Raw genomic sequence first — 144,179 nt, 5'->3', positions numbered from 1 at the left:
TCGCCATTTTGTCTCACTGCGCTCTCAAGCGCTCTGGCGGCAGAAACCTGAAGTGCGGCTTCAGCCGAACAAAACTTTATGAGTTTTTCTACGTATCTGTAGTGTGTGGTGACCATATGTCAATGAATGGAGCTGCAGTGAATTTATGAAATCGCTTCAATCATTTGTAGCCCTGTACTCTGAATTGGAACATGACTGTACCCAGTTCTGCTACGTCCTGTTAACTAGTTCGCCTTGCCGAGCAGTAATCATCGGAATGAAGACCATAACAATAACAACAACAACAAGAAAGGAAATTTCAAGAAGCTGCAGTACAAATTTAAGTTTCTTTTATTTCGCTACAGAATCACCACAATTGTTAAATCACGTCTCACGACTGTCCACGTGTTGTAGAATTTCCGAATCGTAGCAGGCTGCCGCCTGTCCATTAAACCAGATAATCGCTGCTTCCCTCACCTCGCCATCATTTAAAAGCGTTTCCTGACCAGGAACTCTTTGCGCTTCGTGAAAATGTATCTTGCACGATTTCATTCTTCACTTGAAACCTCAAATCAGCTGTGATGAGTAACAGAGACTCCGGTCGATTTTCTTCCTTGCGCATTCGTTCCCCCATTGTTAAAAATCTCGGGCTGCTTTCGCAGATTTCCTTTGATTATTGCTGTATCACCATACGAAATGTTCTCCATCGTCATAGTCAGCAAAGTAAGTAGCGGGCAAAGATATGATGGAAATCGACAAGACTCTAAAATTACTATTTACGGTATGAATGATTTAGCCAGTTTTGAGATGTGTCATGCCAGAAGCACTAAATTTTTTAGGTGACGCAAAATACTTATTATATTCCAGAGAACCGCTGTTAATCTAATCATTTCTAGAAGCGTATGAGAATTCGGTAATGAATAAAAACTCTGTACTCCGTATTTCAAGGCGGCGAGTGTCAAGTGCCCCGCTTTGGCTCCTTGAGAACGCCTAAAGAAACATTTATCCGTAATGTTAGGGAACAATGACATTTCCATCATTTACCGGGAACATTTTATACGAATACTAAGTATTTGGGTAAGCTCAACGTTTTAATTTTCTCGGTTGTTACGTTACATACAAGAGATGTACCGGGTGGTTATAATTAAAGTGCAGCTACTCGCGGAGGTATTGTGCTGGCTGTAATTAGCGTATCGCAGCGAATTTAGTTAGACATGTTAAAATGTTAACGCACAAACAATTAACGCTGAAAACAATTAATTCCAATTGCGGCCACTATGTGCAAATTTGGCGCTGTAAACTGTTTGTATGACGGTAGGACATCCACGCTGTCAAATAACATCGCATATGTGAATGAACAGTATTGCTGTCGAGAAGAGAGAACGTGCGCAGTTAGTGAAACTGTTTTATGTGAATGGCAGCAATACAGTGCTGCATTGAGAGAGTATCGCCGACTGAAAAGTCTGAGGAGTGATCTGACGCCATTAAATGGTTAAAGAAGGTGATAATGAAATTCGAAAACAAGGATGAGCTTGGTGTAGCACTTGGAAGAGAAAGGCGTCCTGTCCCGATGGAAGTTACTGACGTGGTTGCTGTTGCTGTAACTGACCGTACAGCACGCGCCCCAGGTAGTCTTAGCGCTCGTGCAGTGTCGCGAGTATTATCCATCCCATGTTCAACAGTAGAGAAAGTTTTGCGGTCTATTTTATACTGGTACCCGTACAAGATACGGATGGTGCAGCAAGGATAAGCTAAACGCGGTTGGCGGTGGCGTGTTTGTTGCTGTCAGAAGTAGTTTAACTTGTCGCGAAATTGAAGCAGATACTTGCTGTGAGTTAATATGGGCAGAGGTCATTCTTGGCAACCGGAATAAAATAATAATTGGATCCTTTTACCGACCTCCCAATTCAGTGGATACAGTTGCTGAAAGGTTCAAAGAAAACTTGAGTCTGATTTCAAACACGTTGGTGGTGACTTTAATTTACCCTCGATATGTTGGCGAAAAAACATGTTTAATTCCGGAGGTACGCATAAAATATCATCCGAAAGTGTCCTAAACGCATTCTCTGAAAATTATTTCGAGCAGTTAGTTCATGAGCCCATACGAATAGTAAAGGGTTGTGAAAACACACTTGACCTCTTAGCAACAAACAATCCTGATTTAATAACGAGCATCAAAACCGATTCAGGGATTAGTGAACAAAGGGTTGTCGTATCGAGATTGAATATTGTAATCCCCAAATCCTTGAAAAATAAGCGAAAAATATACCTATTCAAAAAAGCAGATAAAAATTCACTTGACGCCTTCCTGAGAGGCAATATCCACTCATTCCAAATTAATAACATAAGTGTAGACCAGATGTGGCTTGAATTCAAAGAAATAGTATCAGCAGCAACTGAGAGATTTATTCCAAATAAATTAACAAACGACGGAGCTGATCCTCCTTGGTACACAAAACGGGTTAGAGCACTGTTGCAGAAACAACGAAACAAACATGCCAAATTTAAACAGACGCAAAATCCCCAAGAGTGGCGATCTTTTACAGAAGCTCGAAATTTAGCGCGGACTTCAATGCGAGATGCTTATAAAAGTTTCCACAACGAAATTTTGTCTCGAAACCTGGCAGAAAATCCAAAGAGATTCTGGTCGTATGTGAAGTATGTTAGGACAAGAAACAATCAACGCCTTCTCTGCGCGATAGCAATGGAGATACTATCGAAGACAGTGCTGCCAAAGCAGAGTTACTAAACACAGCCTTCCGAAATGCCTTCACAAAAGAAGACGAAGTAAATATTCTAGAATTCGAATCGTGATCAGCTGCCAATATGAGTAATGTAGAAGAAAATATCCTCGGAGTAGTGAAGCAACTTAAATCACTTAATAAAAGCAAGTCTTCTGGTCCAGACTGTACACCAATCAGGTTCCTTTCGGAGTATGCTGATGCATTAGCTCCACACTTAACAATCATATACAACCGTTCGCTATACGAAAGATCCGTACCCAAAGACTGGAAAGTTGCACATGTCACACCAATATTCAAGGAAGGTAGAAGGAGTAATCCACTAAATTACAGGCCCATATCGTTAACGTCGATAGGCAGCAGTATTTTGGAACACTGTGTTCGAACATTATGAATTACCTCGAAGAAAACGGTCTATTGACACACAGTCAACATGGGTTTAGAAAACATCGTTCCTGTGAAACACAACTAGCTCTTTATTCACATGAAGTGTTGAGTGCTATTGACAAGGGATTTCAGATCGATTCGGTATTTCTGAATTCCCGGAAGGCATTTGACACTGTACCACACAAGCGGCTCGTAGTGAAATTCCGAGCTTATGGAATATCATCTCATTTATGTGCCTGGTTTGTGATTTCCTGTCAGAGAGGTCACAGTTCGTAGCAATTGACGGAAAGTAATCTAGTAAAACGGAAGTGATTTCTGGCGTTCCCCAAGGTAGTTTTATAGGCCCTTTGCTGTTCCTTATCTATATTAAAGATTTTGGAGACAATCTGAGCAGCCGTCTTCGGTTGTTTGCAGATGACTCTTTCGTTTATCGATTAATAAAGTCATCAGAAGACCAAAACAAACTGCAAAACGATTTAGAAAAGATATCTGAATGGTGCGAAAATTGGCAGTTGACGCTAAACAACGAAAAGTGTGAACTCATTCACATGAGTGCTAAAAGGAACTCGTTAAACTTTTGTTACACGATAAATCAGTCGAATCTAAAAGCCGTTAATTCAACTAAATACCTAGGTTACAAATACGAACAACTTAAATTGGAAAGAACATATAGAAAAATGTTGCTAACCAAAGGCTGCGTTTTATTGGCAGGACACTTAGAAAATGCAACAGACCTACTAAGGAGACTGCCTGCACTACGCTAGTCCGTCCTCTTTTAGAATACTGCTGCGCGATGTGGATCCTTACCAGATAGCACTGGCGGGGTACATGGAAAAACTTCAAAGAAAGGCAGCACGTTTTGTATTATCGCGAAATATGGGACAGAGTGTCACAGAAATGACACAGGATTTGGGCTGGAAATCATTAAAAGAAAGGCAGTTTACGTTGCGACTTAATCTTCTCACGAAATTCCAATCACCAACTTTCTCCTCCTACATAGGGAGGAACAATCACCGCGCACACGATAAAATAAGGGAAATCAGAGTTCGTACGGAAAGATACAGGTGTTCATTCTTTCCGCGCGCTGTACGAGATTGGAATAATAGAGAATTATGAAGGTGGTTCCATGAACCCTCTGCCAGGCACTTAAACGTGATTTGCAGAGTATCCATGTAGATGTAGATGTAGGAGGGAAACCTCTTGACCCGCTGCAACGTTCTAAATTTACTGTTCGGTCTCTGGTGCGGATTGAAGTTGATGTCAGGTGGCCCGACAATATTCTTTGGAATGACGAGCCAAGGGTGCAGTGAATACACAGACCTTTAGAATTTGGGTTACTGTTATGGGGTAGTGGGTTACTAATAAGAGACTATGTGATTTCGACTCACAAGCACCTTCATGCTCTATCCGTTCTTCTTTGAAGAAAATGCACTCAGAGAGCTAGTCAGGAGAAATGTGATGTGTGGACATTATACAGACCTCCTTGTACAACATGTGTTTTCATGGGGCAACACCTCACGTCGCTCGCCCGGTAAAAGATCTGATTAATGCAATTTCCCACGAACTTGTTATCTCCAGACGTTTTCCAGATGCATAGCCTGCAAGATCACCTGATCTGAATCCAAGTAACTTTTGTATCTGCGAATATCTAAAAGAACGTGTGCACCAAGGACACGTTTGGTCCCTACCTGATCTGAAGGCCAGTATACAGGAACACATTGCTCAGATTCCACTGGAACTGTTGCGATGAATTGTTGATCACCTCGTTTTGCGGATGCAGCAACTCAATCGGCGTCTCCGGTATTCATACTGAATAAATTGTGTAAGCGGCGAATAATAATAAAATCAGCATCATGTCTTTCTGACTTTTTCTGCCCACATCCCGTTTCTAATCCATTACATATGGAAACATTTCTATAAGACTTTCTTGCACTAACAGCGCCAGACTTGCACCTGATGGCCATAATTGGAACTAAATTTTTGTCCCTCGTAAATGGATTTCACAGTAGAATTTCTATCAAGTTACGCTGTCGTAAGATAACTACAGCCCACACTGGACCACTATTAGTAGCTGCACTCTAATTACAACTACCCACTATGTAACAAAAGAAATAAATTCTGTCTAACATGGAGTGTAATAAATGCGAACCTGAAACATAGTGCACCGAAGTAAACAAGGTAAAATTGCATAAAGCCGTGGCAGTTGCAAACCAGTCAAATGGGTTGAAGAATGGGCAAATGTAAGGCAATATGAGAGAAAATTATAGACAGCTGAAACTCAGACCTTCAGTCAGTTGAGGGTTGCACAAGACACGATCACATCAGAAGTCTGCATGTGCGAAATGAAGTCTACATAAATCAAATATACTCTCACATTGTTAGGAATTAAAATTTCGACACCACAAAGGAAGTGTGCAAGATACGTTAAACTGGCATCAAGTATACTATATCCTTCAACATGCAAATGACCAGAATGATAATCGCTCGTATCATAGCACAAAAAAGGCGAAGATGACCTGGACAGAGATACAGACGTAAAAGAGAAGAACTAATTTTCGAATTATCCAGCAGCTCCAAAGACGATTAAATCAAAACATTTTGATATATTTGCGCATTTTTACTTGTTAGTATTAGTACCCATGTCATGTAATATTGTGCATTGTGTCAAGTAAAGTAACATGATACATGATGCCATGTCATTTAACACGATACATACTATCATGTCGCCAAACATACCATTTGTCATGTTATGCAACATGACATGACCCATCATAAAGTTCCGCATGATATTATGTATTGTTTACTATGGCTGGCAAATCTTCTTGATTTTGAGCACAGACTCTGGGACTTTTGCCTATAAACTGCAAGATGCAGGTGTGTCAACACGTTGCAGTTGAGAGAGCTTAAGAGGGGACAAGTTACTTTCTCACCTATTTTTCGCATACAGAAGCTTATTAAAGATTTCATTACTACCTGACGCACCTTGAGTGAGACGCTAGAAAGTTAACGGCCTGAGTAGATGTTGATGGAGCCTGGTAGGGCGCTAAAAGCATGAGGTATTTTTATGATTCTTAGCTCGTAGAAATGGCTTGTTGGGAGTTGAAAGCAACTGGCAGCGAGCCCATCCCTTAGCAAATCTTACTGGACAGGCCTAAAGCCATACAGGGCAGACAGGGCAGCCCCTCATCGAGACAGGTCTCCAGCGGAACAATGCCACACTACCTGCCCCAGCGCCAGCAGAAGCCTGGGCTGGGGCGACAGTCTAAAGGAACGTGTCTACACAGTGGAGTTGTAAACCAGGCATTGTGTGCAGAGCCACGTGTAATAAAAATTCACCTGTTTTTGTGTTCTCCGATAACGCAAATAAGCCAGTGAACCACTTCCCCCAGCCGCTTCGGATGTGTAAGAAATATTTGGCGTATGGGAAACGTTTGGAGATAGAATCTTTATTACACCTCATAGCTAGGACTAGCAAGCTCCAAGGCACATGTGATTTAGATAAAGATCTTTGAGATTGTATCTGTTCACTTTTTGCTGTGGGAAGAGATATGACTTCGGAAAAAAACAATCCCTTCCCCCTCTGTGAAAACTTAAAAAAGCCAGTATTGGCGGTTTCTTTTTTTTCCAGAGACGCAGGTTTCTTAACTCATGCCCTGCATCGACATGAGTTTGTGCTGCCATGTGGAAGGGGAGATTTAGCGCCTCTACAGCCCTGTGATTGGCTCAAGACAGGGTGAAGGCGGTGTCGTTCGTGCACTTTGCGGGAAAATGGAATTTTTTTTTTTTTCTGGAGAGGTGCGAAAGACTCGGGTGTAGGACTGGTAAGCACTTCTGGTCGAAGCTCTGGCATGTGTGGTTGGTACTTGGGACCTGTCCTGAGATTGACTTCACTTGCGAGTAGTTTAGACTGGGGAGCCTGTGGTGAAGTGTATAAGTGAGCCAAATTGGTCCTTGGTACGACCAGCGGTCGGGTGTGTCACACACTGACATCTACCGTGGTTTCAGGGCTCTGGTAGAGAGTGAATTGCGAACCATCTGCCTGAGCGCTAGACCCTTGAGATTTTTGCATTTCTTTCGTGACCGCGATTGATTCACAGGTGCCGCCTCCACGTCTCACCTCAATCGCACACATCTCGCCAGCGGCAAGTTACATCGCCGCACGAAGCAAACAGGGTAATGATCTGTCACTCCGGAATTGTGAGGGCGCAGAGATCTCAATCGCCACTTGCTCTCAATCGCCACTTTTGTAGAGAAACTTCAGTAGATTTGCTCAATCAAAGTCTGCTCAGCGTCAGGTCAATTCATATTGCGTTATCCACATTTTTAGGCCCAGAGTACTTGACTCACTCCAATAGTTAAACTGTCTTGCCACCCATGATCCTTGTCCAGTGTAGTCTTAAATCGCCTGTTAGTTGTTTACAGTATTCAATCAGTAAATTGTTTAGAATAATTTATGTCTGTTTTGGGAAAATAAATGTTGCTAGTACACTAACTTCTGCCTACATTCTCAATCATTTAAATAGTCCCACCAGGGTTACCTTTCAAGATCACTGCGCTGGGGAAGTAGGGTTAACTCGTAAGGAAGAGCGAATATGTCAAGATGTTCTGATTTAAATGTCTTTGGAGCCGCCAGATAAATCGAAAAGTTAGTTCCCTTCGTTTACATCCCTAACTCTGCCCAGGATATATTCATCTTTTTTGAGCTGTGACAGGAGCATTTTCCAATCCGGTACCCAACTTTTACTCCACCATAATTGTGACATTAGACTGTCATAGCTTGGCAATAGAGTGTAGATTTTTGTGGACTTGGGCGGCAACTGTTACAGGTTTTTTACTGTCGTTTGGACCATGTTGCTTATATCGTGGCAACGGCAAAGCTTTCACAAGACAAAAAGACGACCATTAATTACATGTATTTGTCTACCTTCTTACAAAATTTGAACCATTTCACACAAGTTTGAAACACAGAAGTAGCGCGCGTAAAAACACTGACAAAAAACATGTTTTTGCAAGTAAAATCCGAAGAAACCTTTATTTTTAAAAGCGAGTTATCAATTTATTCGTAAGAACGCACTTTTTATTCATTTGATTCATTTTAAACCATTTCCACGCATTCAGTTCGCATAAGAACGATTTTTACGTGCTACATTTAGATCGACTTTGAACCATCGTATCTTGACGACGGATGAAGATTACTGGATAAAAAAGTTTTCGTTTTGACCGTATCCATTTATCTACCCCATCGTGTAAGATAGAACCTATTAGCAAAATTGTGAAGTTTGGTTAAAAAATTTCCTTTTTGACTTCATCCATTTACTCGTGCAAAGTTTGAGTCGATCGTACAACTGTAACGTAAAGTGGCGCTTTTCAAGAAACTCCCAGAAGAACGTATTTCAACACGTAAAATTCAAACGAAGCAAGATTTTTTTCACACGGTTGAAATTTATCTTGCACCAAGGTCCAATACATCAGTGGACCAAATTTGAACTATCACTCTCGCTACAGTCCGGTGGCATTTAAGGACGGCTATTTTCGTAAGTAAAATCCGAACGTGGATGATTGTTTTTGCACGTAAAACGCGTTTTGTTTTTGTACATAAAACGCGAACGGTGCACATACAAATGGTGTCATTAGCTGAGCGTGAATTTCAGTCCAATTGAAATCTTTTACAGAAAGAATTAATCGATTTAAAGAAAATGCCTGTGTGCCAGCTCCGGCTCGTCGTTCAAACCTTACTTAACACACTGTAACATAGTTACAGTGAGACAGATGGTTGAATGGCTATACTAATGGCCGCTGGTCCTGGCTATACCAAACACATTTTAGCCCATGTTCATAACTCAAATGGGGACCAGGTACGAAGCCCCTCCTCCACCCCCCCCCCACCCCAAACTGTGATTCTGCGCACGGTCTTTCCAGACATACTTGCTCCGCACTGTAATGATTTGCATGGCGATGTACTACAAACTTCAATATCCAAGTGATTAACATTTCAGTGCTACCAGACAGATTAAGAGGAGAGATGCCGTAGTCATTTTGTGTATAAAGGAAGATTATGCAGCGGGTTTCTTATTCATAAATCACATTTGAATGTTGTTTGTCCGTGAGAGTATAGTGTTATCGCTCGTGTAAGTAGGAGAAGCGTCTCGCAGCATGTATCATAATTCGAAAGTGGCTGGATCGTTGTAGCGGTTCCACCTGCTTTATCTCTTCGTTTGTTGTCCTCGGTGTCGACGTACTGCGTTGCTGCGCTGGCTAAAAATTGGGTTGTGGATTCCCACACAGACTACTGTAAATATTCTCGCTTCCCGAGCACGGGGTCCCGGGTTCGATTCCCGGCGGGGTCAGGGATTTTCACCTGCCTCGAGATGACTGGGTGTTTGTGTTGTCCTCATCATTTCATCATCATCCAGGAAAGTGGCGAAATTGGACTGAGCAAAGATTGGGTAATTGTACGGGCGCTGATAACCACGCAGTTGAGCGCCCCACAAACCAAACATCATCATCACTACTGTAAATAATGTAGCCGACAGGTGCACAGTTGTGTGTCACAGTACTTTAATTTCACTGTTCACAACCCCCCCCCCCCCAAATAACACAGTTATATGGCCATTGAACTATTGTTTAAACTATCCATAAGCCTCATTAATAGTTTGCAGACGGAACTCCACATACTGCTACGATAGTTTACTGCTGAACACCTACGAGCAGTAAAAACTAACCACAAAATTCAAGTTTCTTGAAGAATAACCAGGTACACATGGAGCAGTCACTGTCATTGGTTTTAACACACGGCCTAATTGTTTAACATTTATTTCAGAGTTAAATTGAAGCATTGTTGTTGTTCTAACCAGCACAGGTTACTCCTCTGAAACTCGGCCGTGGACTGACGGTGTCGTGACCAAAAACCGGGCCCTTATATATCATTACAATAATCGGTACTGAAACTACACATTGTTTAAATTTACAGAAATTACAAATAAAACTTAACTCATTAAATTAACCGAATATATAAAAAAATGGTTCTTTTTAGCAGTTTCTTCTACTACGAGGTTTATGCCAAATTGCTCGTTTAAATCGTAAAATTAACAAATATAGTTACGTAAACAATACTTTCGACAAGACTGTTAATTACTTTGGAATTAATGAAAGGCTGGTTTTGCTAACATGTTTCCGACGAGAGTCAAATAAATAGTTTAAGAATACTAGCATTTCGTCTTCTAAATGTTTCCAATTAATAGAGAATTTATATTTGTTTATACGTCAGCAATAGAATTTAAGTTACGAAACAATCACTAATTTTGTCCTATAACAAAAGATACTAACTAGGAATTACCAAAATAAATTAGAAAATCAAATACATACATAAAACTAACCACAAAATTAGATCTGGTGTTAAATTCCTTAGAACTGAGAGCTAGCCTTACTCTTTTACGAAAATACAGACTATATTCACGTATGTTAATGGTAAATTGTAAAAAGTAAAAAAAAAACGAATTTAAGGAGGCAGATGGCAAAACAAGAGGGGAATTAAAATTATCCCTGCTTGCTTCGTCACATCGTGGCATATCGAGTGGGTATTTGGTCGTTCTGCAATACTGCTGCCTGCATTGTTGTGCAGTACTTGGTACACAACGGTTAAGTAGAGGTGGGATGGAGAGTGATGCAGCAGTTGTCATCGAGGAAAGCTGGAAAGGAACACAAATGATTAGCGAAATGTAAACACAGCAAACAAAAGTTTTACTTAACTTGCAGCTTTCACCAAGCACTGCGAAGAAGCTTTACAAAAGAACAAATGTGCGAGCGAACTAACAAAGGCTGAAAAGTCTAAAGACTGTCAAAGACTGTAACTGAGACTGAGCAGTAGCTATCACCTGCCATCCTGTATCGCAGTGTCAGAGTGGTGTCGGAGTGGCTGAAGGCGCGGTTTGGTGGGCGCGTCATTGGATACGACGGGTCCCCGCGCGACTGCTGTGGGTGTCTGTCAGAAACGTGTATTTCCGTTGCAGTCAGTGAGACACCGTGGGGGTGGTATCGACATATGATACCACACACACTGGTCGCGATCCCACCACTGTTATGCAAATAAGTAATACCGGGTGATCAAAAAGTCAGTATCAATTGGAAAACTTAATAAACCACGGAATAATGTAGATAGAGAAGTAAAAATTGACATACATGCTTGGAATGACATAGGGTTTTATTAGAACAAAAAAAAAACAAAGTTCACAAAATGTCCGACCGATGGCGCTGGACAGCAAAACGTCAGTGACTGCTCATGACAATCGTGTATAAAAGGAGCTGTAATGAGAGAGAGAATCAGATGCGCCAGCAGTCACAGCATGTTGACGTTACCTGAAAAGGCGCTTTTAGTCAAGCTGTATCATCAGAATGAGGAACGTGCTAGTTCAGCTTTACGATCCTATCGCCATAGGAAGGGGATTCGAGCGGGTAACGGTCCGTTAACAAATGCAGCTGTGGCGAGAATGATTTCGAAGTGCGAGGCCACGGGTTGTTTAGACGATAGGCCCCGCAGTGGTCGACCGAGCACAAGGCGTAGTGCTGCTGAGACAGTTCAGGAAGAAATGGAGACTGTAGCGGGTTCGTCTATGCACGGGGAAGTCAGCGCTCGTGCAGTCGCACGTCGCACCGGCATTCCATACAATACTGTTTGGTTGGCACTGAGGCGTACCCTCCGATGCTATCCGTACAAAATCCATCGCCATCATGAACTGTTACCTGGCAATTCAGTGGAGCGGCGGGTGTTTGCGGTGTGGGCGTTTCAAAAGATGGCGGTGGTGGTGGTGGTGATGGTGGTTAGTGTTTAACGTCCCGTCGACAACGAGGTCATTAGAGACGGAGCGCAAGCTCGGGTTAGGGAAGGAATGGGAAGGAAATCGGCCGTGCCCTTTCAAAGGAACCATCCCGGCATTTGCCTGAAACGATTTAGGGAAATCACGGAAAACCTAAAGCAGGATGGCCGGAGACGGGATTGAACCGTCGTCCTCCCGAATGCGAGTCCAGTGTGCTAACCACTGCGCCACCTCGCTCGGTTCCAAAAGATGGCGGAAGATGACGACTGGTTGAGTGACGTGTTGTGGACCGACGAAGCTCATTTCACGCTCCGAGGGTCTATCAACGCCCACAAGTGCAGAATTCGGGCTACCGAAAATTCTAGAACTGTCGTGGAAACTCCATTGCACGACGATAAAGTCACGGTATGGGTTGGATTTACCACATCTACCGTCATCGGGCCTTTTTTCTTCGAGGAAATGCGTGATTCTGGTTTTGTAACTGCTACCGTGACGGGTGAAAGGTACGCCGATATGTTACAGAATCGCATCATCCCCAGCCTGGCTGATAAACACCTGCTGGAACGTACGATGTTTATGCAGGAGGGCGCTGCACCCCATATTGCAAGAAGCGTGCAAGATCTCTAGCGCGCATCGTTTGGTGATGATCGTGTGCTCAGCCGCCACTTTCGTCATGCTTGGCCTCCCAGGTCCCCAGACCTCAGTCCGTGCGATTATTGGCTTTGGGGTTACCTGAAGCCGCAAGTGTATCGTGATCGACCGATGTCTCTAGGGTTGCTGAAAGACAACAACCGACGCCAATGTCTCACCATAAATCCGGACATGCTTTTCAGTGCTGTTCACAACATTATTCCTCGACTACAGCTATTGTTGAGGGATGATGGTGGACATATTGAGCATTTCCTGTAAAGAACATCATCTTTGCTTTGTCTTACTTTGTTATGCTAATTATTGCTATTCTGATCAGATGAAGCGCCATCTGTCGGACGTGTTTTGAACTTTTGTATTTTTTTGGTTCTAATAAAACCCCATGTCATTCAAAGTATGTGTGTCAATTTGTACCTCTTTATTTACATTATTCCGTGATTTATTCAGTTATCAAATTTATACTGACTTTTTGATCACCTGGTAGATGAGTTCAGAAGAGACACTCAGGACCATAAAGTATCTAAATGACCCCGCGGGAGTAGCGCTGGAGAGGACAGAAATATTGTTCACTTGCCAGTGCAACGAGGTACAGACTCGCCATGTACTTTCAGTCAAGAAATGGGATCGTTTGTAGCAAGACAAGTAAGTTCATATATTGTACAATGGCGTCTGGAGCGCCATGGACTCCCAGCCCAGCGACTGCTGTTGGCAGCCCCCCTTGACATGGCAGCAGAGAGAGAGAGTCCTGGTTGTGTGTACACCATCATGATGGGTGCATGAATGCATGTCCGAAGGAACGTTACATCAAACTATACAGATACTGTAAAATAAAGACGCTGCATTACCTGCTTCATGCCAAAGCAAGGCAACCTGACGCGGGAAACAATGTCTCTCCCTACACGGGAACCACATAATGTGCGAGAAATGTGGGAAGCAGACTCTGAGACATGGAAGTTTGGGTCAGCCCTGGAAGCGTGCTCAGATGGCTGAATTGATTAAGATGACCGCAAATAACGAGTGGTAAATCAGGGTTCGATTGCATAAGATGGAGGTATTCATGTCATGGAAATGCATAATGGCACACTGATGTCTCTCTGTTTTTGCTTAGCCATCTTGCATTATCAGAACATTCTTGTCCGATGAAACTAATGTATGTAATGGGAAAAGTAGTAAAAATAATTTCCATAGATACAGCAAAATGACATATCGATGAATCTGTTGCTGATGAGAATGAGTTTGGTGATATAGTCATAGATAATACAAATGCTCCAAGCATGTGAAAGTAAATCACAAGCTAAAGATAATACTGATAATGCTGTGGTTGATACTCCAGCATAAATTTTCATATGATTCTAGCAAATCATGTAGCTGTTGTGTAACCAAATTCGCAGTTTGGAAGTGCACTTCATAAAGTAAGTTGTGTACGCTTGACAGAAATATATTCCGATGATTAGTGATGAAAATGGACAATTTACCAACAAAGCATAGTATTGTGCCACTTCTTAGCGAGTTTGGTGGCTTGAGGTGAAAAATTGCATTTGTTTAGATTTAAGTGGTGCTGAAGCACTACGTCGGACAAAGTAACGCGAAGGTATTTCCGAAATAGTTTGTAATGTTGTTTGCCACATTTCTGTTGCAGGTTAAGAGTTTCACCAAATAAAACTATGTGCCTTGTAGGTCCGTTGCTTTACTGGCAATACTATAATGTATGAGTTGTCCTAATAGTCAGTTTTGTGTTTGGTCGGTGGAGACAGAGAACGCACAGGATAAATCGAGTCCTCATGTCGTATTTGCATTTTCTGTCCGCTGATCGAGCCACTCATACGCTGCGTAAAGTAAGAGCGTATATTTTCATCAATAATTCTCTGGCTGTTGATAAGGCGAACTTCACTGCACATCCATTCTCTGACAGGCGCTAGTCTCACAGCATGGTAGGAGAATTTCTGAGAGTTAGGAACATGACACAAAGTATTCCTTGCACGGAAATTGACTGCAAGGATAATACCTGGTGTCCGTCGTCGAAGTTCATGTAGACAACGGTTTAATGAATTAGGCACACTAAGAACAGCCTCACAATAGACTTACAGGAAAATTGGACAATTTTGTGACTGAGGTACTAGTTTGTGACAACAGAGAACTTGACTTGGGTCAATATTCTACATACAACGGGTATTCAACAGATAATGAAACACATTTTTTTCTGAAAGCAGGTTGTTTTTAATCAGGATTCCAATACACCATATTATTCCCAACTCTTTTGGCTTCAAAACCGAGTTCTTCATCATAGTCTCCCTCCAATGGACGGTCCCACGCCACTTCACTGGGAGGGCCTCTATGCCCACATGGTACCACTCCTCTGGTCGACGTTGGAGCCAACGTCTTGCTACATCAGTAACTTCCCTATCAGCCACGTCCTGCTTCCCTCGAAGTGCATCCGTCATGGGGCCAAACAGATGGAAGCTATTCATGGCCTTCCGTTAGGTGGCGAGGAACCGAGCCGGCACATGCCTTTAAATACCCCAACTGGTGGATGAATCTGTCACCACTACCAAAAGAGACGTCCAGTAGTGCAGCAAAGTGTTTGATTGTGATCTGTCGATCACTTCGAATAAGAGTGTCCGCACGCTCCAACATTGCAGGAGTCAGCTGTGTACGGCCGGCCGACACGTGGGATATCGGACGCGTTAGCGCGACGTTGTTGCAATGAAGACACACGCCTCGCCCAGCAACACACCGTGCTTTTGTTCACTGCTGTGTCTTCTTAGACAATCTGCAAGCGCCTATGAACATCTGCGGTGCCCTGATCTTCTGCCAAAAGGAACTCAATGGCAGTTCTCTGCTTGGAACGTACCTTCGCTACAGACGCCACTTTGAAGGCTATGTATAGCACTGCCACAATCGGAACTATAGGGGCTGAAGTGGGATTTCCACAACGTCCCACAACAAATTCCACATTTCTTAAATCGGCCGAGAAAATAATATGTTGCATTATATATTAAACGACCTTCATATATTCGTAGTTCTGCTGCAGTGTTCTTGCATAGTCTTGCCATTTGTTTTGGAGGCTACAAGCTTGAAACGTTCACAAAGGATTTCGTTGGCAGACGGAAAAATGTGTTTGTTAATATCATGGAAACTATGAAAACCTCACTAACTGAAGGTAAGTATCGGGACACCTGGCTGAAAATGACTTGCAAGTTAGTGGCGCCCTCCATCGGTAATGCTGGAGTTCAGAATGGTGTTGGCCCACCATTAGAGTTGATGACAGCTTCCACTGTCGTAGGCATACGTTCAATCAGGTGCTGGAAGGTTTGTTGGGGAATGGCTGCCCATTCTTCACGGAGTGCTGCACTGAGGAGAGGTATCGATATCGATCGGTGAGGCCTGGCGCGAAGTCGGCGTTCCAAAATGTCCCAGAGGTGCTCTATAGGATTCAGGTCAGGACCCTGTGTAGGCCAGTCCATTACAGGGATGTTATTGTCATGTAATCACTCCGCCACAGACCGTGCATTATGAATAGGTGCTCGATCGTGTTAAAAGATGCAATCGCCATCCCCGAATTGCTCTTCATCAGTGGGAAGCAAAAAGCTGCTCAAAACATCAATGTAGGCCTGTGCTGTGACAGTGCCACGCAAAACATGTTGGCACTACACACGCTGGCAGATGACGTTCACCGGGCATTCGCCATACCCATACCTTGCCATCGGAACGCCACATCGTGTTCCGTGATTCGTCACTCCACACAACATTTTCCCACTGTTCAGTCTTCCAATGTTTACGCTCCTTACACCAAGCGAGGTGTCTTTTGTCATTTAGCGGCGTGATGTGTGGCTTATGAGCAGCCGCTCGACCCTGAAATCCAAGTCTTCTCACCTCCCGCCTAACTGTCATAGTACTTCCAGTGGATCCTGATGCAGTTTGGAATTCCTGTGTGATGGTCTGGATAGATGTCTGCCTAATACGCATTACGACCCTCTTCAACAGCCGGCGGTCTCTGTCAGTCAACAGACTGTACGCTTTTGTGCTGTACGTGTACCTTCACGTTTCCACTTCACAATCACATCGGAAACAGCGGACCTAGGTACGTTCAGGAGTGTGGAAATCTCGCGTACAGACGTATGACAAGTGACACCCAATCACCTGACCACGTTCGAAGGCCGTGAGTTCCGCGGAGCGCCACATTCTGCTCTCTCACTATGTGTAATGAGTACTGAAGTCGCTGATATTGAGTACGTGGCAGCACAATGCACCTAATATGAAAAATGTATGTTTTTGGGCGTGTAAGGATACTTTTGATCACATAGTGTACCTTGTACGTAAGACCATTCTGCATAAGAGATAATTTTTCAAAAATTCTCTTCAACCATTGGAAAGCGAAATAGTTATTTACGTAGATTACAGGGATTACTTTGTGGTAACGCACATTACTGTAGAAATAAGTGTGACAACCGTAATTGAGAAAACAAGCCACGTTAATGAAATTAGAGACACTTGTTAACGGTTTAGTAGAAAAGACAAAGTTTCATTTGGCATTATAACTTTGTTTCTAAATATAACACATAGTTGCTCAGAATATCGTATTAAATATTTCATGACTATGTGTTTCTCATATCACTGATCCTGTAAGTAAGTGTCTAACTGTTGGACTTATTATCTCGCCAAGAGGATATTGTGTTAAATGTGTTGTAACCTGTCTTTTTTCTCATACGGTTCCACTGAACACATGCTTAAATCACTCTGTAAAAATATTGTGTAGTTAAGTTGCTCAATGGAATTTAGTTTTTTCTCGCTCTTACTTCGTTCCAGCGACGAAACGCCTATAATTGTATGGATTATAAGTAAACTAGAAAACTAAATCTCATCACATTGGCAAATTGTGTGACAAATTTTGTTCTTCGTATGGATAAAACAAATTCCATAAACCGGGGAAGTTTCTGATTAAGTTATAACTATGTGTCATAAAGAAACACTAGATCAACCCACATTTCATACAGATGAGTTTAACTCTACTTTCCCTGCTTGGAGAATTCATGCCATAATCACATTCTGAGCTTAAGGGAGAGTCGGCGAGGGGATAACTTTGTGACAATTAATAATCAAAAATGGTTCAATTGGCCCTGAGCACTATGGGACTTAACATATATGGTCATCAGTCCCCTAGAACTTAGAACTACTTAAACCTAACTAACCTAAGGACATCACACAACACTCAGTCATCATGAGGCAGAGAAAATCCCTGACCCCGCCGGGAATCGAACGCGGGAACCCGGGCACGGGAAACGAGTACGCTACCGCGCGACCACGAGCTGCAGACCTATTAATAATCCATATTCCCAATACCTCACTGCACATAAAACTTTATTGAGAATAAAACTAAAGCAAGCAGGTTATAAAACTCCATATACGAGTATGTGGAAATTAAATGTCGCAGTAGATGTTTGCATAAGGTTATGTTACGAAAAATGCTAAAAGAGTTACAAAGTTGCCCAGTTTTGCGGTACTCTGAGAGTACCGTAAAACTTTGCAGCTGACTTTGCAGCTGATGAGGAATAAGCTAATATTTCAAAATAAAAGTAGCGTTCATAAATGTAACACTAAGAACAAAACCAACCCCATTAGGCCACAACTTAATTTTAGTCTTGCACAGAAAGAAGCAAAGTATGTAGCCATACAAACATTTGATTACCTCCCTTGTGAATCAGAGGTGCTTGCAGATAATGAAAATTTTTAAAACAAATTGAAACAGTTTCTACTTGGCCACTCCTTCTACTCCACTGACGAAGTATGCATGTCCTTGGGTTACTTGAATCAAATTTCGTAGGAGATTAAGATTAAGACAAAAAACAATTATGTAAGTGGCCAACATTTAACCACATTTTCACAGAGTAAATATATGTTGCTTATGAACCTACTGACGTGGCACACATCATAGCAAGTAGTTGCTAATATGATCCACGGCACATGCAAGGAAGAAAAACAGGAAATTAAACTAGGAAAAGTAATGAACCCACCGCAAGTTGAAGCTTTGAGGTGTCCGTGATACGTGCTCTGCTATAACTGGTAGCGCACCAACCACAAGAGGCTAGGATCTGGATTCGAATCCCAGACAGCCACAAAGTTTTAAATTATCACACATAAAGAAGACATACTTCACGTATATTAAGAGAATTCATCCACAGTTTCAGTAGCTCAGTGGAGTGTACGCTACTAGCATAACAGAAACGCTGACTGCTTGCTAATGTGCAACTTACGGTTTTCTCGAGCACAGGAAACTGCTGGCTACTTGACGCATCAGAAATGGACATGAGGGTATCTGAATGCAGGTTACCGACTACTTTCTCGAGTCATGACAGAAGCTCAACCTGTCGCGTCTAACTCTCTCAGCTCTTGCTCCCGCTCACTTCTATATTCACATCTATACTGCTGTAGCCACCTTACGGTGTGTGTCGAAGGATACTGCTAGCGCATATACCATTTCCCAGATTTCCTGATCCATTTGCGAAAGGTAAGTAACGAAAACTCCTGTCATTAAGCCTCAGTATGTGCTCTCGTTTCTCTGATTTTCTCCTTTTGGTCATTTCGCGAGACGTATGTAGGAGGAAGTAATATGTTGCTCGAGTCTTTCTAGAACATATGCTCTCGGAATTTCAACAGTAAACCTCATACAAACGCTTCTATTGTAGCGCCTTTCACTGGAATTTGTTGAGCATCTTCGTTACGCTCCTGCGTTTACGAAACGATACTGTGACAAAATACGTCGCCATCTGTTGGACCACATATACCTTTGCTATTAATATTCTATTAATCAACTTGATAAGGGTCCCAGGATAATCACCAGCACCCAAGAAACGGTCTAACGAGTATTTTTTTTAAGCAACTTCTTTAGTGAAAGACTTACATTCTCTTAGGATTGTTCCAATGAATTCAGCCTGCATCTGTTTTTCCTAAAACTAGTTTCAATGATGTAAAACGCTTCTAACTATTTAAAGTTTGTTATTCTTTTCAGTGATTTATCGCCAATTATAATTAATCGATTAGTAATCTATATCTATTGGAGAGTCAGAGTGGCTACATAGTAATGTTATCATGGAAAACTGGAACATTGTAGCAGGTTTGCGATACAAAAATAAATACGTAAATAAGTGGAAGGTCTGACGTATCACAGGCTGTTGCTTAATTCCTCAAAGAAGACCAGCACAGTCTCTCGTGATGCTACTTAATCCTTCAACCCCGTCCTCTGGCAGCTTCAGCGCCAGAATCGATCAATGATCTTAGACTCAAGTTTTAAGTAACCATCCAGCCTTTCTACGGCTACTAGTAGTCCCAAAATAATTATATGTAATTGTTCACTAGAACCATTCCTCTGATCTTCAAATCTACTAGGTTATCGAGGAAAGTATGCTCCAGTTCTTTCCATTGTACCATGGCCCTGTTCTAGCTTACACTGTACTCTTCCTTTATTTGACATTGTTGACACACACGACTGGCCCTCCTAGTTGAGACATGCTTTACCAATTCTTTTTCCTGCTGTAATCATTCAGTTTTATTTTCTTCTGGCACTGCAGACTTAGGTTTTCTGTGGTTTCCCTGAATCACCCACTAACGCAAATGACGGGGTGGTTCCTCAGAAAAGGCCGCGCTCGAGTTTCCATCTGTCGAATGCGTTATTGTGTACCATCTTGAATCACCTCCACATCGGCAAGGCGCTATACCCAGACCTACTTTCTTCTTTTTCGGTTTTCCTCGAACAAGGCGGAGACCGATTTCCTCCATCTTCTTCACGCAACTGGTGAGTTTCCCACTTGTTAGACAAACTTTGTGAATCAATCGCAGTCCTACTGGTTAGTGACTTTTAGCTCGTTTTTGAAACGTACTGCTTCAGTACGTTGGCTTCCAGAAAGCCTTCGACACAGTTCAACGTGTCACCTTGTAGGAAAATAAACGTGCATACCTAATATAGGAAGAGACGTTTGACTGGAATGAAGACGCCTTTTCGAACACAGCTCAGTATGTCCTTCTTAACTGGGAGGCATCGTCATAGGCAAACGTAAAGTCTGGCGCGTAACTATGGGATTAACGATCAGTCACTGGAATAAGTCACAATCTTTAAGTATCTAGGAGTTTCTGTTCGGAGAAAGTAAAGATAGAATGACCACATCAATTTAACTATGGGGAAGGCAGAAGCCAGACACCGACGTGTCGGAAGTTGTGACGCTTCTTACACACTGGATCGATAAAAATTAATTCTGAGCCCCCGTTCAATCATCCAACATATCCAACCAATGTCATGTGATGAATTTCTGTGGCTGCAGTCAAATTCAGGGTTTCTGGTCGCAGAGTTCACTTGTGCTACCAAGTTTGTCTAACAAAGTGCCACGTAAATACTGATAAGTCGAAACATACTTCAAACCATAATATTTACTACGTGCGCAGTTCACAAAAAAATTCACTGTAACGACTGATATCGGACATTTTTTTTGCACTGTTGCCAACATGCATTTGGATTGCATTCGCAGGAATTAAATTTACTTCAAGTTTACACGATCTACCACAGAATCAATTCACTCTGAAGCGCCTTTTAGCTTCTCTCTAAAATCTATTTATACACCTTCCTCTCCCCACTAGTTAAAGGGATGTGAGTTCACATAAGCGAAGTACAAACGTTTATATAGCAACAGAATTAAGCAGCCTGAATACTAGTGCTGTTTTAATTTATTTATTAGTATTAATTTAAAACACTTGTTCCTTTTGCGTATTAAATATGTTGTAATGTATATTATGTGGTAGCAGCCATCACTGAGTCCACAGTTATGTTCACAAGCCTGTATGCAATCGTAAAAAATAAAATAAATATAATTTTTACGAAAATTGAAACGATTTACTATTGATGTGTAAAATACATCATCCTAAAGAAATTTCGTGCTGATTCTGAAACTCGTGCTACATATTGCGAGTCTGTCATCTTCCACATTTAAATAGAATTTAATACTATGATTAATATTTTAGAAATACTGATTCAGCTAATGTGTTGCGATTACAGTTATACCGGTAAAACTTGGTATTTTGTTCTTCACCATCAGCTGAATAAATGTGTCTTGTCAAAACAGTCGTTTAACTGAATTTTTGTATTGCATCCCAGCTTCCTTTGTTGATACGGAATACAATGTTGAAGCTAGTCAAATGAGTAAGTTCCACATGAAACACATTACTCTATTATGGCCCTTAATTAAATATTCTCAATTCGTGGTAGCAAAATGTGGGATGCTGAATTAAATGCAGTTCACAACGCAGCAAAACGAGTTCACATCCTTTCGCATTTAACATTTTCTTATGCGCTATTTTGGGACAAAGCTTAAGCACGAAAAACACACCCTTATCCTAACACCAACTTCTATGTACTTCACTGTTGGCACTATATACGAGGGCAGCTGCTGTGTCGTCCGAACAAAAGCACCACAGGCGGATAGATGCGAGCTGGTGCCAGTGCGGTAGAGACTCGCCACTCGCGCGAGTTCCACCAGCGTCACAGGCGGCGCTAAGAACGAAGATATCGACTACGCCTCAGCCAATTTCCGGCCGAGTACAATCCGCCAACGACCGGACGACAACGGACAGAAGCCTACCCGGAAGACAGAAGAGCAGCTCTCGCCCACTTGCTTATAGATCATCGTCTACGGCTGACTTAGACAAGGAAGGACCGTCGTTTAGTGAACTTGGATCTGAGCACTATGGGACTTAACATCATGGGTCATCAGTCTCCTAGAACTTAGAACTACTTAAACCTAACTAACCTAAGGACATCACACACATCCATGCCCGAGGCAGGATTCGAACCTGCGACCGTAGCGGTCGCGCAGTTCCAGACTGAAGCGCCTAGAACCACTTGGCCACATCGGCCGGCTTTAGTGAACTCTTAGAAGTGAAGACAGTTGTTGTAAATTGCATTTGCTATGTACTGTGAAGTTTACCTACGATTATTGGCACTTAGCCTTTTTGTGTTATATTACAGAGTTGCAGACATCATTATTCAATAAGTCACAAAGATAAGTGAACCTTTTAAACTCATTTGTGTAACTTTGCTAGTAATTTGTTGGAGTGTTGTAGAACCTTCCTTCTCCTATCCTGGGGCATAGCCGTGTAACAGTGGCATGGAGACATTTCCTTAGCAGTGTACTGCACCAGAAGCCGTTTCACGAACTCACAAACTCGGCCTACCGTAACAACAGTGGCAACTCGGCCTCCACAGCAGGAGCGACGAAGCCTTTACAAAACCGGCGATGAGGGTTTGCAAAACTGACGACGAGGATTTACAAAAGCAGGTAACGTTTTCCAGTCATTTTCCAAGTCCCAAACCCTTTCATCGGATTGCCACGGACGATAGCGTGATTAACCACACCGAATTATTCGTTTCAAGTCCGCCTCTGTCCACTGGCGTCCTCTTTACACCTGCAGCAGTGTCGCCTTGAACTGATTACGCACTGAAACGCCAATGAAACTGGTGTAGGCATGCGCATTCCAATACGGAGATATGTAAACAGGCAGAATTCGTCGCTACGGTCGGCAACGCCTATACAGGCTGGAGTGAAACGGTGTCACGAAATTTTAATCCTGGATAGCTGGTGCCAGTAGGACCCAAAATTACTACTGTTGTGTAGGTTGACAACGCACCATTTTTAAACTATGGAAACTTAGCGCCACGCGCTCCTATTGACCGTCCGATTGCCCTGTTACCGTTCGTCGGTTGACGGGCAGCGCTATGGTTGTCGGTTCACTCATACAAACGTCCCTCGCCCCGTAACTGCCCCAACGTGATACGCACACGTGTCGAATAGGTCTTGCTCTTTGTCTCCACCTCACGTCAGAGGCATTCACACGTAAGCTTCGCTTCAGATCACACACACGTCATCTGCGATTTAATCATACAATAAGCATGGCGGCACAGTATTCGTTTGAAGAACAACGAGATATGGTTTTTGTTTCTGGACTAGCCCACGGTAATGCGCATGAACTCGACGGTTGTGTGAGGAACGGTACCAAGCAAGACGCCACCCACACCCGCAAACTTTAACAGCAATTCACCGGTGACTTGGCGAAACGGGCTCGTTAGCTGGATATCATGGTGCTACTGGAAGGCCTCGAACACGACGGTATGCTGCATTTGAAAAGACTGTTCTCGAGTTCTTCGAGGAAGCACCAACGACAAGTACTTGAGCGGTTGGATACGGCATGAGGGTCACCCATCGGTTAGTCTGGGAGGTTTTGAGGGATGACGGCCATCCATTTAGTTTCCATCCTGTCCAAGACCTAAATCTTGTGGTGGACTATGAACATAGGCTAGGGTTTTGTCGGTGGTTTCTGCGACGTGTTGCACGAGATCCCGCCTTCCCGCCATTGTGTTGTTTATCGACCGGTGCACCTTCCATCGGGATGGCCTTTACAACACTTGAGACGTTCATTACTGGGCAAGGGTAAATCCTCACGAAACCTGCGTCCACGGACACCAGCAGCGATTTTCGCACAACATTTGGGCAAGCATTAGGGTGACCATCTGAGTGGGGCAGTCCGTCCACCTCCTCGACTTACCGGGGCAAATTACCTTCACTCTTTGCAAGAAACTCTACACGGCCTGCTGGAGGATGTTCCCCTGGGCATACGGCTACTCATGCAGCGTGATGGGGCGTCCGCACATGACAGTCGTGCTGTGCACGGGTATTTAAATGAACTCTTCGACGGCTGAGTAATTGCCAGAGGTGCTCGTAGGACGCGGCCCCCGCGATCACCAGACCTCACGCCACCATACTTTTTCCTTTGGGGATTCCTCAAGGTACTAGTTCACCCACCCGGATGCGAACCACCTAGAAACGAAGAGGAACTAATGGATCGCATTCAACATGCAGCCAATCACGTCAGGGCAATGCCAGGCATCTTTGAAAAAAAAAACTGTTCTACGTTACCAAGCTTGTGTTGCGTCGGAGGGTCGCCAGTTCGAGCACCGAGCCACAAAGTCCTGGCTACGAAAAAGGCTCTTTTTGGGTCGATACAATTTGTAAAAGACTTTCTGTGCGATACAATTTGTAAAAGACTTTCAGTACGCGAACTAACAACTGTTGACGGGTTTGTTCCCGGTACGTCTTATCATGAAACTAGAATGGATGCGTCGGGACCCGGGCGGATTCGCCCCCAAGCCCAAAGAGTGCAAGGCTGGCGTGCTACCACCGAGCGTGCGGGCCTCCTTGGATGTATCGCGATCTCCGGCAGGCAATGTATTTGCGGTCATGCGTTGTCCAGAGCATCCGACAACAGGACAATCCCGCGGCCAATCGGAGTGCTTGGCGTCAAGTTTCCGTAGTTTAAAAATTGTGCGTTGTCGACCTAAACAACATCAATAATTTTAGTTCCTACTGACATCTGCTATCCCGGGTTAAAATTTCGAGACATAATTTTTCTCCACCCTACATAAGATAACAAGCGCCTGGCGTAGTTGTTAGATCGGTCTACTGTAATGGCAGGCTATCAATGTTTAAGTGTGTTTGAATGTGGTGTTACAGACGGCGCACGAGCGATGGGACACAGCATCTCCAGGTAGCGATGAAGTGGGGATTTTCCCGTTCGGCCATTTCACGAGTGTGCCGTGAGTATCAGGAATCCGGAAAAAGATCCTGCAAGAACGGGACCGATGACGATTGGAGAGAATCTTTCACGGTGACATAGGTGCAACCCTTCCGCAAATTACTGCAAATATCAGTGTTGGGCCATCAACAAGTGTCAGCGTGCGAACCACTCAACGAAACATCATCGCTATGGGCTTTCGGACCCGAAGGCCCACTCGTATACCCTTGATGGGTGCACGATACAATTTGAAATTATATATCAAGCGAATGGATGTGTATGGGTATGGAGATAACCTCATGAATCCATGACCCCTGCATGTCAGCAGGGGACTGTTCAAGCAGGTGGATGCTCTGCAATGGTGTAGGGCGTGCGCAGTTGGTGTGATATGTGACTCTTGATACGTCTAGATACGACTCTGACAGGTGACACCTCCGTAAGCATCCTGTCTGATCACCTGCATCCATTCGTGTCTTGGGAAATTCCAGCATGGGCATGCGACACCCCACACGTCCAGAATTGGTACAGAGTGGCTCCAGGAACACTCTTCTGGGTTTAAACAGCTCCTCTTACCACCAAACTCCCCAGGTATGAATATTATTGGACATGTCTGGGATGCCTTGCAACGTGCTCTTCAGAAGACATCTCCACTCCCTCGTACTCTTATGGATTTACGGACAGCGCTGCAGGATTCATGGTGTCAATTCCCTCCGGCACTACTTCAGACATTAGTCAATGCCGTGACACATCGTATTGCGGAACTTGTGCATGCTCTCGGCGGCCCTACGCGATATTAGTCAGATGTACCAGTTTCTTTGGCCCTTCAGTGTAGAAATGTGTGGTTTAGGATAATGTGCTCGACCATTGTACGGCATTCTTTTTAATACCGTACGCATAGTTATTGTGCTTGATGGACTACTGGTAGCATTTTGGAACTCACGAGTGACTCCTTCCGCTGATTTCCTGCAATTTTTACAACCACCCTCAGCAATGCTTGACGGTCTCTTTCCCTCAGTAAATGGGAACTGCCTTGTCTTGGTATACCCGTAGTTATTCCTATGCGTTTTCACTTCATCACCACATCACCAACAGACGGACGGCTTTGGAAGGATTGAAATGTCCCTCGTGTATATTTTAGTGATGTGACATCCAGTGGCTAGAACAAGTTGGAAATCACTGAGCTCTGCTGACCGACCCGTTCTGCTCTTACTTCTCGATTGACAGCACAGTACTCCCCGCTTCCTTCTATCTGGCCTGTCCACCTCGAAAGACATCTAATGCTGAGTTCCGCAACATGTAGCGTATCCAGATACTTTTGATGAGATGACGTATGGTAGTGATAGAACGTACCTCGGCAGTTGTGGCCTATGCGAACATTACTGCGGGCCACCTACATCCATTCATGCTTGATATCTTCCCCAAAGGGCGTGGCATCTTCCAGCAGAATAACTGTCAGTATCATAGGTCTAGAATCCTGCTACTGTGGTTTGAGAAGCATGATACTAAACCCTCTTTGATGATCTGGCCGACAAATTCGCCTGATGTGAATCCAATGGAACACAACAGGAACACTACCGAGAACCAGTTCCGCGCGCACAAATCACAGGCCGGTAATTTAAGCTAATTCCGTAAACTGTGCTTCGACATCCGGGGCCGCATAACTCCATAAACCTACCGACGTCTTGTTGAATCCACCCCACGCAGAGTCGCTGCTGTATTTCGTTCCAAAAGTGGGCCATCACGCTATGAAGACGGTGCTCATGTAAATACCCTTAGAAAAATTATTGAATTACTGTGCTGATAAACCTCTTACGTTATTTGATTTTCAAACAGCTGAGAAAAACTCATCGTACTCAGACATTTCTCTCTTTACTTATTCTGATCAACACTAAACTGGCACATACTATTTTTAACGCAACGCAATCTGACTTTCAATAATCCCTACAAAATAATGGCCCTGACTAATAATAATCTATACCTTTCATGATCACTTACCTCACAAAAACCTTCGTTACTCGAACTACTGCTAAATAAAAGATTCTAATTACTGAAGGCACTAACTACTGATATGCATAGTTAGCAAATGAAAGATTTTGATGGAGAACAAACAATGTATTTGACTTAATAATATTCAAAAGTCATCATCTATATATATCAGTTCATGATATACAGTATTACAAATTTACTCTTTCTGATGGACACACGTTCAGATCGTCCGCTCTCAAAATTCCGATACCTCTCTCCCCACATCCACCATTGCTGGCGGCTCACCTCCAACTGCGCAACGCTACGCGCTGTTCACATCCAACTGCCGAACACTACAATAGCGAATATTCCAACAATGCCAACCAGCCACAGACTGCACACACCACAGCCAGTGATTCTCATACAGATCGCTACGTGGCGTTACCAACATAAAAACCTAAACAGCCTACTTACACTCATAATGTTGTGACTCGACAGTGCACGTCACGCGTAATGACCACGATGCTAAAATGGGGGACTGAAACAGAAGATTACCGACAGTCTTCTGACCCTCTTATTATTCGCAAATGGAATAGGAAAAATAGGGAGGAAGAAAGGGTTTGAAAGTGGAATCCTTTGTACCCTCCATAGCACTTCATCTTCTGTCCACTCCCGTTACGAAAATTTAAACTGTAAGCAGAGGAAGAGTCGTCGTAATCTGCGTACTGAATGAATACCAAGAGTGGAAATCTTACAGTCCAGATATAAAAGAGGGTCATTGTATGCACTGCAGTATGACGAGATAGAAAACACTTCATACAGCATGGAACAAGAGATTACCGGCCTCCCAGGTGGACTAAATCCGTGTGTGAGGCTTTGACCGGTTCCATCTCTCAAGGCCGGAGGCCGTGGCTATCGTAGCGACGTGCAGCCTCTATCAGCCGTTATAACGCCCACTGCACGCGGAGATACTAAATGCAGTGTGATGGATTACGAAATAAAGATGCAGATTAAGATGTAGGGATTCAACTAGGTTGCCCGAACGGCTTCTGGCAAATATTTCTGTTTTGTCTTCGTAGGCAATGGTCCACATTAACCAAGTGGTTGGCATAGGCGAAAAATTCTCTTTAGTAACACCAGATGTTAAAAAGGAAGTGAACAATAACAGAGGTATTTGAATAAGTCAACTGTCTCACGATATTAAGCGAAGTCCACAGCGCCGTCGTTGCTTTCGATTACGAGAAACACAGGAACACGATTAATTTATATCACATTTCAAGGAGCGTTGGCTGAAAAGCTTCGGGAGTCCGGTTAACTCTGTTTAGAGGCTCCCGATGTGGTTCGACAGGCGTATTGGAAAGTGTGTGGTGCCCGTGAATGGTCGTAAATTTTAGTATTTGTAGTGGTGGTCGCTAAAGTTCCACTTGAAATTGCCCTGATTAAAGATGCCCACTTTACAAGGTGAAAAAAGCACCAAACAAAACAATTTTATTGCACGATCTGACTGCTCTCAAGTATAATTTGTCACAGGCTCAGATACTTCGAACAAAGGATATTCTTTGGCATCTGAAATGATTTTTTGTTGATCAATAATTAACTTTCTCATTATGGAATCTGTTCTTAGATCTCTTAAGTGACCTCTAGATTTCATCCTATAAGCAGGGTATGGTTACTAAATCCTGAACCCAACTATAAATTTATAACTCTTAGTTGTTGTGCCGCTGGTAAGTTAACGTTGTTAGAATGATGAAGTAGCCGTTGCTCTGAAGTTTTCGATGCAAACTTAACTTTCATGACCGGAAAATAAATTACAAAAGTAGGTTGCACTATATGTGTGGCAACAGAAGTGTATATCACTAAATTAATGAGTTATCTGAATGCATAAATCCGTACATTTTCTTATTGTCATGCAATGGATTACAATGCATTGGTACAAGGCCTCGTGATTACTCATGATTATTACGCTGAAAAATTATAGTTCATTTAAATAAATTGGAAAAAGGAACGAAATAGAAATAAAGATAGGAGATCCTCTTTAACTTTGCAATTATTACTGGATCCTAAAAATATAAATGCTTTACACAGAAAAATAACCTTAATGTTACATACCCACGTGGTGCCCTTGGTACAATCTTACAAAGACCTGCTATGTGGACTTGAAAAAAAATATGATATGAGATACAAAAAACGTTTTCGGTGAATCAAATACTGGCTTACTGAACCCGATCATGAATCAGATACTGTAGGTAAACGGAATTGAATATGTCCCACATTAATCATAACCAGAAACATTACTCTGCTATTCATTCGACCTCAGTGCCTAAGAAATCTCACTATTCCAACAAGGCTCGTCAAGCATAGCATAATACGAGTATATGGAAGTTGGAAAACACGACAAACAATTTTCAAAACTTACTACGAGTGTTAAGACAGCTTCAGCGGAAATTTTAAACCAGCTAAAACCTCACAGACAAACAAATGAAGAGGCCAAAATTAGCGAAAGGAGAGCCATGTGTGAAACGTTCAACGAATTCGAAAGTTAAATGCTATCTACCGACTTAACATAAAATCCTTTCATGTTCCGATCTCATGCTAAATCAATAAACGAATCGAATCCATTTCTCGAGACACTTTGAGACCATAATGGCACTGAAAAAGAGGATGTCATAGAGAATGCCGGAATACTAAACGACTTCATCCAGAATTGTTTCAGTGAGGAGAAATGCACTGTAGTTCTTCCTTTAAGTCGTCTCACGGACGTCAAACGGCCGGGTATCTAAATAAGTGACCAACAGATACAAAAGCATCTGGAATCGCTCAATACAGTAAAGGTCACTGGATCTGACGGGGCACCAATACGATTCTACACAGAGTATGCGAAAGAACTTGCTCCTCTTCTAGCAGGAGTGTTACGTACATCGCTGGAGCAGCGAAGCGTTACTAACGATTGGAAAATAAGACAGCTCATCCTCGTTTTCAAGAAGGGCCATCTAACAGACGCACAAAACTATAGACTTGTATCTCTGACGTCGATCTCTTGTAGAAATTTTTTATACTCGTTTATTATGACATTTCTGGAGAACGTAAATCTGATTTCTTGGAGCCAAAATGGATTCTGAAAACAACGATCATGTGAAACCCAGCTCGCTCTGGTCGTCCACGAGACACAGAAAGAAATTGGTACCGGCGCCATAGCCGATACCATGTTCAATGACTTCCGCAGACCTTTCGATTCAGTTCCGCACTGCCGCCTAATGAGCAAAATACGATCGCACGGAATATCAGACCGGCTGTGTAACTCGACTGAAGTGTTTCTAGGAAACAGAGCACAAGTATGTCATCCTCAACAGAGAGAAAACTTTGGACGTCAAAGAAACTTCTGGCGAGCCCCAATGAAGCGTTGCAGGATCATTACTTTTCACTATATACGGGGTGGAAACGGTATAAGTGCAGATATGTTTATATGTGGTATCTTAATATGTACACACGTCAGTGTATTGGTTGTTTTTCCCCTGCGTCGAACGGTCTTCGCGCAAACAAGGCACGTAATTTACTACGTGATATTTTCTACAAGCTCGTAACTGCAGCGGTAAGTGGACTATGCCTGTCCGTATAAACTAACCGTTTTATGTCCAATCGTCCACATTTCTGTATCTGACCTGCTGCTCAGGGGAAAATAAACACTAATGTCTTGCACTTAACACATGTACTTGGAATTACTTATCAATATAAACACATACGACTTGTAATAGCTATAATTATTAGTCTGCAAATGACGTAAATACTGATGTACGAGTAATGTTGTTCAGTACGCCGTCCTCGTTATCCAGTAGAAATATCTGCCCTTACACCTGTTCACACCCTGTATACAAATGACCTTGTGTACGACGTCCGAAGTTCCATGAAGATTTTCGCAGATGATGCTGTTGTATACAGAGAAGTCGCAAAGCTAGAAAACTGTAGCGAAATACAGGAAATGCTGTAGATGATCAACACTCGCTGCAGAGATTAACAGTCCACCATCAACATAAATAAACATACAAATAGACAGAAAGCTCCATTATTGTATGATTACGCGACTGAAGAACAATCACTAGAAGCAGTCGCATCCACAAAACATCTCAGAGTACGTGTACGGGCCGATTTAAAGTGGAACGATCACATAAAATTAATCGCACGTAAGGCACGTACCAAACTGAGATTCACCGAAAGAATCCTTAGAAAGTGTGGTCCATCCACAAAGAAGTTAGCTTGCAGAGCCCTCGTTTGACCAATACTTGAATACTGCTCGTCAGTTTGTGATCCGTACCAGACAGGATCGATAGAGGAAACAGAGAAGATACGAAGAAGAGCAGAGCGTTTCATGTTCATTTAGTAAACGCGGAAGCGTTACGGAGGTGCTCCGTCAACTCCAGACGCTGCAAGAGAGGCGTTTATTTGTATTTTGTTTTTTATTTTACACGTCTGGTTCCGTAGGACCAAACTGAGGAGCAAATCTCCAAGGTCATGGAAAGCGTCAGTACACGAAATTACAACATAAAACTAATAACATATAAAATGTTTGTGTACCCAAAACAAGACGAGCCATAAGTTTACGCAAACGCAATCAACAATATAACACAGGAATCAGCTTAATTTTTCAAGGAACTCCTCGACAGAAAAGAAGGAGTGACTCTCGAGAAAACTCTTCAGTTTCGATTTGAAAGCGCTTGGATTACTGCTAAGTTTTTTGAATTCTAGTGGTAGCTTATTGGAAATGGATGCAGCAGTGTACTGCACACCTTTCTGCACAAGAGTCAAGGAAGTGCGATACAAATGCAGATTATTGGCTTTCTGCTTAGTATTAACTGAGTGACAACTGCTAATTATTGGGAATAAGATGACATTGTTAACAAGAAATGAGAGTAAAGAACATATACATTGAGAGGCCAGTGTCTGAATCGCAGACTAATGAACAGGGGTCGACAAGAGGTTCGCGAACGTACACCACTTATTGCCCGAACTGCCAGTTTCTGAACCAAAAATATCATTTGAGAATGACAACAGTTACCCCAAAATATAATACCATACGTCATGAGTGACTGAATATAAGAAAAGCGACTACTTTTCGTGTCGAACTATCACTTACTTAGATACCTTTCGATTAATAAAAATGGCATCATTAAGGCTTTGAACAAGATCCTGAACGTCGGCTTTCCACAACAGTTTACTATCTATCTCAACACCTAGAAATTTGAACTGCTCCGTTTCACTAATCATATGCCCATTCTGTGAAATTAAAGCGTTGTGTTTTGTTGAGCTGTATGTTAGAAACTGTAAAAACTGAGTCTTACTTTGATTTAGCGTTGGTTTATATTCTACAAGCCATGAAGTTATGCCATGAACTGCACTATTTGAAACAGTGCCAGTGTTTCACACAAAATCATTTATTACAAAGCTAGTGTCATCAGCAAACATAAATATTTTAGAATCACCTGTAATACTAGAGGGCATATAATTTATATAAATAAGGAACAGATGTGGCCCTAGCACTGATCCCTGGGGCACCCCCCAGTTGGCTGTGCCCCACTCACACCCTACATCACAGCCATTCTCAGAACTGTGGATAGTGACCTTTTGCTGTCAGTTGTTAAAGTAAGAGGTTAACCAATTGTGAGCTACTCACTGCATTCCATAACAGTCCAACTTCTGGAGCAATATTTTGTGATCAACATGATTAAACGCATTAGTTAAATAAAAAAAGATGCCTAGCGTTCGAAACATTTTGTTTAATCCATCCAGTACCTCACAGAGAAAAAAGAATACAGCATTTTCAGTTGTTAAACCACTTCTAAAACCGAATTGTACATTTGATAGCAAATTATGTGAAATAAAATTATCAATTATACTTACATACACTGCCTTTTCAATAACTTTAGCAAACACCGACGGCATAGAAATAGGTCTAAAATTGCCTACATTATCTCTTTCTCCATTTTTAGAATGCGGCTATACTACAGAGTATTTTAATCGTTCAGGAAACTGACCATACCTGAAGGAAAAATTTACAAATATGGCTCAGTAGAGGGTTAACATGTGCAGCACAGTACTTCGATATTCTGCTAGCTAGGCATTCCATCATATCCGTGAGCGTCCTTAGTCTTCTGTGATTTAATTGTTGACTCAGTCTCCCCCTTTTCAGCACCACAGAAGTGTATTTCAGACATAAGTTTCGGAAGGCATTTTCAAGAGAGTTGTATGATTCCCTGTAGAAACTATGTTTTATTAAATTCACCAGCATTGCTCAGAAAGTGATTTACTTTTAAATTTCCTAGATGAGTCACCAAATATAGTGCTTTCTCCTACATATACCTCGCGAAAAGACAACGATGGTAAAATTAAGGATATTCTAGCTCACGCGGAGGCTTACCGACAATCATTCTTTCCCTGAGCCATTCGTGACAGGCACAGGAAAAGGATAAGTGACAAAGATACACAAAATAAACTTCACCACACACCGTAACGCGGCTTGCGGAGTGTAGATGTAGATGAAGAAGTATCAATACAAAGAGTTTACTAGAGAAAGAAATACCTCTGCCCATATATCAGTACTGATTTAGAGAACATGTTGCACGCGAGACAGAGCTTGCCCTTTACACAGACAATATCCTGCGAACCATAGATGCAGGCCAACAGGCAGGTACAGTATTCCCAGATTTCCTGAAAAATTTTCATTCTGTACTATACTGCAGACTTAACGAAGATCAGAGAATACGTAATCGGTTCTCCAATATGTGACGAGTTCGAAGACATTTTGTGTGACACAACACAATACGTTGTCTCTACAACAGAAATGTCAGGAATGCCTCAAGGAAATATGATAAGATCGTTCTTGTTACTCATGGAACAAGAGCTCTAGCATTATCCGTGCTCCTAATTTCGTCTCCATAGGATTTTCTGGTTTCCGCAGATGGTAACAAAAGTTTTAGCTGCGCGTAAATGCGTGACCTCAGTCCACTGTTTTGTTGAGAGAGTCTCTTTTGTGCACTACGTTTAGCTTCCGTGCACGAGGGAATTCAGTCAAATTAACAGCCTACAATTCCTAGAAAGAGGACTGATCTGTGTTCAAACGACGGGTTTTCGAGAGATCCTCAGTTTTCTGGTGCTCAGAAATGGCATATATGAATACGAGATTCAACTGAAAGGAAATACGGCGCCTCGCGACTCTGTACTGAAGGGAGATGGCATGGATACGACGTAGGTGGCCTTCTGCCATCTCATTGGTTAACGATTAAGCGCACGTTGAGAATATCTGACATGCTAGATATTGCTTTGCACGTTCAGAAAGACTCCCCAATGTGCTGTTCCATGCTGTGAGTTCAGAAACTCGTCATGCTCAACGCCCAACGTTCGAAGGCACGGTCCGTCTACCGATGGCTTTACGCCTTGTCTGTTGCGACTGAAAAGACCATTTACATGTTGTTAGAAAAAGTAATCTTTTAAGAGACTCAATCATGAAATTAAGCGAAAGGCCCTAAAGAGAAAGTCCGTAACCACATATTTAAGCGTATTCTTGGGCGAACGACAAAATTATGGTGCACATAATGAAGGAATGAGCAAGAGTTCAAGGAACACGATGAACGATATTATTAGTCTCGCCAGTTACGATTGTAAGCCGCCAATGCAAACAATAAGAACTTACCATAATACTATGTTAACTGCGATTACGGGATACGAAGCGAGTGCTTGGGCTCACAGATTTCTGCTCGTAACACCAGCACGGATAATTAACAGGGTACAACGTGGAATACTTTTTCGGTTCACGGGAGCTTTTGGCAATGTGTCAGTTGAGGCATTGTCAGTAATCTTCAGGTAAAGAAAAAGGGGGTGATGTATTGGCTGAAGATAGAACAATACCATGAAGTGCGCAGCGAGGCCCCCCTGAGGATTTCTGTTACATAATATACACTGAAGAGCCAAAGAAACTGGTACACTTGCGTAATATCGTTAGGGCCCCCACTAACACGCAGAAGTGCCGCAACACGATGTGGCATGGACTCGACTAATGTCTGAAGTAGTGCTGGAGGGAACTGACACCATGAACCCTGCAGGGCTGTCCATAACTCCGTAAGAGTACAACAGGGTGTAGATCTCTTCTGGACAGCACGTTGCGTGGCATCCCAGATATGTTCAATAACGTTCATGTCTGTGGAGTTCGGTGGCCAGCGGAAGTGTTTAAACTCAGAAGAGTGTTCTTATAGTCACTCTGCAACAATCCTGGACGTGTGGGGTGTCGCATTGTACTGCTGGAATTGCCCAAGTCACTCGGAATGCACAATGGATATGAATGCGTGCAGGTGTGTCCTCGGAGTCTTTCGCGACGGCATACATGAATAAACCGTTCTCGGTTTTCCAGCCGCGTCAATTCGAATAAAATGCTCGAGCTTTCGATGGCTATCTCCGCCATCATCGTCAGGAGTTCACTGACTGCCAGGGCTGTTACGGTCTCCCGCTTATATAGGCATGATGACATCATCAGCAGCCAATCAGATCGATCCAATGTGGCGCGCGAGCGTAAGTCGACCTGGGCAGCTAGCGGAGCTATTGCCCGTGGCAGCACCGGTGACGTCAGGTGGCGCCAGGGGCAGGCGCCACGTTTGAAACTGCCGCTCCCGCCTCGCGCATCTGTCTCTGCTTTCTTTCGATGTCCAACGCCCTTCCCGTAATGGGTGCAGGTGATCAGATAGAATGCTTACGTACGTGTCACCTGTCAGAGTCGCATCTAGACATATCAGGAGCCCCATATCACGCCGGCACACCCTCCACACCATTACAGAGCCTCCACCAGCTTAAACAGTCCCATGCAGTGTCCATGGATCCATGAGGTTCTCTCCATACCCGTACACGTCCATCCGCTCGATATAATTTGAAAGAAGTCCAACAAGGCAACATGTTTCCAGTCATCAACAGTCCAATGTCGGTGTTGACGAACCCAGGCGAGGCGTAAAGCTTTGTGTCATGCAGTCATCAAGGGTACACGAGCGGACCTTCGGCTCCGAAAGCGCATATCTACGATGTTTCGTTGAATGGATCGCACGCTGACACTTACTGATGGCCCAGCATTGAAATCTGCAGCAATCTGCGGAAGGGTTGCACTTCTGTTACGTTGAACGATTCTCTTCGGTCGTCGTTGGTCCCGTTCTTGTAGGATCTTTTTCCGGCCGCAGCAACGTCGGAGATTTGATGTTTTACCGGATTTATGATATTCACGGTACACTTGTGAAATGGTCGTACGAGAAAATCCCCACTTCATCGCTACCTCGGAGATGCTGTGTCCCACCGCTCGTGCGCCGTCTATAACACCACGTTCAAACTCACTTAAATCTCGATAACCTGCCATTGTAGCAGCAGTTACCGATCTAACAATTGTGCCAGACACTTTTTGTCTTATATAGGCGTTGCCAACCGCAGCATCGTATTCTGAGTGTTTACATATCTCTGTATTTGAATACGCGTCCCTATACCAATTTCTTTGGCACCTCATTGTAAAACAGTGACTGAGAATGAAGCACCTGAATTCTTCGAGGGGCCTGACACACTCCTTGACTGGTTACGGACCCTAAGTCGCCTATTGGTGTCGTATAGACAGAAGACAGACCTCCGAGGTCTGCCTGTAATGAAGAGGGAGCGCCAGAACATACTGTCTGGGATGTCCGCTGTATGTCGAAGTTGCTGATAGTGATCGGAAGCAACTGAATCGACACGGGAGACTCTATGTCAAGAAGATATTGCGTTGCGAGAGGGAACGGCACATCTCGGACAACACCGCTGACGCTGTTTCAAGAAATGCTTGGGCTGCGCATTATGTTATCAATCAACCCACTTCTACTGCAGTACGAGAGGTTGTGAAAGAAGATCAAGAAGCAACGCAGCGAAGGCAGCTGAGGTCAACAGTTGCAACAGAAGAACTGTCAAATACCGGACTCTCAGCCATCATAACAACACCAGAAACAGACGAAGCCGTGGGCGGCATCCCACCACGCAAGGAACCGGGATGACGACAGGGGAATCCTTCCCAGTGACCAAAGAGCCAACAAAGAATGAAAGAGGCAGATGCAACCACAACGCCCTCCAAGCGCCTAGGTGACTGCTGCGATGGGGTGCATCGCGGAATGCGACAGACAAAACTGAAGTTATTGTAATAGTAGTAGACATAGATTTGGTAGTACATGTAGTTTTTATTCATAGTAGAAATAGTATTTTTTGAAATTATTACTATTAACTAGTGAACTCAGTAATGCTTCAAGATTGCTAAATATGTACGGAAATTGTATAAACATCCTAAATTCCTTGTCCCTCTCTCTCTGTCGATCTCTCACCCCATTCTCCGTCTCCTTACATCTCCCGCCCCCCCCCCCCCCCCCCCCCCCGCTCGCTCCCGTCGCTCTGTGCATAACCTGCTCCCCGCTCTCACCTCTCTTTGTCTTTCTCCTGCTACCCTCCTCTCTATGTCCATTTCTGTCTGAATGTTGAGTACAATATCGTGTAAAAATTTAATGCGGATGCGTCTAGATATTTGTGAGAGTTTTGGTAAAAACGTTTCCCTTTTTATACTTGACAAACAGGGTGTTACAAAAAGGTACGGCCAAACTTTCAGGAAACATTCCTCACACACAAATAAAGAAAAGATGTTATGTGGACATGTGTCCGGAAATGCTTAATTTCCATGTTAGATCTCATTTTAGTTTCGTCAGTATGTACTGTACTTCCTCGACTCACCGCCTGCTGGCCCAATTGAAGGAAGGTAATGTTGACTTCGGTGCTTGTGTTGACATGCGGCTCATTGCTCTACAGTACTAGCATCAAGTACATCAGTACGTAGCATCAACAGGTTAGTGTTCATCACGAACGTGGTTTTGCAGTCAGTGCAATGTTTACAAATGCGGAGTTGGCAGATGCCCATTTGACGTATGGATTAGCACGGGGCAAAGGCCGTGGCGCGGTACGTTTATATCGAGACAGATTTCCAGAACGAAGGTGTCCCGACATGAAGAGGTTCGAAGCAACTGATCGGCGTCTTAGGGAGCACGGACCATTCCAGCCTATGACTCGCGACTGGGGAAGACCTAGAACGACGACGACACCTGCAATGGACGAGGCAATTCTTTGTGCAGTTGACGATAACCCTAATGTCAGCGTCAGAGAAGTTGCTGCTGTACTAGGTAACGTTGACCACGTCACTGTATGGAGAGTGCTACGGGAGAACCAGTTGTTTCCGTACCATGTACAGCGTGTGCAGGCACTATCAGCAGCTGATTGGCCTCCACGGGTACACTTCTGCGAATGGTTCATCCAACAATGTGTCAATCCTCATTTCAGTGCAAATGTTCTCTTTACGGATAAGGCTTCATTCCAACGTGATCAAATTGTAAATTTTCACAATCAACATGTGTGCGCTGACGAGAATCCGCACGCAATTGTGCAATCACGTCATCAACACAGATTTTCTGTGAACGTTTGGGCAGGCATTGTTGGTGATGTCTTGATTGGGCTCCATGTTCTTCCACCTACGCTCAATGGAGCACGTTATCATGATTTCATACGGGATACTCTACCTGTGCTGCTAGAACATGTGCCTTTACAAGTACGACACAACATGTGGTTCATGCGCGATGGAGCTCCTGCACATTTCAGTCGAAGTGTTCGTACGCTTCTCAACAACACATTCGGTGACCGATGGATTGGCAGAGGCGGGACCAATTCGATGGCCTCCACGTTCTCCTAACTTCAACCCTCTTGATTTTCATTTATGGGGGCATTTGAAAGCTCTTGTCTGCGCAACCCCTGTACCAAATGTAGAGACTCTTCGTGCTCGTATTGTGGACGGCTGTGATACAATACGCCATTCTCCAGGGCTGCATCAGCGCATCAGGGATTCCATGCGACGGAGGGTGGATGCATGTATCCTCGCTAACGGAGGACATTTTGAAGATTTGCTGTAACAAAGTGTTTGAAGTCACGCTGGTACGTTCTGTTGCTGTGTGTTTCCATTCCATGAGTAATGTGATTTGAAGAGAAGTAATAAAATGAGCTCTAACATGGAAAGTAAGCGTTTCCGGACACATGTCCACATAACATATTTTCTTTCTTTGTGTGTGAGGAATGTTTCCTGAAAGTTTGGCCGTACCTTTTTGTAACACCCTGTATATACAAAAATATGTCACAAAAATATCTAGGCTTTAAAAAAATATCTAGCCTTTGTCCGTCGGAATGTTCATACGACTGTCGTGTAAAAATTGGAAGCAGGTCGCTCAAGAACTTTTAGAGATTTGTGATAACGACGCCCCCTCTTTATCCAATATACATATATATTACAAAAATGTACAGACTTATCTGCCTATGTCCGTCCGAATGTTAGAGTATCACGTAAAAATTCTAAATAAATCGGTCAAGAGCTTTTCAAGATTTGTGGTAACTAAACTTCTCCTTTATATATTACATACATATGTATACAGTGTATAAATATTACAAAATATATAGCCTATGTCCGTCGGTACGTTCATTAGACTGTCGTGTAAAAATGTGTAGTAAATCGGTCAACAAGTTTTCGTAATTTTTGTTAACAATGTTAACCTTTATATTTTACATATGTATTTATATATTATATATATGTATACAGTGTATATATATTACAAAATATATAGCCTATGTCCGTCGGTACGTTCATTAGACTGTCGTGTAAAAATGTGTAGTAAATCGGTCAACAAGTTTTCGTGATTTTTGTTAACAATGTTCCCCCTTTATATTTTACATATGTATTTATGTATTATACATGTAACTGTCAAACAAATTTTTTTGCTAGGAAAACATGTGACAGCAGACCCATCAAACTGAACTCAGTTTTTTATATTTTCTTTTTCATACCAAAAATACCATTACCATCCACAATTAAGAACAGAACGAAAGAAAAAAAAATCAACCAAAATTGGTCGAGCCGTTCTCAAGTGATCTTACAGAATTGCTTTTACTTCCAGACTTTTCAGGTGGATTTGCTAAACATTTTCTTTCATAAAAACCTCGTCCTGACAATTATGAACACAATTACGACAAAAATCAACCGAATCTGTCGAGTGGTTCTTAGTTAATGATACTTCATACATGCGGCAACTGATGTCAGTTTCCGACTTCTCCATTGGATTTTTCAAACATTGTTTTCACTCAAACCTTGTCCATGCAATAATGAACACAGCACAACAAAATTAACCAAATGGATCAAGCCGTTCTCTGGTGATGATCTTTCACACATGCGGCAACTGATTTTGATTTATACAGACAGTAGAAATATTTATAGTGAAGGGTAGCAGTATTGTGTAGGATAAAAGTAAGTATTAATGTTTGTTGCATAATTTGTGTAAGAATCAATACAGTCTGTTTTTAAATTATAGGTAACACGCTAATAGCATGGTATAAATAAATAAACATTTTGAAAGTAAATGCAGAGATGCGTAGACATGTGATAAGTCATCACTCGTGAATCGTTGCCCTAAGCTGTGCTAGGTTGTCGAATTGCTCTGTCGTGTATGTGAAGAGGTTCCAGAATTGAGCAGAATCAGTATCAGGCCTTATGTAAGTAAGTATTTAACGGAACACTGATCAGGATGGTGAACAAGGGTTGTTCGATGATCAACAGGAGTGTGTTATTAGTACTGCAGGCAGCTTAGTGGTGGTAGCGGTGTGCCAGTGTTAATTTTCTGAGCGATACGCCGCCTTGACGGTGTTACAGATGAGGGATAATCTGCTTCATTTCTCCTACACGTGTCATAATAGGTATACGGTATGCTCAGGAATATCAGCTTCCTTAAACTTTCTCTGTAATAACAAGCAGGTTGTTGCACTGGGGTTAATAACCTACGTCCATTCCTTTCGAAAGCATTCACTAGATTACATCACAGCGAGAGCTTTAGACAGCGAAAGACTGCCGAATGGAAACGAGTTTGATGTCATCGACAGCATCAACACAAGGCAAAAATCACAATATCTTCCAAATTCAAAATGCCCCTTTTCGTAGTGCATTGCTTGATATAACGAATTTTAATTAATGTTTGGCATGTCTGTTGAGAATGGCGCCTGCAACATTGACGACCAGAATTAATTTCGCTGGGCAGCATTCCTCGTGCTTCATGCCGTAAGCGCGTGTTCTAATGTGTGAGGCACTTAAGAGGAAGGAGGCTGCAGTGGGTTTTACGTTACTTTTTTCCGACAGGAACATTCTCGTTGTATGACTTTGTAGAAACAGCTATGAAAATCTCATTCATCACTCACTCGCGCTCCCTTGCTGATCACCTAATAAAAAGAAGGCTAAGAGAGTGTTGATGCTAGACAGAGCAGATAAGCAGCTGTTACTACCTCACTGAGAGAGTGAACTGACGTCACTTGGTTCCAGTGAGATGGACGTAGATGAATTATGGGCAAAGTTCAAGCAGATTGTAAATCGTGGTCTGGAGAGTTACGTGCCTAGTAAGTGGATAAAGGCTGGAAAAGACCTATCATGGTTTAGTAACGAAATTCGGAAGCTGTTGAGGGAGCGGAGGCTGTTGCACTCTCGGTTCAAAATGGTTCAAATGGCCCTGAGCACTATGGGACTTAACATCTTAGGTCATCAGTCCCCTAGAACTTAGAACTAGTTAAACCTAACCAACCTAAGACCATCACACACATCCATGCCCGAGGAAGGATTCGAACCTGCGACCGTAGCAGTCGGGCGGTTCCGGACTGCGCGCCTAGTCGGTTCAAAAGAGGACGCACAAATGACGACAAGCAAAGATTAGTGCAGATTCGTGCGCCTATGAAAAGATCTATGCGCGAAGCATACAACTGCTACCACCATCATACCTTAGCAAAAGAGAGCCCTAGAAAATTCTAGTCCTATGTAAAATTGCTAAGCGGGTCTAACGCTTCCATTCGGCTTCTTGTTGACCCGTCTGGTGTGACACTTGATGATAGCAAAACGATAACCGAAGTTTTAAATTACACGTTCAAGAAATCGCTCAGTCGGGAGAAGCATACAAACGTAAGTCATTTGACCATGGGACAGACTCCCGTACTGACGACATAGTAATAACAATCCTTGAGGTAGAGAAACAACTGAAAGATATGAAAGCAAATAGGTCACCAGATCCGGAAGGAATCTCAGTTCGGTTTTACAAACTCTACTTCATTGGCCCCTTACCTAGCTTGCATTTATCGCGAATCTCTCGCCCAGCACAAAGCCCCTAGTGATTGGAAAAAAGCGCAGGTGACTGCTGTATACCCGGGTGTTACAAAAAGGTACAGCCAAACTTTCAGGAAACATTCCTCACACACAAAGAAAGAAAATATGTTATGTGGACATGTGTCCGGAAACGCTTACTTTCCATGTTAGAGCTCATTTTATTACTTCTCTTCAAATCACATTACTCATGGAATGGAAACACACAGCAACAGAACGTACCAGCGTGACTTCAAACACTTTGTTACAGCAAATGTTCAAAAGTCCTCCGTTAGCGAGGATACATGTATCCACCCTCCGTCGCATGGAATCCCTGATGCGCTGATGCAGCCCTGGAGAATGGCGTATTGTGTCACAGCCGTCCACAATACGAGCACGAAGAGTTTCTACATTCGGCACCGGGGTTGCGTAGACGAGAGCTTTCAAATGCCCCGATAAATGAAATTCAAGAGGGTTGAGGTCAGCAGAGCGTGGAGGCCATCGAATTGGTCCGCCTCCACCAATCCATCGGTCACCGAATGTGTTGTTGAGAAGCGTACGAACACTTCGACTGAAATGTGCAGGAGCTCCATCGTGCATGAACCACATGTTGTGTCGTACTTGTAAAGGCACATGTTCTAGTAGCACAGGTAGAGTATCCCGTATGAAATCATGGCGGTGAATCGATGAAGTACAGTACATACTGGCGAAACTAAAATGAGCTCTAACATGGAAATTAAGCGTTTCCGGACACATGTCCACATAACATATTTTCTTTATTTGTGTGTGAGGAATGTTTCCTGAAAGTTTGGCCGTACCTTTTTGTAACACCCTGCATAAGAAGGGTAAAAGAACGGACCCGCAGAATTACAGACCAATATCCCCAACATCGGTTTACTGCAGAATCCTTGAACATATGCTGAGTTCGAATATAATAAATTTTCTTGAGACTGAGGAGGTTATGTACAGAAAGCATCGCTCGTGCTAAACTCAGCTTGCCGTTTTCTCACATGACAGACTGCGAAGTCCGGGTGAAGGACAACATAGAGATTCCATGCTTCTGTATTTCCGAAACGAATTTGACACGGTGCCCCACTGCAGGCAGTTGATGAAGGTACGAGCACACAGAATAAGTTCACGGATTTGTGAGTGGCCCGAAGGCTTCGTAAGTAATAGAACCCAGTATTTTGTCCTCGACTGCGAGTGTTGATCAGAGACAAGGGTATCGTCAAGAACTTGGAGCATTTTCTGAACAGTATTACCAGGCGAAGACAGAACTTCACATTAGCATCACCAAATAAATAGGACCTTCTTAACAAAATACAATTTGGTTTTCGGAGTTGTAAAGTAGAACATCGCCCATTACAAAGTTCATAAAACCGGAACGTGAAGTTCTTAATCAGGATGACTGTGTTAGAGGCATATTCTTAGATTTATCCAAGGCTTTGGATACTGTTGACTGTAAAAATCTACTAAGCAAACGGGTGGTTCCAGTCTTACCCGGAAAATGGGGTGCAAAATTTAGAGATTGTTCAGACGTTTCCCAGTGATAAACTTTTACTAAAACATTTATCAGACAAGAAACATGTAAACATAGGTAGTACTCAGGATAGTGGACTGAGTCCAAATCTGTTCTTAATATGTACCGCTTACTTCCAGATAGTATAAGATGGAGGAAGAATTCTCTTTGCTGATGACAGTAACAACATAGTCATGGATATAACACCAGAACTCGTAATAGAGAAGGAAAATTAAACCTTTAGGATATTTACAGCAGTATGTAACAAATTGTCATTGATCATAACATAAAGAAAACATGCAGCATGCACTCCAGCACAAAGAGAAGAAACTACTCTGTCGTATTAAGCTTGACTTATAAAACCTATAGGTTGTATGAAAAATGACGATTTTTTAAGGATGACTATTGATTGACAATTGACAGGGAATGAACATACAAAGATACTGGGAAAAAGAATGTCATCAGTATGTTACATATCTACACTTAGGGTTAGATCACCTGTTTGTAACAACAAAGTGTATGTACACCAAAGTCTTAACTGTGGTATTCGTTTCTGCGGACCAAAGGCACAACACACGGGCACTATTTTCAAACTGCGGAAGAGGTATGTAAGAATAATAAGCAAAACTAGTAGCTGGGCTCACTGTAAAGAAGTGTTTCAAAAAACTTGTTATTCTTTGTGAACCATGTGAGGACGTCTGTCAATTTGGTGTGCGTATACGGGGAACATTAGTATTCCGAATATAGTTCTATACATAACCATGGAACAAAAGGTAATTTGGACTTACATTTGACAAAGAAATCAAGCAAATAACTGAAAATAGCAATTTCTATCGGGGAACAAAATTATGAGATAAATAGCTCAAGGAAAAGGAAAACATTACGAAAAACTTCTGTTTACAAAGAGAGGTGAAACATACTTCAAAAGTAATGCATACTACACAATTAAAGATTACTTACAGAACTCAAATCTAGTGGATAATAACGAAAGGGGGCAACTACAACACCCTGTCACATTACAAGAAAACCATATGCCAATATCTAAAGTGAATTATACTGATGTAACATTCGCCTGAGCACAGCATCTCACTAATCATGGGGGGGGGGATGCTGATTCATTTTTTCAGAGGTTATGTAGATGTGCATTGGGGATATTAGCGCATTTACTGGGCTGCAGTCAGTTTTCCTAACAGACTCTAGGCAGTCCATGGGGCCACTGCAGCATGTTGATGCCCCTGGAGTGACCAGCGGATGTCCACAGTATAGAGAGAATCGAAGAAATAGTGGAAAAATTATTTTTATGTTATAAATTATCTGGTATAAATTGTTATAATCAAAAGAACATTGTTCAATAGGGACCAGCTGAGTTGTTAAGACACTGAACTCATATTCAAAAGGGTAGAATTTGCTGTATCTGGCCACCCTCATTTCGCTTCGTTCTAGTTTTCACAGGTCATTTCAGACAAATTCAGGGATGGTTATTTAGCAAAGCCACGGCCGATCACTTGTCCTATCCTCGTAAAAACATCTGTATATATTCCATGTGTATGTATATTTGAGCTATGTACAAGGGCATGCTGAAAAGTAAAGCCTCCGAATTTTTAATCGGTTGAGGTATTAAACGTCATGCATATTACTCGGTCGACTTTCCCGCTTCGCTGGCGGAAATTGGAACCCTCTGCTACTTGAGGGCTCCGAACTTTAGCGTGTAACATGGCGGTGTGTAATGTAATTACGACGGTGCGTGAGAAACGTCATGTTGTAATCGCAGAAAGTGTGCCTCCAATTGAAATCCACAACAGAGCGAAAGCTGTGTTTGGTGAAGATTATATCGACATCAGTAACGTGCAACGTTGGGCCGTGTATGACAGGGTTCGGAATGGACGACCGCGTAAGGCAACCCCGACGGCACTCAACGGAAGCGGGTTGATGAACTCGTCAGAGAAAATCGTCGGATATACGGACAGCTCTCAGGTAAGTGTGGCATATCACAAGAGCGTGTACAGGTCATCACTGCAGAAGTGTGGTACAGAAAACTGAGTACACGATGAGTGCCTCGAATGCTCACTAATAATATGAAACCGATGGGATTCGACACCTGTCAGAAATTTCTTTTGCTTTGTGAGCGTGTGCGTGATGGGTTCCTTAATACTACTGTGACAGCTGACGAAAGCTAGGTTGACCATTTGACCCCGAAAACAGGGTCAATGGAGTTCTGCCACAAAAGATCAACAATGTCAAAAAAATTCAAGTCCATGCCATCAGTAGGCAAAGTCATTCTCAGATAGTCCTGAGATGTTGAAGATGAAGTGCGTTTGGGATTCATGCCTAAGGGTGCCCCTATAAACTCTGCAATGTACTGCGAGACCCTTAGAAAATTGAAAGTACGAATATGAAAACTTCGTTCACGTAACTTCGTTCACGTAAGGAGCACTCGTAGAACAGTCCCCCACGCCTTGGATCATTGGCATCGATCATCCTCCATACAGCCCCGACTTGGCCCCGTTCGATTTTCGTCTGTTTCCAAAACTTAAACAACACCTACGAGGACTTCACATTGATAGTGATGAAGCGGCGCAACCAACGGTGAGGTTGTGGCTTCTTCAACAAAGCGAAACATTCTACAGCAACGTATCAAGAAACAGGTCTCTCGTTGAGAGAAATGTGTTCGTCGTCATGGTGACTATGTTGGGAAGTAAATATGTAGATATGAAGAATAAAGATGGAAGGTACAGCGGGACTATTCCGCCTGAAATAAGACATGTTACAAAAGGCACTAGTTCCTCAGAGAGTCAACGTCATTTTGCCTTCAATGTGTGCCAATATCTCTGTGTCGCGACGTGTAGTAAGGATATTTTCTGTCATGTTATTGGCTGGACAGAAGAACAAACTGTCGAGGTGAGCGAATTGCGATGGATTGTTGCCATATTTGAAGAATACTACCTAACAAATTAAGGTGAATCAAGCACAATAAAGTGAAATTTTAAACTCTTATTGTAACTTGTATATGAATACAGGTTATGCAGTGTGGGTATCAACAAATATTGCTGGCTTTTTTCACAAAAGTCTTACTTCCCTCGTCTTTCGAAATATCTGCAGATCGGGCTATTTCGCCCTATACACGTGGAGCTATTCCCGCTCAGTCAAATTATAAGTTTAATTAAATTCTAGAGAACATGTTTTCTTAGCTTCTATTCGGACGTTCCGTACATACAAAAGGAAAAAGCCAAGTGCTTCATGCTCCAAGAAAAATAATGAAACAAGCAATAACAAGTGTTATAGGCAGCTCGTCTGGTTAAAGTGCCAGCAGTGTGCTACATGGTTTCCCGAAGTGTGTGCGGGTGGGAGGGGGCGGGGGGGGGGGGGGGGGGGAAACGAACAATGTTTATTTGTGGCAAGTGCTAGTGATTCTGACTCTGAAATACACTGGACAGAAAAGCCTGTTGAGTAGGTGGAATACCCAACCCTCTTTACCTCTACGTTACAATTGCAACCAAAATTCATATGAACCTCCCCGCCAGGTCTTCCTGTGTAATTTCTAGCCCCTACACTTCCTCCATTACCGAACTGGCGATTCCTTAGTGCCTCAGAGTATGGCCTTTCAGTCGATCCCTACTTTTAATCAAGTTACACCATAAATCTCTTTCTTCCCAAACTCGATTCAATACCTCCTCACTAGTTGTTCTATCCACATATCCAATTTTATGCATTCTTCTGTGGCATCATATCTCAAAATGTTCAAATCTCTTCTTGTCTACACTGCTTATCGTCCACGTCCACGTTTCACTTCTATATATTTATCTTTTCAGAAACGTTTGCCTTGTTATTACCAGTTAGCATATTATTTCCTGTCCACATAGGTCATTTATCTTGCTCCTAGAATATCGAAACACTTCTACAGCCTTTGCAGTATCATTTCTTACGCTACTTCCCTCAGCACCGCCTGGCTTAATTTTACTACATCTATTACCCTTGTTTTACTTTAGTTGATGTGCATATCTTAGCCTCTTTTCAAGAGAACTATCCATTCTGTGCTACTCATCTTCCAAGGCCATCGCTGATCCTTCAGAGAATTACAATGTCGTCTTATGAAAGAAATATGTAGCATATGTCTGTCCGAACGTTTATTAGAGTGGGCGAGAACTTTTCGAGATTTTTGCTAATAACCTTTCCCATATGTCCGTTTATTAGAGTATCGTGTAAAAATTTGGATAAAGAAGGATAGATTTCACTCAGAACAAGCCATGAAAGGACAGAATATTTGCAACGGAGTGACTACAGCAGGTCACAGATTGTAGCGTTGCTAAGATATTATACTATTGATATAGACGTTATTAAAGATAAACATTAACAAATATGGCTCTGAGCACTATGGGACTTAACATCTGATGTCATCAGTCCCCTAGAACTTAGAACTACTTAAACCTAACTAACCTAAGGACATCACACACATCCATGCCCGAGGCAGGATTCGAACCTGCGACCGTAGCGGTCGCCCGGTTCCAGACTGAAGCGCGCAGAACCGCTCGGTCACAAAGGCCGGCAACCATTAACATAATGATTAACATTACAGTCAATGATTTATGCTTTCAATAAGTAATAATTATGACAAAATATTCTTTATTAGTGGAATAGGCTACTGATTGTGCACAAGTTTTAAAAGAGTAACATTGTAAATTTCTTTCTAAATGTCACCACAACCAGTAGCTTATTCCATTTAATGTACAGTACTTCTTAATAACTAATACAGGTTGGAACATAGGATAACACGTTCATTGTGATGTCTGTTATAGTGTTAATATCTGCACCCACAGGACAATCTTTCACAGCTCTAACCACTCCAGTGCTGATGTCCTCGTATGGCTAGGTAATCGATGTTTCTGTTCGTACTTGCGTACCCAATGATACAGGAATGGGCAAAATACTGCCAAACTACGTAAATTCCAGATTTTGCAACAAAATACTGAATAAATTCTCAACTACCAAGATTTCTAAAATCATTTATTCATAGACCTTTTGAGTTGACGCCACTTCGGTGACTTGCTCGTCGATGGGAATGATATAATAATGATGAAGGCAACACAACATCCAGTCGCTGAGCGGAGAAAATCTCCGACCTAGCCGCGAATCGAACCCGGGCCCCTTTGCACAGCTTTCGGCCGCGCTGACCTCAAGCTACCGAGGCCGACATTTATTCATATAGATGAGCGGTTTCGGCTATTCTCTGTTGCCATCATTATATAATCTCCTCCATCAGTACAGTAAGTGGTGCTATTCAGTGTATGTCCATGTTGCTATCGTGAGCTAAAGACGGCATGTCAATTTTAAAATGACAGCTGTGTACACACATATCATTCCGCCGGTCGGCGCACCTAAAACTTGCACCGCATATATTGCGAAATTGGAAAGTGCTATTGATGTGCGGTTTTCTCATTATGGATTGGTAGTCTGCGGCTCGTGTTTTTAGACAATAGCCGGCCAGAGTGGCCGAGCTGTTCTAGGCGCTACAGTCTGGAACCGCGCGACCGCTACGATCGCAGGTTCGAATCCTGCCTCGTGCATGTATGTGTGTGATGTCCTTAGGTTAGTTAGGTTTAAGTAGTTCTAAGTTCTAGGGGACTGATGACCACAGAAGTTAATTCCCATAGTGCTCAGAGCCATTTGAACCATTTTTTAGTCAATAAATAGATTGTAATAATACTTAGAGAGTGTATTTTTTGTGCGAACATACACTTCTTTAAAGGGCATATTGTCTGCTGACATTAACAGACTAAAAATAAGTAAATTCGAATTTCAGTGGCGTTTGTTGCAGGATCCCACTGCGAGTCATTTACGAGATACCATATTTTCAAAAGTTTCTACACCAACACCTGTTTGTGTCATTCGAGCTTCGTAGTTGCTAGGTACGATGTTGTTGAGCCGTGCGCGGCTCGTGTTCGTGCCGTTATTGCTTGACATCTGGTCTTGGCGGTACTGCCGTCTCTTCTTATTCGATTTACTGGCGTCACTACGTTGCCGGCTTGCCTGCCCGTGAGTGGCAGCAGCTGCGCTTATCGATAGAGCACTGTCGTATAATCTTTGGAGCGACCGCTTGTATTTCCCGATCGTTGTGTGTCGGGAGTTCAGTGGGGACAGAGCAGCAGTGAGGTCCAGACAGCCATGACTCGCTCGACCGTTGCCGGCACACAGTGCTTCAGTGTGGACGACCTCGGTTGGTCGTTCGGTCGGTCGTCTCATTGGACGACGTGTATTTGGTCACCGACCGCTTCCAGGTTCTCTGTGTGTATTTCCCGGTCATCGTGTGTCGGGAGTTCAGTGGGGACAGAGCAGCAGTGTGGTCCAGACAGCCATGACTCGCTCGACCGTTGCCGGCACACAGTGCTTCAGTGTGGACGACCTCGGTTGGTCGTTCGGTCGGTCGTCTCATTGGACGACGTGTATTTGGTCGCCGACCGCTTCCAGGTTCTCTGTGTGTATTTCCCGGTCATCGTGTGTCGGGAGTTCAGTGGGGACAGAGCAGCAGTGTGGTCCAGACAGCCATGACTCGCTCGACCGTTGCCGGCACACAGTGCTTCAGTGTGGACGACCTCGGTTGGTCGTTCGGTCGGTCGTCTCATTGGACGTCGTGTATTTGGTCGCCGACCGCTCCCAGGTTCTCTGTGTGTATTTCCCGGTCATCGTGTGTCGGGAGTTCAGTGGGGACAGAGCAGCAGTGTGGTCCAGACAGCCATGACTCGCTCGACCGTTGCCGGCACACAGTGCTTCAGTGTGGACGACCTCGGTTGGTCGTTCGGTCGGTCGTCTCATTGGACGACGTGTATTTGGTCGCCGACCGCTTCCAGGTTCTCTGTGTGTATTTCCCGGTCATCGTGTGTCGGGAGTTCAGTGGGGACAGAGCAGCAGTGTGGTCCAGACAGCCATGACTCGCTCGACCGTTGCCATACACAGTGCTTCAGTGTGGACGACCTCGGTTGGTCGTTCGGTCGGTCGTCTCATTGGACGACGTGTATTTGGTCGCCGACCGCTTCCAGGTTCTCTGTGTGTATTTCCCGGTCATCGTGTGTCGGGAGTTCAGTGGGGACAGAGCAGCAGTGTGGTCCAGACAGCCATGACTCGCTCGACCGTTGCCGGCACACAGTGCTTCAGTGTGGACGACCTCGGTTGGTCGTTCGGTCGGTCGTCTCATTGGACGACGTGTATTTGGTCGCCGACCGCTTCCAGGTTCTCTGTGTGTATTTCCCGGTCATCGTGTGTCGGGAGTTCAGTGGGGACAGAGCAGCAGTGTGGTCCAGACAGCCATGACTCGCTCGACCGTTGCCGGCACACAGTGCTTCAGTGGGGACGACCTCGGTTGGTCGTTCGGTCGGTCGTCTCATTGGACGACGTGTATTTGGTCGCCGACCGCTTCCAGGTTCTCTGTGTGTATTTCCCGGTCATCGTGTGTCGGGAGTTCAGTGGGGACAGAGCAGCAGTGTGGTCCAGACAGCCATGACTCGCTCGACCGTTGCCGGCACACAGTGCTTCAGTGGGGACGACCTCGGTTGGTCGTTCGGTCGGTCGTCTCATTGGACGACGTGTATTTGGTCGCCGACCGCTTCCAGGTTCTCTGTGTGTATTTCCCGGTCATCGTGTGTCGGGAGTTCAGTGGGGACAGAGCAGCAGTGTGGTCCAGACAGCCACGATTCGCTCGACCGTTGCCGGCACACAGTGCTTCAGTGTGGACGACCTCGGTTGGTCGTTCGGTCGGTCGTCTCATTGGACGACGTGTATTTGGTCGCCGACCGCTTCCAGGTTCTCTGTGTGTATTTCCCGGTCATCGTGTGTCGGGAGTTCAGTGGGGACAGAGCAGCAGTGAGGTCCAGACAGCCATGACTCGCTGGACCGTTGCCGGCACACAGTGCTTCAGTGGGGACGACCTCGGTTGGTCGTTCGGTCGGTCGTCTCATTGGACGACGTGTATTTGGTCGCCGACCGCTTCCAGGTTCTCTGTGTGTATTTCCCGGTCATCGTGTGTCGGGAGTTCAGTGGGGACAGAGCAGCAGTGTGGTCCAGACAGCCATGACTCGCTCGACCGTTGCCGGCACACAGTGCTTCAGTGTGGACGACCTCGGTTGGTCGTTCGGTCGGTCGTCTCATTGGACGACGTGTATTTGGTCGCCGACCGCTTCCAGGTTCTCTGTGTGTATTTCCCGGTCATCGTGTGTCGGGAGTTCAGTGGGGACAGAGCAGCAGTGTGGTCCAGACAGCCATGACTCGCTCGACCGTTGCCGGCACACAGTGCTTCAGTGTGGACGACCTCGGTTGGTCGTTCGGTCGGTCGTCTCATTGGACGTCGTGTATTTGGTCGCCGACCGCTTCCAGGTTCTCTGTGTGTATTTCCCGGTCATCGTGTGTCGGGAGTTCAGTGGGGACAGAGCAGCAGTGTGGTCCAGACAGCCATGACTCGCTCGACCGTTGCCGGCACACAGTGCTTCAGTGGGGACGACCTCGGTTGGTCGTTCGGTCGGTCGTCTCATTGGACGACGTGTATTTGGTCGCCGACCGCTTCCAGGTTCTCTGTGTGTATTTCCCGGTCATCGTGTGTCGGGAGTTCAGTGGGGACAGAGCAGCAGTGTGGTCCAGACAGCCACGATTCGCTCGACCGTTGCCGGCACACAGTGCTTCAGTGTGGACGACCTCGGTTGGTCGTTCGGTCGGTCGTCTCATTGGACGACGTGTATTTGGTCGCCGACCGCTTCCAGGTTCTCTGTGTGTATTTCCCGGTCATCGTGTGTCGGGAGTTCAGTGGGGACAGAGCAGCAGTGAGGTCCAGACAGCCATGACTCGCTGGACCGTTGCCGGCACACAGTGCTTCAGTGGGGACGACCTCGGTTGGTCGTTCGGTCGGTCGTCTCATTGGACGACGTGTATTTGGTCGCCGACCGCTTCCAGGTTCTCTGTGTGTATTTCCCGGTCATCGTGTGTCGGGAGTTCAGTGGGGACAGAGCAGCAGTGTGGTCCAGACAGCCATGACTCGCTCGACCGTTGCCGGCACACAGTGCTTCAGTGTGGACGACCTCGGTTGGTCGTTCGGTCGGTCGTCTCATTGGACGACGTGTATTTGGTCGCCGACCGCTTCCAGGTTCTCTGTGTGTATTTCCCGGTCATCGTGTGTCGGGAGTTCAGTGGGGACAGAGCAGCAGTGAGGTCCAGACAGCCATGACTCGCTGGACCGTTGCCGGCACACAGTGCTTCAGTGGGGACGACCTCGATTGGTCGTTCGGTCGGTCGTCTCATTGGACGACGTGTATTTGGTCGCCGACCGCTTCCAGGTTCTCTGTGTGTATTTCCCGGTCATCGTGTGTCGGGAGTTCAGTGGGGACAGAGCAGCAGTGTGGTCCAGACAGCCATGACTCGCTCGACCGTTGCCGGCACACAGTGCTTCAGTGTGGACGACCTCGGTTGGTCGTTCGGTCGGTCGTCTCATTGGACGACGTGTATTTGGTCGCCGACCGCTTCCAGGTTCTCTGTGTGTATTTCCCGGTCATCGTGTGTCGGGAGTTCAGTGGGGACAGAGCAGCAGTGTGGTCCAGACAGCCATGACTCGCTCGACCGTTGCCGGCACACAGTGCTTCAGTGTGGACGACCTCGGTTGGTCGTTCGGTCGGTCGTCTCATTGGACGACGTGTATTTGGTCGCCGACCGCTTCCAGGTTCTCTGTGTGTATTTCCCGGTCATCGTGTGTCGGGAGTTCAGTGGGGACAGAGCAGCAGTGAGGTCCAGACAGCCATGACTCGCTGGACCGTTGCCGGCACACAGTGCTTCAGTGGGGACGACCTCGGTTGGTCGTTCGGTCGGTCGTCTCATTGGACGACGTGTATTTGGTCGCCGACCGCTTCCAGGTTCTCTGTGTGTATTTCCCGGTCATCGTGTGTCGGGAGTTCAGTGGGGACAGAGCAGCAGTGAGGTCCAGACAGCCATGACTCGCTGGACCGTTGCCGGCACACAGTGCTTCAGTGGGGACGACCTCGGTTGGTCGTTCGGTCGGTCGTCTCATTGGACGACGTGTATTTGGTCGCCGACCGCTTCCAGGTTCTCTGTGTGTATTTCCCGGTCATCGTGTGTCGGGAGTTCAGTGGGGACAGAGCAGCAGTGAGGTCCAGACAGCCATGACTCGCTGGACCGTTGCCGGCACACAGTGCTTCAGTGGGGACGACCTCGGTTGGTCATTCGGTCGGTCGTCTCATTGGACGACGTGTATTTGGTCGCCGACCGCTTCCAGGTTCTCTGTGTGTATTTCCCGGTCATCGTGTGTCGGGAGTTCAGTGGGGACAGAGCAGCAGTGTGGTCCAGACAGCCATGACTCGCTGGACCGTTGCCGGCACACAGTGCTTCAGTGTGGACGACCTCGGTTGGTCGTTCGGTCGGTCGTCTCATTGGAGGACGTGTATTTGGTCGCCGACCGCTTCCAGGTTCTCTGTGTGTATTTCCCGGTCATCGTGTGTCGGGAGTTCAGTGGGGACAGAGCAGCAGTGAGGTCCAGACAGCCATGACTCGCTGGACCGTTGCCGGCACACAGTGCTTCAGTGTGGACGACCTCGGTTGGTCGTTCGGTCGGTCGTCTCATTGGACGACGTGTATTTGGTCGCCGACCGCTTCCAGGTTCTCTGTGTGTATTTCCCGGTCATCGTGTGTCGGGAGTTCAGTGGGGACAGAGCAGCAGTGAGGTCCAGACAGCCATGACTCGCTGGACCGTTGCCGGCACACAGTGCTTCAGTGGGGACGACCTCGGTTGGTCGTTCGGTCGGTCGTCTCATTGGACGACGTGTATTTGGTCGCCGACCGCTTCCAGGTTCTCTGTGTGTATTTCCCGGTCATCGTGTGTCGGGAGTTCAGTGGGGACAGAGCAGCAGTGTGGTCCAGACAGCCATGACTCGCTCGACCGTTGCCGGCACACAGTGCTTCAGTGTGGACGACCTCGGTTGGTCGTTCGGTCGGTCGTCTCATTGGACGACGTGTATTTGGTCGCCGACCGCTTCCAGGTTCTCTGTGTGTATTTCCCGGTCATCGTGTGTCGGGAGTTCAGTGGGGACAGAGCAGCAGTGTGGTCCAGACAGCCATGACTCGCTCGACCGTTGCCGGCACACAGTGCTTCAGTGTGGACGACCTCGGTTGGTCGTTCGGTCGGTCGTCTCATTGGACGACGTGTATTTGGTCGCCGACCGCTTCCAGGTTCTCTGTGTGTATTTCCCGGTCATCGTGTGTCGGGAGTTCAGTGGGGACAGAGCAGCAGTGTGGTCCAGACAGCCATGACTCGCTCGACCGTTGCCGGCACACAGTGCTTCAGTGTGGACGACCTCGGTTGGTCGTTCGGTCGGTCGTCTCATTGGACGACGTGTATTTGGTCGCCGACCGCTTCCAGGTTCTCTGTGTGTATTTCCCGGTCATCGTGTGTCGGGAGTTCAGTGGGGACAGAGCAGCAGTGTGGTCCAGACAGCCATGACTCGCTCGACCGTTGCCGGCACACAGTGCTTCAGTGTGGACGACCTCGGTTGGTCGTTCGGTCGGTCGTCTCATTGGACGACGTGTATTTGGTCGCCGACCGCTTCCAGGTTCTCTGTGTGTATTTCCCGGTCATCGTGTGTCGGGAGTTCAGTGGGGACAGAGCAGCAGTGTGGTCCAGACAGCCATGACTCGCTCGACCGTTGCCGGCACACAGTGCTTCAGTGGGGACGACCTCGGTTGGTCGTTCGGTCGGTCGTCTCATTGGACGACGTGTATTTGGTCGCCGACCGCTTCCAGGTTCTCTGTGTGTATTTCCCGGTCATCGTGTGTCGGGAGTTCAGTGGGGACAGAGCAGCAGTGTGGTCCAGACAGCCATGACTCGCTCGACCGTTGCCGGCACACAGTGCTTCAGTGGGGACGACCTCGGTTGGTCGTTCGGTCGGTCGTCTCATTGGACGACGTGTATTTGGTCGCCGACCGCTTCCAGGTTCTCTGTGTGTATTTCCCGGTCATCGTGTGTCGGGAGTTCAGTGGGGACAGAGCAGCAGTGTGGTCCAGACAGCCATGACTCGCTCGACCGTTGCCGGCACACAGTGCTTCAGTGTGGACGACCTCGGTTGGTCGTTCGGTCGGTCGTCTCATTGGACGACGTGTATTTGGTCGCCGACCGCTTCCAGGTTCTCTGTGTGTATTTCCCGGTCATCGTGTGTCGGGAGTTCAGTGGGGACAGAGCAGCAGTGAGGTCCAGACAGCCATGACTCGCTGGACCGTTGCCGGCACACAGTGCTTCAGTGGGGACGACCTCGGTTGGTCGTTCGGTCGGTCGTCTCATTGGACGACGTGTATTTGGTCGCCGACCGCTTCCAGGTTCTCTGTGTGTATTTCCCGGTCATCGTGTGTCGGGAGTTCAGTGGGGACAGAGCAGCAGTGTGGTCCAGACAGCCATGACTCGCTCGACCGTTGCCGGCACACAGTGCTTCAGTGTGGACGACCTCGGTTGGTCGTTCGGTCGGTCGTCTCATTGGACGACGTGTATTTGGTCGCCGACCGCTTCCAGGTTCTCTGTGTGTATTTCCCGGTCATCGTGTGTCGGGAGTTCAGTGGGGACAGAGCAGCAGTGAGGTCCAGACAGCCATGACTCGCTGGACCGTTGCCGGCACACAGTGCTTCAGTGGGGACGACCTCGATTGGTCGTTCGGTCGGTCGTCTCATTGGACGACGTGTATTTGGTCGCCGACCGCTTCCAGGTTCTCTGTGTGTATTTCCCGGTCATCGTGTGTCGGGAGTTCAGTGGGGACAGAGCAGCAGTGTGGTCCAGACAGCCATGACTCGCTCGACCGTTGCCGGCACACAGTGCTTCAGTGTGGACGACCTCGGTTGGTCGTTCGGTCGGTCGTCTCATTGGACGACGTGTATTTGGTCGCCGACCGCTTCCAGGTTCTCTGTGTGTATTTCCCGGTCATCGTGTGTCGGGAGTTCAGTGGGGACAGAGCAGCAGTGAGGTCCAGACAGCCATGACTCGCTGGACCGTTGCCGGCACACAGTGCTTCAGTGGGGACGACCTCGATTGGTCGTTCGGTCGGTCGTCTCATTGGACGACGTGTATTTGGTCGCCGACCGCTTCCAGGTTCTCTGTGTGTATTTCCCGGTCATCGTGTGTCGGGAGTTCAGTGGCGACAGAGCAGCAGTGTGGTCCAGACAGCCATGACTCGCTCGACCGTTGCCGGCACACAGTGCTTCAGTGTGGACGACCTCGGTTGGTCGTTCGGTCGGTCGTCTCATTGGACGACGTGTATTTGGTCGCCGACCGCTTCCAGGTTCTCTGTGTGTATTTCCCGGTCATCGTGTGTCGGGAGTTCAGTGGGGACAGAGCAGCAGTGTGGTCCAGACAGCCATGACTCGCTCGACCGTTGCCGGCACACAGTGCTTCAGTGTGGACGACCTCGGTTGGTCGTTCGGTCGGTCGTCTCATTGGACGACGTGTATTTGGTCGCCGACCGCTTCCAGGTTCTCTGTGTGTATTTCCCGGTCATCGTGTGTCGGGAGTTCAGTGGGGACAGAGCAGCAGTGAGGTCCAGACAGCCATGACTCGCTGGACCGTTGCCGGCACACAGTGCTTCAGTGGGGACGACCTCGGTTGGTCGTTCGGTCGGTCGTCTCATTGGACGACGTGTATTTGGTCGCCGACCGCTTCCAGGTTCTCTGTGTGTATTTCCCGGTCATCGTGTGTCGGGAGTTCAGTGGGGACAGAGCAGCAGTGAGGTCCAGACAGCCATGACTCGCTGGACCGTTGCCGGCACACAGTGCTTCAGTGGGGACGACCTCGGTTGGTCGTTCGGTCGGTCGTCTCATTGGACGACGTGTATTTGGTCGCCGACCGCTTCCAGGTTCTCTGTGTGTATTTCCCGGTCATCGTGTGTCGGGAGTTCAGTGGGGACAGAGCAGCAGTGAGGTCCAGACAGCCATGACTCGCTGGACCGTTGCCGGCACACAGTGCTTCAGTGGGGACGACCTCGGTTGGTCGTTCGGTCGGTCGTCTCATTGGACGACGTGTATTTGGTCGCCGACCGCTTCCAGGTTCTCTGTGTGTATTTCCCGGTCATCGTGTGTCGGGAGTTCAGTGGGGACAGAGCAGCAGTGAGGTCCAGACAGCCATGACTCGCTGGACCGTTGCCGGCACACAGTGCTTCAGTGGGGACGACCTCGGTTGGTCGTTCGGTCGGTCGTCTCATTGGACGACGTGTATTTGGTCGCCGACCGCTTCCAGGTTCTCTGTGTGTATTTCCCGGTCATCGTGTGTCGGGAGTTCAGTGGGGACAGAGCAGCAGTGTGGTCCAGACAGCCATGACTCGCTGGACTGTTGCCGGCACACAGTGCTTCAGTGTGGACGACCTCGGTTGGTCGTTCGGTCGGTCGTCTCATTGGAGGACGTGTATTTGGTCGCCGACCGCTTCCAGGTTCTCTGTGTGTATTTCCCGGTCATCGTGTGTCGGGAGTTCAGTGGGGACAGAGCAGCAGTGAGGTCCAGACAGCCATGACTCGCTGGACCGTTGCCGGCACACAGTGCTTCAGTGTGGACGACCTCAGTTGGTCGTTCGGTCGGTCGTCTCATTGGACGACGTGTATTTGGTCGCCGACCGCTTCCAGGTTCTCTGTGTGTATTTCCCGGTCATCGTGTGTCGGGAGTTCAGTGGGGACAGAGCAGCAGTGAGGTCCAGACAGCCATGACTCGCTGGACCGTTGCCGGCACACAGTGCTTCAGTGGGGACGACCTCGGTTGGTCGTTCGGTCGGTCGTCTCATTGGACGACGTGTATTTGGTCGCCGACCGCTTCCAGGTTCTCTGTGTGTATTTCCCGGTCATCGTGTGTCGGGAGTTCAGTGGGGACAGAGCAGCAGTGTGGTCCAGACAGCCATGACTCGCTCGACCGTTGCCGGCACACAGTGCTTCAGTGTGGACGACCTCGGTTGGTCGTTCGGTCGGTCGTCTCATTGGACGACGTGTATTTGGTCGCCGACCGCTTCCAGGTTCTCTGTGTGTATTTCCCGGTCATCGTGTGTCGGGAGTTCAGTGGGGACAGAGCAGCAGTGTGGTCCAGACAGCCATGACTCGCTCGACCGTTGCCGGCACACAGTGCTTCAGTGTGGACGACGTCGGTTGGTCGTTCGGTCGGTCGTCTCATTGGACGACGTGTATTTGGTCGCCGACCGCTTCCAGGTTCTCTGTGTGTATTTCCCGGTCATCGTGTGTCGGGAGTTCAGTGGGGACAGAGCAGCAGTGAGGTCCAGACAGCCATGACTCGCTGGACCGTTGCCGGCACACAGTGCTTCAGTGTGGACGACCTCGGTTGGTCGTTCGGTCGGTCGTCTCATTGGACGACGTGTATTTGGTCGCCTACCGCTTCCAGGTTCTCTGTGTGTATTTCCCGGTCATCGTGTGTCGGGAGTTCAGTGGGGACAGAGCAGCAGTGAGGTCCAGACAGCCATGACTCGCTGGACCGTTGCCGGCACACAGTGCTTCAGTGGGGACGACCTCGGTTGGTCGTTCGGTCGGTCGTCTCATTGGACGACGTGTATTTGGTCGCCGACCGCTTCCAGGTTCTCTGTGTGTATTTCCCGGTCATCGTGTGTCGGGAGTTCAGTGGGGACAGAGCAGCAGTGTGGTCCAGACAGCCATGACTCGCTCGACCGTTGCCGGCACACAGTGCTTCAGTGTGGACGACCTCGGTTGGTCGTTCGGTCGGTCGTCTCATTGGACGACGTGTATTTGGTCGCCGACCGCTTCCAGGTTCTCTGTGTGTATTTCCCGGTCATCGTGTGTCGGGAGTTCAGTGGGGACAGAGCAGCAGTGAGGTCCAGACAGCCATGACTCGCTCGACCGTTGCTGGCACACAGTGCTTCAGTGGGGACGACCTCGGTTGGTCGTTCGGTCGGTCGTCTCATTGGACGACGTGTATTTGGTCGCCGACCGCTTCCAGGTTCTCTGTGTGTATTTCCCGGTCATCGTGTGTCGGGAGTTCAGTGGGGACAGAGCAGCAGTGTGGTCCAGACAGCCATGACTCGCTCGACCGTTGCCGGCACACAGTGCTTCAGTGTGGACGACCTCGGTTGGTCGTTCGGTCGGTCGTCTCATTGGACGACGTGTATTTGGTCGCCGACCGCTTCCAGGTTCTCTGTGTGTATTTCCCGGTCATCGTGTGTCGGGAGTTCAGTGGGGACAGAGCAGCAGTGAGGTCCAGACAGCCATGACTCGCTGGACCGTTGCCGGCACACAGTGCTTCAGTGGGGACGACCTCGGTTGGTCGTTCGGTCGGTCGTCTCATTGGACGACGTGTATTTGGTCGCCGACCGCTTCCAGGTTCTCTGTGTGTATTTCCCGGTCATCGTGTGTCGGGAGTTCAGTGGGGACAGAGCAGCAGTGAGGTCCAGACAGCCATGACTCGCTGGACCGTTGCCGGCACACAGTGCTTCAGTGTGGACGACCTCGGTTGGTCGTTCGGTCGGTCGTCTCATTGGACGACGTGTATTTGGTCGCCGACCGCTTTCAGGTTCTCTGTGTGTGTGTGACTTGTGATTCCTCCTAGTTGTTCCATAGGGAATTCTTTTAGTATTGTTCGAGTTGTTTGTGGAAGTGTTTTCGCGGAACCGTGTGTAGCTTGTGTGGTTTTGAATGAGCATTTATTATAATGCTGTCTGCGTGCTGGATTGAGGTAGTGGGTCGGTTGGGACAGAGGAGCAAGGAAGTCTCCACGGCGCATAATCAGGCTAGGACTGCTGGCGATGTGCATGTGCGGTCGGATTGTGAAGCGCTAGCTGCGAGAGCTACAAAGTTCGTTGCCCTCCAAACCTGGACACTGCAGTTGAGTGATCAGTTAACCTGTTATGAAACCTCAACTGCTGTGACCTCTCTTCGTTCATTGCCGGTTGTTGCTTCTTGGGCCGTTCCGGCTAGCAGCAACGTATGGTGTGTTGGAGTCATCAAAATTTTGCAGCCATCTTCCTTCACGGTCTTTAACTATTAAATTGGTTGTTACTTATCAGTGAACGCCTTGTGGGCGTTAACGCCCCAGTTACCTGCCGTGGTCGTTAGCGTATTTTTCTGGCAGTGTGTTTTCCTCGCCGTGTTGATGCTGTCCGGCATGGCATGTAGTTTGACAGCCTTTTAGTTGTTTTTTCATATTTCTTTTCTTAGAGTGGTTATTCTGCCTCGCCCGGTTTTAGACGCCAATTTTGAAGACGTAGTGCTGCTGGTATTTTCGTCCTCAGCTCATACTTTCTGTTGTCATGCCATTGGTCGGGCGGAAGGGAATTTATTAGGTTGCTGGTCGGTCCTTCAGCCGTCCCTAGGTCGGGTTACCATCCAATTATTTAACCTTACTGTTGGCTGCCTGTCTCACCTCACCTTACGTTAGATCTACCTCCTCAGGCCGACCCTTGGAACACTTCTGAGCACCACTGATCTGTGGTTTTAGACTGTGATTTTCATTTTAGTCTGATGTACTGTGCGAGGCATTCAGCCGTCTATTAATTTAGTATGTTTTAATTTTAAAATAAGGCCTTCAGCCGACTTAAATTAAAATTTGAGGAATGATTTGTAAAAAACTAAATTTTGAAAGTTTGTTCTATCTGAAATTCTTGTTATCCAGGCCCTAAGCCCTGAATTGTTCAATGTCTTGTCTGTGGCTTTCAACCGAGTATTTACATGAAATATTGTTTTTCAATGAGGCCTTCAGCTGCGTGTATTCTTTAAAGCAATTTTTGTAACCTTTGTTCAGGCCTTCAGCCGTTCTTGTTTTTGGTGTGGCGTTGCGCCTTCAGCCCAGGAGGCACCGCAAATTTTCTTAACTAGCCCTTCAGCCGTATTGTTTTAATTTGATCCCTTTAAGGCAATGTGTAATTAAGTGGTTCTTAGGAAAATAAAGGCTTGTTTGTTTTGCGCAACTAACAGTAACTGATTACGGCCCCCTCCACAACCATAACCTGATCCGCTCGGTCCTGCGAAACCAGATTTCAGGTGTTATGTTTGCTTACACTGTGTGTTCTTTGAGCGCGCGACTTCCTAGTCAATTAGCATTTGACCGTCCAAGCAGTAGGTCGTGAGAGGACGATGGTGTATGGAGAGTGCAGGAAGAATACAGTTAGTTTTTGTATGGTATATACGGCAAGATATCCCACTAGATAGATGTCAACCATCTAGGCAATTATACACTCCTGGAAATTGAAATAAGAACACAGTGAATTCATTGTCCCAGGAAGGGGAAATTTTATTGACGCATTCCTGGGGTCAGATACATCACATGATCACACTGACAGACCCACAGGCACATAGACACAGGCAACAAAGCATGCACAATGTCGGCACTAGTACAGTGTATATCCACCTTTCGCAGCAATGCAGGTTGCTATTCTCCCATGGAGACGATCGTAGAGATGCTGGATGTAGTCCTGTGGAACGGCTTGCCATGCCATTTCCACCTGGCGCCTCAGTTGGACCAGCGTTCGTGCTGGACGTGCAGACCGCGTGAGACGACGCTTCATCCAGTCCCAAACATGCTCAATGGGGGACAGATCCGGAGATCTTGCTGGCCAGTGTAGTTGACTTACACCTTCTAGAGCACGTTGGGTGGCACGGGATACATGCGGACGTGCATTGTCCTGTTGGAACAGCAAGTTCCCTTGCCGGTCTAGGAATGGTAGAACGATGGGTTCGATGACGGTTTGGATGTACCGTGCACTATTCAGTGTCCCCTCGACGATCACCAGTGGTGTACGGCCAGTGTAGGAGATCGCTCCCCACACCATGATGCCGGGTGTTGGCCCTGTGTGCCTCGGTCGTATGCAGTCCTGATTGTGGCGCTCACCTGCACGGCGCCAAACACGCATACGACCATCATTGGCACCAAGGCAGAAGCGACTCTCATCGCTGAAGACGACACGTCTCCATTCGTCCCTCCATTCACGCCTGTCGCGACACCACTGGAGGCGGGCTGCACGATGTTGGGGCGTGAGCGGAAGACGGCCTAACGGTGTGCGGGACCGTAGCCCAGCGTCATGGAGACGGTTGCGAATGGTCCTCGCCGATACCCCAGGAGCAACAGTGTCCCTAATTTGCTGGGAAGTGGCGGTGCGGTCCCCTACGGCACTGCGTAGGATCCTACGGTCTTGGCGTGCATCCGTGCGTCGCTGCGGTCCGTTCCCAGGTCGACGGGCACGTGCACCTTCCGCCGACCACTGGCGACAACATCGATGTACTGTGGAGACCTCACAGCAATTCGGCGGTACGTCCACCCGGCCTCCCGCATGCCCACTATACGCCCTCGCTCAAAGTCCGTCAACTGCACATACGGTTCACGTCCACGCTGTCGCGGCATGCTACCAGTGTTAAAGACTGCGATGGAGCTCCGTATGCCACGGCAAACTGGCTGACACTGACGGCGGCGGTGCACAAATGCTGCGCAGCTGGCGCCATTCGACGGCCAACACCGCCGTTCCTGGTGTGGCCGCTGTGCCGTGCGTGTGATCATTGCTTGTACAGCCCTCTCGCAGTGTCCGGAGCAAGTATGGTGGGTCTGACACACCGGTGTCAATGTGTTCTTTTTTCCATTTCCAGGAGTGTATATGAACCTCTTCAACCTGTTGTGTGACTGTAGTTGGCAGTTGGCTCTGAGCACTATGGGACTTAACATCGATGGTCATCAGTCCCCTAGAAGTTAGAACTACTTAAACCTAACTAACCTAAGGACAGCACACAACACCCAATCATCACGAGGCAGAGAAAATCCCTGACCCCGCCGGGAATCGAACCCGGGAACCCGGGTGTGGGAAGCGAGAACGCTACCACACGACCACGAGCTAACTGTAGTAGTGAAACATGTAGACAACGTAACAGAAGGAAACTACCGACGACATAAGAGGGGGAAATCAATGTTCTTGCTGCTGTTGCAGCAGATGCGCACTTCAGCTTCTGTGCAGTCCCACGAGGAAGTGGCATGAGTCAGGCAAGTGTCCTACGTATATTCCATCGACATAGGTTCCATCCCTGTGACATCTCCCTCTATCAAGAGATGCATGGAAATGATTAAGAGAATCGTGTTAACTTCTTCAAATGGGCATTAAGACAGGATATTCCAGATGTATACATATTTGTAATATATATATAGTACATCGTTGTTAGCAAAAAATCTTGAGAAGTTCTTGACTGGTTTACGTCAAATACTAGGACTGGATAAAAAGTAGTGGTAACTCTGTCATAACATGAAGGATGTGCGTCCAATGGCATGGTCGCTGTACGTAGCTGATAGCAGAAAGTAAGTTGAAGTAGTGAAGTGAGCGGTAACGGCTGTGTTTGAGTCAGTTGCAGTGCGTGCCGTCTGAAAGTGCGGGAGGCCGGTTAGAGCGCCGTAACAGTATGTTTACGAAACATGAAAAACATCTGTGGATTGAAATGGCTCGTTGTCTGAATGTATAACAATGTTTTCAGGGACAGCGTGATGCGTGTGGTGATGCATCATTGCCATATCGTACGGCGGACGGACGGGTGAAAATGTTTCTGGATGGAAGGGATGTCATTGAAGATGGGTCTAATGGCTCTCCTCACCCACAGAACGTGCTCCGTGAACCTGTTGGTACCAAAGTGATGTCATTGTGGCTTGTAATATCCATGGGTTAATCCTGCATTACTTTGTAGCACAGGGACAGGCGGTCACTGCACCCTGATAACCGCTATTTCTCATGACATCACCTTTGTTCCGCTCTGAGAAGAAAGCGACGGCACCTTCTGACACTGCGTCCCATGATCCTTCATGACGATGCACGATTCCACATGATGAACCTCGTGAAGGTGTGAAGGATGTGGGAATGGGAGATAACATCACCGTATTCACACGACATGAGGCTATGCTGTAACGACAAAGAAACGTCTTCGTAGGATGTGCTACAACACAAGACATCATCCTTGGCGCAGGGCGGTCCTTGCGAGATATCGACAGAGAAGGACGCGCTGACAGTGTACGGTGGCTTCCGTGTGTATGGTTCAAATGGCTCTGAGCATCATGGGACTTAACATCTGAGGTCATCAGTCCCCTAGACTTAGAACTAATTAAACCTAACTAACCTAAGGACACCACACACATCCATGCCCGAGGCAGGATTCGAACCTGCGACCATAGCAGTCGCGTGGTTCCGGACTGAAGTGCCTAGAACCGCTCGGCCACCGCGCCCGGTCGTGTGTATGGGGGAAGGTGAATGGGACGCGGGGCGATTTATAGAGGGCATGTAATACGGTGAACGTCTGTCAGTAAAGTCTGGCATGAATTATAGCTGTGTCGCCACTACTTCGTATCTAACCCATGTATTTAAACTTTCAGGTGGACATAGGTTATATATTTATGTGTATGTTGTATATGATACCCTAATAAAAAGTTGGATGGGCATAGGCTACATAATTGTTAATATATACTGAATATAAACGTATGTTTGTAAAAAAGGGCAAATGTTAAAATCTCGAGAAAAGTTCTACACAGATTTACTTGGTATTTTTACACGACACTTTGATAAATATCCGGACGGAAATAGGCTATTTAAAGGTTTTCTGTTAAAACCTAGTGTAAGAAAGAAAATTCTGAAAATTCTGTGCTATGCTGTGGAAATGTGCGGATTCAATTTTTTTTTTATCGCCGTCAGCTTTAGCTTCAATAGCAGAGCACTTACAATTAGACAAGTTGCTCCCCCTATATAACATGCTTTCTCTTTATGCAGAATATTAAGCAAACATTGTATATCTCGCTGACTGCTGTTTTGACATAAAATAGGAAAGTTGTATTTATGGCTTAACGGCTTATCTTTGAAATACTACTATGGAAACTTAATCGTTCGAAACTTTGTAATCCTACCTGTTTGCTGACTAAATCTATGCGTATTACTGTCACAGAAGCTACTATCCTCACAGATCCCACAGCAGGAGCTGTCGCTTATAGCCAGTACAAAATGAGCCCAACCTATTTACTCATTCGTATTAAATGAATTCAATTCCCAGTCGAGGATTCATTGGTAATTGAGCCGTGGGGGAGTCCCTGGCGCCAGTGATTCTCTTATCCACAAGGGGCAGTAATCCCGCTCGTTCTGGCATGCGCGTTATCTCTTTGGTTTTCCTCTTCTGGTCGTTATTTAAGCGTGGCGTTTCCGGCTGTGTCTCTCCTGGTTTTCCGCTACGGGGCCCTAGTGGTTGTGCTTGCCCGTTGCTTGGGCATATGTTGTGTTGAGGAGTACGGAGAAGCGTTGGTTGCTCGTGGCTCTGTGATATGATTTCAGTAGTGTGTCGACAGCGGGCTGGTGGTGATGGCCTCCAGTGCACTGGCAAGTGTGTAGATTGTACTACCTGATGCTGGTTGCCTATGTATGCTATGTGGGGTCTCGTCGTTTGCTGCCACTAAAGATGGTTGTCAGCTATTACTTTGAAGTTGTGTTTGTGATCAACCTGATCGTAATTTGCGTTCACAGCCGGAAACAGTGATTTCTATGTTATTATCCCCACCGTGACGGGAATAAGGAATTCACTCTTGGTTTCGGTACATATTGAGTAGTGGCGTTAAGATTGTAAGACGTTGCTCAGTGACAGGAGCACTATGCGTGAGTAGTGAGAAGGCTGCATGAGTCTTTCTAGGATAATGCGCAGGTGTTAAGACAGTGTGCTTGTAATGTTACTTGAGTATCTTATGATTTATTCTGTGGCCTCCGTTTAAAGGGTCCGTGACTTTGGTGTCTTGTATTATGGGTTTTTATACTCTTGGAACGACAGACTTTATGCTTGTCATTGGGGTCTGCCTGCAAGAGTAAACAATTACGAGCTTTAAGAAGTAAATATTTTCCATGCTATTTGTCCGAGATCTTGCTTGTGTTAATGGTATTAAATTTAAAGGGGGGGGGGGGCTAACTCAGAAATAAGAGGGTTTGGGTTGTGTCCTTTGGTTTGGCTGACTGTTCTTTCTTTTTCTTTTTTTTTAATGTTTCAATGTACTATTAGCGGCGGGCACAGTCAGTTCCGGACTGACCAATACAGGGGGCCGCGCCTTGATTGAAATACGTTCGGACGCCGTTAGCTCCGCCACCTACGTTTTGGTGACCCGCGGCGCTACTTTTCTGTGTGCTGTGAGAGTCGCTGCTCGCCCCAGTAGTTGAGAGAGGGTGAGTATTCTCTCTTGTAATATTTGGAGATTCCTCTCGTTAATTTGTTTGAGAAGCGCCAACGTCCGTCTCCAGTTCCTAGTAGTGTGGTCACTCTACCATTCGGGTGGGTTATCCGTTGGTGCGTGCCCATTGTTGCGTGGAACTTAAACTGACTAAATATTGTTCTTATACCAGAAACGGATTCCACAAGTGAGTTCTGTGGAATAAGACACTATATACGCTACTGGCCATTAAAATTGACACACCACGAAGATGACGTGCTACAGACGCGAAATTTAACCGACAGGAAGAAGATGCTGTGATATGCAAATGATTAGCTTTTCAGAGCATTCACACAAGTTTGGCGCCGGTGGCGACACCTGCCACGTGCTGACATGAGGAAAGTTTCCAACCGATTTCTCATACACTAACAGCAGTTGACTGGCGTTGCCTGGTGAAACGTTGTTGTGATGCCTCGTGTAAGGAGGAGAAATGCGTACCATCACGTTTCCGACTTTGATAAAGGTCGGATTGTAACCTAACGCGATTGCGGTTTATCGTAACGCGACATTGCTGCTCGCGCGTTGGTCGAGATCCAAAGACTGTTAGCAGAATATGGAATCGGTGGGTTCAGGAGAGTCATACGGAACGCCGTGCTGGATCCCAACGGCCTCGTATCACTAGCAGTCGAGATGACAGGCATCTTATCTGCATGGCTGTAACGGATCGTGCAGCCACATCTCTATCCCTGAGTCAACAGATGGGGACGTTTGCAAGACAACAACCATCTGCACGAACAGTTCGACGACGTTTGCAACAGCATGGAATATCAGCTCGGAGACCGTGGCTGCGGTTACCCTTGACGCTGTATCACCGACAGGAGCGCCTTCGATGGTGTACTCAACGACGAACCTGGGTGCACGAATGGCAAAACGTCATTTTTTCGGATGAATCCAGGTTCTGTTTACAGCATCATGATGGTCGCATCCATGTTTGGCGACATCGCGGTGAACGCACATTGAAAGCGTGAATTCGTCATCACCATACTGGCGTATCACCTGGAGTGATGGTATGGGGTGCCATTGGTTACACGTCTCGGTCACCTCTTGTTCGCATTGACGGCACTTTGAAATGTGGAAGTTACATTTCAGATGTGTTACGACCCGTGGCTCTACCCTCCATTTGATCCCTGCGAAACCCTACAGTTCAGCAGGATAATGCACGACCGCATGTTGTAGGTCCTGTATGGGCCTTTCTGGATACAGAAAATGTTCGACTGCTGCCCTGACCAGCACATTCTCCAGATCTCTCACCAATTGAAAACATCTGGTCAATAGTGGCCGGGCAAGTGGCTCGTCACAATACGCGAGTCACTACTCTTGATGAACTGTGTATCGTGTTGAAGCTGCATGGGCAGCTGTACCTGTACACGCCATCCAAGCTCTGTTTGACTCAATGCACAGGCGTATCAAGGCCGTTATTGCGGCCAGAGGTGGTTGTTCCGGGTACTGATTTCTCAGGATCTATGTACCCAAATTGCGTGAAAATGTAATCACATGTCAGTTCTAATATAATATATTTGTCCAATGAATACCCGTTTATCATCTGCATTTCTTCTTGGTTAGCAATTTTAATGGCCAGTAGTTAAATTGGTGGAATTCTGTTGTTGTATGATCTGTTAATTGGTCTAAGATTCCCGTTGGAGATTCTGCTCTTTTACTTAAAATTTGTTATTTAATATTCTGTACTGTTGCTTTTTTACCAGTGGGGATTTAGTCACGGTAAATGCCTGTTAAATTTGTGGGCAATTATGCTTGTCATCCATATTTATCTGGGACTATTTCTTATATAGTAAAAAGGCAGGATCTTTACTTAACTTGTTTCACTGTGTATAATCTTAAAAAGACTGTATAAGGGTTTTAATTGTATTTGTTATTGGTGGGTATTGAAAGGCCAGTTCGGAAAAAAAAATTTGTAGAACTGTTTTCGGAGGTATGTGTAACAAATCTTTGTGAACTACAAGCCTGTGTTTGCGTTTTCTTATGACTCAAGTCCCAGTAATAGCAATAAACAAGGCTCAAGACTAGAGAAAGTGGAAGGGGAGATAGAGATAGAGAGTTGGGGGTGGGGGAAGAAATGGACGTAGAGAAGGACAAGGGGAAAATAAGCAGTGAGAGGGCAGAGGAAGGGATGGACAGAGGGGAGAAGAGGTGAGGAAACGAGAGAGGGGGATAAGAAAATTACGACATATATTTCTAATTCTCATACGCATTTATCAATTGCGAAAAATTGCTGGGTTCCTAGTGTATTATATTTGAATCTTTGCCTCATATCTATCCACAATGAACAGTTAATATTTTGAAGAGATACGGCCACATCGTCTTGTTTATTGTATTAAACTTTCTTAACTCTCCACAGCTTCGTCTAAGTTTCAGTTAAGAGTAGTCCACCGCTTGCACACGGAAACATTACGCAACGCCGGACAGTATCGTAGCGGTCATGGTGGCCGAGGAACGGCGATGACGTCTGCGTGACTGAGGAAGACGGGAACCGGGCAGCCGCGCGGTCAACGCCCCCTCCGGATATCGGCCATGGTTCCTTGGAAACACTCTTCTCTGTGGGTTTTGTGGACTCCTCCAGCAGTCCGCGAAGAACTTTCATTTCCACCTGCAGTGCTTCTAGGAAGCCGTTTACAGCTACTGACACGCGTATCCGGTTTTATCTCCCGTGGCGAACTCTATTAGCTATAGGTCAACAAGAAACACTGACTCAAGCACCAGAAGCGTGGGTTCTCTACCCGTGCAAGTGTCCGAGCACTTAAAACCCCATATATTCTAGTAAAGAGGGATGAGTAAAATGTAGGGGCTCATTTTAATGTAAGTAATACTAAATTTTATGTCAGAGTTAAGACACACAACTACGTTACGCTGCATTTTCTTGTGTAACAGACCGAGTCCTCCTAGCCGACCATCTCGGCCGCCAGTGCGTCCGCATTTCTCAAGTAAACTTTCCATCATGCCTACTGAGCCTCACTTTTACTTTCGTCAAGAATTTATTGAACTAGCTGTTAAGAATTATTAATTTGACCGTATTGAAAGCTCATTACGAACGGTATAAAGCCTGAGAGGTGAGATTACACAGGATGGCCAGGTCATGGGAAACATCAGAGGCATATTGGCGTAGACGAAGAAAATAGACTTCGACAAGAACAAAAATTGGTATCAAAAATTGACACAGATTTGAGGAAGAAATTCCTGTATCTGTACGTTGATACCACTGCATTACATGAAAAAACACAAAATGAAGATGTATTACAAACAAAGAAACAAACAGCGTCGCGACTGAGAGGAGATCTGTTCCGTACTCCAGGAGGCCCACCGGACGACTCCCCTTCCGGGCCGCGACGACGCTACTTAATCGCGTGGGGCTGCATCCTGATTGGCTCCGTCGACTCCAGCGGTGTGACTGCTGCATCTCTCGTGGCGCTCCCACACTGAGCACTTTGAAGTATGACGCGCTGCTGCCACTGGAGCGTTGGCACACTGTTCTCGAGAAGGCGGTGACCGCGTCCGTGCGGCGACCTCGCTGAATGAACGCACGGCACAACACCTACTTCTACATCTACACTCCACAAAGAGTATGTCTGGCACATCTGTCAACGTGCCCTCCACCCCTCCATTCCCACATCCTCCACATCCTATCGTAAGGAAATTTCAACAGGCTCTGTGTTTCTGAACCTGCACTCCATCCTGAGATCTACCCATCCTACAAGCTAGCCGTAGCCTCCGTACCTTTTCTTTGGATCGAGGATCCAGTACCCCTCCCAACTTCACCGAGCGAGGTGGCACAGTGGTTAGACACTGGACTCGCATTCGGAAGGATTTATGTTTTCCGTGATTTCCCTAAATCGCTCCAGGCAAATGCCGGGATGGTTCCTTTCAAAGGGCACGGCCGACTTCCTTCCCCGTCCTTCCCTAATCCGATGAGACCGATGACCTCGCTGTCTGGTCTCCTTCCCTGAAACAACCAACCAACCAACCCAACTTCCTGACCACCATAAACACTCCCTCATTTCTTCATGTTCCACCCCCCCCCCCCTCATCTATCTATCACACTTTCCATCCCTACATCATTCCTCCTCTCCCACTCCCAGATGTGACACTCGATCCATCTACATCAGTGATCGTCAAACTTTTTTGCTTAAGAGCCAATATTGACAGTGTAGGGCGAGACCTCGGGCTGCAAAGAAAGGGAGGCGAAATGGGCACACACAAAAAATTTTAAGTGAAAAAGAAAATAATATATTGGAACTACATGCATTTTTCTGAAATTGAACACAGTGGAGGCAAACAACCTTGCCACAGTGGTAACACCAGTTCCCATCAGTTCACCGAAGTTAAGCGCTGTCGGGCTTGGCTAGCACTTGGATGGGTCAACGTCTAAGTCTGCCGAGTGCTGTTGGGAAGCAGGGTTCACTCCGTCCCTGTGAGGCCAATTGAGGAGCTACTTGACTGAGAGGTGGCGGCACTGGTCGCAAAAACTGACAACGACCGGGAGGGTGGTGTGCTGACCACATGCCCCTCCATATCCGCCTCCGATGACGGCTACAGTCTGAGGATGACACGACGGTCAGTAGGTACCGCTGGACCTTCAAAGCCTGTTCGGGCGGTTTTTTTCCCACAGTGGTCTATTTTCCGTACCTAAGCGGGTACTGTGGCCACTGCCATCGCAACAGGGTCCCATGTTTGTTGTTCTGATTTCTGGGCACGTTTTCTATGACTCTTCACTCCCTAATATAGTATCTCAAAGAATGCCAAAGGCTGCAACAGACCGTTATCAATCGGTCGTTTGTATTAGGCCAAATACACGACTGGCCATTAAAATTGCTACACCAAGAAGAAATGCAGATGATAAACGGGTATTCATTGGACAAATATATTATACTAGAAATGACATGTGATTACATTTTCACGCAATTTGGGTGCATAGAGAAATCAGTAGCCAGAACAACCACCTCTGGCCGTAATAACTGCCTTGATACGCCTGGGCATTGAGTCAAACACAGCTTGGATGGCGTGCAAAGGTACAGCTGCCCATGCAGCTTCAATACGATACTACAGTACATCAAGAGTAATGACTGGCGTATTGTGACGAGCTAGTTGCTCGGCCACCATTGACCAGACGTTTTCAGTTGGTGAGACATCTGGTGAATGTGCTGGCCAGGGCAGCAGTCGAACATTTTCTGTCTCCAGAAAGGCCCGTAGAGGACCTGCAACATGCGGTCGTGCATTATTCTGCTGAAATGTAGGGTTTCGCAGGGATCGAATGAAGAGTAGAGCCACGGGTCGTAACACATCTGAAATGTAACGTCCACTGTTCAAAGTTCCGTCAATGCGAACAAGAGGTGACCGAGACGTGTAACCAATGGCACCCCATACCATCACGCCGGGTGATACGCCAGTATGGCGATGACGAATACACGCTAGCAATGTGCGTTCACCGCGATGTCGCCAAACACGGATGCGACCATCATGATGCTGTAAACAGAACCGGGATTCATCCGAAAAAATGACGTTTTACCATGCGTGCACCCAGGTTCGTCGTTGAGTGCACAATCGTAGGCGCTCCTGTCTGTGATGCAGCGTCAAGGGTAACGGCAGCCATGGTCTCCACGCTGATAGTCCATGCTATTGCAAACGTCGTCGAACTGTTCGTGCAGATGGTGTTGCCTTGCAAATGTCCCCATGTGTTGACTCAGGGATCGAGACGTGGCTGCACGATCCGTTACAGCCATGCGGATAAGATGTCTATCATCTCGACTGCTAGTGATACGAGGCCGTTGGGATCCAGCACGGCGTTTCGTATGACCCTCTTGAAGCCACCGATTCCATATTCTGCTAACAGTCATTGAATCTCGACCAACGCGATCAGCAATGTCGCGATACGATAAACCGCAATCGCGATAGGCTACAATCCGACTTTTTCAAAGTCGGAAACGTGATGGTACGCATTTCTGCTCCTTACACGGGGCATCACAACAACGTTTCACCATACAACACCGGTCAACTGCTGTTTGTGTATGATAAATCGGTTGGAAACTTTGCTCATGTCAGCACGTTGTAGGTGTCGCCACCGGCGCCAACATTGTGTGAATGCTCTGAAAAGCTAATCATTTGCATATCAGAGCATCTGCTTCCTGTCGGTTAAATTTCGCATCTGTAGCACGTCATCTTTGTGGTGTAGCAATTTTAATGGCCAGTGGTGTATTTAAATGGGTATGGAAGTCAGTTTTTCTGTGGTGTTATGCGTGTTTTTCGAAGCAACTAATCCTTATTGGATGTCCATCTTTCTGATTATACTCGTAAGTTTGAGGGACTTCGGCCGTTCATTATGTATAAAAATGGAACACCTACAGCCGTCCTTATAATGTTATTTATTATATGGCTACCAGTTTCTTTGCTTCAGTGGACCATCTTCAGGCCTTAGCTGACGCTAATGGGGTTAACTCCAACAGTATACACGATTCACCAGTGGCCAACATTTATGGTCTCCAACCCTCGTGGGTTGGTAATCAATGGTTGGAGATACAATATCGTTGTTACAGGTAGTCTGCGAAAAAAAGATCACAGATGCTGGCCACTGATGCATCATGTAAACGGTTGGAGTTAATCCCCTCAGAGTGAAGTTAAGGCCTGAAGATGGTGCACTAAAGCACCGAAACTGGTAGCCATATAATAAATGACATCGTAAGGACGGCTGTAGGTATTCCATTTTATGACTGAATTTTCAATGTAGTGAACACCTTGGACACTTTTCCCATGAAGTGGCCACTTTTCCCTGTTGGACAACAAATCGGCATTAATTATCCACAAAAGAAACTAGCAAGCTGAAATAAATAAGAAGGAACCACATTTGTAGGCCAAAATACGTTGTTTAAACATTGTAAGAAAGAACTACTCTCAATACAAGTGAGGTAATAAGAATAATATAAAAGACTTCCCTTACATCAGACGATTCGAAAAGAAAAAATTTTCTCTAAAAGTAATGGATCAAAATTATTCTCTCAATCTGACTGGTAACTTCCCCTGGTAACTTACATAAATTATTTTTCTGTATTAATTAATAACAGTAATTGCAAATGAGATACTATCACAAATACTTGATAAATATTCTGAATATCATTTTTCTTTTACTCACTGCATTGTATTACAACAACCTTGCTTTAAACATGTAACACATCTGACGATGACTGTCCCTACAATGCGCGTTGACGAATCCATGTTTCCGTTTGACATTTACTGTGTACCACAGCAGCTGATCGGCGCTAGTTGCGCATGCTCGTGAGTTGTCAGCACTGGAAGACAAACAGTAAAATATTTCGCCTCTCACTTCTATTTACCCCGCAATGGCTGCGCACTGGCTACATACCACTCTGCCGCTGACGTCACCGGCAAACTTAACTTACCTCACGGGCGAATTCAGCAACGTCAATTAAAATTAAACACGTTCAAAAATAATACCGTTTCTGTAAGTATGTTTGTTTCCTACTGAGCAAGAAAAATACGCGCTTAGAAGCTCTCGACGTTAGTTAACGTTATCGGATTCTACTGATAGCTGCCAGTAGCACGTTATTATAAAATACGGATGAGAACCGCTGGCCGCATAACCAGTCGCAGTTTGACGACCGCTGATATATATTGTCCTAATTTACTACAGCACAAGAAACTGACCTCCAAGCACCTATGAAGGAGAAACATCGTCATTCATAATAGTCCATCGGCCATCATGGTCACAAATGGTTTTATAGTAAATTATCAAAAGTAATCCATTTACTTTATGTTAATCCAATTATTTGAATTGTTTTAATCGTCGTTGAGTACCGGTATGGTGTATTTTTTAATTTAATTTTGGTGGACAGTATCAACAAAAGTGTTGTCAACCCACCCTCTCCATGTGAAGAAAATGAAATGACCAATAAAGGAAAAAAAAAAAAAAAAAACAGTAGAACCCCAAACAATCCGGTTTCTGAACACTATTTGTTCCAGCTGAATCAGTCAATCTACTTGTTATTCAACTGCTTCGTTCACCATTCCCCTCTCTGCAACGCCATCTTATCTCCCGTTACTGCATTTCCTCTTTCTTCCTCCTCCATTTCCGTCTCTTACACTCTCTCACCCATTTCCTCGCACTTCCTGTTGTTCGTGTGCTGAGAAAAGCAGCAGTGTCGCGCTGCTACTTCCGTGTTTTGCACCATTTTTTTAAACTGCAATCACTTTGTGAATTCCCTTGTCTTTTTACTCTGCTTTCACGCTCCCGTACATTCCATTTACGTAGCCAGCGTCGCCTTTCTCCGCTTCTGCCTGCTCCAGCAACTTCTACCCCCGGTACCGTCAACATTGCCATAATCGCATTGAAACGTTTCATTCTTTTTTCACACGATAATTGTAAGATTTGTTATTGCTTTTTCTGGACGAAATTCGTTATTTCTCCCCGTGACCGATTTTTATTCCAAGTACGTCAGTTACATTGCAGCACTAAGCATTTCCTCCCTAGTTTCACTCCAGGGTGAATACCTTCTTATTAAAAGTATGTACAATCATTTCATTTTCAGTGTCTCGAAATTAAAATAAATTTTGCTCCTTTCTTGGGTTTCCTCAACACTGGTTTTAGTACTCTCCACATTTTCTCTCTTCCTACTCTGCGAATATTACCAACAAAAGTCGTGAGTATTTATTGACTATGAGTATTTATTGACTAAATTGACCATTCTTGTCTTAAACATTTGTCCAGGAGAGCTTTAGCATATAGGGTTGGCCATAAATTAGATGTCAAAAATTCGATTGGTGCAGTAGCACTAAACAAACGAAAATACAGATTCGTTGTCAACACAGAAATACATGTGGAGTTATGTGACCCTGCAAATATGCTCAGAGTGGTTTCCATGCTTTTCTAAGCAAACATTACATCTTTTCAACACTGTATGTCAACTCGATGTTTGTTGGATTTATTCGCAGGTTCAATGTCCTTAGGTTAGTTAGGTTTAAGTAGTTGTAAGTCTATGGAACTGATGGCCTCAGATGTTGAGCCCCATAGTGCTTAGAGCCATTTTAACCGTTTGAATTGAATGTGAACCAGATGTAAAAAGCTTTTTGTTATCATTCTTATCATAAATTCTCCCAGTGTGGATATCATAAGTTCGTATAACTCTGTTTCAGATTGTTTATGGTTGAAATAGCGAAGACGGCAGATCATTGTGAAGAGACGTAATGACTGAATCATTTTAATGTGTTTTGCACTTATTAAGTGCAAGAAATAATTGTGAATAATTCGGTCGGTCGTCTCTGATTAGTGATTCTCTCAGGCTTCAATCTCGTTAGACACCGGTCCCGCTAAACAACAATTCTGAAAGTTGGTGGTTGGCATAAACTGGTCCATTCATTTGTTAGTAACATAACTATAACTTTTGCTGAGCATGCTACGTGGTCACACTACGCACAATACTGGTGCGTTATGAAGGCCACATTACCACCATTTTAATGATATCTGGAGATAATTGCTTTATTGCTGAAGAATTCAGTTTATGTCAATAACTATAAAATTGAACTGACCGCCACATTTAGGAACTTAACGTTCAGTCCTAGCTGTAATTAAATTTCTTTAGGATACCGAAGTGTCAAGCCCCAAAATGGTGTGGATAATTAGAGGAAAAGAGCTATGTAGTTCAAACTGGCTTCGTAGCCTCGCCGGCACGTAGGCAGACCTTTTTTGCTCAGTGTGCTCAAGTGCCGCTCCTTCAGAATGGCCGCCCTAAGCTCAGGGGAATCGCCTCCGCCCCACGCCTAAAAAGCAGTAGGAGAGGTCAGCGCAGCCTCCCCAATAAGGGTGGCGGCAGGAGCTAATTTTTTACCGGTAGACACGTATCACCGACGCAATAAAACTAACGAAGTCACGCTGTACACCGCGATCTCTGACGCTATGTCGTCAGTGCCATTCACCATTGTTATATCGCTAAGAAAAACAAAAAATTAAAAAAAAAAGAGCACGGAAATTTGCCGCCATCTTAGCTAGTAGTATGCACCGGCACCATTACCTTGGAGTAGGATGTGTTTAGAGTCATATCGGCTGGAATCTGGTCGTGTTCTGAGAGGAGGCACACAACTACGACAATCGCCGTTATTATGCGAGCACGGAACGGAATGGACAGTGTCTTGAAAGGAGGATAAAAGAGGAACATCAACAAAAGCAAAACGAGGATAATGGAATGTAGTCGAATTAAATCGGGTGATGCTGAAGGTATTAGATTAGGAAATGAGACAAAGTAGTAAAAGAGTTTTGCTATTTGAGGAGCAAAATAACTGATGATGGTCGGAGCAGAGAGGATATAAAATGTAGACTGACAATGGCAAGAGAGCGTTTCTGAAGAAGAGGAATTTGTTAACATCGAGTATAGATTTAAGTATCAGGAAGTCTTTTCTGAAAAAAATTTGTATGGAGTGTAACCATGTATGGAAGCGAAATGTGGACGATAAATAGTTTAGACAAAAAGAGAACAGAAGCTTTCGAAATGTGGTACTACAGAAGAATGCTGAAGATTAGATGGGTAGATCACATAACTAATGAGGAGGTATTGAATAGACTTGGGGAGAAGAGGAGTTTGTGGCACAACTTGACTAGAAGAAGAGATCGGTTGGTAGGACATATTCTGAGGCATCAAGGGATCACCAATTTAGCATTGGAGGGCAGTGTGGAGGGTAAAAATCGTAGAGGGAGACCAAGAGATGAATACACTAAACAGATTCAGAAGGATGTAGGTTGCAGTAGGTACTGGGAGATCAAGAAGCTTGCACAAGACAGAGTAGCATGGAGAACTGCATCAAACTAGTCTCTGGACAGAAGACCACAACAACAACAACATGCAAGCACGCAGTCTGATCTGCGAGTTGACTGCACAGCTTCGCACGTATCGCCCTTTGGATTCAATCTCGTTTTCTCTCATCGTCAAGAATGTTTCCCGTCTTCCTCCCATGGCTGTTTCCCATTCTTTTTACTATCTGGAACATCCTAAGTACTGGACGAACCTGTTGTTCATCTTTGGTAATTGTCTCTCATAAAAAATCCGGCATTGTGGATTTGTGCTGTCGCATTCTGTAAAGGTTGTCTCGCATTTTATTGTGTTTAAGGGTCATCTCTGTTACTTGTTTGTGGCATTCCCCCTTTCTCTTATTCTACATTATTTTCTGGTAGAAACACGTGCTGTAGGTTCGACCTCCGTTGCTGCGACGGTCAAGGAGACGAGAAAATCGTCATGTAAGGTACTACTTTTCTGGAGACAGGGGACTAAGTTGCAGGTCCTGTACTCACCAGAAATAGTACACTACCATTTAATCTGATTATGTCTTTGGCGCCAATCTACTGAGACTACCGACCCTACCCTGCACACCGACCCGACCCAGATAAAGGGTTGGTCATAACTCATTTGCCACTAGCAATCCTTAAGCTTTGTTTTGGCCACCGTAGTGGTAACCAGTTGTGAACTCGATAATGCATAGTACCCATAACTTAGTCGACACTCTCAGTTTGAGATTATGGTCTTTGTTGTTACCTGAGAAACCATGAATAGAAGGTTAACTACAGAATAGTGCATTTTTATTTCGCAAACGTGCTAGGAATATGACCATAATTGCAGTGATGTTTGTTATTTGTTGGTGGAGCGATTTCTAAACATCCAACCTCCATCTCGACAAGGTATTCCCAAATTACATATAGTGTTTGAAGAGGCTGGGTCGCCAGCAGAGTTCCTGATCGAGGTAGGTCAAAGTTTGTTCCTACAGAAAAAAGCTTAATGTTGTCACGCAGTGTTTTCTGCAATCTCATAGAAAAGCGTCGGAGTATGGAACAGCAAGAACAAGCCTGCGCAGGATTAAGAAACAGCTAAACTAGGCAAGAAGCCGTCAAAAGTTTTAAAAAAGTAGTTTTTGGAGTGACTAACCGACATTTGGGATAAATGACAGAGCAAATTGTACGTATCCACATGTGATGACTGAATTAACTCTCCTGATGTTAGAGTATGGGCAGGTATTTACAGTGTTGGGCTAATCGGACCTTATTCTTTTAACTGTGCTGTCAGTTCAGGAAATTACCTAGATATGCTTCCAGCAGTGTTGTTAGAAGTAAAAGTAGTACACTTTTTGAACATCTGTAGCCGGTTAGGGAAAAGTTCATATAACAACAAGATGGAGCACCCCGCCTTATGGAGTTGTGAGAGACTTTCTCAAAGAAAACTCTGATGAACACATTCGTGGACGGGATGTTACTGAATAGACTCCACGATCTCGAGATATCACGCCCATGGATTTTTCAGTCTGGGATATTCTAAAAAAATGAAGTTAATTCTGTCAATATTCGCGATGTTAAGCCTTTGAAGGCATGAATCCGATCTGAATTTTGAAACCTACAGTAAGGGAAGATTTGCGGTAAGTTTTGTAAATCAGTATTGAAAAGATGTAATGTTTGCTTAGAACAGCATGGAAACCACTTTGAGCAGCTTTTGTATGTCCATTGAACTCCGGGTGAATTTCTGTGTTGGTAACGATTTTGTATTTTCATTTGTTTAAAGTTAGTGTACCAACGCATTTGTGATAACTGACTTATGACCCCCCTGTACTTTTACTTTTTTTCAACTTCTCAACTCTGGCATCAGTACTGCTTTCATTACCTCGATTTTCCTGCTCTTACAGACTTTCATAATTCTTTCAAATTTCTGGCTAACATCATTACGGATGGCCCATTTCTTGACCGAAGGACTGCTGACTACGCCATAGCTAATGACAAATAAATCATGGATTAGGCCCATTTTGTATCACAACTTGACTTCCGATGAACAGTCAACTTGTTCAAAGTGTTTTGCAGTATGACGAAACGAAGATAACATTTTTACATATGTCGCTTTCCATTCTCCACCTAGGTAATATGGTTCACCATTTCTTTCCATCTCGTTCTGTTTTCCCATTCTTCCTTACCTACAACACGCAATGGTATCAGAAATCTGTTTAACATATTATAATCATTACATGGTCCTGCACTTTTTCCTTTCTACTACTTCCTTCAGTGCCAACTTACTATTGCTGCGTTGCTTGGAACATGTTTTAATAACATGTCTCTTCTTCGTTTTAAGGTTTCCATAGATCTCTTTTCTCATTCATACTTTCCAGCATGCCACCATTTGCAAGTTTATCAGTCACTTCCGATTCTTAGCATTCACTTATTACATAACGCTTCAGAAAACTTTTCCATTCCTCTTCTACGATTTAACACAGTCGACATATGTTGTGCTGCAGATATGCTGTTTCAAAAACTACTTGTTGAGTGTTGCGACAATATTTGGTATCAGGAACCCATCTTTCGCCAACATCAGTCTGCTTCTTATATTTTTCTTGCTTCTGCCCTCCTATGAACTCTGTCAGTTCTGCTGTCAGCTAAAGGTCTGCGTTGTCTGTGTATCTCATCACTACTACCTACAAGTCTTGAATTTTGATTTCTTTTCTGAATCCAAGCTCCCTCATCACTTCTTATTCAACATACAGATTAAGCAACATTGTCATCAAGATATAGTCTTTCCTTACACTTTGTTTTAACATTAGCGTCTTTTCTTTGGCTTTCTAATTTTATTTTTCTCCGGATGTTCTGAAAAACTACTGCAGATACACGTCTGGGACATGTTTTATTAGATTCACCAGATCAATAACAACAAAATACATGGAAATCGTGCTTTACTTTAACCTCGCACAATTTTGCGATGGCTTCATTTTAGCGAAGTTGCTAAATTTCAGGCAAAATCTTTTATTAGCCGTAACTCCGTAACTAAACATTTGAGGACCTGTGTTTATATGAACTTCTTTCTTTAGTTTTACTTGTACAATAACATATTAAAATATTTGCATATCTTCGTGAATTACCCTGTATTTGGTTTCTCTCGGAGAAATGCACAACGTTAGCAACAACAAACCAACTAAGCCCGTACTAGTTCAAAATATCAAATGAAAATATATTTTTAAAAGAAAATTTCAAGCTGAGTAAAACAATGGAACAGTACTCCTTTTTACAGAATCCATGGTATTTTGTGGTCCATTTCAAGTCCGCTGCAAGGCAGTCATTCATAACAAATCCCTTAAACGGGTCACCCAATTTACTTACGTTGTTTAAACACTCTCACCTTTCGAAGCACTTATTATTGAAAAGAATATTGAATAATTTGACAGAATGTGTGGTAATAATAATAATAATAATAATGTCGTGTGACGAGGGCCTCCCGTCGGGTAGACCGCTCGCCTGGTGCAAGTCTTTCGATTTGACGCCACTTCGGCGACTTGCGCGTTGATGTGGATGAAATGATGGTGATTAGGACAACACAACACCCAGTCCCTGAGCGGAGAAAAATCTCCGACCCAGCCGGGAATCGAACCCGGGCCGTTAGGATTGACAGTCTGTCGTGCTGACCACTTCTTTTTTTTCTTTTTTTTTCTTTAATAACGAGTAATGCGCCGGCCGCGGTGGTCTAGCGGGTCTAGGCGCGCAGTCCGGACCCGCGCGACTGCTACGGTCGCAGGTTCGAATCCTGCCTCGGGCATGGATGTGTGTGTTGTCTTTAGGTTAGTTAGGTTTAAGTAGTTCTAAGTTCTAGGGGACTGATGACCACAGATGTTAAGTCCCATAGTGCTCAGAGCCAACACAGCCAACGAGTAATGCCTGTAAGAGCAAGCAATTTTACGATAATTCGAAGAAATAACATTATCCTACGAAGGCTAAGAATCCCATGATTATCAAGTAGCTTTTAGAAGCTGAGCAAATGAATTTCCTTTAAAATAGGTTTAAAACATAGGGAGGGTCTGACTCAGTGGGCATGCTCTGGAGCCTGTTTGCTCCTGAGATTAGAAAAACAGTCCTCTGGGCCGGATTTGAACCAGAGACCTATGGATAACAGTGAATCCTCCACTACAGTCCACCGCTCTACCAACTTTTTTTATATACAGTCGAATACTCTAAGACTTTTTTTATTTATTTTTTTTCCGGTGTATTTTTTCTTTTTTTTTTTTAACACTTTTTTTTGGGGGGCGGGGGGGTTGTGGACCGGTGGGGGCTCGGGGTGCAAAGTGGGCAGGGGTCGAAACCCGAGGCCTGGCCACAGTGTCCCCCTCACCACCACCGAGCCTGTGGTGCTTAGGGAAGTGGGAGACACAGGAATCAACAGTAGTGGAAGGCGTTGTTGTTATTTATTTATTTGCATGTGTTTTTGTAATATTCACTATTATCATGAAATTATGTGAAACACATCGGCGGAAGAGGAAAAGAAATATAAATTCCGGTTAAATAAAAGGAAAAGAAAAAGGAAAAGCAAAAAGAAATAAAATCCGCGCAATCTGCGTCGCGCTCTCCCATCCGCGGAAGTCAGAAGTAGAATCGATCGTAGGCGGTTGAAACTCAGACACCGCCGGGGGAGGAGGGGTAGGTGTCCTCTGAGCCAGGCACCCCCCAACTCAGTGGAGGTCTAACAAAGACCGCTCGAAGATAGTTAGAAAATAGTGTTCGGTAACGTGGCGTGTTTTCGAGAGCTGCATGGGCTGTTCGTAAATAGGTCCAGAAGTCGAGACGGGATTTAGGTCCCTCATGAAAGAGATAAGCGACCGCCCACCCTTTGACCCACGTAATAGCATGATATTTGGCGGCGGGAAAATGTCTGTCCTCCGGGTATAGAAACATTCGAGGTTCGATTGTGTCTGGTGGCACCTGGAGATAGCAGGCAATGATTTGCTGCACGAAGCGCCACACATCTTGCGATGAGGCGCATGTCAGACGGTGTTCATCAGTGTCCAGTTGCTGGCAAAGGAGACAAAGAGGGGATTCTGACAAGCCAGTGTTGTGCAGTCGCTGCTTCGTGGCAAATTTCCTGTTGACTATGTGATACCACAGTGCCCGGACGTTCGTAGGGAGGAAGGGCTGGTGGACGGTAGTCCACACTATGGGCCACTGGATGGAGGGATGTTTGGTCTCCATCACATTCCGGGGAACACAGCGCAGCAGCAGGCTGTAAAAATCCTTAGTCCTGGGTGGGCGCGTATCTGGCAGACTGGTATGTATGTAACTGTAGTCGACGAAAAAGGTCGAAATATGAGACAAATGAGGCACGATATGGCCGGCAGACACCGGTGGTGAGGTGGAAGCAGGTAGGAGGACCTCAAGCAAGCTGCGTGTTAGAGATGTACCCTGGCCCATCCACTGTTTTCTCATGGTACTCATGTACAAGGCTGCAGCTCGCATACGGACATTGACGAGCCCGACGCCACCATCCCGTGAGGGCGGGGTAAGTGTCTCGTAAAGGACTTTAAACATGGAACCAGCCATGAGATAACAGCCAAAAGGCGCCTGAAGGTTGCGACCAATTGCAGTTGGCAGAGGGAGAACTTGCGCGATGTGGACCAATTTTGATGCCACATAAAGATTAAGAAACTCAACCCGTTGAAGTGTGTCCTGGCGGCGCAAGAGGTTCTGGTGGACGTCGTTGCGGATGACGTGTAACAGGCGACGGAAATTCGTTGCCGCTGTGCGTGTGACTGTGGGGGTAAAGGTAATGCCAAGGTACAGGGAAGTCCGCACAAGCGGCAGGGGTGCCACTTCGCCCTCCTGGAGGCCTCGTCCAATGTGCATTGCAGAGGATTTGGCGACATTCATGGCACTGCCAGCGGTAGCCCCATAACGGGTTATCAATTCGAGGGCTTCTCGAATTTCAGAGCCGGAGCGAATGAGGAGGAGGAGGTCATCAGCATATGCCCGACAGCGAAAAGTGTGTTGGCGTAGGGTGAGGCCAGAGAGAATGGTGGGATGCCCATTCGGGCTGCCATCGAAAACAGCAAAACGATGACGCATTTTATCGAAGGCGCTGTCGAAGTCTATAGCGACGACCGCTGCACCGAGTCTGCAGGCCGCCGCCATCGCAGTTAAGTCGCGGCATTCCCCTGTGGCAGTCTGTATGTTAACCTGTCCTCCAGGCGTCGTTTGCTCTGACGAGAGGATATGAGGGAGTATTGTTCGGAGCCGCATTGCCAGTAAGCGCGCGAAAATCTTGTAATCGGCATTGAGTAGGGTGAGTGGTCTGTAACTCGTGACCATCGAACCACGGGCTGGTTTGTGGACTGGTATGATGATGCCCTCAGCAAAGGCGGGTGGGATTGCTCGGTCAGATGTCATCAGTTCTTGATACATAGTCGTCCACCGTGGTGCCATGAGGTCCCGAAAGGTACGGTAAAACCCAATCGGTAAGCCGTCAATGCCGGGTGATCTGTTGACAGTACCCTTGGCGATTGCGTTGTTGACTTCGTCTCGCGTGACCGCCACTGTCAAAGCATCCGCCTCCGTGTGGGGGAGGGTGCGCGCGACGTAATGCAAAATGGAGTCGTCTGCTGCAGTTTCAGCGTCTTCTTCACTATAAGTACGACGGTAGTGCTCAGCGAATGCGTGGACGATGTCATTCTGAGTGGTCACCTGCGTGCCATGAGGTGTGGTCAGAGTGCTGATGATCTGCCGACGACGCCGTCGTTCTCCGGCACTATATGATGCATGGATGGAATTTCTAAATCCGCGTGATCGTGGCGTCACGTCCGTATCACAACCCCTTGCAGTTTCCGGCGTGCCAGTGCAATTATCTTCGCCTTAGTTCTTTGCCTTTCTAGCTGGTTGTCCGGGGTTGGCAGTTGAGCGTCCAGATCTCGAAGAATCGCATAATAGAAGTCAACAGTGTTGCGACGCTAGTCGGCCATGTCCTTTCCATATCTCATCAATGTCCTCCGGTTCGCCGGCTTGGCGCAGTCCAACCACCATGACAGTGTCGAGTGGTAGCGGGGAAGGCGTCGTTCGCAGGCTGTCCACGTTTCAGTGACTTGTTGGCGACGTGCCAGGTCATGCTAGTGTGAGGTATTGAGTTTCCATGGCGCACGGCTGCGCCATACTGATTGCGGCGGAAGGAGGACTGTACAGATGTAAGCGCAATGGTCGGAAAAGGCCAGCGGCCAGCGTTCGGCGCCCCGTATCGCAGATCTAAGAGTTTGTGAGACATATATCCTGTCTAGTCGGCTTGCGGAATGACTGGTAAGAAAGGTATGGCCAGAACAGTCGCCGTGTTGAGCTTCCCAGGTATCATGGTCTCGCACCACTATACGTAGTTCTTGGCATGTAGTATAGTGGGGAATCTGATCTTTGGGATGCAGAACGCAGTTAAAATCACCTCCTAATAGGCAGTGGTTATAACGCCCTAAAAACAGGGGAGCGATTTCCTCGGAATAAAACTGGGCTCTTTCATGCCGTCGGTCGGTGCCTGAGGGAGTGTATACATTATTGATGCGTGTCCCCATGGCAGTGAGTGCCATGCCCCGAGCTGATGGAAGGAAGGCGACGTTGGCCACAGAAATCCCGTGGCGGACGTAGATGGCCACTCCGCGGCCCATAGGATCACTGCGGAGGCGTGTGCGGTATAGCCATTGATATCCGGGAGACTAGCCAAGTGAACTTCCTGTAGAAGGGCGAAATCAATATCCGAAGCCCAGAACATCTCCTGCATAAGGCGGATTTTCACCCTGCAACGGATGTTGTTGTTGATGGTTGCTATCCGCTAGGCCTGGTGTCGGACTGCTGGAGGTTGGTCCACTCTGCCGTCCGCGCAAGGGCGTGGGCGTCGCAGCGCAACGTTATCCCGCTGGCCCGCAGGGGATTCTGGGGAGAGTATGATTAGTGGTGCGGCCGCGACGGCGCAGGGTCCCGTAACGGGTCCTGTTCCTCGACCTCCTCCTCGTGCCACTCCGTGGAAGCGGACACTGGTGTATCTTCCATTTTGTCTGCAGAAGATGTTGTAATGGTGCGTGGTGTAGTGTCGCCTGTGATACGTTCATGATTTAGTTCAGCATCAGCACAGGGCGCAGGCACACCGATAGATGTCTCCGCGCTCATAACGTCTTCGTCAGCAGTAGCGGGTTCTGAGGCCTCGTGCTGGTCGACGGTTGTGTCCTCCTCGACTTGTAACGTCTCCTCTTGGCCGGAAACTGTGCGACGTCGTCGCTTGCGACGTTTCGGAGAACGTTGTTTCCTTGTGCGACCCTCCGTGTCCGACGACGGAAGGGAGTCGCGTCGCTCTGGCAGAAAGGCCGCTGTAGGAACGATGAGCGAGTCGATCTCCATCGTGTTGCCGAGGTCAGGGTCAGCGTCCGGTTGCGTCGGCATCGTCGGAGTGGCGTCGATGGCCGGCCGAGGCGGCGGGCCGTCCGAGGCGCTCTCCGTCGGTGTCTGATCGGGCTCATTGGTGGCGTCGTTTGAGATGACTGGGCGACGTTGCAAAGCGGTAGGAGACGCTAGAGCAGCGGCGTAGGTCACCGGTAGCACTGCAGGTTGCGACGTGGGTGGTTCTTCGGCAGCTGGAAGCTGCGTAATACGCCGTTGTAGGCATTCGGATCTAAGATGGCCTTCTTTGCCGCATCCGGAACAGGTCCGCGGCTGACCGTCGTATATAATTATTGCACGGCATCCGCCGATCTGTAAGTAGGACGGGACGTGGCTTCGGAGATCAATGGTGACCTGTCGGACACCGTTTAGGACAGGATACGTCCGAAACTGTGTCCACTTCTCCGCAGTGTGACCATGGACTGTGCCGTATGGGCGTAGTGCCGCGACGACTTCCTCAGCAGGAAGTTCGAATGGCAATTCGAAAATGCGTATCGTTCGCATACCTAAGCCTGCGTGGTCGACGGTTACCTCCCCCACATTGCCAACAGCATGACAGAAGCGGAGCCCCTGTTTGGTCTCACGTAGTATGCGTTCGCACGCCGCGTCGTTAATTATTTTAACATAGACCGTGCTGCTCACGATTGACGAATGTATGCCGATAGTATCGGTCGCTGGGATCTTCACTTCGTCTTGCAGAAAACGCCCTACCTCGAGTGCTTTGGGTCGGGCATAATCGTTGCAGAAAGTAAATCGGAGTGTTGATTTACGGTAACGGTTCGCCATGGGTCGTACAAGGTAAGCCGGCACTTAAGCAACGGCCGTCAGAATGTAAACAAGGCGAGCTCGCGCTCCGCACGCAGTCAACACGGACGCGTCCGCTCTGTTGCCCTGCCGAAGGCAGACTGCCCCTCTCAGCTACCGGGAGCGGACAGAATATGTGGTAAATAATTAGATCGATAAGAAACAATGTAAGGAATGAAAAAAAAAATACTGAAGTTCAGCAACTCTGTAGCGGTACGAGCAGGCTTATACATCCCGAAGCTATCAAGGACAAAAGCAGAGGTCTAGCCTCCAAAATGAAGTTTCTTCGATCAGTTGTGGGGGTGGCAAAAAAGGACAGGAAAAGAAATGAAGACATATGGCAAGCACTCAGCATTTACAACGCAAATATCTAAATCTTAAAATATCGCCAGCATTTCAGCATTGCACATCTCAAATGAAATGGATAAGCGATGAACGTTTGCCAGAACAGTTTACAGATATTAACCTACAGGGTTCTGTATAGTGGGCAGACGAAAGAGAAGATGGAAAAGTAAGTCCGAAGTTCACAACAGATCGAAGGGCCAGATGCGTAAAGATGATTACGATTATTATTATTCCCACTCGATTTTTTTTTACAAGGTGAGTCAGGAGGAAAGGTATATGCATTAATGGGTGATAGTATTAGTGATTCTGAACAAAAAGCATCATGTGGAAGTATGCCCTATTCCGAACGGTTTCCGAGATAGAACACATATCACTTTTGTAAGTTTTTCTTGAATAACTCGAAAATCGCACCCTCCAGCGAAAACGTATTTCAGTACAAAATGAAACTATATTAAATTTCCTACAAAACAGATCCTATTCATTTTTTTTCTCTAGAACTAATGGTTTGTGCGAAGAGAGCGCGAGATTGTTGAAAAACTCGCTCGATGCGCATGCGCTTTACGTAGTTTTTGTAGGAAATTTGAGGTAGTTTCCCGACTTGATAGACCACAAGTGTCCCGTATCAAACTGTTCGTCTCAACTTGCTACCCCAATGTCCTACCCAGCATTTCCAACACAGAAAAATTTATTCCACTGAACTGAAGTTTAAATCCGCTAAGTGCTTATTATTGTTATTTACCCTTCTAAAAACGAAATTTCCATGCGCTGATAACTTAAAAAGAAATTTTTTTGTCATCGCCATGGCATATGATATTTTTGTTATTATTATTATTACTACTACTACTACTACTACTAAAAGGAAGTTTACTAAGTTCAGATTCCACTCACCACATTACTGTAGTTCAAGCCACAGTATTTCATTTTCCTCGTCATCCTGCTGTAGGTTGTTTCCTGTGTCCACTGCTGAAGTACTGGGACCGAGTAAAGGTATCCCTGGGGCATGTGCTCTCATGGTGGCAATTTCTTGGAGAACATTCTGCGGCAGCTCGTAATTGTGACAGCACTTACCAACACGATTAAGACCATCTGTTATTGTAATTATGGCGTTCACCATAATAGTAGTTAGTCTGTTCCGGAGAGACATTTTTATCAAATTTAGTTGGCTTAAGGCCCTTTCCACCTCTACATGGGACCACGCTAAAACCAAAAGCATAATAGCCAGATCTGAGAGTTCTTGGAAAGGCTTTAAGCCACTGGCACCTCTGTATGAAATAATGTCATTACAGAACGCTGAAGTATTGTTGATTTGTTTCCATTGGACACTAGTGAGCTTGGACCACTGAAAATCAATTTTTGTTACTGTACTCTCTGACAAGTCCATTTCCTTAGACAGAGATACCATCGGTTCTTTTGTCACTCTCAAGCATTCTCTTGGAGCAATTAAGGATACTTTTTGCAACACTTTTACATTTTGGGGCAAGCGGCGTTGCAGCCAAGAAGCGAGGGAAACAAGAAAATGTTCACATCTTTTCCTTATTTCATTCTCAACCTCAGATGAAATTCTGTTGGAAGTATTCATATCCTGCAGTAAGACTTCGACTTCATGACCTAAGTATATTCCTAGCGACTTACATTTATGAACATCTACTATTAAAAGATCGCCTTTATACCCTGTTACAACAACTCTCCTTGCGAGCACATAACATCGTTTAGGAGTCGTGATTGATCTGCAGAATTTGAGGGAAATTCCTTATTTACCAGCTGTCATTCTTCCAAATAAGGTTTCAGAAAAGTAAGATAAATTTTGTTTACGTCATCACTATACATACACTCCTGGAAATTGAAATAAGAACACCGTGAATTCATTGTCCCAGGAAGGGGAAACTTTATTGACACATTCCTGGGGTCAGATACATCACATGATCACACTGACAGAACCACAGGCACATAGACACAGGCAACAGAGCATGCACAATGTCGGCACTAGTACAGTGTATATCCACCTTTCGCAGCAATGCAGGCTGCTATTCTCCCATGGAGACGATCGTAGAGATGCTGGATGTAGTCCTGTGGAACGGCTTGCCATGCCATTTCCACCTGGCGCCTCAGTTGGACCAGCGTTCGTGCTGGACGTGCAGCCCGCGTGACACGACGCTTCATCCAGTCCCAAACATGCTCAATGGGGGACAGATCCGGAGATCTTGCTGGCCAGGGTAGTTGACTTACACCTTCTAGAGCACGTTGGGTGGCACGGGATACATGCGGACGTGCATTGTCCTGTTGGAACAGCAAGTTCCCTTGCCGGTCTAGGAATGGTAGAACGATGGGTTCGATGACGGTTTGGATGTACCGTGCACTATTCAGTGTCCCCTCGACGATCGCCAGTGGTGTACGGCCAGTGTAGGAGATCGCTCCCCACACCATGATGCCGGGTGTTGGCCCTGTGTGCCTCGGTCGTATGCAGTCCTGATTGTGGCGCTCACCTGCACAGCGCCAAACACGCATACGACCATCATTGGCACCAAGGCAGAAGCGACTCTCATCGCTGAAGACGACACGTCTCCATTCGTCCCTCCATTCACGCCTGTCGCGACACCACTGGAGGCGGGCTGCACGATGTTGGGGCGTGAGCGGAAGACGGCCTAACGGTGTAGCCCAGCTTCATGGAGACGGTTGCGAATGGTCCTCGCCGATACCCCAGGAGCAACAGTGTCCCTAATTTGCTGGGAAGTGGCGGTGCGGTCCCCTACGGCACTGCGTAGGATCCTACGGTCTTGGCGTGCATCCGTGCGTCGCTGCGGTCCGGTCCCAGGTCGACGGGCACGTGCACCTTCCGCCGACCACTGGCGACAACATCGATGTACTGTGGAGACCTCACGCCCCACGTGTTGAGCAATTCGGCGGTACGTCCACCCGGCCTCCCGCATGCCCTTTATACGCCCTCGCTCAAAGTCCGTCAACTGCACATACGGTTCACGTCCACGCTGTCGCGGCATGCTACCAGTGTTAAAGACTGCGATGGAGCTCCGTATGCCACGGCAAACTGGCTGACACTGACGGCGGCGGTGCACAAATGCTGCGCAGCTAGCGCCATTCGACGGCCAACACCGCGGTTCCTGGTGTGTCCGCTGTGCCGTGCGTGTGATCATTGCTTGTACAGCCCTCTCGCAGTGTCCGGAGCAAGTATGGTGGGTCTGACAGACCGGTGTCAATGTGTTCTTTTTTCCATTTCCAGGAGTGTATTATGGAGGACTTGGGCAGGATAGCACTTCTTATGAGGCACTGCTATTTCAAAGTGGGTTTTTAGTTCGAGCCACTGAGACAAAGCATGAGAAACAGCCTCTAAAATAGATATCCAACGTGTATTTCCCTTCTGAACATTTTCAATAGATTAGCTCCGTCATTTATTCCACTGAATAACTTTCTATAAGAAATCTGACGAGATGAAGACTTGGAAAACCAAGAATACGTTCTGACAACAAAAATTCCAAATTCCGGGGCAAAGTTTCAGCTGCGGCAGAAGATAGCGCCAGCTGCACAGAATGGCGGACACGATGAATTAAGACAATATGAGGTACTTCTCTATTCAAATTCTGATACACACCATTATAGATATCTACGATAACTGCTGCATTGTCAGTACCCAAACCGCGCATTAAATGAATGTTCAAGCCATACTCATTAAGCAAAGATTTCAAACCATTAGTTACTGCCACCCCTGTGAAGAAAAGTGTGTCACAGCTTTTACATGCTTTTTATTTTTTGAATGATTCAATAAATGCGACAAATGCAAATTTAAATTGCACTGGCAAAATCGACATCGCACACTAGAAGGATCGGCGGGGATCTCAAGAAGTCACTCTTTCAATTGTTTGTTGCTAAGCCACTCTTTTCTAAACTTTTGGGTGTATTTTCTGTCCTTCTGCATACGCCCCACAAAAGCCGTTTGAGCGCTAGCTAAGCGACCATTGAAAAGGCAGACCTGGAAGGCCACTCGAAAAGCGCAGTGTTTCACGCGCATTCAGGTTTATATTTGTAAACTGAGTTACACATGATTTGTGTTCTTGTTTCGTTTTCACCTGCTTGAAGTTCGCAGGAAATCCACCATGATTACTTTCAGTGGACGAATAAAAGAGTGAAATACCTGTAAATACTTGGAACGATTTGTTCTATCATATTCTTATTAATGTTGTTTTTGCCATCTTACTATATAATACACATATATTTTCTCCTCTAAGCAGGAAATTCTTTCACAGTAGGAAACGAATGTGCTGGACCTTCAGAAAAATGCCAGTGATGCGATAGAAATAAAAAAGTTTAAATTTTCTAGAGGATGCATTTAGAAAGTGTTCGGCACAATTTGAAGGTAGAACTACAATTATGTACCCAATAAGATACACTGAACCAGCACAAGGAAAACGATATTTTTCAGCGGAGGGTTTTCTGTCAGCACAGCACACGTTCTTCTCATCATTTAGAGCCAATGGACAAAGAAGTGGTAAAACAAAAGTGTGAAACTGAAGAAGACATGGCACAGATGATGCACTTGGAAAACATTCCATACAAAACAAATAATGATCTGATAAGAGAAATTAAGGCTCTTCTCACAGATTTTGCAAATAGTTCACCAGATGAAATGAGCAAAACTCTTCCCTAAAGCATTTTAGGAACAGAAGAAAAAGCTTAAATTGCCATCTGCATGTTCATCTCATTTGTTGAATTTTGGTGAAAGTAAGTGAGGCACAAATGTAAATAAAATTTTCGGAAAGAATATAGTTGCTTTTCTTTTAATTATGATTCAACTTGTTACAGGACAGTCAACAAAAAATCATGCAGTTGGAGTCCTGTTCAACCCTCTGGAGTCAGCAAGAGGGAAAAGAACTTGGCATGTCGCTGAAGTCATCCTGGAGTAAGACCAACAACAACAATCTCTAACAATAAAGGAGTAGTAAGCGCATCAGAAATGTCGTTTGCTTTGTAAGTATTATGTAATAATGTTGCGACAACTGCATAGCCGTTGACAGCACGTTACGTGTTAAAATGTTTGATACAACAAATGCGTTAAAGTAGGTCAGATGTGCGTGAATACCGTATCAAACATTACTACGAAAACCAGCGATTTCCCATGTACACTGAAGAACCAAATAAACTGGTACACCTGCCTAATATCGTGTAGGGCCCCCGCGAGCACGCAGAAGTGCCGCAACAAGACGTGGCATGGACTCGACTAATTTCTGAAGTACTGCCGGAGGGAATTGACACCATGAATCCTGCAGGGCTATCCATAAATCCGTAAGAGTACGATGGGGTTGTCATCTCTTCTGAACAGCACGTTGCAAGACATCCCAGATATGCTCAATAATGTTAATGTCTGGGGAATTTGGAGGCCAGCGGAAGTGTTTAACCTCAGAAGAGTGTTTCTGGACCCAGTCGGTAGCAATTCTAGGCGTGCAGGATGCCGCATTGTCCTGCTGGAATTGCCCAGGTCCGTTGGAATTAACAATGGACATGAATGGATGCAGTTCATCAGACAGGATGCTTAGGTACGTATCACCTTTCAGAGTCGTATCTAGACGTATCAGAGGCCCCATATCACTCCAATACACGCGCCCCACACCATTACAGAGCCTCCATCAGCTTGAACAGTCCCATACTGACATGCAGCCTCCATGGATTCATGAGGTTGTAACCTTACCCGTACACGTCCATCCGCTCCATACAATATGAAACTAGACTCGTCCGACCAGACACCATGTTTCCAGCTGTAAGTAGACTGTTTAGGTTTTCTTATTGGCAACGTTACGTAGCGCTCTGTATGAAAATCACTGGCTGTGCTATGTGCAGTCTGTGGCTAGTTTGCATTGTTGTCTGCCATTGTAGTGTTGGGCAGTTGGCTGTTAACAGCGCGTAGCGTTGCGCAGTTGGAGGTCAGCCGCCAGCACTGGTGGATGTGGAGAGAGAAATGGCGGAGTTTTGAAATTTGTAAGACTGGATGTCATGAACTGCTATATATATTATGACTTTTGATCACTATTAAGGTAAATACATTGTTTGTTCTCTATCAAAAACTTTCATTTGCTAAGTATGCCTATCTGTAGTTAGTGCCTTCAGTAGTCAGAATCTTTTATTTAGCTGGCAGTGGTGGCGCTCGCTGTATTGCAGTAGTTCGTGTAACGAAGATTTTTGTGAGGTAAGTGATTCATGAAAGGTAGAGGTTAATGTTAGTCAGGGCCATTCTTTTGTAGGGATTTTTGAAAGTCAGATTGCGTTGCGCTAAAAATATTGTGTGTCAGTTTAAGCACAGTCATGTATAATTGTTCTAAGGGGACGTTCCACAGCCATCAACAGTCTAATATCGGTGTTTACTGGCCCATGAAAGGCTTAAAGCTCTGGCTGGTTCAAATGGTTCAAATGGCTCTGAGCACTATGGGACTTAACTTCTGAGGTCATCAGTCCCCTAGAACTTAGAACTACTTAAACCTAACTAACCTAAGGACATCACACACATCCATGCCCGAGGCAGGATTCGAACCTGCGACCGTAGCGGTCACGCGGTTCCGGACTGCGCACTAGAACCGCTAGACCACCGCGGCCGGCTTAAAGCTCTGTGTGGTGCAGTCATCAAGGGTACACGAGGGGGCCTTCGGCTCCGGAAACCCATATCGATGATGTTTCGTTGAAGGGTTCACACGCTGACACTTGTTGACGGCCCAGCACTGAAATCTGCCGCTGTTTGCGGAAGGGTTACTCTTCTGTCACGTTGAACGATTCACTTCAGTCGTCGTTGGTCCCGTTCTTGCAGGATCTTTTTCCGGCCGCAGCGATATCAGAGATTTGATGTTTTACCAGATTGCTGATATACGTGGTACGCTCGTGAAATGGTCGTACGGAAAAATCCCCACTTCATCGCTACCTCAGAGATGCTGTGTCCCATCGCTCATGCGACGACTATAACACAACGCATAAACTCACTTAAATCTTGATAACCTGCCATTGCAGCAGCAGTAACCGATCTAACAACTGCACCAGACACTTGTTGTCTCATATAGGCGTTGCCGACTGCAGCGCCGTATTCTGCCTGTTTACATATCTCTTATACTTGAATACACATGCTTTATACCAGTTCCTTTGGCGCGTCAGTGTAGTTGGACGTGTTTGCCTTCTGTGTAAATAAATGCACATTGTGCAACCTGATTTGATTTATTTAGCGCTCATTTGATCGCATTCACGATATAGGGCTTGTGCAAATGATATGTATGTCTGATTTTCTGTGTTCGCAAAAATTAAATATTAAATATTCCATAGTGAAAGTCTTTCTTTATTTACCATTAAAGTCCAACCAAGCTTTTCTGGTAGAACCTATTCTAAAACCTTCAGATTTCACTTCATACATGCATAGTTTATCTCACTTTACTGTATAAAACAGTGCTATAAAACTAAGTGCTGGCTATCGTAATCATAACGAAGGTTGAAATGTAAGTGAAAGAAGTACACTTATCGCAAGTAAATATAGTTGTCGCAGGAAACTCTTTTCAGATACCTGTTAGGGTAGCCAAGAGGGCTAACGCGCTGCTTCCTGGACTCGGGTAGGCGCACCGGCCCCGGATCGAATCCGCCTGGTGGATTAACGACGAGGGGTGGTGTGCCGGCCAGCCTGGATGTGGTTTTTACGCGATTTTCCACATCCCACTAGGTGAATACCGAGACGGTCCCTAAGTTGCGCGACTCACAAACATTTGCAACACATTCGCACTATTTTATGATTTACACTAGCTGCAGACAGCTGGGGTACCCTGCTTCCGCCCCAGGGGGTATGGGATGGCGACAGGAAGGGCATCCAGCAACACCTTAGAAGCTCACCATGACAAATCAGTATTTACAAAGCAGACCCCGCAAGTCGATCCAAAAATGGCTCTGAGCACTATGGGACTTAACTGCTGAGGTCATCAATCCCCTAGAACTTCGAACTTCTTAAACCTAACTAACCTAAGGACGTCACACACATCCATACCCGAGGCAGGATTCGAACCTGCGACCGAAGCGGTCGCGCGGTTCCAGACTGTAGCGCCTAGAACCGCTCGGCCACCCCGGCCGGCCCGGCAAGTCGGGATACATGCCTGGAAAGAGAGAGGAAACAGACTTTTCACAAATAAGTAGCCAAATTTTCAAAGAACAGACAGTGCATTAGAGAATCAACAATAATTAGATGTTTCCAACCTGGAAGTTGGCGTTTACACAGCGCTTTTCGATTGACCTTCCATCTCGACTTTTCATTGCTCGCCTGGTTAGATTTCAGATAACTTGGTGGGGATATTGCTAAACCCTGTTTTATTAACCAAACGAAGTAAGTCCGACAGCGGCCTCTTGGTCCCTACCTCCTGTTCTAAGCCTGCCCTAAAAGTTCGTTCTTCCTGTCCTTTCCAGTTATAAGTAAAGAGTAGGGGAGGCTTTTAGGCATAAGGGAGTAAACCCTTTAAAAAAAAGGGAGTCCGTTTGGAAAGCAGCAAAGTGGTAGACCCATTATTCAACTATACTTGTGCAGCCCTCCTAAGATGGTCAGGTGAATTTTCCCAATCACTTTTAGCCTTGGATCAATATCAGATACACCTGTGTGTCATGAGGAACCCTGCGATAAAAGGTTAAGAATAAATGGGTTGCCAATAGAACTTAGGCAGGAACATGAAATTTCAGAGGATTAGCAAATAAAAAAGAGAAGAAGAGTTGGTAGAAATTTTAAAGAAAGTCAAGGTAGATATAGCTTCCATAACAGAAACAAAGAAAATATTACAATGTAACATGTATGCATATTTGATGTTATACAGCGCAACACCAAAACAGGAGAGAGCAAATAATGGGGTTGCCATTTACATACACAAGAGATGAGAAAAGAGAATTCAGGGTACGGTTATAGAAATGAAAACGTTATAGTTTTAACTGTCAAAGAGGACAGACAAAACTTGACCATCATTGCAGTTTACGCACCTGTGGAAGAGCATGGATGTGTGTGATGTCCTTAGGTTAGTTAGGTTTAAGTAGTTCTAAGTTCTATGGGACTGATGACCACAGAAGTTAAGTCCCATAGTGCTCAGAACCATTTGAACCATTTTGAACCTGTGGAAGAAAAAAAGTGGAGTCTATGGATTGCTATGACAAACTGCAATCAGTTTTGGAAAAATATAACAATAAGCATTAAATAATACTTACAGCACGTTTAAACGCAAGGGTAGGAAATAAATACGTCCCAAAGATTGTGAGAACGATGTCGGAAAGGATCTTATACAACAATAGAAGACTGTTTTGGGATTTTGCTTCTTTTAACAAACTAAAGACACACAATACTGCCCTGTGCAAAAAGAGTTATCCATAAATACACAAGGTCAGCTCGAGGATTTGAGACTCTTAATTGATTACTTTATCATTAATGAGGACTAAAAAGGCAAAATAAGAAACAAAAGAGTGTTTGGGGAATATGACATAGGTTGTCACCATTTACTGGTATTACCTCAAACAGAAATGTACACGTAATGGAGAAAGAACAGAAAGTTGACAAAAGAAAAGGTGAAGGAAAAAATCTACAAAGTGTAAACATACCTAATATACGAACATAGAATCACCAGATTTGCAAACAAGAGAGAAACGCAGCCTATCGAGCAGTCAAACGAGCTCGTGAAGAATCGTGGGATAGGTTTATAAGCGTCATAGAAGACAATATCCACCGAAGGAAAACGATAACATATAAAAGAATAAAAATGCTCAGTCGAGCAGATAAAGAAGTTGCTCAAATAAATAACAACCAACAAGAAAAACGGAATTTTATGCAAGAATAGTAAACAGGAGGTTAAAGTTTACAGCTGCGGGTTTATTAGGCGAAGAACAAATGGGATTTCGGAGGTGCAGGTCAACAACAGATGTAGTACTTACAACTAAACAAATAATCGTGAAACAGAGGTAACATAATAGGGAAAACTTTTGGATTCATTGATTTTATGAAAGCAGTCCGATAATGATAATAAGCAGTAGAAAATTATGAGGGGGAAGAGGATATCCAAAACGAAAAATAAACGTTTTAAGAAGTCTGTACAAACACACGGCAGTAATTTTAGATATAAATGGTTCTGTAACACAGCCTGTAGTCACGTAGGAGTTAGACAAGGGTGCAGCATTTCACCCAGAATTTTTGACATTTGTATATATGATGCAATCCGCAAATGGGAGAAGATTTTTAACGGAGGAATTAAGATTAACAGAAATTCCCTCTTGAATTGTCTGTTAAATGCAGACGACGCCACATTGCTGGCGAAGAATTAATATGACCTATAAAGAAGAACATACTTACGTAAGTTTTGTGAAGAGAGGATTTGTATATTTCTAAAAAGAAGACGAAATCAGTAGCATTTAAAGGAAATTATCCTGTTTGGATAACAATAGTGATTAACAATAGAACATGTCAAACATTTTAACTATTTAGGTTGTGACGTCACAAATGAAACTGGCGAAAAAGTGGAGAAAATATTGTCAACTTTGGGAGTATATGTGGAACAATACACACATGTCTAAAAATAAAACGAGGAAAGAAATAACATTTAATTTTATAAGACAATGACAGTTCCAATGCTTGTTTATGGAAGTGAATGCTGGGTTGTAAATAAACGTCAAGAAAAAAGCATACAAGCAACAGAGATGAGATTTCTAGGAGCCGTTAAGGGATGCACAAGAGTCGATAGAGTTCGGAATACTGAAATAACTTAATATCTTTAATATTTTCAATAAAATACAAGAGAGTAGTACAAACTAGAATGAACATCTCGAAAAATGAATGGAGAAAGGTTAGCTCTCCAGAAAACATTTACGCCAGTTGGGATAAGAAGTTAAGGAAGACTGAGGAAGCGATGGGTACTGTAATATGCAAAGCAAGAGAAGTCCTAGTACTTAGGCTTCGTGTCTAAAGACTACGAAAGTAATTTACACACTACGTTTCCGCTCTTCCTGCATTCCCTCCCAGAATTTTGAACAGCCTCTACGGCGTCGAATACTTGCCCTCCATTGACAAGTAATGGCAAAGAATCATTCTTTTCCTTTCTTGTTCCTTCCATTACTAACTGATAAATCAGAATTGCTTATGTAATACTTCTACCTACTATGAAGTAGAACTGTTATACACTCTTAAAGTTAGGATAATTGCAGAATGTGGTGCCACACAACGTGGCACTAAACAAAATTGGCGCTAATAGCATAGGCACATAGCGAACACGCACGACACAGGTCTGTAAGTCCATGGTATTGGTGATAAGTTGAGAAAACCGTACCGAAACACATGTGCTACAAAACACCGCTGTTTCCTGCGCAAGTACCCCGACATCAACATGGGAGACGATCACCATGCACACGTACACAGCCCACACAACGGGTTGGCATACTCTGGATCAGGTGGTCGAGCAGCTGCTGGGGTATAGCCCCCATTCTTGCACCAGTGCCTGTCGGAGCTCCTGAAGTGTCCTAGGGGTTTGAAGACGTGCAGCGATACGTCGACCGAGAGCATCCCAGGCGTGCTCGATGGGGTATCTGATATCTTCTGTTTCAAGGTACTCCTCCACGATGGCAGCTCGGTGGGGCCGTATGGTATCATCCATCAGGAGGAAGGTGGGACACACTGTACCCATGAAAAGGCGGACATGCTGGTGCAAAATGACGTCCCGATACATCTGACCTGTTACAGTTCGTCTGTCAAAGACATGCAGGGGTGTACGTGCACCAATCATAATCCCACCCCACACCATCAAACCACGACCTCCATACAGGCCCCTTTCAAGGACATTAAGGGGTTGGTATCTGGTTCCTGGTTCACGCCAGATGAAAACCCGGCGAGAATCACTGTTTAGACTATACCTGTACTCGTCCGTAAACATAACCTGAGACCAATGTTCTAATGACTATGTACCGTGTTCTTGACACCAGGCTTTACGGACTCTCCTGTGACCAGTGGTCAGTTGAATGCACCTTGCAGGTCTCCGGGCGAATAAACCATGTCTGTTCAGTCGTCTGTAGACTGTGTGTCTGGAGACAACTGTTCCAGTGGCTGCGGTAAGGTCCCGAGCAAGGCTAGCTGCAGTACTCCGTGGCCGTCTGCGGGCACTGATGGCGAGATATCGGTCTTCTTTTGGTGTTGTACACTGTGACGTCCTGTACTGTAACGCCTGGACACGTTTCCTGTCTGCTGGAATCGTTGCCATAATCTTGAGATCACACTTTGTGGCACACGGAGGGCCCGTGCTGCGACCTGCTGAGTTTGACTAGCCTCCAGTCGCCCTAGTATTCTACCCCTCATAACGTCATCAATATGTGTTCTTTGAGCCATTTTCAACACACAGTCACTATTAGCACGTCTGAAAACGTCTGCTCACTCAATCGCTGCACCGTACTCTGACATGCACCAACACACCTCTGCGTATGTGGACCGCTGCCAGCGCCACCGAGCGACGACCGCCGGTCAAATGCACCGCATGGTCATACCCTGAGGTGATTTAAACCCGCAAAACGCCCGCCAGAGCGCTCTTTCACCATGTATCAGAATCGTCCTTAATTTATGAGCATGACTGTAGTTGCAGTACCTGTGTAACATCTGCTTTACCGTATGTATTGTAGACAGTAATCTACATGTGTGAAATGACAGACTGACCCACACGTCTGAAACTTATCCGTTCGCCAACCTTCAAATTGACGGTGGGACTCATTGGTCGTGTGTACCCAGCGGTTGAGCTTCGTAAGGCGCTCAGGAACTCTCTCTGACAGCCCCACACCACACGCGGCATCCGGCCGGCGCCTGGTCGTTTGACGTCAGAGGCCTGCCGCTCGCTCCGTTTTGCGGCTCCGCTGGTATTCTTTGGCGACCGCACTCTGCTTTCACCCGCTCCTCTCCTCTCCTCTCTCCACACCTCTCACTGCTGACGTACGCCGCCCGCATCCGCCGTCGCCCACATGACCGACGCCGGGGAAGAGTTGCCCTTCTACTCCGTACTGAATGGTACCACTTGTTGCCCATGGTGGCGCTTTACTTGCCTATCGGTACAGAGTGCTAGATGCGAATCTGGGGAACCCGTACAACCAGATCATGCTGTATTACTGGCAGCAATGCTGAACTGTGAAATTTTGCTGTGCGAACTTAATTAACACTGCCAACAAAATATCCTACAGGAAACAATTGTTAACATTACAGGTATTAAATAATTTACCAAACACACTTACGAGCCAAAACATAAAGACTATCTACTTACACTGAGATGACAAAGCCGGCCGGAGTGGCCAAGCGGTTCTAGGCGCTGCAGCCTGGAACCGTTCGACCGCTACGGTCGCAGGTTCGAATCCTGCCTCGGGCATGGACGTGTGTGATGTCCTTAGGTTAGTAAGGTTTAAGTAGTTCTAAGTTCTAGGGGACTGATGACCTCAGAAGTTAAGTCCCATAGTGCTCAGAGCCATTTGAACCATTTTGAGATGACAAAAGTTTTGGGAAAGCGATATGTACACTATGTACACACACAGATGGCGGTAGTGTAGCGTGCACAAGGTATAAAAGAGCAGAGCATTAGTGGAGCTGTAACTTGTACTCAGGCGATTCATGTAAAAAGGTTTCCGACGTTCACTGCTGGCCATTAAAACTGCTAGAACAAGAAGAAATGCAGATGATAAACGGGTACTCATTGAACAACTATATTATACTAGAACTGATATGTGATTACATTTTCACGCAATTTGGGTACATAGATCCTGAGAAATCAGTACCCAGAACAACCACCTCTGGCCGTAATAATGGCCTTGATACGCCTGGGCATTGAGTCAAATAGAGCTTGGATGGCGTGTACAGGTACAGCTGCCGATGCAGCTTCAACACGATACCACAGTTCATCAAGAGTAGTGACTGGCGTATTGTGACGAGCCAGTTGCTCGGCCACCATTGACCAGACGTTTTCAGTTGGTGAGAGATCTGGAGAATGTGCTGGCCAGGGCAGCAGTCGAACATTTTCTTTATCCAGAAAGGCCCGTACAGGACCTGCAACATGCGGTCGTGCATTATCTTGCTGAAATTTAGGGTTTCGCAGGGATCGAATGAAGGGTAGAGCCACGGGTCGTAACACATCTGAAATGTAACGTCCACATTTCAAAGTGCCGTCAATGCGAACAAGACGTGACCGAGACGTGTAGCCAATGGCACCCCATCCCATCACGCCGGGTGATACGCCAGTATGGCGATGACGAATACAAGCTTCCAGTGTGCGTTCACCGCGATGTCGCCAAAAACGGATGCGACCATCATGATGCTGTAAACAGCTGGATTCATCCGAAAAAATGACGTTTTGCCATTCGTGCACCCAGGTTCGTCGTTGAGTACACCATCGCAGGCGCTCCTGTCTGTGATGCAGCGTCAAGGGTAACCGCAACCATGGTCTCCGAGCTGATAATCCATGCTGCTGCAAACGTCGTCGAACTGTTCATGCAGATGGTTGTCATGCAAACGTCCCCATCTGTTGACTCAGGGATCGAGAGGTGGCTGCACGATCCGTTACAGCCATGCGGATAAGATGGCTGTCATCTCGACTGCTAGTGATACGAGGCCGTTGGGATCCAGCACGGCGTTTCGTATTACCCTCCTGAACCCACCGATCACATATTCTGCTAACAGTCATTGGATCTCGACCAACGCTAGCAGCAACGTCGCGATACGATAAACCGCAATCACGATAGGCTACAATCCGACCTTTATCAAAGTCGGAAACGAGATGGTACGCATTTCTCCTCCTTACACGAGGCATCACAACAACATTTCACTAGGCAACGCCGGTCAACTGCTGTTTGTGTACGAGAAATCGGTTGGAAACTTTCCCCATGTCAGCACGTTTTAGGTGTCGCCATCGGCGCCAACCTTGTGTGAATGCTCTGTAAAGCTAATTATTGGCATATCACAGCATCTTCTTCCTGTCGGTTAAATTTCGCGTCTGTAGCACATCATTTTCGTGGTGTAGCAATTTTAGTGGCCAGTAGTGTAATTATGGCCGCACGACGGGAATTAACAAACTTTGAACGCGAAATAGTAGCTGGAGCTAAAGGCATGGGACATTCCATTTCAGAATTAGTTAAGTAATTCAATATTCCGAGATCTTCAGTGTCAAGAGTGTGCCGAGGATGCCAAATTTAAGGCATTACCTCTCACCAAGGAAAACGCAGTGGCCAGCCACAGTAGCATTTGCGTAGAGTGGTCCGTGTCAACATACAAGCAACACTGCGTGAAATAACCGCAGGAATCTATATGGGACGTACGACGAACGTATCGTTAGTACAGTGTGGTGAAATTTGGCATTAATGGGGTATGGCAGCAGACGTGCGACGCGAGCACCTTTGCTGACAGCATGACATCGTCCACGGCGCCTCCCCTGGGCTCGTGACCGTATTGGTTGGACACTATACGAGTGGAAAACCGTAGCGTGGTCGGATGAGTCCCAATTTCAGCTGGTAAGAGCTTATGATAGGGTTCGCGCAGGCCTCTTGAAGCCTTGGACTCAAGTTGTCAACAAGGCACTGTGCAAGCTCGTGGTCGCTCCATAACGGAATGGGCTCTGTTTACATGGAATGGACTGGATCTTCTGGTCCAGCTGAATCGATCGTTGACTGGTAAGGTTAAGCTCGAGTACTTGGAGACAGTTTGTTGTAGCTATTCATGGACTTAGTGTTCCCAAACAACGACCGAATTTTTATGGATGATAAGGCGCCCTGTCACTGGGCCAGACAATTTGAGCGAATGATTTGGCCACCGAGACCGTCCAACACGAATCCCATCGAACATTTATGGGACATAATTGAGAGGTCAGTTTGTCCACAAAACATGCACTGGCAACACTTTTAAAATTATCAATGGCTGTAGAGGCAGCATGGCTTGGTATTTCTGCATGAGACTTCCAACGAGTTGTTGAGCCCATGCCACATCAAACTGCTGCATTTCACCGGGCAAAACGAGGTGCGACCCGTTATTAGGAGGTATCCCATGACTTTTGTCACCTCAGCGTAAGAGCGTGTTAGTTCACATTCGGCAAGCAACGCAGCAGTGATTCTGCGTGGGAAGGACTCGGGAAGATCTTGGTACGTTTTCCGAGTCATGTTGCGCCATATGTCAACACACAGGTCACGCAGTACCCGTATATTACAGGCTGGTGTTTCGTGTGAGCGCAGCTGGTGCTCAAAGTGTATTCCGTCGGTCTCAGAGCAGGCGAATCTGGTGGCCAAGACATCAACGTGAGTTCACTATCACGTTCTTCAAACCACTGTAATGCGATTATGGTTATGTGACACTTACATTCTTCTGCTGAAATGTGACACCGCCGTCGAGGAAGACCTTAATCGTGAAGGAATACTGGTGGTTCGCAACAATGTTCACGTAGTCCACAACTATCATCGTACCTTCGATTGGTACTACAGGTTCTATATGGGAGCCCAGGTTAACGTGCCCAGTAGAATAATACTATCTCCACCGGCCTGCGTCCATAGCTCCGTGCATGTCTCGAGGGGGCATTCGCCTTGATGACGGCAATATGCGAACACGACCATCAATCTAATGCTACGATCACAGTGGCACCGACATCGGTGTATTCCGCCGACCACCGATATCGGCCGATCTTTTCAAATTAAGTACGCCATTACATGCACGGTCATAATGCAGCAGATCTCATCACCCAAACGTACACACTTCGGATGAGAATAGGTGAAATACAAATCTGTCTTCTGCAGTCGAATCGGCCGATGTTCTCAGATACGAAATATTGACTGCGAGGAACTGTTGAGTTTAGTCCAAGAAAGAAGGAGTATGTGCCATACTGAGCATGAAAAATTATAGCCCGCATCTCGTGGTCGTGCGGTAGCGTTCTCGCTTCCCACGCCCGGGTTCCCGGGTTCGATTCCCGGCGGGGTCAGGGATTTTCTCTGCCTCGTGATGGCTGGGTGTTGTGTGATGTCCTTAGGTTAGTTAGGTTTAAGTAGCTCTAAGTTCTAGGGGACTGATGACCATAGCTGTTAAGTCCCATAGTGCTCAGAGCCATTTGAAAAATATCATAATAGAGATGCAGCTAGGAATCTATGGAATGAAATTGCAGTTTTATTGGAAACCAATAGCAGGCAAAATCTTTATCGGAAATTTTAGACGTATATTACAGTTTCAAAAAAAGAAATTGTTCAGTTGAGAAGCCTGGCGTGCCTTACGCTTACAGTTACTGCAGTGGATCCTTTTTTGGGTTTTGGGCGGGCAGTAGCTGTCTACGAAGTATCATTACTGCTTACTGGTATTTTTATGCCGGTAAGTTGGTGATAATTTTATATATGGTAGTTTGCAAATGTCGTGTATGTGTTTCCACTTTCTGTGCTCTAGGTGTTCAGAGTATCTTATTCTAACTTTGTGCAGTATTCGTTTTGTAAGCAAAGACCGCCTTCTCTTGCTGCAATGTATTTTACTTCTCCCAGATGTGTTTCGCCTTTTTCACTTTAAGGCATCATCCATGGGATCTAGAATGATACAGTTTTGTTTTGATATGTGTTATTTGTAGATTACAAAACAGGTCGCGCCTCGTTTTTTGTGTAAAGAGAACTCTAAGTAATCATCATTGACGATGCCTGAAAGTGAAAAAGGCAAAACTCTAGTAGTGGGACTACACCAATGCCACCCCACATTCCATTGTTGCCAAATTTATTCAAGATAGCGACGATGACGTCATCCAAGATGGCGTCGTGTAGACTTGTCAACAGCACATCAGGTCATCCAAGATTGCGGATTTTGGCGGGAAGTTTGAATTTTGGCGGGAAGATAGGTCAATTGGGCTACCTCCACTAACCTAACCCTCCAGAAACAAATTGGCGCGAAATTCAAATTCCAGCAGGTTAATGTGTTACACCACGAAAATGGCGGGAAAATAGACCAATTGGCCTACCTCCACTAACCTAACCCCCACCTCCTAGAAAATGGCAGGAAGTTCAAATTCCAAGAGGATAATGCACCACACCACTCTTATCTCTACTAAGCAAAGAAAATCGTAGGAAAATAGCTCACTTGGTCTACCTCCACCAACCCGAATCACCCGACCGCCACCTCTTCCCACGAACTGGCACCAACTTTTAATTTTTACAGTAAACAAAATTCAATTCCCATACGTCTACTAAGCTAACAAAATGGCGCGAAAGAAAATACACTTCACTAACCTCAGTCGCCAGACTGCCACCACCTCCTAAGAATTTGTGGGAAAAGGACTTGGACATAATACTTTATTTAAACAATTCCATACGTTTGTGTTCACCACAAGGTCAGGACTCCAACTGACTTAATACACTACGCCACCACCAGCGTGCGCTCTCATACGTGACATAATCCAAGATGGCGACACCCAGTGTATTCACTACGAGGTCTGGACTCCAACTGACTTAGTACATATTGTCGCCACCAGAGAGCGCCACCGTGACATCACACACATCCATGCCCAAGTCAGGATTCGAACCCGCGACCGTAGTGGTCGCGCGGTTCGAGACTGAAGCACCTAGAACCGCTCGGCCACAACGGCCGAGGGAAGATAGGCCAATTGGGCTACGTCCACTAACCTCACCCGCCATAAAAAAAATTGGTCACAAGTACGAATTCCAACACGATTATCTGCCACACCTACGAAAAAATTGTCTGAAATAGGCCAATTGGATCACATCCACTAACCTAAGTCCACTTCATCCTACGAATTCTCGCCAAGTTTGAATTTTGCCTGTCACTTATGTTTTCGCTGCTAAGCTATGAAAATCGCGTCAAATAAAGTACACTTGTACTAACCTAAGTCACCTCCTGTCGATTGGCGGGAAAAGGACTAAAGTCTTTATGTCAAGCAGTACAGTCATCACTTATGCTCCAACAGACTTAGTACACATCTTCGAGATGGCAACCCTCAGTGTGCTCACCACTAGGTCCAGACTCCAACTGACTTAGTTCAAATCGTCACCAGCAGAGGAGGCTACCCCTGGCGTCACCGGTCAGCGGTAGCCCCCGCGATGCCACTGGTCCAGCGGCCGCTCACGTCACAGCTCTCGGTAGGACGGCGCCAAAGTTGTTTGCTGGAGAGCGGAATCTGCCCTGACGTCACACAACCGCCGGTCCACCACGTGGCTTGCTCGACAAAGAACGCTCTCCCTAAGTTAACTGACTCAAGATCGTCTGCTCTCTCTCTCTCTCGCGCGCGCGTTTAACCAACACCGACTCAAAGGAAGGCCTCGGCGCTTGTTCGTGACGTCACGTCAGCTAGGCACGGCGAACGCCAGGTCTGTTGCAGGCATACTCGTAATGGTGGTGTCTCTCTCTCTGACACAGGAAAATGTGAAACTATTGGCGGTAGTTGACCAACACACATTGTTCTGAGAGATTTCTGCAGTCAATTAATTGTGCAATTCATTACACTCCTTAACAAATAGTGTAGTCCTGAACTTAAATTTCCACCTGTTTTAAGGATTGACATACAAAATCAACTTCATGGTCCATGGTTCTCCATGGTACTGCTTTACTTTATTTGTAAATCTGAGGAAGTTACGTTTGTACTGGGTTGCTTTTACAGGAAACTGTGAACATATTGGTGCTCTTCTTTAGGTATCTTGTTTGACTATGGGTGAGGAGCACTGAATGTTAATGAAATATCTTGCGATTGTACACGTTGGGGTAGGGAGTAGGGGATAGAAGAAGAGGCAAAAGAGAGATACTTGTTTTATGAAATAAAATTTTTTTATCTTATAAAGTTTCTCCTTTCAGCTGCAAGAGGGAATATTTATCTTTTCTAATGTGCATGTTTAAAAAAGTTTAAGCTCAGCAGTATTTTCGATGTATGAAGCTATTTTGTTTCCTGTTTAGAATTCCTTTCGTTGAAAGCGACCGTAATCTAATGACTGGTAACAGTTGGACATCTACACGTGTAAATTAGTTCACATTTCCAGTGACGATGTCAAATGAAAATAAATAAATAAATAAATAAAAGAAACGAGTTAATTGTAAGGGGGTTGGGGTAAGTTTCGATAACAAAATGCATCAAGTAAATATAGTTACTTGAATGTAAAATTTCCGAAGCTTGCAATGAGGCAAAGGATCTTCTCATATTGATCTACGTTTGTTTCGACAGGATTCAATAATACAGAACTATGATCTTCATTTGTAGTTTTACCATAGTAAGAAAATCTTTCTTCTAAATAAAACTGCAGAATCCAAAACAATACCAAACACTTTTGTCCAAAAATAAGAGATTTATAGTGATAAGCACGCCCAGGCGTTTCTGCCTGCAACAGACCTGGCGTTCGACGTGCCTAGCTGACGTGACGTCACCAACAAGCGCCGAGGCCTTCCTTTGTGTCGGTGTTGGTTTAACCGGACACGCGCCGCGCCGCCGCCCCGGGGGCGTCCGACCGCTTACGTCACAAACCGTCGATCGCCCCCTCCATACACGCGATGGACATAGTCTTCCGTAAATACGCTATCTCCCACATCGCTCATCTAACCTATCTATTAGCTAAGTACTTAATTGCATTTCAATTTTAATCATATTAAATAATTCAATTTACAATTTCATGTAAGTATGAAAAGGCGTTCAATTATCTAATTTCAACTACTTTTCAAGGCCCAGACCACCACCTCTTCCTAGGAACCAGCGCCGAGTTTGAATTCTGGCAGTAAAGAAAGGTCACTTGCGCTTTCTCTACCAACCTGAGAAAATTGTTGGAAAGAAAGACATCGGTGTAGTCCCACTACTAACGCTACTGGGATAAAGAAAATACAGTGCAGCAAGAAAAGGCGGTTTTTGTGTGCAAAATAAGTATTTCTGTGCTTGGTGCGCAAGATGGGCACGCAAAGAAACTCATCTAACCTTTATTTCACACTTATGCTGTATGACAGTCATTGAAGGTTAATTAACATATGTCGGTTCTGTTGAATTTGTGTGAAGTTGGGCAGAGTGTTTGTGATTTTGATTTTCGCTGTCACCATGAATCATTTCGAGTATGTAATAGAATGTTCCAGTTCCAAAGAAAGCATGTGCTGACAGGTGTGAATATTACCGAATTATCAATTTAATAAGTCACAGTTGCAAAATAGTAACACGAATTCCTTACAGAAGAATGGAAAAACTGGTAGAAGCCGACCTCGGGAAGACCACTTTGTATTCCGGATAAATATAGGAACGCGTGAGGCAATACTTACACTACGACTTATCTCAGAAGTTAGGTTAAAGAAAGGCAAACCTACGTTTAGAGATTTGTACACCTAGAGAAAGCTTTTGACAATGTTGACTGGAATACTTCGAAATTCTGAAGGTAGCAGGGATAAAACACAGGGACCTAAAGTTTGCTGACAACTTTTGCGAAAACCTGATGGTAGTTGTAGGAGTCGACGGGCGTGAAAGGGAAGCAGTGGCTGTGTTGGGAGTGAGACATGGCAGCAACTCATCTCCGATGTTATTCAGTCTGTACAGTGAGAAAGCAGTAAAGGAAACCAAACAAAAATCTGGGGGATGAATTAAAGTTCAAGCAACAGAAATAAAAATCTTGAGGTTTGCCGATGACACTGTAATTCTATCAGAGGCAGCAAATGACTGGGAAGAGGAATTAAACAGAATGGACATTGTCCTGAAACGAGGATATAAGATGAACATCAACAAAAGCAAGACAAGGATAATGGAATGTATTCGAATTAAATGACGTAATGCTGAGGGAACTAGTTAGGAAACAAGACACTAAAAGTAGTAGATGAGTTCTGTTATTCGGGCAGCAAAATAACTGATGATTGCCGAAGTAGAGAGGATATAAAATGTAGACTCGCAATGGCAAGAACAGCGTTTCTGAAGAAGAGATATTTGTTAACATCGAATACAGATTTAGGTTTCAGGAAGTCTTTGCTGAAAGTATTAGTATGGAGTGTAGCCATGTATGGAATTGAAACATGGACGATAAACAGTTTAGACAAGGAGAGAACAGAAACTTTTGAAACGTAGTGCCACAGAAGAATGCTGAAGATTAGATGGGTTGATCACGTAACCAATGAGGAGGCACTGAATAGAACTGCGGAGGAAAGAAATTGGTAGCACAGTCTGAGTAAAAGAAAGGATCGGTTGGTAGGACACAGTCTGAGACATCAAGGGACCACCAATTTAGTACTGAAGGGAAGTGTGTGTGTGTGTGTGTGTGTATGTGTGTGTGTTGGCGGGGGCTCGTAGAGGGAGAACAAAAGATGAATACAGTAAGCAGATTCAGAAGGATGAAGGTTGCGGTAGTTATTCGGAGATGAAGGATAGAATAGCATGGAGGGCTGCACCAAAGAAGTCTTCGGACTGAAGACCACGGCAACAACAACAATAGAATGTTTCTCTCTCTATCTCATGTATTCATAAAACTTGTCTCATTATTCCAGTAACTAAGGGAAGAGTTTACATTACTCACATTACTCGCCAAGTTGATTTCCTGACATTTGCATGCATTCGGCCTCTTTTTAACAGCGAAAGCTGGAATGCAGCACTCCTATCCAAACATAGAGGCGTCGTGGCAACCATCCCGTCCAAGGACGTTAAAATACTGGGTGTTTCAAAAAGAATACACGTAATACAAAGTATTATTTTGTCCAAACTATCGATCGCTGCACCTCGGCTCGGCTTTTGGAGAAACAAATACATAGTCTGGTTTATATCTACAGCCGCTAGATGTCAGTTGTCTTCTGTTTTCCTTGGTAACCGTCTTATGTTTAAAATGGCTACTCCGCAGCAGAAATCATTTTGTGTTCTCGAGTTTTCGAAGTGCAATTCGGTCGAAGTGGCCGAGCGGTTCTAGGCGCTGCAGTCTGGAACCGCGCGACCGCTACGGTCGCAGGTTCGAATCCTGCCTCGGGCATGGATGTGTGTGATGCCCTTAGGGTAGTTAGGTTTAACTAGTTCTAAGTTCTAGGGGACTGATGACCTCAGAAGTTAAGTCCCATAGTGCTCAGAGCCATTTGAAGTGCAATTCCGTGATTACAGTGCAAAGACGTTTCATATTGAGGTATCAAATTGATCCTCCGAATGGGTGGAACATTTGCAGATGGTATCGTCATTTCTAGATACAGGATGTGTATGCAAAGGAAAGAGTCCTGGCCGCCCTCGTGTTCCTGAAGAAAATGGTGCACGAATTCAAACTGCTTTCCAACGTAGTCCTTCATAATCAACTCGTCGTACCATTAGGGAGTTACAACTGCCTACAACAGCAATATGGCGTGTTTTGTGACGTGTGTTGGTTATGAAGCCGTACAAGTTACAGTTGTTACAAGCTCTGCGTACTGATGACAAACGCAAACGTGAGGCATTTTGTAACGAGATTCTTGATGCTGTTGACAATGATAACACTTTGGCACAACGCATCGTGTTCAGTGATGAAGCGACTTTCCATGTTAGTGGTCAGGTAAACAAACTCAATATCCGAATTTGAGTCCTACAGAACCCACATGAAGTCATTGAACAATTAGGAGATTCACCCAAAGTCGATGTGTTTTGTGCGATATCCCGATCATCTGTTTGCGGCCCATTCTTCTTTGACGGAAACGCGATTAACGGTCAATAGTATCTCGCTATGTTACAAAACTGATTGTTTCCGAGGCTGCACGAATACAACTTCATTTTTCAACAAGCCGGAGCACGCCCTCACTGGAGTCGCCAAGTGCGTGAATATCTGAATGAAACTCTACCGAACCACTGGATTGGTCGTCAAGGATCTGGCGACTTAACATGTCTCAGCGGGGCTCCACGGTCACGGGATTTGACACCCTCTGACTTCTTCCTGTGGGGTTTCGTTAAAGGCAACGTTTATGTACCACCACTCCCACAGAACCTGGAAGAGTTGAAGAACCCGATCCGTGCTGCCATAACATCAGAGTGACGAAGGACATGCTTGCCCGAGTATGGGAGGAATTTGAGTATCGATGTGATATTGTTCGTGTCGCTGATGGAGGTTATATTGAACATCCGTAATCTGAACTTGAGAGGTTCGTAAATATGTGTGTAAAGTTTCATATTCGTATGTCTTAAAGTTTAATAAATATATGCATTCGAAATACGTTTTGAAACACCCTGTATATTGCTTCCACCCAGATAGAATAGATTCTAACGTAATCTAAACAAATCTTCCAGATCCCGCCAAAAGCTAAAGGAGATGGGACGCACTGTGACTAATCTGTCGGTCGATGTTATCTGGCGGTGGGTCTGCCAACCGTTGTCGGTGCCGCTCTGAACACAGCCTAATCAAGCCAGAGGCGTGATTCATCCGAGCAAAAGGCCCTCTTCCACTGATCCAAGCTCCAATATCGGTAATCCCGTGCGCACTACAATCATGATTGACGATTTCGTTGGGCCGGCATGGAAACGCGTAGCGGTGATGTGCTGCGGAGCACCATGTTCAACAATATGCGTTGAGCAGTGTGCTCAGAAACACATGTGCCTGCACCAGCATTGTGCTCGGTCATCAGATCTGCCACAGATCACCACCTACATCTACATCTACATGGATACTCTGCAAATCACATTTACGTTCCTGGCAGAGGGTGCATCGAACCACCTTCACAATAATTCTCTATTATTCCAATAGCGTACAGCGCGTGGAAAAAAAGACACCTACATCTTTCCACTTGATCTCCGACTTCCCTTATTTTATTATGATGATTGTTCCTCCCTATGTAGGTCAGATTCAGATAAATATTTTCGTATTTGCAGGAGAAATTTTGTGATAGAAATTTCATGAGAAGATTCACTACAATGAAAAATGCTTTTGTTTTAATGATGTCCAATCCAAATCCCATATCATTTGAGTGAGACTCTCCTCCCTATTTCGCAATAAGACAAAGCGTGCTGCCCTTTTTTGAACTCCGTCAGTTCTATGTGGTAAGGATCTCACACCATGCAACAATATTCTAAAAGAGGATGGACACGCATAGTGTAGGCAGTCTCCTTAGTAGATCTGTTATATTTTCTAAGTGTCCTGCCAATAAAACGCACTCTTTGGTTGGCCTTCCCCACAACATATTGTATGTGTTCTTTCCAATTTAAGTTGTTCATAATTGTAATTCGATGTTTTCTGAATCCGTGTTGATTGTGTGTCAATAAATCATTCTCTTTGAGATAATACAATATGTGTTCCAAAATCCTGCTCCATATCGACATTAATGATATGGACCTGTAATTTAATGGATCACTCTTTCCACCCTTTCTTGAATATTGGTGTGACCTGTGCAGCTTTCCTACCCTGCTTTACAGAGCGAGCAAGCCTCCGACCTCTACGTTCGGTGATGAGGCTTGGACATCCACCATCTTGTAGCCTACTCGTGGTTCTTCAACCACTTTCCATATTTGCTAACGACAATACCACGCTAACATCCCGCCAGCTTCGCCGTTTCCGAGGTGCTCGTTCCCAAGCGCCGATCTATAACAGTCTGCCCTTTGTCGAAGTCGCTTATGTCAATGTTTTTCCTCATCTGCGCTCCATATCGTAGCTGGAATGATTCCCCATTCGTTTCTACTTCGTTTATACACTTTCCTTTTCGCATCAGGTCCCCACGTCACCAGATGGAATCACTGTCGTGTTAGGCCGCTGTCAGTGTATATTTTTCGTTACCGTTTGTAACTGGAACTGATACACTGTACCGTTGGTATAGGCAGACTCAGTTGGGACGTAGTAAGTTGTATGCACTACAATAATGTTTGTCTACACTGTGTTCCTTAAACATCAACTGACAGCCAACAAGGGGCGCAGTGACCCGAGCTATTGAAAATGTTAAACGAAGTAGAACAAAATCAACGAAATGAGTCTCGCGAATACTATACACATTTCTAAAAGAGGATACAAGAATATACGCCTCCCCCCCCCCCCCCCAATATTTCTTTTCAAAGGAAGCATGGAATCTTATAAATATCAAACAAAGAAAACTGTGGAATCCCTACTGAATACTTTAAGAATCTTCTAACTTATGAAAAACCGAATAATCCAATTAGAAGTAATAAATCAAGGGATCAAAACTGGCCGTCTCCACTCTCTAGGACTGCACTAAGATGAAACACACTATCCTCAGACTGAAAAAAACATCGAAACGCTGCTGTAGAAAGCTCCATAATAACATAATTGTGGAAGCTACCGCCTAAAGAAGAAATAGCTATTTTACATAAAACCGTGATCAACACATGAGAGGAAAAGAACTGTAAGATGACTAGAAATCAGCCTTGATTTATCCTCTGAATAATAGTGTAAACGTTAAGGACATGAATAATTATCGAGGAACATCATTAATCTCAGAAACATACGGGATCCTGTCCCTATGCATCTTAAAACGTCTAGAACAATAAACGTAGTATAAACAGCGGAAATAACAATAAGGATTCCGAACCTTTCGGTCAGTAGTAACCAAATACTAAATGGTTCAAATGGCTCTGAGCACTATGGGACTTAACATCTTAGGTCATCAGTCCCCCAGAACTTAGAACTACTTAAACCTAACAAACCTAAGGACATCACACACTTCCATGCCCGAGCCAGGATTCGAACCTTCGACCATAGCAGTCGCGCGGTTCCGGACTGAAGCGCCTAGAACCTCTCGGCCACCACGGCCGGCAGACCAAATACTAACTCTGAAGTCATTATTAACACGTTATTTTGCATGGAGAAGACAAAATGTATCTAACATCGGAAGATTCTAAAAAGGTATATGACTTCCTTAACTGTGATTTGCTAATTAATATACTGGCATATATGGTACATTACTGGGAATTGTAAGAACAGCCTTGAGTAATACCCAGTCCAAAGTAAAACTGAAAAGATATTTCTCTACGCCCTTTTGAAATCAGAACAGGAGTTTGATTGGGAAATGGACTTCCGGCAATCTTGTTCAACTGTATCGAAAAAATGTAATACAAAAAAGGCGCAAGGAATTAAGGATTGGGACTATGAAGAGTGGTGTGCAAATAGATTGTTCATATTTTGCGGATTATGCAGCCACAATGGCAGAAGATATTGAAACAGAACAAATTAAAGTACCGAAAAATAAGTCTAGCGTAACGTCAAATAACAACAGCCCAATTAAACAGATGTTTGAAACAGTAAAATGCGTTAATAACTTTGGACGAATGGATCACAGCTAATGGGATAGGTGTCTAGAGGTGAGAGAAAAAAAATTGAAATAGTTTTCTGAGCTACATTAAATGTTTATGACAAAAATGATTTTCCATAACTACTGTTAGAAAACCAGTGCCTCTATATGTCTCTGAGAGTCTTATCCCCATTGACTGTTGTTTACTAACTCAGTTAGAAAGAAAAGAGAGAAAGATTTCACATAGTGTGCTGGGTTCAAATTGTAAAAACGGGATCTACTTAAAAAAATCAAAACAAGAAATATGTTTTAAAACACAATAAATTAGGCACACAACGGGAAATGCAGAGTTCTGTTTTATGGCCACGCAAGAACAATGAACCATTTTCAGATGGATGAAACGCATTTTTAACACGTTTGTCTCGGAAGCTAAAAGGGGAATATGATGGTACTCAAACATAAAAAACGATCTAGAAGGAATGGATATATAACCCGAAAGAGCAAAACCGACGCAATTTCGGAAAACCTTAAATGCAAGCATTAAAAAATAATACATGAGGAAATGAAAGCATGCCAGAGAACAGTAAAACTGGAATAGTATCTCATATACGTAAGAAAAGTTATTACGTGAGAATTACAAAGGCATAACATAATTGAGTAGCATCTACAAGACATTCAGAGAGGTCCCTGAATGAAAGGATAATAGTGAGGTGAAAATATCTTTGGAGAATACCAATGTTTAAGGTTAAACAGAGGCGCTTCGGACCAATTGCATGTCATTAGGCAAACAACAGAAAATATTTATGAATATTATGCAGACCTCCACTACATTATTACATAGACTTCCTCCTATATGTTGGTTTTAAAAGGTTTTTGATAGTGTTAAAAGGCGAGCAGTGTACAAGGTACAGAAAGAACTGAGCATCTGTTACAAATGAATAAGATTAGTTGTGTTCACAAGAGAGAATAAGAAGGTAATAGGTGACCGTGAATAGCAAGATAATCAAGAGCTCTGACTTTACTGCTTAAGTAAAAGTGCCCAATTTAAATTAGCACTGCACGGCCTGACACAGATAATGGGCAAGACAGGTACAATAACGATGACATCTAGTTGCACAAATCCAAGTGCAGACGGTACTGCAATTATGGCAAAAGATTTAAACATCTTGAAAGAAATATATGAAGTAGAGGAACCAGAAGGAGCAAAAATTAGACGCATTGCAAATGAAGATAAGACAAAAATATCTAAATAAGATGTATAATCATCAGTCGTCGTAAAATTTTAATTTATATGAACAGATAACCGTTTTTCCCTTCTTAACACTGATGACTGTGAATTATAAAGTTTATTTTGGTATTAAGATCATCGAGATCCTTCAGAGTACAAGGGTACCTCATTTCCTAAAAGTATATCATACTGTCAAATTCTCAGGTCAGCAGAACACCTCATGACCTGAAGGCCGCTAACATAATTCATTGGTGTCAACTAATTCAAGAACCTAGATGGGCATTCAACCACTGAAAATAACAGGAAATAATGTCTTAGTGGAAGGATAAAATCAGCAAACAGAGACTATTTTGCAAACTTGCAATCACAGTATTTAAGAACTCTTTAATTATGAGAACAACAAACTGAGAAGTACAAAATTCCCATGTGTGTAAGCAGTTTTTATTTGTGGTGGTGTTGTTAAGTTCCTATGGGACCAAACTGCTGAGGTAATCGGTCCCTAGGCGTACACACTATTTACTCTAACTGAAAATAACTTACGCTAAGGACAAAACACACACCCATGCCCGAGGAAGGTTCAAATGGTTCAAATGGCTCTGAGCACTATGGGACTTACCATCTGAGGCCATCAGTCCCCTAGAACTTAGAACTACTTAAACCTAACTAACCTAAGGACATCACACACATCCATGCCCGAGGCAGGATTCGAACCTGCGACCGGATCGGTCGCGCGGTTCCAGACTGTAGCGCCTAGAACTACTCGGCCACCCCGGCCGGCGCCCGAGGAAGGACTCGAACCGCCGACGGGGGGAGCCGCGCGAACCGTGGCAAGGCGCCCTAAACTGCGGCTACCCCGCGCGACAGCAGTTTTTACGTATGGGTAATAAGTGTGGGCAACAGCAGAATCAGATACACACAACCTACAAAAATTTAAGCAGAAAATTCTCCAAGAAGTGTATGGGATTGTGAGAGGCAGAGATTTGTTGAATAAAATAAAACTACAGATATTACAGCAGCTTAAACAGAATAAAGCTATAGATATTACGGAACATACGTGAGTTGATACATATGAAGACGGTAACACATGAAAGGATGCCGGAGAGAATAATGAAATAAAGATTGAGTCCCACCAGACGGAAGAGACGGCCAAGACCAAGATCGAGGGGCAATATGTTGACCAATCTTACCGCAGTGAAGGAGAATAAGAGAGAACAGATATGCATGGGGGTATATTACTGAGGAGACCATATCACACAAGAAGAAAGCTGAAAGACATTTGGATTTGATAAATTCGAGACGGAAATGATTTAACAAATACAACTTTTTACGAATGTGTGTGTGTGTGTGTGTGTGTGTGTGTGTGTGTGTGTGTGTGTGTGTGAATTCATAAGGGACCAAACTGCTGAGGTCATCGGCCCCTAGACTTACACACTATTTACACTAACTTATGTTAAAAACAACACACACACCCATGCCCGAGGGAGGACTCGAGCATCCGAAGAGAGGGGCCAAGCAGTCCGTGGCATGGCACCTTAAACCGCGCGGCCATTCCGCGCGGCTCAACTTTTTACGAATTTGAGGAGGGGAACAGGAAAGCAGAAAAGCGAAAGACTGAACTATTAGATGACCCGAAGGAAGGTGGGAAATACATCAAACTTTAAAAAGGAAGAAACAGACCGCAAGAATCATAGGCAAAAAGGACCTCTCCAAGGCTTTCAGTGATACGACATGTAAGGGTGGCTGGGCTATTTTAGATTCTCTACTGACAAAAGATATTTTTGAATCGGCAATTAAAATGTATTTCCAAGTATCTATCGGGGTTTTATTCCGTCCAGGCAGAGAGAGTATTTTTGGAAAGGAGTCTCCTATGAGGATGGTCTCGGAAGAGCTCACGTTGCGTGCCTGGCAGCACACATGTTTACGTACGTCGCACCACCGTCAGCAGCAATGCAAGCCGCAGGAACTCGGGACGAGGAAGCGCAGCTTGCGTTATCCAATTCGCTGATGCGCAGTCCGTGTTTAGAATTCCCGCTGCCTCTGCTGTCGCACTTTCACTGCCCGGCGCGGCGCAAAACTGAGTCGGGCCTGCCGGACGTTATCTTGCCGCACCTCAGCGATCTCGACTTATCTTTCGCGCTGTGCAGGACTTAACTCAAGAAGGTCTCAGTCTTCCCAGTTTAGTGACGTCTGGTGACGATAGGAACGTTGTGCGGCGAGGGCAGAGAAATGTCTTGGTAAAGCTGTCAGGAGCTTTCAACACCACGTCAATGGAACCACTCTGCGTGGCTTCTGGAACCTTCCCTATCGACAAAACCATTCGGTTTCGGGCTGCATTGTACTGGCTGAGGAGGGGTAAACGGGATAAGGTAATCGAGATTACCGGACGGGACATCACCGAGAAGCACCAACTCGTTAAATGGCAGGTGGGTACCTGGCAAAGGGAATGGGAATCAAGTGATAGGGGCTGTAGGGTGTATCATTTCTTTGCGAACATCAGGGAGAGTATGAGACTGAGCCAAATCAATCCCAGGCAGGGTACGTGTGGTGTGCGTACTGTAAGACCTTCGGTACACACACCACCAGATTACTTGACTTGTCGCTCTAACGAAGTAGGCGAGGGTCAGCAATATGTCTCGTGGTCTTATCGTGGCGTGTTTATCTTCTGCCGTTCGGTCAGACGATAGAAATGCCACTTGCACGCTTAGAGTAGCAGATTGACAGTGACCAACTTTAAACAGAACTTGATTACTTTTCACATACATTTATTGAAATAATAAAAATCATAGACATTACGTAACTTGATTCTGGATGCTGTTTACAATTGACAATCTGAAGTTCCTTTGGTCTTGGTACGTTAATCTTATTCTCACATATCTCTGATACTTGACAAAGTGTCTATTCATTTCTCTTCATGGCTATGTACAGAAATATGGTAATCTTATTAGGCTCAGACTGAAACTTGACTATAGACTGGTACAGACAAATGCAGACTAATGCAGACTGGTACAGATTAATGCATACTGTCTAATCGGAAGTCTGTACACTCGTTATAATACCTCGAGCGTTCAGGTATGACTGCGCGAGTGTGATCCGCGAGGAGAAAAGGTTCAACGTTTGCAGCAATCTCATTGGCTACGTTACATATTAATACGCGGATCGGCGGAAGCAGAATTTGGTCCGTCTCTAAGACAGCGCCATCTCGTAGTGCAGAGACGGACGAGCGCTGCGCATGCGCTGTTGTGCTTAGCGGGGCGCGCTCTAGTGGGAAAGTTGTGTACACGCTGACTACGCGGAACTATGTACACAACAGTACGGTTCACTTTCTGACAGGTTACGGCTCTTACCCCGCGCCCTTACAAAAATGGTTCAAATGGCTCTGAGCACTATGGGACTTAACACCTGAAGTCATCAGTCCCCTAGAACTTAGAACTACTTAAACCTAACTAAGGACATCATACACATCCATGCCCAAGGCAGGATTAGAACCTGCGACCGTAGCAGGCGCATGGTCCCGGACTGAAGTGCCTAGAACCTCTCGGCCACAACGGCCGGCACGCCCTTATAGTGCGAGCGATATTTGTACCTGTGGGGAACATGGATGACCAATACAGAGCAGAACACCAGACACCAACGCAGAACAACAATGACATGATACAGGCAATAAGAGGCAAAGACCAGTGGGAAATAATAAATAAAATCGCTGATGATGTCTCAAGGGCATTACATGATAGATACAGACAGACATGGCCGTACAACAGAACACTTCAACACACACGAAGCACATAAGACAGCAGTTCCAATTCCTACACCAACACGGACAGCAGTACCGAAACACACACTCACTCAAACCGTGAACACTTTCACCAACACAACAACCTTACACAACATCTAGAATAATTAAACTGTATTAGAATAATAAGGGCAATGCAGTCAACCCTGTAAACCTGTTCTAGCTTAATTATAAACAGCAGGCATATCCACTCCGCGGTCATTATACCGCTGTTGGGATGTAACACTTGCAACTGAACACTCGGTATATAAGCAACATAATAGATTAAATTCAACACACATAACATAGGAACGGAAGAAATAACATACCTTACACTCACATACCACAGCGCTTTCCACAATGCACAAGATAGTTATTGTGTTTTTGTAAGCAGTGATCAAAAATATTAATCCGTAAATTAAACTGTAGTGAACGGGGACTGCAAGGCTCGAAGTAGTTCCGAGGCTTTCAGACCAGGCTGGCTCAGATAGAGTAACATTTCTCTCTATCTTTCTATCCAAGTCTTTCCTATCCTCTATCATCATATCTTCTTAAATTTTGAATTTTTTTTCTTTTCTTTTCTTTCCATTTCTAATCTGCTTTTAATTCATTATTACTTCCATTGTATTGCTGAAAATAGTAAGTACTGTTTGTAACATGGAATATGTTTTGTAATCTACGGGAAAAGCTGTTAAGTGAATGACCTGTTGTAAAATGTAAGGCAACAGGTCTCTAAATGGTTCAAATGGCTCTAAGCACTATGGGACTTAACATCTGAGGCCATCAGTCCCTTAGACTTAGAATTACTTAAACCTAACTAACCTAAGGACATCACACACATCCATGGCCGAGGCAGGATTCGAACCTGCGACCGTAGCAGCAGCGCGGTTCCGGACTGAAGCGCCCAGAACCGCTCGGCCACAGCGGCCGGCGGTCTCTAAATGTGCAATAAATAAATTTCATAATTGAGTGGTAACGTAAGAAGGTTGCGCTTCCAGGAGCAGAGAATCTTTCTACCTCGATATTTGTCATTATTAGGTTTCCGTACCTCAATTGTAGAAACGGAACACGTATAGCATCGCTTTCTTGTCCTTCCGTCCGTCTGTCTGTCTGTCCAATTGTTAAGACCCCTTTTTCTCAGCGGCGTTGTGGGCGTATCAAGTTGAAATTTATGTCACATGCTAAAGTCTGCGGTCCATTGGAGCTGTGAAACATTTAAGTTTCTAAGCCAACGCTATCAGACGAGACGACCACTTGTGTCACAGATTTTAAGGCCCAGAAACTCACTCATCAAAACCTTTAGGGCACTTTCCGTTGACCTAGAATCATGAAATTTGGCAAGAAGCAACCTTTCACAGTAGAAGTAAAGAAAAAATCCGAAAATTGTTCATTTTTGAGTTCATCACACAAAAATATGTTTTGTCAATTTCTTATCCATGTGTCTGTCTTTCCGTTGTGTTAGACCCCCTTAGTCTCAGGAATGAGTAGGCGTATCAGGTTCAGATTTCTATCATGTACTAAAGTCTACTCTTCCTTGGCGGTGTAAGACGTTTAAGCTCCTAAGTTAGTGAAATCACAACATATGGCCATTTACGTCACACATAATAATATTCGCGAACTCTCTCATCAAAACCTGTAGGTAGTCTCCGTTTAACTACACATGAAATTTGGTAAGAAGCAAGGTTTCACAGTCCAAGTAAAGTAAATAATCCGAAAACTGTAAATTTGTAATTACATCACGAACAAATATCTTTTTGACATCAGGACTTACATTCCATTCATCGTCCATCGAAATCATAATAGGAAAATATTAAGATATGCATACATGAATTGTAAGTTTTAACCAAGTGTTATTAGTAAATTTTAAAAAAATATATCAAATTTTCTGTTTCTGCAACTATAAATAGAAGTCTCATGTTCGATTTTTTTGTGTGTATTAGCTAGTCTCCGAAACTACGAGTACTGAGGGATTTCGAAACGTCTTGGAATTTCCGGACCGAGTGAGATGGTGCAGTGGTTAGCACACTGGACTCGCATTCGGGAGGACGACGGTTCACACCCGTGTTCGGCCATCGAGTTTAGGTTCTCCCCGATTTCCCTAAATGCAGGCAAATGTCGGGATGGTTCCTTTGGAAGGGGAAGGCCGATTTCTTTCCCCATTCATGACATAATCCGAGCTTGTGTTCCGTCGAAACTTTTGTGATCCTTCTGGCAGAGACGTCACATAGATCGGCGATGGATAGCAGAGTAAAAAAATGGTTGAAATGGCTCTGAGCACTATGCGACTTAACTTCTGAGGTCATCAGTCGCCTAGAACTTAGAACTAATAAAACCTAACTAACCTAAGGACATCACACACATCCATGCCCGAGACAGGGTTCGAACGTGCGACCGTAGCGGTCGCTCGGCTGCAGACAGAAGCGCCTAGAACCCGCTCGGTCACCACGGCCGGCTAGCAGAGTAAGAGTAGGAGTCAGGGTAAGAGGTTTTCCGCAATTTCAAGTGGCTGTAGGCAACAAAAGAAAACATAATATGCGTCCTGCTCTTCCCCACGAAAACAGAACGGAGATCCTATGATGTACAACCCGTGCAGATGTTTCTGAAAATGTTCGTGTTTAAATTAAGTCAAGCGATTGAGGCACTTAGGGTACTAAATTTGGATGGGATTTAGTGAACTGAAAAATCATCGGGTGATTTATTACCTAGTTCGTGTCTTTCTCTTGTTATCATGTTCCACACCAGTCTGTCTTCTATCTAGCCACTAAATAGTACAGGTCCGTAACTTATACCAGCCGGACGAAATAGACAGATGCAAAGATTAGCAATTATAAATAAACGAAAACCATCACTGATTCTGCGTATTAGGGATCCGACAGTTTGTTAGTAGGTTTGTAGTGGTATGTGGCATTAGGTGTCTACGCACGGATCATATAATACGTTTAAATAACGAGCCGCAGACTTTCGTACGCAGTGAAGGCGTCCGATAGCGACCCAGACGGATTCCGTAGGATTTACATCAGGCGAATTTGGTCGCCGAGACACCAACTTGAATTCACTACAATGCTCCTCAAATCACTGTAGCACGCCTCTGGCTCCGAGACAAGACAATCATACTGCTGAAAGATGACATCGTCGTCGGCGAAGATATCAAGCATGAAGCGATGCAAGCGGTTCGCAGCTGTCACCATGTCTTCGATTACTACCACAGGTCCCACGCAGGCGCAAGAGAATGTCTCCCATAGCAGAATACTGCTCCCACCAGATTGCCTCCCTGGCGCACTGCGCGTCTCGAGCCGCCGTTCACATCGATGACGGCGTTCGTGGAGACGACCATTCGAAGAGCCGATACGTTTCCATTGATCGACGGTCGTATCCGATGGTCCCGTGCCCACTGTAATCGTAATTGTGATGTTGTTGGGTGAATATGTGAACACATAGGGGTGGTCTGCCGCGGAGCTCCATGTTCAACAATGTACGATGAACAGTGTGCTCCGAAACACTTGAGCGTGCACCAGCGTTGTGCTCTGTCGGCAGAGACGCCCCAGATCACCACCTATCCTACTTTACAGAGCAGACTAGACGAAACCCACGTTCTGTGAAGAGTCGTGGCCGTCCAATCATTTAGCGCCTAGTGGTAGTTTCACTGTCTTTCTACCTCATTCCGTAGATGCTCAGACAGTAGCACGTGAACATTCGACCAGCTTCGCCATTTTCGAGATACTCGTTCACAGACTCTGCGTAATAGTAATCTGCCCTTCATCAAAGTCGCTTCTCTCAAAGAATTTCCCCATTGGCAGCCCATATCTTCACTAGGCTGAACCCCCGTCCGTGTCTCCTCCGCTTACATACTTTCGTTGGCGCGTCACGTGCCCGCAAAGCCACTACGCGGCATCCAATGTCACGGTGGGCGGTAGTGTTATATTTTGGCGTATCAGTGTATATTTTTACGTTGGTTAGTACCTCCGAGTACATGTAGTAAGAGCAAGCCACTAATATTTATTTTCCTCTGGGCAGCTGGTCAGTTCTTGAAGTGTGGATGCGTGGACGTAAAACGGTTAGTCTATACTGACAGATGTAGTCCACTTAGCGGAGCAGCTACTATCGTGCAGAAAACATCAGTTAGTAAATCATGTGACGTGTTTGCGGAAAGACTCTAAGACACAGAGAGAAAACAACTAATACACTTCACTGAGTCGGTTGGTTGGTTGGTTGGTTTGGGGGTGGGGACCAAACAGCGAGGTCATCGGCCCCATCGGCTTACCGAAGGATGGGGAAGGAAATCGGCCGCGCCCTTTCAAAGGAGCCATCCCGTCATAAGCCTGCAGCTATTTAGGGAAATCACAGAAAACCTAAATCAAGGTGACCGGACGTGGGTTTGACCCGTCGTCCTCCCGAATGCGAGTCCAGAGTGCTAACCACTGCACCACCTCGCTCGGTCTTCACTGGGTATATATTAAGGTACCAATGATCACAATAATTGCAGTTATACCCACAAAACTCTGTACATTAGAAACGGTAACGTCTCTATAACACTTCCTTGAGGTACTTCCTATATTATCTTTCATTTCTTGGTTATGCATCGTAGTGGCTGATGGGAACGCGGCCATATATGACTAGGAATTATACATAAAATAGTTTCAGTCTGCAAGGATCATTTATTTATAATATTTTTTTTAATTACGTGATCGATTTCGAGAATTCCATTCCCATCTTCACATCCGCCTGTGCACAGTTCCCATTCCCTGTCGTGGAATATACTCTCATGCTCATAAATTAAGGATAATTGCAGAATGTGGTGCCACACAACGTGGCACTACACAGAACTGGCGCTAATAGCATAGGCATATAGGGAATACACACGACACAGATCCGTAAGTCCACGGTATTGGTGATAAGTAGAGAAAACCGTCCCGAAACTCATGTGCTACAAAATGCCACTGTTTCCTGCGCATGTACCGCGACATCAATATGGGAAATGATCACCATGCACACTTACACAGGCCGCACCATGGGTTGGGACACTCTGGATCAGGTGGTAGAGCAGCTGCTGGGGTGTAGCCTCTCATTCTTCCACCAGTGCCTGTCGGAGCTCCTGAAGTGTCGTAGGGTTTGAAGACGTGCAGCGATACGTCGACCGAGAGCATCCCAGACGTGCTCGATGGGGTTTAGGTCTGGAGAACAGGCAGGCCACTCAATTCGCCTGATATCTTCTGTTTCAAGGTACTCCTCCACGATGGCAGCTCGGTGGCGCTGTGCGTTATCATCCATCAGGAGGAAGGTGGGACCCACTGCACCCCTGAAAAGGCGGACATGGTGCAAAATGACGTCCCGATACACCTGACCCGTTGCAGTTCCTCTGCCAAAGACATGCAGGGGTGTACGCGCACAGGCCGGCCGCGGTGGTCTCGCGGTTAAGGCGCTCAGTCCGGAACCGCGCGACTGCTACGGTCGCAGGTTCGAATCCTGCCTCGGGCATTGATGTGTGTGATGTCCTTAGGTTAGTTAGGTTTAAGTAGTTCTAAGTTCTAGGGGACTGATGACCACAGATGTTAAGTCCCATAGTGCTCAGAGCCATTTGAACCATTTGTACGCGCACAAAACATAATCCCACCCCATACCATCAAACCACGACCTCCATACAGGTCCTTTTCAAGTACATTAAGGGGTTGGTATCTGGTTCCTGGTAGAATCACTGGTCAGACTATACCTGGACTCGTCCGTGAACATAACCTGGGACCACTGTTCCAATGACCATGTACTGTGTTCTTGACACCAGGTTTTACGGGCTCTGCTGTGACCAGGGGTCAGTGAAATGCACCTTGCAGGTCTCCGGGCGAACACACCATGTTTGTTCAGTCGTCTGTAGACTGTGTCTGGAGACAACTGTTCTATTGGCCGCGGCAAGGTCCCGAGCAAGGCTACCTGCAGTACTCCGTGGCCGTCTGCGGGTACTGATGGCGAGATATCGGTCTTCTTGTGGTGTTGTACACTGTGAACGTCCCGTACTGTAGCGCCTGGACACGTTTCCTGTCTGCTAGAATCGTTGCCATAATCTTGAGATCACACTTGTGGCACACGGAGGACCGTGCTCCTACCTGCTGTGTTTGACCAGCCACCAGTCGCCCTAGTATTCTGCCCCTCATAACGTCATCAATATGTGTTCTTTGAGCCATTTGCAACACACAGTCACCACTAGCACGTATGAAAACGTCTGCACACTTACTCGCTGCACCGTACTCTGTCACGCACCAACACTCCTCTGTGTATGTGGACTGCCGCCAGGGCCACCGTGCGACGACCGCAGGTCAAGTGCACCGCATACCCCGAGGTGATTTCAACCCGCTAACCGCCCACCAGAGCGTTGTTTCACCATGTATAGCATTATCATTAATTTATGAGCATGAGTGTATATAAGGGACGATCAGAAAGTTTCCGTTTGAAGGTGTTGCTGCAGCGTGTATGCAACGTAGCGTGACGCCGATGCCGGTATATAACCACCCACAAGGTGTTAATGTGGCATTCGTGTCCTTCCGATGTGCGTGCTGTTAAATCGGAAACGTTAGCTGTGGCGACGTAATTACCGATGCTTCCTAACAGGACGAATGTGCTGTTATTCTTTTCTTGTCTGACGAACGACAACACCGGCAGACATGCTTAGGAGAATAAAGAATTTGTATTAGGCAGTATGTTTGTCGAAAACCACCGTGTGCTTCATGATAACGCGCTTCCACATAACGCAAATGCCATAAAGCAGAAGCTGCAACTCAAGTAGGAGACACTGGGGCAACTGCCATACAGTCTTGATCTCTCCCCATGCCTTAAAAAAGGCACTGAATGGTTGACGATTCCTGTCGGACGAGAATGTGCAGCAGACAGTTAAGAACTTCTTCACTCAGCAGGCCACGGTCTTTTACCAGGTGGATATCTGCAACTGGGTTCGTCGGTGCTAGGATTGCCTCAGTGCTCATGGCGACGCTCCGTGGTTGGCACACCGCTTCTGCACTGTATGGCTTTTCCAACGGAAACTTTTTGATCCCCCCTTATATATCTTGAGCATACTAGAGATGGGCAAAGTCGTTCATCCTTGGGAACTAGTTCACTGGTGATCGCTCTTTTTTGAGAACCATTCTTTTTACTCGTTCACCATTCATTGTTCTTGATATATAGTTCTCATGAAAAACTGAAAATTAGTAGCATAGGTGACTGAAGATGGAAAGCACCAAGAGGGGGCACTTGCTCCCCCTTGAAGTACAGAGTTTTTATTCGTAACAGAATTCTGACACACTTGTAATTTTAGTGATTTTGCAAAACATCTCGTTTAGCCAAATGTAGCGTTATGTGGGTGATCGCAGTGAAATAGTACAAGATGGCACACGAAAAACCGGCCCCGAGTACAGTCGGCTAGCCAATTACGCATGATTTGTTGACCGCTACGAGCAGAACAGATAAACATGTATTAATTAGGCATTGAAGAAATAAAAATAAGGTATTGCAAACAACTTCGAAACAATAGATGACGACTGGTAAGCAGTCTAGTATTCAGAGCCGATTTTTCGTGCGCCACCCTGTATCACTGAAATAATATTGCAGGAGTTATCATATTCTCTTTGCAAAATGTGACACCATACACTCGATTATGAAGCGCGGGCTTCGTTGGGTTGCAAGTCGGTCTGCCCTCCATAACAATGAACATGCTCTTTTACCTTGGATCAAAAAGACGGAAAATGGCCACTCGTGTGTGCCGTGCCGACGTCCTTTGCATATCTAATAACAGAATCTTGCCTTTTTACAAATATTTCTTCTGCTGTTTATCGAAATAGTGATTAAGCTGATACGCCGTTTTGTGGCCTGAAAATATGTATGTATTACGTACCACGTAATTTTTATGTAATTATAAAATACATTTTAATTGCCGGTTGTGGACGCTGAATAGAATACGAAAAGAACCAGAAGTTCAGAGTTCAAAAAAGGTCTGAAACAGATCTAGAATGGGCGTGCGAAACGAGCAACAACTCGATGCTGAACTAACTATGAGCAGTCTGCAGTGGAACTGGCCACGCGAAGAAGGACGAGTCCGGCCGAGCGAGACCGAGACCGAGACAGACGGGAACGGGACCGAGGCTGGAACGACACCGGCCGGCGTGCCGTTCGGGAACGAGACCGACCGTATCCTGTTCTCGGGAACTGTAAGTAGAAAGTCGCGACCGAAGTGAACTATGTAAGACCGTTCCTTAGAATTCGTTCCTCGCTCGTTCCGTTAATCTTGGTGAACCGTTCCTTTGGACCCGTTAGTTCGTGAACGACCCATCTCTATAGCATACACCGTAGTGGACGGTGGGAACACAGCCGTATATGATAAGGTATACAGCGGTATTCCTTGTTGATGTTAAAAACTTTCAGCGATGATAGAGAAGGGTAACTGTATCAAAAACGTCCACATCTGCTGTAAAATTCATACCTTCAGAGCTATGAGCACTCCTTCATCTTCGATACTGTGAAACATATCTCTTCTGCGGCAAGCTATCTGATTTCCATATTTTGAGAGGTGGTAATGGGTACCAAAACAAGAAAAAATGTCCAGTAAATATTGGCTATTAAATGCATACCTTTAGAGCTATGAGCACTTGTTCATCTTCGTTGCTATGGAACACATTTCTTCTACTGGTCAAGTGCTCATGGTTGTTAAGGTATGCGTTTTATAGCGGTCGTTTACTAGGTATTTTTTCTTGTTTTGGTCATGCGAACTCCTCCTAAAATACGGAAACAAAGAACCTGCGGTAGAAGAGATTTGTGTCACAGTATCCAAGATGAAGAAATGCTCATATCCCTCAACGTATGCATTTTATAGTCTATGTTTCTTTCTTCTTTCGTTTCGCTCTATTTGGGGTACGTTGGATCGTCTTTTTTTTTTTTGTTCTTTTCTAGGAGCCCAGTATTTCTTCATTCTTTCTGATCTTCTTTTCCTCTCTTCTTCCGAGATGAAGTGTTTGGGTTATTGTGTAGATTTGTCTTGGAACCGTATATTTTCATCCTTAGTTATGAATTTAGCTGTTCGATCGATTAGTGATTTTTCTGAAACCTTTAATTCTAGTAGGTCTTTCTCTGGTTCTTTAAACCAGTTGGGTTTTGTTTTGCGGTTACAGAAAAAGTCAAAGACTTGTTTGGTTAATTTGTTAGAGTTCATTCTGAGAAGATGCCTATAAAAATTTATCCTTCTTTTTCGTATTGTATCTGAAAGTTTTACGATTTTCTTGTAGTTACATTTTTGATCCTACGACTTCCCTTAAAATTTTTCTTTCTTTTATCTCAAGTTTCTCCATTTGGCCTTTGAAATTCATGTTTAGTGTTTCTGCTGCATACAGTGCTTCTGGCGTAATAACTGTCTTGTAATGTGTAAGTTTGGACCCCAGTGAAAGGGATGTTTTGTTGTACGTATCTTTTGTTAGTTGTAAGGGCATGTTTATTAGACTTTTAATATATTTATCCTTCTCCGTCATCCCAGGAAGTTTGTAACGTCATCACGGAATCTCCCTGTACGTGCGTTTCATACCAGGAAATGGGAACTGCGCACGGGTGCATCTGAAGATGGGAATGGAACTCCCGAAATCGCTCACGTAATAAAAAAAATCAGAGGCTCATAGCTGGTTCACTGGCACTCGTTCTCCCCACACAACATTGGCGAGTGAAACAGCGACTGGGGGGAAACGACAGCGGTAGAAAAGGTACCCTCCGCTAAGCACTGTAAGGTGGCTTCCGCAGTATATATGTTGAGACGTAGATGTAGAGCTCCTGCCGCAGCTGCTTCTTTGATTTGGAATCAATTTAGCCAATCAAAGATAAGATATTTGCGTTTTTCTTGCTTCGATACTAGCACTTGAAAGACGATGTACGCTAGTCGGCTTACGTCTCGTTTTAGCTAAAGCGTTCCAGATATGCTTGAGGAGACAGTGACTCACTGAGCATGACATATTATGACGTCATTGTCATCCGCCAACACTAATGTTCTTTTGTAGGGTAATGAGATTATGAGTCACGCCGCTTATCTCTGTTAGCAATTTGAATTAGTCAGCCCTCTGCAAACACGGAATGTAGTATGCGCTTCCAACAGATTCAGTGGTTTTAGAGCTACAAGCATAGTCGGTATTCTGTCTAACAAACGACTCTAACTTGTCTTGGTTAAGAGGAAATTGTGCTCAGAAGGAATATTAATTGTTATTTTCGCCTGGAATAATTGTAGTGGATGCAGTACGTTAAATTTGAAGGAAGAAAAGTCGTAGTAATCAAGAATCATTCAGTTAAGGATTTTACTAGGAAGTGTGAAGCCAGTGGTTAGAGCCGCAGTTGATACCACTCTCTGTAATGCCCCTCACCCCTTTAAAACAACTCAAAAATCTTGTTTTATTTATATTAGACATGAGATGGACGAGGTCTATCATAAATGATGAGGTTAAGTTTTCGTCACAGAAACCTCAACTCCATGTAATTAACGTAAGGGAATGGCAAACATAATCGTGCGACTTAAACATGAGTAGGTGATTTAAATCACATACTCTTTTCATGTAAGCGGTATCACGTGCAATAAGTACTTGGTGCACGGTGAAATACCAATATGTCAGCAGTATCACCACAGACCTCTTATCACAATATACAGTTTCAGACAGCTCCACCCTGTGATTAAGAGAAACTGTGTTAACGACGTAAAGAGTACGCAATATCTGATAATAAATCATAATAGCACGTCACGATAACTGGCAAATAAAACAATTCTTTTGTACTAATGACGAATAGAGGTAAATGATAGCATGACTGCACTAATTTTCTAAGATCGTACAGTGGATTGCATAAGGTAAAGATTGAACGATATATATATATAGTTCGTCATTTAATGACGCGTTCACTTGGGCTATATTTTACGGCATTGTATGGCCGCAACAACGTTGCCTGTAACACATCTGCAAGTGGATCCAGTACGTGCCAATACTGCGGTATGACCAAGCAATGTTGTTGATAGAGTAGGCTGTTGCAGGTAGTTGCCGAAGTACGGCCAAGGTATTGCCGGTGTAATCTACCAAGGGTGGAGAGTACTTCGTTTGGTCGGAACACATCTGCCTCTGTCTCTGTCTGCAAATGCTTCTCTCTCTGTCTCAGTTTTACTTACTCTTCCTCATACCGACACAACTCCAGCGCCAAGTCAAGTAATTTGTGGGACGAGACAATATTATTTTGCTTCGGTTTAAAAGATGGCGTGCATATGTAAGTGTACTTGATTTGTTTGTTTTCTACAAGAACTTGGAAGTGGACAAGCGACAGGAACATGAATTACATAAATGGGGTGCGCACATCTGCGACCAGAGCTATGCACCACAGAAAGTAAGATGTATATAAAGACCGAAATCTGAAAAAGGACCTTCTAGCTCCCACGGTCGTAGAAGAAGATCTGCTGTAGAGAGCCATAGTCGTATTCTGCATAGATTCGTTAGACTTCTGTAAGTTTATTGCAGCTTCAACATGGGTGTTTCCACGCTCGTGGCCAGCCCTTGCTTCTGTTCTTTTTGTGGTTCCGTACCTCCATCGCTAGAAACGAAACCTTTATAGGATTACTTTGTTGTCCATCTGTCTGTCTGTGTGAGTGTTAAAACGGGTCGACATATCAGGTTGAAATTTATGTCACATACTAAGATCTGGGGCTCCTTAGCGATATAAAACATTTAAGCTTCTACGTCAGTGCGATCAAAAGATACGGCCATTTACGTCAGATATTTTGATACTCGCAAACGCACTCATCAGAATCTATATGGCACTTCCCGTTGACCTAGAATCAATAAATTTGGCAGGAAGAAAGATTTTGCAGCGGAAGTAAGGCAAAATTTATTAATTTGTTAGTACAACACATTTTCGACATTTGTTATCTGACTGTCGGTCTCTCCCTCTATTAAGACCCCTTTTCTAAGGAACGGCTACAAGTATGAAGTTGAAATTTATGTCGCATACCAAGGTTAAATCAACTCAGTTAAAAGATACAATTATTTACATCGTATATTTTAATATCTTGCCAGTATCTACACTACTGGCCATTAAAATTGCTACGCCAAGAAGAAATGCAAATGATAAACGGGTATTCATTGGACAAATATATTACACTAGCATTGACATGTGATTACATTTTCACGCAATTTGGTTGCATATATCCTGAGAAATCAGTACGCAGAACAACCACCTCTGGCCGTAATAACATCCTTGATACGCCTGGGCATTGAGTCAAACAGAGCTTGGATGGCGTGTACAAGTACAGCTGCCCATGCAACTTCAGCACTATACCACAGTGTATCAAGAGTAGTGACTGGTGTATTGTGACGAGCCAGTTGCTCGGCCACCATTGACCAGACGTTATCAATTGGCGAGAGATCTGGAGAATGTGCTGGTCAGGGCAGCAGTCGAACATTTCCTGTATCCAGAAAGGCCCCTACATGCGGTCGTGCATTATCCTGCTGAACTGTAGGGTTTTGCAGGGATCGAATGAAGGGTAGAGCCACGGGTCGTAACACATCTGAAATGTAACGTCCACTGTTCAAAGTGCCGTCAATGCCAACAAGAGGTGACCGAGACGTGTAACCAATGGCACCCCATACCATCACCCTGGGTGATGCGCCAGTAGGGCGATGACGAATACACGCTTCCAATGTGCGTTCACCGCGATGTTGCCAAACACGGATGCGACCATCATGATGCTGTAAACAGAACCTGGATTCATCCGAAAAAATGACGTATTGCCATTCGCGTACCCAGGTTCGTCGTTGAGTACACCATCGCAGGCGCTCCTGTCTGTGATGCAGCGTCAAGGGTAACCGCAGCCATGGTCTCCGAGCTGATAGCCCATGCTGCTGCAAACGGCGTCGAACTGTTCGTGCAGGTGGCTGTTGTCTTGCAAACGTCCCCATCTGTTGACTCAGGGATCGAGACGTGGCTGTACGATCCGTTACAGTCATGCGGATAAGAAGCCTGTCATCTCGACTGTTAGTGATACGAGGCCGTTGGGATCCAGCACGGCGTTCCGCATTACCCTTCTGAACCCACCGATTCCATATTCTGCTTACAGTGATTGGATCTCGACCAACGCGAGCAGCAATGTCGCGATACGATAAACCGCAATCGCGATAGGCTACAATCCGTCCTTTATCAAAGTCGGAAACGTGGTGGTACGCATTTCTCCTCCTTACAAGAGGCATCACAATAACGTTTTACGAGGCAACGCCGGTCAACTGCTGTTTGTGTATGAGAAATCGGTTGGAAACTTTCCTCATGTCAGCACCTTGTAGGAGTCGCCACCGGCGCCAACCTTGTATGAATGCTCTGAAAAGCTAATCATTTGGATATCACAGCATCTTCTTCCTGTCGGTTAAATTTCGCGTCTGTAGCACGTCATCTTCGTGGTGTAGCAGTTTTAATGGCCAGTAGTGTATATCGATAACAGGCAAGAATCGTTGAAATTCTCAGTTCCCGGGATGGATGAACTATCTATGTACTGTGTGGATATAATCAAACTTTCCCTGTTTAACACGTCATAAAATGGAAACTAATTACCGTACGAGTACCAACCTTGGTAGCATTAACGTCCAGAATGTGGGGTGCATGATTCCCTAGCGTCACAGTGTCACCGTCCTGTTCCAACTACGGCCACCGGGTGCCGTGATCAGTCATCTTCATTCACAGTCTCACACAACTGACCAGTCGCGGTGAACATGAGCTTGGAAAAAAAAGGAGCAGGGCGTTATTGGTGAAGCTCTATTATCAAAACAACAGTAATGCTGCAGCTGTACTTCGAGAATATCCCCGGCTGAAAGGGTTAAGGAACGGTCCTCTTTCTCCACCTGCTGTGCGGAGCATGATGAAGTAGTTCGGATCAACTGGAGAACTGGGCGTCGCTCCGGGAAGGGGCCGACCACCGGTTGCACCACAGATGGGTAATGAAATCGCTGTTGCTATGTCAAACATCGCTGCTCGCAATTTCCAATCGTCAGGCAAGGCGCGTGCTGCGTCAAACAGTTGAACATCCCCTCGTCCACTGTATGGAAGGTGCTTCGAACCATTCTCAACGGTATGCGTGCAAGATGCATATCGTACAGCAGCTTGAACCACAGAACGCACGACGACGTGGTGACTTCGCTCTCCACTTTCTCGTAAGGATTGTAGTTAACGAGGTCTGGCCCTGAACCTGTGGACAGGCGAAGCTCATTTTTACCTGACGGGTGAGGTGAACGCACAGAATTGCCGAGAGTGCAGATCTTCATCTTCAGTCACTGTGTATAAAGTTCCTCCGTATGGTGAACGTGTCACCGTATAGTGTGGCTTCACGGCTACGTTCACCATTGACCCATTCTTTTTTGAACAGGTTGGTGCTTAAGAACCAAAGACGCGCAGTGTAGCTGGCCAGCGTTACTGCGGTATACTTCGCCAGCATGTCATACCCGTCCTACAGGAGAGAGACGCATTGAACTCAACAGTTTTCATTCATGATGGGGTCCCACCGCACATCGCTCGAGAAGTTCATCTGCTTCTCCGAAACATATTTGGAAACGATCGAATTTCAGCCGATCGTTTCCAAATGCTTAGGCGGAACGATCAGCTGATCTCACTCCCTGTGATTTCTGCTTGTGGGCTTACTTGAAAGGGGAAGATTCACGCATGTGCTGATCTGAGGCGCAGCATATCAAGAGAGGTAGACAGCATACCTACAGACATGCTTCGTTCTGCTGTGCAGAATGCAATTCTGCGCTTACAGATTCTCCTGGACACTCATTGGCGCCATATTGAGCCCCTTTCGTAGCAGTAATGGTACATGTGGTGTCACCGCCAGACACCACACTTGCTAGGTGGTAGCCTTTAAATCGGCCGCGGTCCGTTAGTATACGTCGGACCCACGTGTCGCCACTATCAGTGATTGCAGACAGAGCGCCGCCACACGGCAGGTCTAGAGACACTTCCTAGCACTCGCCCCAGTTGTACAGCCGACTTTGCTAGCGATGGTTCACTGACAAATTACGCTCTCATTTGCAGAGACGATAGTTAGCATAGCCTTCAGCTACGTCATTTGCTATGACCTAGCAAGGCGCCATTACCAGTTACTATTGATGCTGTAAAACATGTACTGTCAAGAGCGATGTTCACCAATTATGAATTAAAGTTAAGTATTCCAGCAGCTACGTACTTTATTTGCTAGTCTCAATTACTTTACCTGTTCCAGACCTTACGCCAGCCTGCGTGAGCTTAAACGCGTGCCTTTCGGCTTCCTCCTAGTGGATTGGCTGTCTTGCCAGTCTACAACAGTACCGACATGTAATGGTATGATGTACCGTGGCAGAACGTTAAAAGTGTTTCAGTTAAATTGATTCTGCATTATTTCTCTTCCCTATATCCTTGACATTAATGCTACCAAATCTGGTACACGTACGTTAATTAGTTTCCATGTTATAACGTGCTAAATAGGGACGTAATTAAGTTTCTACAGAACTCTCAGTGCGCGAGTTCCGCTAGCACTTACCCGCATTTTCTTATTACGATATTTCCCTTTATTACTTTTCACGTCCCATAACTCAGCTTGGAAGAACCCTCGACTCGCACTAAACCAACAGTAATGTTTCAGTTTAGCCGTTGAGTCCACTGACGGTGCTGTAAGGGGCGTACAGTATATATGACCACGCGTTCCCAGTCGAGTTTTGCGATAATTAAGCCAGTCCGTCCGTGAACTGACTTCGTGAGGCGCCGCGTAGGAATTCTTCCTACGTATTATGTGGAGATGCTCTCGTAGCTTTATGTTCCCTTGCAGAGTCTTGGCAGCGGCGTCGGATTGTGGAAGTGCAATACTACTGTCTACGTTCTACGCAATGAAGTGGGACTAAGATTTTTGAGCAAATAATTTTTACGTGGGATGCCTTTATGGTGCGTTTACTTAAGAAACGCCGTAAAATGAACTTGTTCACACTGATTATAAGCTAGCTATTAACTGTACTGGCGTACGGTCTGCAACATGACTAGATAGAAAGGTATCCTATCGACGACTACCGACTACGGCGCACAGTCTTTGAGTGTTCAGTCGGTAAACTTCATATAAGATATACATCTTCGGTTTTGCCAAACTTGTTCATTTATTTAGTGATATCAACATTTCCTGGCACTGTAAGATGACTGAAAGATAGTATTTATGACCCACAGACTCCTGCAAATGTCTGAGTGGCAAAAGGTCACTTCTGTTAGGAAATATTTACTAAAAACAGTTACTTGATTCGCGCCAGAATAAATGCACTTTCCCTACGTAACTCTTTGCTGACGTCACGAGCGATTTCTGCATCGGTACCTCATCCCACTGTCTCTGAAAGGGCCAGGTGGCCAACTGCCTCTGCTAGTTAGTATGGGAACCTACCGCTCGCTCTAACCTAATTCACCGCTGATACATTCACTTCACGTATGTGAAATATCACAATTGGAAATTAAATAAATCGCTGTTATCTGCAAATAAGGGGTACCTTACAAAGTCACACTTACTGGGTGCTGTAGGAGGAATTGTCAGTTATTCAGCGTTATGACAGGTACGATGACATGAACCAAAGAAGTCTAGTAAACAAGGTTTCTAAAATGTGTACCTTAGGAGTTACGATCCATAGTTCATCTTCGCAACTGTGAAACACATCTCTTTTACCGAACAAGTGCTCATAGCTCTTCAGGTATGCCTTTTAGAGCCCATGTTGACTAGACTTTTTTTTTTTTTTACCGCCTGGTTAGCCGAGCGCGCTAACGCCCTGCTTCCTGGACTCGGGTAGGCGCGCCGGCCCCAGATCGAATCCGCCTGGCGGATTAACGACGAGGGCCGGTGTGCCGGTCAGCCTGGATGTGGTTTTTAGGCGGTTTTCCACATCCCCTAGGTGAATACTGGGCTGGTCCCCACGTCCCGCCTCAGTTACACGGCTCGCAGACATCTGACCACTTTCGCATTATTCCATGGATAACACTAGTCGCAGACAGTTGGGGTACACTAATTCCTTCCCGGGGGGTACGGGGTGGCGGCAGGAAGGGCATCCGGCCACCCCTTCAACTAACATTGCCTCATCCGATTAACCATGCCGACCCTGTGTATCTGCGGGAAAAATAGCACAAGCAAAAGAAAGAAAGTTTACTAGACAATTTTTTTCTTACTTTGCTCCATACCACCACCTCTCAAAATATGGAAAGCAAAGAGCTTGCAGAGAAGGAAATCTAATTCACAGTATTGGAGATGAACAAGTGATCGTAGCTCTTAAAGTATAAATTTCAGATCCCAAGTTTACTAGACTTTTCTGCTTCGAACGAGCGTTCCTGTTATATCCCAGAATGCTGACCATTCCTTCTGGGGCACCCTGAATGTCGCATTTATTAAACTCATAGTTCTCTCACTTTACGATGAACTACAATAAAATATTAACATAAGCGTCTGACTGTTACTGCAAACGACTTGAATGTTATTTTGTGGTCCTTATACCAAAGCGTTGCAAAAGTCTGTTATCAAGAGGCATATCGATGAGATGTGCGCCTTAAAGAGGTACATATCGCTTTACAGACAACAGCAGAAGTAAATATGGTCCGGCTGTACGTAATGTTCTCCACCCTTGCTGGACAACACCGGCAGTGCCTTGGGCATATTTCGGCAACTGCCTGCCCACAATGTAAGTCCATTGTGGAGTGGTATGAAGATATTCACGTGACCTTGCTGGGCTGGTCTGCTGAAACCACAGCCTTGAAACTCCAATATGTCTGGGACATGCTAGGGCTTCTGCTGCTTGCCAGCGTATTGTGCCTTCAGTCTATCTGAACGTGGTGGAAAGCCTTCTCCAGAGATCTAACGCTATATTGGTAACAAAACGACGCCCTTTATTTATTTATTAAATGGTAAAACATATTTTTATTTAAAATAGAGACTGTAACATCGGTCAAAATTGCTTTAAGTATGTTGAACAGTGGTATACGATGTACTGTGCAAAAATAATGACCTAAATAAGTAAGATTTGTTAATCTAATTTTAGCTTTGGTCTGACATGGCGTTGCGTGAGAAAACGTTTGATATTCTATTTATTCTTGTATGTGAACTTATTTAGATGAGACACGTTACGGGTAAAAATGTTCTAAAGGTGAATAATTCTAGTCTATTTCATTCTAGATCACGCGTTCTTAATCTCCAAACAAAAATTAATTTTACTTGCATAGTGTCACGACCCACGCAAAAAATTCGAGTGATATCACAAAGTAACCTAAATTCTACGTGTACAAAATTCTGGGATTAGTGGGAAGAAATCTACTTTAAAACGAACAACATAATAATTTTAAACAATAGACATTAAGAGAAGGAGTTGCAAATATTGATCTCAGAGAGCAAACTAAACCATACTTCTCTAACGCCCGCCCGGCTAGCCCCGCGGTGTAACGCGCTGCTTCCCGAACGGAAAGGCGTGCCGGTCCCCGGCACGAATACGCCCGGCGGATTAGTGTCGAGGTCCGGTGTGCCTGCCAGCCTGTGGATGGTTTTTAAGATGGTTTTCCATCTATCTCGGCGAATGCGGGCTGGTTCCCATATTCCGCCTCAGTTACACTGTGTCGGCAATTGCTGCGCAAACACAGTTTCCACGTACGCGCACACCATAATTACTCTACCACGCAAACATTTGGCGTTACACTCATCTGGAGTAAGACGTTGCCGGGGTGGTCCACTGGTTGCCGAACCGCAAAATAACCTTGGGTTCGGTGTAGGGCGGTGGTGGCGTGGGTGGACTGCTGTGGCCTGTTGTGGGGTTGTGAACCACTGAGGGCTACGGCGTGACGAAGCCTCTGCGTCGTTTCTAAGTCCCCGGTTTCATACAACACAATACAATACAATACTTCTATAATGTTCTGGGATTAGTAGAAAGTAATCTGCTTTCGATAACAATGCAATAATGACTCTTATCCCGAAATATAATTTTAAACAACAGACACTAAGAGAAGAAGTTTCTAATATTGATATCACAAAGCAAACTAAACTAATTGTACAATGTTCTGGGATTAGTAGAAAGAAACCTACTTTAATGAACTAGGCAATATTGACTCTTGGGACCAAATATGACTTTAAATGGTAGGCGCTAAACAGAAGAAATTTCTAACATTGAAAGTGCGCTAAGTTAGCCTGAAACAGCTTCAACTGCGGCCTAAATTAAAGAACGGCATGAAATACGCGCAAAACAGAAATCCGCCTGCGTGAAATCATCGACTAATGATAAGCCTTAAAAATATAAATTTAACTTTCTTTTATAAGGAAGACGTACATGTAAAATACGATAGCTTCGCCATAGATCGCTACATTCCCAGACAGTTCGACACAGGTACACAATAAAACCTGATAAGCACATCGTGAGAAACTGGTACGATAGACGTACTACAATCTGCTACTGAACAACTCGATATTAGCATAATTATACACTGATGTCGCAGTTTCCCATGAAGCAACAAAGCTGGATGAACAAAAATCTTCGGTACAACATTATTTCCATCAACAGTACTCACGACTGTTATCTTCTGACAAGCAACAGAGAAACTCTTCAGGTAATTCAAACAAGCGTATGAAAAATATCTTACAACTTACACGTGGAAGTTATTAATAGGTGATGCATTCGTAAAAGTAGAACATATAAAGGGCAGCTCTACGTTAAAAGCCAGCTTATGCGAGACGGAAGAGAATAATTATGAGGACTAAGAAAGGAAATACGGGGAACACGGCGATAGGGAAGGACGGGGAAGGAAGTCGGCCGTGCCCTTTCAAAGGAACCATCTCGGCATTTGCCTGGAGCGATTTAGGGAAATCACAGAAAACCTAAATCAGGATGGCCGGACGCGGGATTGAACTGTCATCCTCCCGAATGCGAGTCCAGTGTGCTAACCACTACGCCACCTGGCTCGGTGGACAGAGAGGGAAGTTTTGTTTCATTTCCATGTATTTTTCTAACAGCAGAATGCACATACACTGACTGGTCAAAGATCTCCAATACTCATTGTCTTTGTTTTATTTATTTGACAGTGTGCTTTTGAACTTATTGAGAGTCACTAACCGCGAGAGGATTTTTTTTTCTTTTTAGTCTGGCAAGAAAACACCCGTCAGTGGCGGGAAAAAGACGTCGCATACGTCATATAGTTCAGGACGGTCCGCCATTGTAGTAGCAGTGTACGATAGAACATCGCGTGTTCGGTTACGATACCTTTCTCCTGATTGCCGAGTCTGCTCTTGCAACACGACGGATGTTACTGCGCCATTTTAATCGCACAGCTCCTAGTCACAATACTGGCCTACGATGAGATACAGCTTTCAGAGCAACGACTTACATTATTAAGAAGAAGCTGCCAGCCCTGATTAAAAAAAATTGAAGTCACCTGAAAACAAAGACATTGTAAGAGAAGCAATTGTCAGGAATCCAAGACGATTCATACGTCAACATGACCTCCGTCTCCAGGTGAGCTGTGAGTCTGACAGAAAAATGTGCCTTCGATCGAAAATTCAGTCCGTGTAAACTGGTGATGGTTCAGCAGATCAAAGACACGGGCTTTCAACAACGAGAGAACATCACTGTGCGTATGCAAGTAATCTTGGAAGACAGTCCAAACAAATGTAATAGTGTGTTTGAGTGGTGAGACGCATTTTCACTTAAATGGGTCATTTATCCAACGGAACTATCGTTTATAGGCCCCTGAAAAGCCTTCCGCAGTTCATGGGAGACCACTTCACTCGTTTGACTGTATAGCTGCTGTTAGTATAATCGGATCTTATTTTTTGAGGAGGACTGCATGACAATGAAAGTGAACTCCGAACGTTATGTACCCATGCTGAACGCGTTCATTTTATCAGAATTGCCGAGACGACGGATAAAGACGAGGAGTGTTTATCTTCAGCAGGACGGTACAACATCGCACACTGCAAATGCGTCTATGGTAGTGGTGAGGAATCTTTTCCTTGGACGCTTCGTTTCGGTGACCTGTCGTTGCCACCAATGTCACAAGACTTGTCCGCTTGTTGCTTTTCTTGTCGATATATTTGAAATAGCGTGTCTACGTTACGCGATCCCCAAATTTTAATGGAATTGAAAGCTTCCACTAAAGAAGAGGTGGCTTTGATTGACCAACGCCTGTTGGCACGTTTTATGGGCAACTTCCGGCAGAGATTTGAAAACTTCTTTTCGAGTTAATGGCCGCCTCTTGGGTGACACAGTTTTTCGTAAGTGAACTTGTAAATTAAATAGAAGATGTTCATATTTGTTTTTGTATAAATAATATCTTTGTTCTTAAAAAGTAGCAGACGTCTGTTCATTTGAAAACCGCTCGTTTCCCTTAGGTCACGCTGTATAACTTCTCTCAACCCTTACCTAGTGTGGTAGGCCAACTGCATGTCCATTTATTGAAATAATAATTTTTTCTCCTTTGTCTTATGTATGTATGTATGTATGTTTATCAATCACACCACAAGACGACAGCTGCTGGGCGACTCAGTTTTTAAATTTACTGCTTTTAACAGTCTACATATTAAGGACAAACCTGTTAACACACATCTGCATTTAGCTTTTGTGTGTGTGTGTGTGTGTGTGTGTGTGTGTGTGTGTGTGTGTGTAGGTGAGTGAGTGAGTGAGTAGGTGTATGTGTGTGTGTGTGTGTGTGTGTGTGTGTGTGTGTGTGTGTCGTTTTTGGACGTGCAAACTGAAGGTAGAATGATGAGCGTGAAACTGGTGAAAGCGGGAGGCAACAGGAAGAGCAAACGAGAATTGGTTAGCAGCGCGAACGAGTCTCCTTCCAAGTAGTGGGCCAGTGCACTGGCTGACTCATTCTCAGCTGGGGGACCAGGATACAAGTGCGAACAGGATGCTAAAGCGGACCTGTGGATCAATACCGGAAGCCAGCTCCTCCTACCGTTCATTCACTCATTCATCGCGTTCAGTACGTTCCATCACGTAGGAGAACTCAGGGATGCGAAACATTTTAAAGTACACATCAAGACAAAGAAACAGACCTTTAAATTGCATTCATGCGAATTACCGTTTAACAGCTACAAATTATTTTTGTTTTTTTCAAACGTAATTTTACAAAGTAAAATTATTTGGTAAATCGCTACTTCTTTGAAAAAAGTTTGTGACCCTCAGGTATATTTAATAGCTTCTGTTTTCCTATTTTTAATTGCTATTATTTATCTTCTACTGCTGGTCAACTTGTACTCTCTTTATATTATTACATTAATAATTACCATTACTGGAAGTTACGTACATGGTGTTAGGACAGATGTCCAGCTGTAACTAAAACTACTATTTGTCATATAACTAACAAAAATTTTCAATTTAATTAAATCCATCTGATCACATAATTTATAGGAAGACCTCTTCACTACTCTGAACCTTAGAGTAGGAGTCATATCAACAAGACAAAAAAAAAATTTCTCTGTATTATCATCGTCTAGGCCACAGTTAATTTACAACTGATTTTTTAAATACTATTTACTAATACCTTCAATGAGTAAATGTGCTGGCAAGTAAGTATAAGAATTTCAAGGTATCTGTATAGATTCTTGAGGGTATTTTTGTTCTGTCGTTGCAACTACAAAAATGCGTGATACTTTGCACCAGAAGCGTTCCGCTTTATGAGGAAAAGCATCATCAGTGCTTTGTAATAAACTTATTTACATTTCGATTTGCTTTAAGATCAAAAAACAGTTCGTGAAAAATATATTGATTTGTACTTACTGTGATTTTCGCTTAACGAACTGTTTTCCGCTTTTAAAGCAAATCAAAATATAAATAACTTAATTACAGACCACTGATGATGCTTTACTTCAATAAAGCGAAATGCATCTGGTGAAAAAAATCACGCATTTTTGTATTGCAACGACAGAGCAAAAATACCGTCAAGAATTGTAAAACAAGTACAGACAATATGACCGCGCAATTGAAGAATCTGAATAATGTCTTAAGATGTTTGGTTCAAATGGTTCAAATGGCTCTAAGCACTGTGGGACTTAACATCTGAGGTCATCAGTCCTCTAGTCTTAGAACTACGTAAATCTAACTAACCTAGGGACATCACACACATCTGTGCCCGAGGCAGGATCCGAACCTGCGATCGTAGCAACCGCGTCGTTCCGGGCTGAAGTAAGATGTTTGGTCATCTACATTATAGAGGAGCGTTATTGCTCGCTTCGCTGAATAAACGAATGCATTACCGCAGAGGATAATTCCTTTAGATCATAAGAAGTGTGAGTATGTAAAATAAGTGCGCATCTTGGTCTTAGACGCAACACAACGAGAGATTCTGCTCAGGATAAAAAAATGATGAACTGTCCTTCTTTATCAGTTTTCTACGCATCGACCCTTTTTTAGCTTGATCATGTTGAGCTCTACAGCTTATTCACACTAATATTAATGGGCAATGAGAATGACCACAGTCGTATTAACAAATAGTGTATTTATTGTGTAACAGTCGGTTTCATTCTTTTACAAGACCATTAGGTTGCCAAGTCGGCCCAACATCATGATATAAATCTCTGGTTGTCATATGTAACCTTAGAGACAAAACCTGGAAACGACGCTCAGAGAAACATTCCGTGAACCACGTGGTGGAAGAATGGCGAACCGTAAGTGCATGTGACACGGTGTGCTGTGTACACTAGACTGTGTAAAATTTGTTTATAATCTAGTGTACACAGTACACCGTGTCGCATTCACTTACTGCTCGCTATACTTTTGCCAGGCGGTTGGCAGACTCTTTCTGTGATCCTCACTTCCAGATTTTGCCTCTAACATTACATACGGTAACATACTCGTAGTATGACAACCAGCCTATGACTAGCTGAGTACCACGTGTTGCCTGTGGGTACGTATTTACTCCAGTTCTATTAGTCCACCTCCTTCTCCCTCTCTCTGTCCATCTCCTCTTCTCGCTTCTCTATCAATCTCCTCCTTTCCCCAATCTCTCTATCTCCTCCTCCGCCGGCCGTTGTGGCCGAGCTGTTCTAGGCGCTTCAGTCTGGAACCGCGCGACCGCTATGGTCGCAGGTTCGAATCCTGCCTCTGGCATGGATGTGTGTGATGTCCTTAGGTTAGTTAGGTGTAAGTAGTTCTAAGTTCTAGGGGACTGATGACCTCAGATATTAAGGCTTATAGTGCTCAGCGCCATTTGAACCATTTTTTGTCCACCTTCTCTTTTTGCATCTGCTCTTCCGTTTCCCGTCTCTATTTCTTTCCCCTGCGCCTCTGTCCATTTTCTCCCCACCCCTCTCTCTCCGTTTCCTCCTCCCCTCTCTTCAAGTCCCCTCCTCTTTCCTTCCTTTGTCCATCTCCTCCTCTGCCCTTTATCTGTCCAAGTCCTCCTCTTTCCTTTATCTGTCCATTTTCCCTTCCCCTCAATCTGTCTATCTCCTCCTCTCCCATGCCCTCCTTCACCCCTCTGTCTGTCTTTCTCTCCCTTCTCTCTCCACGTTATTACCCTCCACCCAAATAGAAGATTGGTGGTTCTTAACCTCACAGTGTTTCTTTCCAAATACTAAGTAATTTATGTACCAAGTTTGGCTGAAATCGATCCAGGGGCTTA

The sequence above is a fragment of the Schistocerca piceifrons genome, chromosome 4 (genome assembly GCF_021461385.2).
Source record: "Schistocerca piceifrons isolate TAMUIC-IGC-003096 chromosome 4, iqSchPice1.1, whole genome shotgun sequence".
NCBI classification, from domain to species: domain Eukaryota; kingdom Metazoa; phylum Arthropoda; class Insecta; order Orthoptera; family Acrididae; genus Schistocerca; species Schistocerca piceifrons.
The sequence above is the reverse complement of the archived record's forward strand: the minus strand, read 5'-3'. Positions refer to the sequence as shown.